The 121,896-nt window shown below is 44.3% G+C and overlaps 1 protein-coding gene and 1 long non-coding RNA gene across 3 annotated transcripts; both read right to left on the bottom strand.

Annotated features, from left to right (window-relative positions):
• Nucleotides 1-7,134: 7,134 nt before the first annotated feature.
• Nucleotides 7,135-92,486, bottom strand: PLB1 (phospholipase B1). Of its 2 annotated transcripts, none has more exons than XM_030214675.1 (16): nucleotides 92,300-92,486; nucleotides 80,229-80,293; nucleotides 75,341-75,431; nucleotides 73,952-74,010; nucleotides 72,433-72,500; nucleotides 69,411-69,454; nucleotides 62,870-62,990; nucleotides 59,919-59,970; nucleotides 46,572-46,652; nucleotides 44,323-44,388; nucleotides 35,973-36,064; nucleotides 28,148-28,229; nucleotides 27,852-27,956; nucleotides 17,482-17,577; nucleotides 9,759-9,830; nucleotides 7,135-7,357 (listed from the first exon to the last, which is right to left on the bottom strand). In XM_030214675.1, the coding sequence occupies exons 1-16, from the start codon at nucleotides 92,358-92,360 to the stop codon at nucleotides 7,241-7,243; spliced, it is 1,272 nt and encodes a 423-aa protein (XP_030070535.1). In that variant the 5' UTR covers nucleotides 92,361-92,486; the 3' UTR covers nucleotides 7,135-7,240. The 2 variants fall into 2 exon arrangements, with proteins under 2 accessions (XP_030070535.1, XP_030070536.1); XM_030214676.1 differs by lacking the exon at nucleotides 92,300-92,486 and adding an exon at nucleotides 91,594-91,726.
• Nucleotides 92,487-113,115: 20,629 nt separating this feature from the next.
• LOC115477485 lies at nucleotides 113,116-120,201 on the bottom strand. The gene is made up of 3 exons (XR_003943336.1): nucleotides 120,033-120,201; nucleotides 116,559-116,687; nucleotides 113,116-113,721 (listed from the first exon to the last, which is right to left on the bottom strand). It is a non-coding gene; the product is annotated as an uncharacterized LOC115477485 (long non-coding RNA).
• Between the last annotated feature and the right edge of the window lie 1,695 nt (nucleotides 120,202-121,896).

Genomic DNA, 121,896 nt, shown 5'->3' with positions numbered 1-121,896 from the left:
CCCGCCAGGACACCTTGGGAGCATTGGGGGATCCTGGAGTGAAGGAAGTAAATGTAGGCTGGCTACAGGAGTAAGTTGCTGCCCTTATAAGTGGCAAATGGAGAAGGAGCCTGAGCGATAGGTGGACAAGTGGAGTCTTCCAGCCTGGAAGCTGGATGGGGACAGGAGAAGCCTGTCCAAAGCCAGAGTGTAGCCGTGAGAGGTGCACTGTTAGAAGAAGGACAGCCTGAAGGGTCTATGCCTGCAGGAGTTCAGGTTGATACCGGGAGGAGTGGAAACAACCTTGAATTTATTTCTGTCATGGAAGGATGGGTAAAGGACAGGAGTCTATGTAAATGTACAAAGTGGAACCAGTTGGAGAGTGAAGCGGAGTGAATAAATTCATCCCGCCTGATGGTGAATGGCACTGTAAATATCTAAAGGGTTGACGTGTTCACATGCCAGTTACAGAAGTTCCAGTAAAGTTGGTTTGCATTTCATAGAATGACTAGAGTGCAGCATGATCTTTGGGAAAAGCGTGTCCTCGGACTGAGAGAAGGCGATACTCTGGCATTCCCTTTATACTTCCAACACCTTGGATCTCTATTCCAAACTGTTGACCCATTTCCAAACTCGTGGATGGTTGATTGTGAATGCATAAGTGGTGAGCTGAGTGGAGACTGAATAGAGCATCAAGAGAAAGAAACTCTGTGTGAGTTTTCCCTGTGACCTGGGTCAGAGGATGGAATTGAGCTGACTTAGTGGTGAGACCCGGGCTATATAAAACTGGGGCCGAATATGGGGCATTGGTAAATAAAGTTAAGTACTGGACAGAGAGTTTTGATTCTTAGATGTTTTTATGGGCCCAGGTGGGACCTGAGCTAGCAGGGATTGCAAGGCCCAGGCTACACGGTTCTGCCCCCATATTCATGGAGACATGGTGCATTGTTATGTAGATTTAATACAAACATTATTTGTATTAAGTTGCATTGTCTGTGTAATAGCACTGTGTATTAGGACTGTTTTTCTTATAGTTTGCAGTATCCTGTGATTGACTCCTTATGAACTTTCCCTATTGGCTTTTAGCTTTAAGCTAGGTCCAGCCCTCCCTCTCTGACCCTGTGGGCAGTGTGAGAGAATCCAGTCTTGCTAGCATGCTTTTGTAATCAGCTGTTCTAGGGGTTGATCCCTCCTTAATTTACTGGAATTCCATAAGATTTTTCACCATTTCTCCACGTCATTTATTTTCCCGAAGTTTCTCCTCCATTTTCCTTTGAGTGTTATAGCTTTTCCTCTTAGCTGGGCTGATGTTCTGTCCAACTCCTTGCTTCTGAGGTGGCTAGATACAGACTTTAATGTGCAGAAGGCAACAATTCTCATCTAAGCAACTGAACTGTATTGGTAAAACTTGTACTTGGGGATGGTTTAAGCTGGCTGTTGAAGCTACGGTATACTTTGCCTAGAACATACACACACATATATATATCTATCTGTATATCTATACTGTATATATCTATGTATATTTATATAGATAGATATGGCTTGCACAGCCACTCATGCAAACATTCACACAGGCCCAAACCAATAAGGAAGTGAAGTACAGCACTAGTTCAACGCATACAAAGAAAGATACCTCACATAAATGAATGTATTAAGTGCTATAATAGAGCACAAGAATTAAAATTGTCCATTTTTTAAATTATGCATTTAATATTTTTATATGTTTTAATATTATTTTTTATAGATGGAAAAAATACCTGCAAACTTTACCTCAGGGGAATCTTCTTGGTATTAGTTATTATCATAGGTCACAAAACAATCTGTTTTGTTTAAATATGACTGGCTCAAATAGAAATTATTACTTAGAATAAAACTGAAGCTCTTGTTTATAATTTGGAGTGAAACCACAGAGTCTCATGTGGTATGTTTCAGCACAGCTTCCTCAGGGAATCACACTCCTATGGTATTAGCAGAATATAAGAAAAATAATGTGATGTAATGCAGTTGACGGCCAGACACTTCAGTACAAAATCAGATTCATTGGATCAGTCAGTGTCTTTATTCTAACTGTCTTTGTCATATTCAAGTCCGTGTTGAGGAAACGTTTCTGGGCTTCACAGATGCCACCGATAAAGACTAAAGAAAATAAAATTGTAAGTATCTGGTAAGTTCAAAAATTGATTATTTACACAGTTCTCCCCACTCTGCATCCTTCGGTTTAACAGATTTAGAAGCAGACAAGTGTCGTTTGTATTCTATATTTAACTCCGTAAACTTGACAAGAATTATGTCATTTTTTTTGCTTAATTTGGAAGAGAAGACCCTGAAGAGTGTCAAGGAGAATTCTGTGGTTACCTAAAATTAGGGGAGGTAGGGGAATATTTGATTTAAGGTACTAGCAGGCTGTACAAGCTTCAGGCCATCACTGAGTGGCTGTGAAGGAAAAAGAAGACCTTATGAGACTGGGAGCCTGGGAATCCAAATGGCAGATGACATTTAGGATCCTGTTTACTAAGCCACGCTATAGGTGCGCTAGCATTTTTAGCACACGCTAAAAATTAGTGTGCGTTAATGCTAGAGATGCCCATAGGAATATATTGGTGTCTCTATCATGTAGGGGCCCTTTTATCGAGCTGCGGAAAAAGGGGGCCTGCGCTGGTGTTGGCAAGTGTTTTACACGCGTGCCGAAACCTCCTTTTACTGCAGCTGGTAAAAGGGAAGGTCTCGCTTTCCTGCACGAAATGGCCAGGCAGCAAGTAAAGCACTTGCGGAATGGCCATTTCAGAGGGGGAGGGGGGAGCCCTTACCACCACCCATATTCAGGTACTTGTTTTGTACCAGGGGCAATGGAGGGTTAAGTGACTTGCCCAGAGTCACAAGGAGCTGCAATGGGAATCAAACTCAGTTCCCCAGAATCAAAGTCCACTGCAGTAACCACTAGGCTACTCCTCCACTAGCAACATTCCATGTAGAAGCCTGTCCTTGCAGATCAGCAATGCGGCCGCGCAGGCTTCTGTTTCTGTGAGTCTGACGTCCTGCACGTACGCGGGGTTAAGTGATTTGCCCAAAGTCACAAGAAGCTGCAGTGGGAATTGAACTCAGCTCCCCAGGATCAAAGTCCACTGCACTAACCACTAGGCTACTCCTCCACTCAGCACAGAGAGGGTCCAAAGTACAGAACAAAGTCCAAGTGGCGAAAAAAAGCACCAGGAGCCTTCAAAATGGGAACACAATTTCTTTAATCATATAACTTGAACAACAATTCTCCTTTGATGACCCGGCATGGGCTGTGTTTCGGCCCACAGTGCCTGCGTCAGGGGTCGCTTAAGCTCTGACGTCTTAAAAAACAACAGATTTTCCTTAGGAGATAACAAGAATTGTCCCGATAGCATGTACTCTATTTCTCAGCAAAATTGGAGCAAAAATGGTCCCTTAGTCATTTCTATTGCATAGCCTCCCAAATTGTGAAGGGCTCGTGTAATTTCTGATGCTCCGGAAACTTATGTTCCCTGTAGGCAGCAATGCATTCCATTTGATAAATATCCCACGATTTCTGGATCACTTCTTCTCTGCCAGGCATGCCTGATCCCTCCCAATGTTTACCAATGCTGCCATTCAACACAAACTATCTGGTCTATTCTGGTTCTTTTTTTGTTCCCTAGTTGTTCATCTGCATTCAAGAGATGACAATCTGGAGAGATGTCAATGTCCTGCCCCACAATTTCTTTAATAAACTCACCACTCTGTTTCCAGAACTCTTGACACTTCGGGAATGTCCACCATAAATGGTAAAATCTGCCTTCCCCCAGGCATCCTGGGGGATAATAAGGGATAATGGTAGGGCAGACAGATAGGACACATAGGGAAAGGGACTATTGAAGAGAGGAAGACAAGATAAGGCTATGAGCAGGTGACAAGTTAGGAATTAAAAGCAGCATCAAACAGGTAGGCCTTTAGCCTGGTTTTGAAGGCGGCTAGGGATGGAGCTTGACGTAATGGCTCAGGAAGTCTATTCCAGGCATAAGGTGCAGCGAGATAAAGGAATGGAGTCTGGAGTTAGCGATGGAGGAGGTGGGTGCAATTAGGAAAGATTTGCCTAGTGAACGGAGTTCTTGGGAAGGAGTGTAGGGAGAGATAAGGGTGGAGAGGTAGTGAGGGGCAGCAGAGTGAATGCACTTATAGGTTAATAAGAGCATCTTGAACTGTATATGGAAGTGGATAGGGAGCCAGTGAAGTGACTTCAGAAGAGGGCTGATATGGGCATAGCGACTTTGGCGAAATATTAATTGTGCAGCAGAATTTTGAACAGATTGAAGAGGAGAGAGATGGCCGAGTGGAAGACCTGTGAGAAGCAAGTTGCAGTAGTCCAAGCAAGAGGTGATGAGAGTGTGGATGAGGGTTCTGGTAGCGTGTTCAGAAAGGAGAGGGCAAATTTTGGCAATATTATAGAGGAAGAAACGGCAGGTTTTAGCAATCTGTTGAATATGTGCAGAGAAGGAGAGGGAGGAATCGAAGATGACCCCAAGGTTACGAGCAGATGAGACAGGAAGAATGAGCGTGTTGTCGACAGAAATAGAAAGTGGGGGAAGGGGAGAGGTTGGTTTAGGTGGGAAGATAAGGAGCTCTATTTTGGACATATTGAGCTTCAGGTGGCGGTGAGAAATCCAGGCAGCAATGTCAGACAGGCAGGCAGATATCCTGGCCTGGATTTCTGCTGAGATTTCTGGTGTGGAGAGGTATATCTGGGAGTCATCAGCATAAAGATGATATTAAAAATCGTGGGCTGAGATCAGAACACCAAGGGAGGAAGTATAGATGGAGAAAAGGAGAGGTCCTAGGACAGATCCTTGAGGTACACCTACTGAGAGCGGGATAGAGGAAGAGGAGGATCCACCAGAGTATACACTAAAAGTACACTGAGAGAGATAAGAAGAAAACCAGGAAAGAGCAGAGTCCTGGAATCCAAGTGAGTACAGCGTGCCAAGGAGTAGGCTGTGATCAACAGTGTCAAAAGCAGCAGAAAGATCGAGAAGGATGAGGATAGAGTAGAGCCCTTTGGATTTAGCCAGGAATAGATCATTGGAGACTTTAGCAAGTGCTGTTTCAGTTGAATGAAGGGGGCAAAAGCCAGATTGGAGTGGATCAAGAATAGCTTGGGAAGAAAGAAAGTCAAGGCAGCGACGGTGGACAGCACATTCTAGTATCTTGGATAAGAAAGGGAGGAGGGAGATGGGGTGATAGTTGGAAGGAGAGGTAGGATCCAGAGAAGGTTTTTTGAGGAGTGGGGTGACTATGGCATGTTTGAAGGCATCAGGGACAGTTGCAGTGGAAAGTGACAGATTGAGGATATGACAGATGAAAGGGGTGACAGCAGGAGAGATAGTGTTGAGTAGATGAGTGGGGATAGGGTCAGTGTGGCAAGTAGTTAGTTTTGAGGATGAGAGAAGAAGTAAAGTTTCTTCCTCAGTGATTTTGGAAAAGGAAGAAAAGAAGGCAGGGGTAAGAGGGTTGAGAGAGTGGACTAAGGGAAGAGGGGGAGGAGGAGAGCTGGTTGCGAATTCAAGTTTAATCTTGTGAACCTTATCGTGAAAGTAATCAGCCAAAGTCTGGGAAGAAAGTGAAGGGGGAGTTGGAGGAGCATTTTTGGAGGACATTTTTGGCTGTTTAAATTGCCTTGAATGTCAACCCCATACTAAATCAATAACCCCCTAACTAAAATTAAATTTAGTTGGTTATTGATTACATTTCTTCTCTCATAGGGATGTGGGGGGTGGGGTGGGGGTGGTACTCTATGTGCATCTGGGTCATGCAGAGCCTGGTTTCTTTCATTAATATTTGTGACCATGGATTAATTTTAACAGGCAATGGAAAAGGTACCGGTACCTAGAACCACCAAGTACGCTTTGAAACTGCCATAAAGGAGATTTCAATTCACTGAGGCCAGGGAGTTACTTCAGAAACATGAAGGAGATCAATACCTGACACAAGAATTTATAAGTAGAGGTGAACTTAAACCTATAGATCAGAGTTTCTGAACCCAGTCCTCAGGGCACACCCAGTTAGTCAGGTTTTCAGGATATTAACAATGAATATGCATGGGGTAGATTTGCATACCAAGGAGACAGTGCATTTAGATCCCTCTCAGGGAATAAACAGAGTCAGGGGATCTGCAATGCAGATGCAACAGAACAAAACAGCAGGCTATCCATGTAAAGAGTAAATGCAAGGACTTTAATTTCACCAAATGAATACTTGTGCCTGACATGGCCACGTTTCTGCAATGGGAGCCACTATGGCCCCTTCCATTGCTAATCTCTATGTAGCTTAATTTGAAAAGAAATTTTTAGAAAAAGCATGCATTTCAAGATCAAATAACTATATGTTGTCATTCTGATCAGTTGGAAAGGCAGCGAGAGCCAGCTGAATTCTTTCCATCAGTGGCTAAATGAAAGCGATAATATGGAAAACAATGGTAACCCCATAAAAAAGCACAGAAAACATACTTTATGCATAAGGAACAGGCATAGGGTATCTGTATTTAAATTACCGTTTATTAACGGCAATGCAATGACATCATTGGGGGGGGGGGGGGTCCGTCAGACATGCTGGATGGTCGGATTAGCAAAGGTCAGATAATCGAGACTGTACTATACAATTCACCCGTTAGCGAGCTGCATCTTGGCGCCCTTTATACAATTGCTCTCATGGTGGTCCCATATCACTGCTATCTCTATAGCACTATATTTTGATCCTTGACCCAAACCACCATAGTCTTTACATCAGCTCAGTTATACTTTATATAGTCATTGCATCATTATAGCGTTCTGTAGCAATCAATATCTCTTGTCCTTTTTTTCGAGGATCTTCAGATACTAATGCTGCTCTCACCATGAGAACATGATTTTCAATGTTCTTTTATCCTTCCTGGACAATGGTTGAGGCGCAAATCTTCATAGATCAACCCTTATTCTCCTATCGTTATATTTATGGTAGTATTTATATTAGAATTCCTATTATTTCTTTTCATTTTTTTCCACGTTTTTCTTAAAAGTACAAATCTCCTGTGGATAAAGTGTTGCCATTGAGAAAGATAAGTGCAGATTTGTACTTTTAAGAAAAACGTGAAAAAAAAAAGAAATAATAGGAATAGGTAAACCCAGAACTGTCCTCAAAAAATGGAGCCTGGTGGCAGCTTTCTATCCAAGTCCTGCGGCTGAATATTTTACAGGGATGATATTCATTGGCGAGGATCCTTCAGGAATCACCAAAACCCTAATTCCAGGATGAGGATGAGCAAGATGATGGGGTAAGAGCCGTTCAGTATAGGAGGGGCCAGAGAGCCCTTACTGGATTTTCGGGTATAGATATATGGATGATCCTGTTTCAGAACAAATATTAAAATATTAATATACAGAATGAACATAAGCATGGCTTTAGAAAACGTGTTCACATTTCTTTTCTTAAAAGCCATAAAACACCAAATTTTGAATAAACTAAGAAAACCTTTGCTAAATCCTTATGATGCCAATCATCAAAACACACAAGCAAAGGAACTGAACTATTTTAGGCAAAACGTAAGTGCTGTGTATGGAGGAAAAGACCTCAGAAGATCACACCAAGTACTGTAGTCAATACAACTTTTCTGTGAGCACTGGCCCTTTGCCTAAAGTAGTTTAATTAAGAACACAAGAGTAGCCATACTGGGTCAGACCAAAGGTCCATGGAGCCCAGTATCCTGTTTTCCAAACAGTGGCCAAGCCAGGTCACAAGTACCAGGCAGAAACCCAAATCGTGGCAACACTCCATACTACAAATCCCAGGGAAAGCAGTTGCTTCCTATGTCTGTCTCAATAGCAGACTATGGACCTTTCCTCCAGGAATTTGTCCAAACCTTTTTTAAACCCAGATACACTAACCGCTGCTACCATCTCCTCTGGCAAAGAGTTCCAGAGCTTAACTGTTCGTTGAGTGAGAAAATATTTCCTCCTTTTTGTTTTAAAAGTATTTCCATTTAACTTTCTCGAGTGTCCCCTAGTCTTTGTAGTTTTGGAAAGAGTAAAAAATCAATTTACTTCTACTCGTTCTACACCACTCAGGATTTTGTAGACCTCAGTCATATCTCCCCTTATCCTTCTCTTTTCCAAGCTGAAGAGCCCTAACCTCTTTAGCCTTTCCTCCTACGATAGAAGTTCCATCTCCTTTATCATTTTGGTTGCTCTTCTTTGAACCTTTTGCTTGTATGTTTGACAAGAAAAAAAAAACCTACACATGTAGGTTTTTCCACAGATAGCATGAGGTCCAAAAGAGATAGTAAAATAGTAGATGATGGCAGAAAAAGACCTGCATGGTCCATCCAGTCTGCCCAACAAGATAAACTCATGTGCTACTTTTTGTGTATACCTTATCTTGATTTGTATCTGTCATTTTCAGGGCTTAGACCGTATAAGTCTGCCCAGCACTATCCCTGCCTCCCAACCACCAGCCCCACTTCCCACCATCGGCTCTGGCATAGACCGTATAAGTCTGCCCAGCACTATCCCCGCCTCCCAACCACCAGCCCCTCCTCCCACCACCGGCTATGGGAGAGAAAGATGGCATTGTGAGGTGGGGAAGGAGGTGAGACAGAAGAAAAGTACCAGGAGTGGGTAAGGATGACTATAGTTCACTTTGCCAAAACTAGAGCCAGCCCAGCGGCTCATAGAGGAAGAAAACCTGGGTCTGATTCTGTACCTAGGGCTGAGGATGCTGTTAAGCTGGCATTCACAAAGCCTACACCTAATAGTCAAACTTTTAAGGTTACATAAATATATAAGTACATAAGTATTGCCACACTGGGACAGACCAAAGGCTGTCTCCAACAGTGGCCAATCCAGGTCAGAAATACCTGCAATTTAATGCGATTTGTAGCCCTGGCCAAAAGCTGTTGCTGTAATGACTGTGCTAAGTTTTGAGAGCATGCAAAAACAGAGGGAAGAACCTTGAGTAGGGGGTGAATGAAGTCTCATGGCACTATTAGATGGGATTTGATATACTGCCTTTCCGTGGTTACAATCAAAGCGGTTTACATATTATATACAGGGGTGTATCTAGACTTCGCCGGTAGGGGGGTCCAGAGCCGAGGTTTCATTCTGTTTCTGTGAGTCTGACGTCCTGCACGTTGTGTACGTGCAGGACGTCAGAGTCAGACTCAGACTCAGAAAGAAGAAACCCAAACGAACAAAGGAATATGACTTCGGCTGGCAGGGGTTGGGGCCCCCCGCCAGCAAAGGACGGCGACGGCAGGTTGGCGGTGGGAGGGGGGGTTGCGAGGGTCGTCGGTAGGGGGGTCCAGGGCCAAATCTACGGCCAAATCGGAAGATGGGCGTCCTTCTCACAGGGTCCCCAAATCGGTATAATCGCAGGGACGGCCAAAGTTCCCGGGGGCATGTCGGAGGCGGTTCTTGGGCATGCCTAACACATGGACGTCCTCGACCCATAATGGGAAAAAAAAGGCGTCCCTGTCGAGCACTTGGATGACTTTACCTAGTCCTGTTTTTCTGACGACCAAGGCACAAGGGAGTTAGCCGGGTTAACTTCTGCGGTCAGAATATTGGCCCTCCGGTAACTGAAGAGGCAGACACATTAGCAACATGCATGGGTAGGATAATCCATTTGATTTACCACATTTCTGTGGTATAACCAAAGCGCTTTATATATTATATACAGGTACTTTCTCTGTCCCTAGCAGGTTCTCAATTTATGTTCTACGTCTCATCTCTACTTAGTGATTCTTACTGTACCTGTGAGGGACAAATCAGTTGTACCGGTTTGGAAAGTGTCTCAATTTCAAACTTTTCACCTTCTGGCTGAAGCTAGAAGCAAGCACAGAAAAGGTTCAGTTATAATATTTACCTCTGTGACATGTGTTATGTCCATGTGGGGCCGACGTAACACAATCATAGTAAACATCCATGCAAAAAACCACGAGTAATTCTGTACAGGTTGTCTATAGTTATGCACCTACTACTACTACTTATCATTTCTATAGCGCTACAAGGCATATGCAGCGCTGTACACCATACACAAAAAAGACAGTCCCTGCTCAAAGAGCTTACAATCTAGATAAGACAGGTAGACAGACAGAACAATTAAGGGTAAGGGAATAAAGAGGTGAGGATAAAAGGACAGGGCAAGTGAGCAGTGGTTAGGAGTCAAACGCAGTGGTAAAGAGGTGGGCTTTAAGTTTGGACTTGAAAACGGCCAAAGACGGGGCTAGATGTACAGGCTCGGGTAGTCTGTTCTACACACTAAAGTATGTGTGCTAAATGCACAGAATTGCCGTGATAGAATACTAGTGTATCTGCAATTATGCACTCAACTATACAGGGTGAGTTTTTTGCTGTTTTTTTCTCAGTAACCCCTTGGAATTTCAATGTAAAATTTTACAACTTTATGTGCTGATTGGAATGAGATTATCTTTAAACACGGCAAAGTTACAAACTTTGTACTGTGACCAATAAACGATTTTCGTGCGTTCAAAAATGTTTGCACTGTAAAACTACCATTATTTGAACCCCTCTCCCCCAGGGTACCAGGTTACTGTAGTGTTGCCAGATAGAAAAAAAAAAACTCCTAGCCCAATCCGCACCTGAAAGGAGCCCAAAATAGCCCAAGCTCTCTGAGGAGCAGCAGGGGGGAGTCTATCCCCCATGGTCACTGCTGCGACAAGCTATGCTTGCTCTCACTTGCCGCTGCTGCCGCCTTTCGCAGGGCTGATGATGAGTCATCAGCTGATGACCTCATCACCCACCTCAGCCTCCTATTGGTCAAATTTGGAGCCAGAATGAGGCTTGAGATGCACCAAGCCTCATTCTAACAGCAAATTTGACCAATAGGAGATGGAGACGGAAACAGCCCAAAAAGACGCAACCCACAAGCACCCGCAGACAACGTATTAAAGCAGCCCAATTGTGCGGGAAAACAGCGGAGTACAGTGACAGACTTTTGTCTGGGGAGCAATGTTTGAGGCCTATCACAAGCTCCACCCAAAGTCACGAACATTTGCCAAACTCAAGGCCTGGGCAGACTGCAGATCTGGGATAACCTGCCCAGGTTCCGATCAGCAAGGCTGTTCTGGCCTTCCCAAAGGGAATGAAGAAGGCCTTTGTTAAAACTGAGGGTGGACACGTTCAGCACTTACAGCAACTGCGAAATTCTGACATATTGTTAATTGTATTGTTCGAATGATGTTATTTTACTGTGTTTTAGCTTGAACATTTTTAATGCACAAAAATCACTAGGTAACATCAACATTGCTTAAGATAATTAAATGCTGTTTAATAGTAATACGTAAGTATGACGGCTAAATAAGTACATACAATTTCATGTTGAAATTCAAAGCGGTTGCTGAGGAAACTGCAAAAACTGTAGGGGGTTTCCTTTTTTTGTCTCACCCTGTAGGCGCAACTACTTGCACCATGTCAAAGGTTGGTGTAAATGTACACGCCTAAATGCTGAGACAAGTACATGCATAACTGACAGTATTCTAAAATCTTATCACTCCCCTGCCCCTCCCCCCCAAGTCCATACCCCTCTCGCAGTTACACTCTATAGAATGTAGACACTAACATTATTTATTTATTTATTTATTTATAACATTTGTATCCCACATTTTCCCACCTATTTGCAGGCTCAATGTGGCTTACATAATTCCGTAAGTGGTGATTACCAGTTCCAGATAGGAGAAATGCATAGTTGAGGTAGAGGGACAGATAGCTAAAGGTGATAGGTTAAACTGCATTCATGACAAAAATAGCGTGAACAATTGGGATCGGTAAACTTGAAATCAAGATAATTAGCAAAAACAGTTGAGATATAGAAAATACATATTGTATAGTTGCGTTTAGTTAATTTGCATTATAGAACAACGCCCAAGTGCAGTGAAGCGCTTAACCGCAAATTAGTGCCAATTAGCAACAATTAACAAGCGGTTGTTAGTGCGAATCTGCACCTTATCAGTTAACTTATACACGTAGCTGCTAAAGCCAAGCTACTCTGGTTAGCGCTACAATCCACTTCCTTCCCTAGTAATTTGGCCTTTAACAGCTTTTCTTGATAAGATACCTCCTGCAAAGTTTTAGGTATTGGTGGAGATTTGATGCTAACATTCCATCCCCAAGTGAATGAATTAACAAAGAAGTGTTTTTTTTAAACTACAGCAATGAAGTTCAGTCCTCTCTATGCGTTCTCACTTGTGTTGCTGTTCTGGTTCCATTTTTGATTTTTGTCACAATTAGATTACTGCGATTCCCTCTATGGACTCGCTAAAGTAGGTCTATTAAAGAGGTTACAATTGATCCAGAACACAGCAGCTCATTTTATTTTTCAACATGCAAAATCTGATCATGTAAATCCTCTCTTCTACGATCTTCACTGGCTTCCAGTGCGCGTGTCAGGTTCTCAGGTTCAGAGCCCGCGGGACCGGGCTCTGGAGCAAACGTGAGCCCTTGGGCTGCTGCCGAGGAGCGACAGCAGCAGGCAAAACCCACCAACCAACACTGGGTAAACACACCGGCAGGGACTGTAGGCACTGCCCAGCGAACCGGAACACATGGACTAGAATCCCCCGGACTGGAGGACACAGGACTGGAACACACACCGGACCGGAACACACTGGACTGGAGGACACCAGACTGGAACACACACCGGACCGGAACACACTGGACTGGAGCACACTGGACTGGTCCGCACAGCTTCACCTGTGCTTAGCTACTAAGCCCCCCAGGAGTTGAGCTTCTGGGTTCGAGTAGCCGACAGGACTTACTGGATACCGGGTGACATAGGGACCAGGACTGGAAACAGAAGTGCTCCTAACCCTAAACTGATCTACGTGCTCCCAAGCCCTAAACCAGCAGGAGTGTTCCTAACAGTAAACTGACAAAAGGACTTCCTAAGCCCTATACTAAAACAGGAGCTCCTAATCCCTGCTCAAGAAAGGGACTTCCTAAGCCCTAAACTAACAGAGCAGGGAACTAAACACAAAGCTAACACAGGTGCTACTAAGCACCAAGCTACAAGCAGAGCTCTACACTAATAAGCTAAACACAAAACTACCAAGCTACCTAAGCACTGCTCTAGCCAGCTAGATACAAAACTAACAAGGTGCTTCGTAAGCACTACTCTGGCAAGCAACCAGAAGAGCTCCTAGCACTAAAAGGGAAGACAAGGGAGCCACAAGGAAAACCAGGAAAGCTAACACATAAGCCAGAAGTGCTTCTAAAGCACCAAACACCAACAGCAAAGACTGCAATGCTCCCAATAGCACAAACACCAGAAGTACATCTAACAGCAAACTCTGCAGTGTTCCTAACAACACCAAACCCTGAAGTACTTCTATCAGCAACAGAGCTTCCAAAGCCCTACACACAGCAATGCTTCCAAAACCAAAAGGGAAAAGCAGGAAAGTTAAACACACAGACACCAGTGCACACTGCACTAACACTAACCTGGCCCTTAGCAAAAGCAAGCAGGGAAACTAGACACAAAGTCAGAAGTGCACACTGCACCACCCTACCTAAAGCAAACACCACCGCTGCAAAGGCCCTGAAGGAAACAACACCACTTCCTTATCAAGGCCCTCCCTGATGATGTCACACTCCCTAGACCTAGGCAAAAGCACACTGACCCAGAGAGGCCCAACCCACACCAATGCAACACTGTGAAGCACTTGAAGCCAGTACACCCAAAGAGAGGTAGAGCAACTCAGGCAACACACACACAGGTGCAGTATAGTGAAACAATTAGAGCCATGCTGCTGGAAGCTGCCAGCACAGAGAGACAGAGCCAGCTCAGAAAGGACAGAGAAAAGAAACAGAAGCCAGCTAAGAAGCTGACCTCCAGGAAAGAGGTAAGTTTGAGAGGGGTTCAGACCCCAATCATAACAGCGCGAGAGAATTATTTTTAAGATATTACGTTTTGCTTTTAAACTTTTTAAAGGGTTGACCTCAGAAGAGTTCCTATCATTAGACTGCTTTACCTCTGACTTTGTGGCTCGACAAAGTTCCACCTTCGGCATACTGCTCTTCCCCTCCTTCAAAACAATTCACTTCAGAAATCTATTGGAACAATCCTTTTCTTTCCAGGTCGTTTCCTGTTTCTATTCATCAGTCTCATTCTTATACAATATTTTGCCAAAATTTTGGGGTATGTTTACTAAGGTACATTAGCGTTTCTAACGCGCCTTTAAATTTAAGGCACGTTGGACGCTAATAAGCCTACACATTTCTATGGGCGCGTTAGCGTTTAACGCGTGTAAACCAATTACGTGCGTTAAAAACGCTAACAGGTCCATAGTGCACCTTAGTAAACATAGGCGTTTATTTCTTAAAAGGCTTGTCTATACCTTGAATTTTATTTTTTCTTTCCTGATTGTTTTCTTCTGTAATCCACTTCAGGCTCAAATTTTTTGGGAAGAGGTGGTATGTAAGTTCAGTAACTAACTATAACCAATCTTTAATCTATGTGTACATATGCAGACCCAAGGCATGTAAATTTGCAAGCGAGATTATAGAGTGAGGGGATATGTGTAAAGAGGATGCATCGTTCTTAAGAGTGAATACTGTGTGCAAAGAGAGTGTACTCTTTTGAAACTGTTTTGCTCTTTCCTGAAAGTGCACGCACGCGTGTGCATGTGTGATGGTTTGCACATGTGCATTATCAGGAAAAGAGTACGAACTCTAAAAAAAAAAAAAAGGGTGCCCTCTTTCACACAGTGCACACTTTTTAAGAAAAATGTGCCCATTGTACACAGTGCACACTCCTTTGCAAACACGCTTGAAAATATTCGATCTGGAACCAAAACAAAAATGGAAAAATATGACATGAAATTTTTTTGGCCACTATCCCTAAAAATCAGCACCGACTTAAAAATTCACACTACATAAGTATTGCCATACTGGGAAAGACCAAAGGTCCATCAAGCCCAGCATCCTGTTTCCAACAGTGGCCAATCCAGGTCACAAGTACCTGGCAAGATACCAAAAAAGTTCAATACATTTTATGCTGCACTAATCCCAAAACCATTGGTGATAGTGAAGGATTTTGCAGGTGTGTGGGCTGCAGGTGCTTGTCTGAGAGCTGGTATCATACCAGTCTGGTACAGCCCATTCCAGCATGAGGTGGAACAATAGAAGCAGGGAGTCTCTGAAAAAAATGACCAGACAAATCCAGTTCTTATAGTGCAAACATGAAAAAAAATGCAATCCCTTTGAACAGAGCTGGGGTGCTGCCAGCCCCATTGGCAATGTGGATGCAGTCTTCCCTCCCTTTTTACCGGCCCCAGCAGGATGGGCAGGTGGTCACTGAGCAGCTTCAGCCAGGGCCGCCGAGAGGGGGGGAGGCAGGGGGGACAAAATTCCCCGGGCCCGGGCCTCCAAGGAGGGCCCGGTGCCGCAGTCCCATCCGCCCTCTGTCGTCGACCGTCTGCCTCCAGGCCGGGCCCCCAGCATTGAAATCACAGCACCTCTCACCTCCGTGTGAAAGCGCTGCAGGCAGTAGCAGATTGCCTCCCTTCGGGTCTCCTTCCCTCCCTGTGTCCCGCCGTCACGGAAGTTACGTCAGATGAGGGCGGGACACAGGGAGGGAAGGAGGCCCGAAGGGAGGCAATCTGCTGCTGCCTGCAGTGCTTTCACACGGAGGTGAGAGGCGCTGTGATTTCAATGCAGGGGCCCGGCCTGGTGACGAACGGAGGGGGCAGAAAATGGAGGAGGGAGCGGCGGCAGCGACCTCGGAGGGGGGGGCAGGGGTGGGGCGGTGGGGGTGGCCTTGCCACGGGTCCAGCCCAGTCTCTCGGCGGCCTTGGCTTCAGCAGCACCAGACTCGTGCTCCGGGTTAAGAGGCTGCCCACTATCTCAGCAACACTGTATCTGCATATCCACCTGTCCCATCCCACCCTGGGGAAAACCTGCATTTGCCGAAGAGGCATGTGCTTCCCCTGTTTCTGTCACTGCAAACACTTCCTCCTCCCTACAGCCACCATCCACCTGCCTCTTGCAACTGATGTGCAGGCCACGACCACAAAATCTCTACTTCACCAATCAATTCAGATAACTCATCGACTATAGCTACCTTAAGCACCCCTCGCCTTCTTCTTTCTATCCTCATCTAACCTCTGCACAATAATCAGGGTTGCCAGGTGGAAAATATTTTTCCAGCCTAAAGGAGCCCAAAATCCAGCCCAAAACCCGCCCAAACTCAAACCCCGCCCCTGACACCCCCGCCCCCGCGTCATCACCCCCGCCCCCGCCGTCATCAACCCCGCCCCCGCCGTCATCAACCCCGCCCCCGCTGTCATTGGCCCCGCCTTCCCCGTCACTAACCCCGCCTCCCACGTCACTAACCCCGCCCAAAAACGTCACTAACCCCACCCACCGCGGCCGAAAAAGCCACCTAAAAAAACCGCCCGAAGCACAAAAACCAGCCCAAAAAACCGCAACCCGCCGCGGGCAAAAATTTCCCGCGGCGGGTCGCGGAAAACCGCCCAATTGGGCGGTAAAACCGCCCACCTGGCAACACTGACAATAATAAATGTATATGTCACCTTGCAATGACAATGTTATCAAAACTATGTAAGCCACATTGAGCCTGCAAATAGGTGGGATAATGTGGGCTACACATGCAATAAAGAATAATAAAGAGGAGCACAGTTTCTGCATTAACAAGAAAGTTACAAAAAACGCAAAAGTTTTGTGCGGCTTAGAAAATCAAGAGTAACGCCTTATTCTTGAGAAATTGCACGTGTTTTGTTTAGATGCTGGCTTTGGTATCCCTTAGCTCAGTGGTTTTACTGAGGTGTTTAGTTCTTAAATGAACACTGGTTCCTTATTCCATATTCTGACAATCTGCATGTGTTTACATGCTTACTGCACTGTTGTTTACGTGGATTTTTCTGTGCTTAATATCTAGTATATACAACTCAATGGTAGATCGATCAGCCTGGAGTCTGTGGCAGTTATGTTTTTCTCATTAATTATTTTGACCTATTGTTTTATAAGGGGAAGTCGCATAGATGGTCACAGGATAATCTCTTGCTCACTCACTGGTGAGGCTCACTCTGTGCTGGTTTGTAATCATCGACCAAACCCTTAATATCAGCATGGGACAATCCAAATCCAAAAGTAGAGTATAGTAACACACTAAAGCCCAGCGAGGCTTATTACATCAACATAGGCGGAGGCACTTGCCATACATGTGGTCCTCAGTGGGACCATCCATTGTTAGTGAAAGTGAACTAATCCCACCTCCTGTAATAATCCCTGGAAGCACATCCCCAGGGGCTCACAGGGAAAGTTCCATTTGTGTTGGCTGGGGCAACAACCTTTTTTGCCACCTCAAATCCTTTTCCTTGCTCCATTCTGTTCTAGCTTTAACTTGTGATACGACTGTAGCTGCCCCCCCCCCCCCCACCCTCCGCTCTTTCCCATTACATGTTGTTCTGCATGTTACATGAACTGACAACCTACTTACCATGTTATTCCACAATCCCTTTGCTAACTCTTCGTGGCCTTTTATGGTAAAGTGGAAGCAGTCCAAGGCAAAATATGAATAATCAATGCTACCGTTCTGCAAAGGAAGAAATGTGATGGAAGTTTATTGTTAGGTGCTTGAGGATGGTCTAGAGAGTCAGATATTGGTACTGGAAGGAAGGAATAACCCTGGATTCAGAAGACTCATATTATATTATATTACACATATCCATAACTATTTATGTGCATTGTTAAGATAGGGCAGTTAGGTGGAAACAGATGCCCCAGTTTATCACAGATAACTGGTCAAAACTGTTCGTGTTAAAGCATTTTAACACTGGAAAAAAAATACATTTAACAAAGACATATTAAGACATTTTGGAAGACTCTGGGAAACCTGCCTTTTTTGGGTTTACGGAGAACTGCTGACGTCAGTACTGAAGGATACAGATAACATTGCCAGCTGGTATAATGTCTTCACATCGAATTGCCTGAGAGCTGCTGTGCGCAGACCTGCCACGATTGGCTTGTAATTAAGAAGACCAGTTCTTACTGATGTGGGGACTTTACTCACAAATTATCCTCTTCTGTCCCAATCATCACAATATCTAGCAAATACACAGTCCAACATCCAACATCCAGCAATCTATACTTCATTTACATTTCATTTTTTTCTTAACGGGGATCTTCAGAATATTATCAGCCTCACCATGCGGGGGCAGCGTCCCCTATATTAATGGCGCTGAATAGATCTTCATTGATTCACCCGTGACATACAGTGCTTTTATTTAACTAATTTTCTTCTTTCTTTTCCTTCTTTTATCTAAAAATTACTTATTGCTTTTAAGATACATAATAACGCTACTTAGCTTTGGCAGCGATCTAGGGTGCTCTTTTTTGACAGATGCAGGAGCATGTTTGGAGATGCAAACCTCTTCCCTGAAGAAGTCTTACGAAACCTGGCCAAGTCGGCGGAGGTTTGATCTGGTTGAAAGATCGCTGCCAAAGCTAAGTAGTGTTATCAACCTGCTTATAATCGAACGAGAAAAACGCCCAAGTTCCGACCTAAATCGGGAGATGGACGTTTATCTCACAAAAACGAATAAAGCGGTATAATCGAAAGCCGATTTTTGGACGTTTTCAACTGCACTCCGTCGCGGATGCGGACAAAGTTTATGGGGGCGTGTCAGAGGTGTGGCGAAGGCGGAACTGGGGCGTGGTTATCTGCCGAACAAAGATGGGCGCATTTCACTGATAATGGGAAAAAAGTATGCGTTTTTAGCTAGAATTTAGGACACTTTTCCTGGACCCTGTTTTTTCACGAATAAGGCCCCAAAAAGTGCCCTAACTGACCAGTTGACCACTGGAGGGAATCGGGGATGACCTCCCCTGACTCCCCCAGTGGTCACTAACCCCCTCCCACCACAAAAAATGATGTTTCACAAATATTTATTTTCACCCTCAAATGTCATACCCAGCTCCCTGGCAGCAGTATGCAGGTCACTGGAGGAGTTGTTAGGGGGTGCAGTGGACTTCAGGCAGGTGGACCCAGGCCCATCCCCCCTACCTGTTACAATTGTGCTGCTTAATGCTTATTAGTCGTCCAACCCCCCCAAACCCACTGTACCCACATGTAGGTGCCCCCCTTCACCCCTTAGGGCTATAGTAATGGTGTAGACTTGTGGGCAGTGGGTTTTGAGGGGGATTTGGGGGGCTCAACACACAAGGGAAGGGTGCTATGCACCTGGGAGCTCTTTTACCTGTTTTTTTGGTTTTGTAAAAGTGCCCCCTAGGGTGCCCGGTTGATGTCCTGGCATGTGAGGGGGACCAGTACACTACGAATCCTGGCCCCTCCCACGAATAAATGTCTTGGATTTATTCGTTTTTGAGCTGGGCGCTTTCATTTTCCATTATCGCTGAAAAACAAAAACGCCCAGCTCACACATTGTTGAATAAAACATGGGCGTCTATTTTTTTCGAAAATATGGTTCGGTCCGCCCCTTCACGGACCCGTTCTCGGAGATAAACGCCCATGGAGATAGGCGTTTTCGTTCAATTATGCCCCTCCAAGTATCTTAAAAGCAATAAGTAATTTTTAGATAAGAGAAGAAAAAGAAAGAAGAAAATTAGTTAAATAAAAGCACTGTATGTCACGGGTGAATCAATGAAGATCTATTCAGCGCCATTAATATAGGGGACGCTGCCCCCGCATGGTGAGGCTGATAATATTCTGAAGATCCCCGTTAAGAAAAAAATGAAATGTAAATGAAGTATAGATTGCTGGATGTTGGACTGTGTATTTGCTAGATATTGTGATGATTGGGACAGAACAGGATAATGATTGGCTTGTAAACATGTTTAAGGAAGGACAGGAAGCCAGGTGTTGTTTCCTACAGAATTATCAACAGTTTAACTAAATCCTGTGCATTAAGTTATTTGAAAAGAAGTACATTTATTCACTTGTTTTACACATTGACAGCTGAAGAGAAGAGAGGGAAGAGAAGAAAGAAAACACTCTTGGTGCATTTAAACACCTAAACTGAAGAGGTCACGTGATGCCATGATTGGGAGAGGACACAGGGATGAGCTCTCCCATTCTTCCTACTCTACCCCGTCACTTAACCCTTTTCTACACAGCCAACAGGGATAAATTTGGATGGGGGAACATCTTTGCACCTTGGTGGTACTACATCTTTGGAAGTGCCGACCTTAATGGCATCAAAACCGGTGTGGAAGGGCAGTGAGAGATTTCGTGCAGGGGAAGACAAGATGGCTGCACCTGCCAGCTCAGCTACTTTGGGCCTTAGCCTGGGTTGCAGAGGAGGAAGTTGAGGTTACTGCTGCAATAGAATCACTCTTAGATAAGTACTTGTTCCCCAAAGACACTAAACTAGAGTAGGTTCAGGAACACCTGGGGATTATTAACAGAGACCTGGTGCTGTATCAGCAGAGGACTAGTGACCTGGCTGCAAAAAGTGGAAGACTATCAAACCCACCTTCGGAAGACCATCTCACTATATAAAGACAAACTGGAAGACCTCAAAAATAGATCCGGATGCAATCATCTGCATCTGGTGGGCTTACCAGAATCGATAGAGAAGGAACTGATCGGGTTCCTTGAGGCCTGGTTCCCCACAGATCTTCAGTTGCCAGAACATCACGGTCCCTTCAGGACACAGCGTGCCCATCGTCTTAGTCAACGTCAGGCTACTACAACCAAACTTCGAGTGGTTATCTTTCGAGTATTTAACTACACGCACAAAGTCACCATTTTGCAGGCCCTGTGCAGTGGGAGGTTGCTTACTTAGAACAATCATCGAATCTTATGCTTCCAGGATTATTCGGCTAAAGTGGCCTCCTAAAGACCACCCAGTTGGTGGCCCACAGGATTTGTTTTGCCCGTTTACGAGTGACTTATAAGGGCAAAACACAGCTATTTGACACTCTTACCACTGCTCATGATTTCCTGCCACAACTGCTGGGACCCTTTTTGCCTGATGGTGCTATGGAGTAGGGGTCCTGCTATTTGACTGCCCATCGCGTCCGGGATACAACTACTGGAAGTTTTGCCTTGATGGTCACCCCTCCCCCATGCTGCTCTTTTGTGGCAGCAGCGGGCTGATCGACGCTGAGGGGATTTTGGACATACGATTCCCTTTAACATCTGGTTAGTGAGGGGCTATCTGTTCACCTATGCTATCTTATGAGGCGTTCCTATCCCATCTGCTGTTGGGGCCTACTGTCTTGTTATACTTTCAGCCAGCTCTACTGCATATGTGACGTTAGTGTACTCTTACAATCTTGTTTTGGACACAGGAAGTGACAGCGGGTTGAGCGAGACCTGCTGCTCTGTGAGCATCATTTCGCTGGATTCGGTGCTTCATGAAATCATAGAGCTGTTAAGCTCCCCCTCTTTCCTTTCCCCCCCTTTTTTATTTCTCCTCATTGTTATTGTCCATTCTATCATTTATTGAACCTGCAAGACAATGGACATTTCTGTGACAGGTGTTAGAGGTAGCCTGCATGTCCTTCTGTTTTCATGTTCATGTTTATTTATTTTTGGATATTACAGGACAATGGACATATTTCTGATGGGATAGCATAGTTCTGTTTATTTCATTTCTATTTTCAGCTCTGATATTTTTTGAAGCTGCAGGACGCTGAGCAGCTCTATGCCATAATAGGGCTGGTTTTGTTGTTGTTGTTGTTTTGTTATTTCTGGAATCTGTCACTATGATGTAATAGAGATATACTGGGCCTTCAAGAGTGGAATAATCAGGAGTTCTTTATTCACAAGACCCATTGAGCTTTTTTGGGATCTTGCCAGGTATTTGTGACCTGGATTGGCCACTGTTGGAAACAGGATCCTGGGCTTGATGGACCTTCCGTCTGTCCCAGTATGGCAACACTTATGTACTTATGTATTTGGGATTCTGAATGGAATGTTGCTACTCTTTGGGAGTTCTACATGGAATGTTGCTACACTTTGAAATTCTGCATGGAATCTTGTTATTCTTTAGAATTCTAGAATCTTGGTACTGTTTGGGGTTCTACATGGAATGTTGCTACTATTTGGGTTTCTGCCAGGTACTTGTGACTTGGATTGGCCACTGTTGGAAACAGGGTGCTGGGCTTGATGGACCTTTGGTCTGTCCCAGTGTGGCAACACTTATGTACTTATATATGCACCAGCGTCAGGGGTCAAAGTTTTTGGCGGTTTTGCTAAACGTGTCTCTTTAAGATGCAGTTTTTATGTCCTTTTGATAGCATCCAAAGCTATGTCGTTTACAGTTTTGTTTGACATTTGATCTCCATTTGACCCCTGACGCAGGCGCATGAGCTCCGAAACACGGCCCATGTTGGGTCTTGTGAATAAAGGACTCCTGATTATTCCACTCCTGAAGGCCCTTTTTTGTTTCTTTGCTGTGTTTATCTGCAATCTTGACCCCTCTCTTTTTGCTACTATAGAGCTATACTGCACATTGTTCTGCTCACCATTATGTTACTTCTTGACATTACAGGACAAGGGACACATTTATGATGCGATAGCTCTGTCAAGCATACTTGTTTTATTTATTTGTTGCATTTGTATTCCACATTTTCCCACCTATTTGCAGGCTCAATGTGGCTTACATAGTACCGTGATGGTGATTGCCAATTTCGGTAAGAGAAATACAGAGTGGTCAAGCGTTAATGTTCATACATGACAGAGTATATTAAGTATTCAAGGACAGAGAGTTAAGTTTTGTCCAGTTCTGGTAAGAGTTTCGACTGTGTTGCAGGGTTCAGGTGTTTAGGTTGGATCTTTCTGGTATGCCTTTGTGAACAGGTTGGTTTTTAACGATTTCCGGAAGTTTGTTAGGTCGTGCATTGTTTTCATGACGTTTGGAAGTGCATTCCATATTTGCGTGCTTATATAAGAGAAGCTGGATGCATATGTTGTTTTATATTTTAGTCCTTTACAGCTAGTGTAGTGGAGATTTAGGTATGTGTGTGCTGACCTTTTTGTGTTCCTGGTTGGTAGGTCTATAAGTTCTGCCATGTAGACTGGGGCCTCGCCGTGAATAATTTTATGAACCAGGGTGCAGAGTTTGAACACAATTCGCTCTTTGATTGGGAGCCAATGTAGTTTTTCTCGTAAGGGCTTGGCACTTTTGTATTTCGTTTTTCCAAATATGAGTCTGGATGCAGTGCTTTGGGCAGTTTGGAGTTTCTTCATGATTTGCTCTTTGCATCCAGCATAGATTGCATTGCAGTAGTCTAGGTGACTTAGAACCATTGATTGTACCAGGCTGCGGAATATTTCCCTTGGGAAGAAAGGTTTTACTCGTTTAAGTTTCCACATTGAGTGAAACATTTTCCTTGTTGTATTTTTCGCTTGGCTCTTTAGCGTGAGATTTCAGTCGATTGTAACTCCGAGAATTTTCAGGCTGTCTGAAACAGGAAGGGTTTACATGTGTAGGTTTGTTCGTGTTGTGTGGTGATGAGAGGATGAGACAGTGTGTTTTTTCTACGTTGAGTTTTAATTGAAATGTATCCGCTCATGAGTTCATGATTTGGAGGCTAAGTTTGATTTCATTTGTGATTTCTGTTAGATCATGTTTGCGCGGGATGTATATCGTGACATCGTCTGCGTAGATGTAGGGGTTAAGGCCTTGGTTGGATAGGGATTATATATCTTCAGTTATGGTATGTATTGCAATTGTATACAATAGACATCTCTATGCTGTAATAGGGCTGTTATGCAATTTTTTTTATCTATCCGTTATAGATGCCGCAGGATAATCGAGGTATCTATGACATAATACAGCTATTCTGCTCATTATTCTGCTTTCAGTTCTGTTATCTATAGATGTTACAGGACACGGAACATATATATATATGCAGTGATAATCCGTCACAATCCCAACTGCAAGGGTATAAAATACAAATCATCTTACACCGCCAGCTTCTCATTTATAGGCACCCAACTCTGGAACTCACTACTGAAAGACATAAAACTCACCGAAAACTACTTACAATTCAGGAAAAAGCTAAAAACTTATCTTTTCAAGAAGTCCTTCCCCCAGAATCTAACAAACCATACACCTCTAAACCTCATGAAACGCCAAAAAATGGAAAACAATGACACTAACCCTCTCTCGCAAAATGCCAATCTTACTATACTAATCTAACCCAAGCGATCATTGTACACCTGTATTATATGCCAAATGTCATCAAATCTAATTTTTTTGTAAGTGCTTTTTAGCAATTTGTAAGCCACATTGAACCTACCATATGGTGGGGAAATGTGGGATACAAATACAATAAATAAATAAATAGTGTTAGGCATATTTCTTTTATATTTTTAATTATGGTATTTATTGAACTTGCAGACTATAGACATCTCTATGATACAACAGGGCTGTTAGATAAAAATTGTTGGTTGTTTGTTTGTTTGTCTCGTCACATATGATGACTAGTTACTTGGTCTTTCTTGGTTCTCTCATGCTATGCCATCACTCATACAGATCAACCTGTAGGCCTTAGTGTTGCACAAGCTATGTGGTTTGACAACAATTTGCATTATTGATTTTCCATACCTTGCCTTTGGCCTGACGTTCTTTGTCCTAGGCCTAGGGATTTCTACCGCTCCCTTCCTTTTGGGACACTGATGGGAAAAGGATGGGGCTGGCCTGGTCTAGATGTATTGCTTTATACTGCAGGTTCAATGTGTTGGTTCAGCTGTTGGGTGGCAGGTTTAGGTGGGTAGTGGATAGACACAATTTTGGAATGTTTTTCTTTTTTGTTTGATGGGTGGAGTGGGGAGGGTGTTGTTAAGTGACGTCCCGTTTATGGGGCTCATTGGGGTTTCTCATGGGGATTTTGTGATAGGGTGTTTAAGTGTATGTGTGGGGGGGGGGGGAGTTTAGTTGGGAACCATGGGAATGGTGTTGAGGGATTATTTAATTAAAAGAAGTGGATAGTGCCATGGCTGCTGAGACCTTTTGGTTGAGACTTCGGGGAATGTGGTTTGATGTATTGAAGGATGCTTCCTGAGGTTGGGCTTGTACTGATTTCAAGGCAATATTTCTGCTCTCAGAAGGGGATTGGTGACTGGGATGGTCTTGGGCTTTTCTTCTGTTAGCTTTGCTTCATCTTTTCACCCATAGGGTTTTTTTTTTTAAATTAAAATTGTATCTTGGAATGTGGGCGGTAATCATTTTCCAATTAAGCGGTCGAAAATGTTGATCAGTTGCAGTGGCAAAATGCAGATATTGACTTTTTACAGGAAACCCATCTAACAGATGCTAAACATCTTAAATTAAAATGCTGATGGGTGGGGGATTGTGTAGCAGCCGTGGCACAACAACAAAAAAAGAATGGGGTGGCTCTTCTATTTCGTAAAGGGCTTGTAGCGAAACTCTCCACTTTGGTCTCTGATGTTCTTTGCCAAGTGACTATAGGTCATACAGAGGTATTGTTATGTAGTGTGTATGCTCCTAATCATTTTGACACAAATTTCTATCATACTTTTCAATCCATTTTTTCTTAATAGAGATGCATTACCTATTCTAGTTGGAGAGAATTTCAATATGGTCTGGGATCCTACAATGGATAGGTCTTGTTCTCCGTAGTCAGAGGGTCAAGTTAATGTTAAAGGTTTACCCACTTTATGTCCACTGTTAGATTTGATAGATGTTTGGCATGTGCTGCACCCTAAAGAGAAAGGCATCACTCATCTTTCGAGGGCACACTCTACTCAATCTCATATTGATTATTTATTAGCGTCTACTAGCTTCTTGGCTCCTATTAACAAAGCTGAGATTGGCCTGCATGCGGTTTCAGACCATGCTTTGATCTGGATGGATTGGTGGCTTCACTTTTTGGAGGGGGGGGGGGGGGTGGATAATGTAATTGGTATTTTCCAGTAGGCCTCTATAAGGATCCCAAATTTAGGGACCATCTCCTTGCATTTTGCCATTCTTACAAATCTATGAATCAGACACATGAACACACTCCTGTCCTTTACTGGGAAGCAGTGAAAGCTGTATTATGGGGTGAGATAATCAGCTATCAGGGCTCACTTAGATTGGGAATTACTTAGACTGGAACACCAATTGATCATGTTGCAGAAGTGTTATAGGGTCTCCCATAATGATTTTGACAATCAACAGCTTCTGGAAACACAAACAGACGAGAATGAACTGATCCATTAAAGATCTTGTAAGTCCCAAGAATTGTTGCCTACCCATCTCAATAAGGCTCAGATCATTGTCCTTCTGAAACCGGGTAGGGACCCCGAAGTCCTGGAATCTTATCACCCTATCTCACATTTAAATTATGAGGTCAAACTATTGGCTAAGGTTATGGCTATTAGGCAGGCAAAAGTGTTAACCTTGGTGATTCATGGTTCCTAAGTTGGGTTTGTTAAAGGTAGAACGACCTCTAAAAACCTGCGGCATATTCTGATTTTGTTGGAATATCAGCAACATATCAATAGACCATCTCTGTTAATTAGTTGTGATGCAGAGAAAGCATTCGATAGACGCCACTGGAACTTTATTCATGCCACCCTACTCACATATGGTGTTTCTGGAAGGTTTCTGTCTCTGATTAAAATACTTTATACTGCGCCTCAAGCTACAATCTTGGTCAATGGCCTTAGATCCAATAATGTTGCGGTGGGCAGAGGGACATGGCATGGTTGTCCACTCTTGCCCTTACTGTTTATTCTAACGTTGGACCCTCTGATTAGGGAGATTCATTCTCACCCCAAAATAGAAGGTACTGCTGTAGGTTCGTAACAGTTTACAGTATTGGCTTTTACCGATGACATTCTTGTCCATTTAGTTAACCCACAGTGGTCGCTAGCTACACTTTTGGAACTTAAGTTCCAGGGAATATGGGGACTATGTGGGGTTCTCAAAAGGTCAGAGGCCCTACAGTCTTACAATTTGATGAAACAGCAATGGGATGGTGTGTTTCCTTTACAGTGGGCTAAGGAGACCCCCTTGAAACAGGAAAGGAGATTGGGCTGGCTCAGGGACTAATTTACATCCCAAGGGATCGGGCAGACACAGATCTCGCTTTTCTCAAGTTTCTGCTTATTCAATTGGCTGTAACTAAGACTAAGGGATCCTTTTACTAAGGTGCGCTGTAAAATGGCCTGCGGTAGTGTAGACGCGTATTTTGGGTGCACGCAGAATTATTTTTCAGTGCACCTACAAAAAATGCCGAAAACGGACGTGCGGCAAAATCAAAATTGTCGCGCATCCATTTTGGGTCTGAGACCTTACCGCCAGCCATTGACCTTGCAGTAAAGAAGGTAGGCGGTAATGACCTACACATGCCAAATGCCACTTGGCGCGTGTCCATTATGAGCGGCAGAAAATAAAAAATATTTTTCAGACCTGCATATCAGATGCGCGCCAAAAATGAAATTACCGCAAAGCCACGCAGTAGTCGGGCAGTAAGTCCATTTTGGCGCACATTGGGCGTGCGTAGACTTACATGGCTTAGTAACAGGGCCCCTCAACCACCTGCTGCCTTTGTGTTCATCACTATCAATATTTCAGTACAGTCCTACTAGAACATCCTTGTGAATTTATTTAAATGACATGTGGTCAGATTCATACATCCTAGCACCTGAGCACAGAAGTAAATCTTTCCCTCAAAGAGCAAATCCACAGCAGAGATGGAGAGTAGTGGGAGTAAAGGTGAGAAGAAGTTAGTGTGAACCTCACTCAATACTGACTGTGGCCAAGGAGGGGATGCATTTGTTTTTAATGCATAGTGATGCTTTCAGCAAGTCTAATTTTGTCTCTGGCGGGAAGAAAGCATCCCAGTAGATACATGTGGTTATTTTGGTTGTGGATCTTTAATACTCACACTGAGTTTTGGGGCTTGAGCTTTCTTCAGGAATGGTTGTAACACAACTGCAAAGTCCTCCTTATCATCATATCGGCCAGAGTCTATCAGTGCTTCCAGTTTTTTCTGCAAAGGGGGTCCGAAAAGAAAAAGAAACATTTTCAACTGATGTTTCTGAAGATCAGATCAAGGTTGGTTTTGATAAACAGAGGCTGGTAGCAGTATCAGTATGTGGTGGAAAGAGTGAAGGCAAGGCCTATTTGTTCTATTTTCATGCAGATCTTATCAGTTTCCTTACCATTTGTAGGCAGTCATACCTGGAATTGGACATTTTGGTCCAGCAGCTCCTGTATCTCTGTAGAATTCTTTTGGGGTAGGACTAAACAGGAGCAGAATGACCTGTAATGAGATTAAGAGTTGTGTCTTTTGACCAGGGTTAGACCAAGAGTATCAGACACCAAATTCACAGATGAATTTTCATCTGTGTCTTGCCACCCCGCCCTACCTCAAGGGTGGCTCAAGGCCTTACTCCTCCTCTTCCTCCTCATAGTCCATCATCTTTTCTTCCCTTCCCTACTCTCCAATAGTCCAACATTTCCTCTTGCACTCAAATCTCCACCATGGTCCAGCATCTCCATTTCCTCTCACTACCTCTTCACATGTGGCTAGCATCGCTACTTCCCTACCCAAATGTCCACTGCCAGCTTCTTCCCTCTCCCCTTTCTCCTAACGGATGCACTACTGCTGTCACCTTCCCTCTTTGGGGGCCAGAAGCACAAATGGATTCAGAGCTGGTGTAAGGTTGAAGCATTCTGCTTGCCACTCCTCATCCCGCATAGGACTTCCTGTCAGAGGAGAGGATGGGACACTGCAGTGCTGGAGTGTGGGCCTGTGGTCAAAGACCCTGCGCTGGCGCTGACCTCATTTGTCCTTTCAGCCCTGGAAACAGGTGAGTGGCAACATTGGTGGCAATAGGGGGATAGAAAAGGAGGTAGAACATGCTCCAGTCCTGTTGTTCCATTGTCCCCCCCCCCCCCCATGCTGTTGCCCTAGGTGGATGCCTGGTCTGCCTAGTGGCAAGACAAGCCCTGGTCCCTTCCCAAGCTGAGGTTCTTATGGGCATGTTGAAGAGAGAAAAGGTTATATAGGCTTTAGGACAGCAACCTGATTTGATTGGCAGGTCACAGACTCAAGTTCAACATTTATTTATTTATTTATGTCAAAAAATGTGTATACCACACAATCTACCATTCTCAGCCATTTATAATAAAATCATACAAAATAATAAAGTACATAAAACAATCTTGTATTATAGCATCCTCATTAAAATCATATGTCAGCAATCTGTGCAAAATAACAGACTCAAGCCACAAACTTTGTCTGAAAAAAACACACTGAAAAGATGTTTTTAGGGCTTTTCAGTTCTCTCAATGTTGAGGGCAACTTGTTCCCCAATTGAGGTCCCCACCACATAAACAAATGTGGATCTCTAGTCCTCCAAATAAATTGTTCTAAAGGACAGAACATCAAGCAAGTTCCAAGACGAGGACCTTAAGGCTCGACTCAGTTGGTGCAGTCGTAAGCTAGCAGTTATCACCAATGGTACAGACTTGACCAACACTTTGAAGACAAGCAGTAAAATGTTATACTTGATTCTGAACTTGACTGGCAACCAATGTAACTGCTTCAATCTACTAGAGATATGACCATATGTCTTCATGCCTTATTATCGCCCTCTAAACTCCCATTGTTTCCTTCCAAAGTTTCAATGTTTGTGTTCCATTGTTACATTCCTTAACGACACTTCGATTGTTTCGCATAACTCTGCACAATGTAATCCATAACCAATCTGTAACAAATTGTATATCCAACATTTAACTCATATTTTAAGCCACACTGAACCCGCAAAAAGGTGGGAAAATGTGGGATATAAATGCAATAAATAAATAAATAAATAAAATCACACCTGGATTGTCCATATAACACTCTTGCAGTTGCATTTTGTACAATCTGTAGAGCTCATACCAATCTCTTAGGCAGTCCATTCAGTAGGCTATTACAATAGTCATAGTGAGGAATTACAATGCTTTGGATTACCAATCTAAAATTCTCATGAATTAAATAATCCTTAAAATGCCTGATAATCTTTAGCTTAAAAAATATCAGCCTGATCATCTTCTATACATCCCCAGTCATAGTTAGAGGGGCATTTTCGAAAGAAATGTCTAAGTTGGAATTTGGACGTCTTTGTAAAATGTCCAAATTCAGAGGCAGAGAAAAGGTCATTTTGATAAAAGATGGATGCCCATCTTTGTTTTTGAAAATGCCATGGACGTCCTTGGTTAGTGCAATGGGCTTTGACACTGGCAACATGGTTCAATTCCCACTGCTGCTCCTTGTGACTTTGGGCAAGTCAAATGCACAAGGGGCATTTTTGGATATGACATCAAAGTCTGAATTTGGATGTTTTTTGTAAAATGTCCAAAATCAGAACAGGAAAGGTCATTTTCTACAAAAAAGTCTATCTTTTCCTTTTGAAAGTGCTGTTTGAAAAAATGTTTTGTGATTTGGGGGGGAGTAAGGGGAGGTGATCCCCGAGTCCCTCTAGTGGTTATCTGGTCATTTGGGCACCTCTTGTGTGGAGTAGAGGAGAAGCCTAGTGGTTAGTGCTAGTAGACTTTGATCCTGGGGAAGTGGGTTCAATTCCCACTGCAGCTATTCCCTATAAAAACAGGTCTAGCTCAAAACACCATTATTGCTGAAAGACGTCCATGTCTTAGGAATGCCCAAGTCTCACCCTGAACACACCCCTGACATGCCCTGTTGAGATTTGGATGTCCTTCTGACAGACTGCAGTTGGAGACGTCCAAAATCGGGTTTCGATTATACCAATTTGGACATCCATGTTCCGATTTATGTCGAAAGATGAACGTCCATCTCTTTCGAAAATGAGCCTGTTAGTGAAGCATCTAGAATCACACACAAGGTTTCATCAACAAATTTAATTTCTAATCCATTGATAAGAAAAGACGGGTACATTCTGTATAGTATGACTTCCCAAACACATCACTTGAGTCTTTGCCATTGTTAATTTCAAATGGTTCACTTTCATCCATGTTTCAGTTGTCAAATACAACCATAGTAAGCTAAGACTGTCGGAGATAGATTGGTCAACTGCAGAAAAGAATTGTATGTCATCTAAGTAAATTTGATATTGCACTCCAAGGCTGCCTAATAATGTACACAAAGGATGTAAAAATATATTAAACAATGTAGCAGATAGAGCAGACACTTGTGGGACACCAATTGAAGAATTGAAAATCCTAGACCTATTCTTGTCCACCACAACACAAAATTGTCTATTTTCTAGAAAAGACACAAACCGTTTCAAAACTAAACCACTAATATGAACGGCTTTCAACTGTTGCAGAAGAATTTGATGATGAACGATGTCAAATGCAGCCAAGATATCCAGGGACACCAATATGTATAACATCAAACCCAATATGTATAACATCTATCATAGAAATTAACAAGGTATCTCTATCATGCTGACACCAAAAGCCAAACTGGTAGTTTATTTATTTCAGCACATTTGATATACCAACCAAAGACCTGCCCATAGGCATCATAGTGGTTTACAAACAAGAAAGGAAGAGAAGAAGATAGAGGGAAGAGAGAACTAGTTAGTCTTAGGGAAAGAGATGGAGAATAGGTGGGTTTTTAGAGGGGGGCATAAAGGATGAAAAGATTATTCAAATAAGAGGCTGAGGAAAGTTGGGATTTGTAAGCCAGAAGAAGGATTTTGAATTTAATATGAGCAGTGATATTTATCAAGGACTTGATTCTTCTCTAGAAACTCAATCAGTTGCTCATGTACACATTTCTCAATGATTTTACTCAAAAAATGTGCCGAATCAGTGGGTCATATAGGCCTAGCTCACTCCTTGACAGCAATCATAAGATTTTTGCAAAAATGTTGGCTAGGCAACTCCAGAGGGTCCTCCTCTGGCTTATTCATGAGGATCGGGCCGGTTTTATTCATGGGCGGCAGACTTTTGATGATGTTTGCTGCTTACTTCATCTACTCCGTCAGGCTCTAGCGGACTGGAGGCCAATGGTACTCCTGTTGATTGATACTGTAAAAGCCTTTGACAGGGTGACTTAGCCCTTCATGTTTACAGTGTTGGCTGAAATGGCTATAACAGGCTGCTACTTAACCTGGCTACAGTTGATTTATGCGCGTCCCTTGGCGAGTCTCCACATTAATGGTTCTTATACTAAGCCTTTTGAACTTTATCTGCACTCACCAGAGATCTGCAGTTTCTCCGCTACTTTTTACCCTATTGATAGAGCCCTTAGTTCAAAGGTGCAAACTGACCGTACCATTAGGGGCCTCTCCACTGGACCCTCACAGCATAAATTAATGTTGTTTGCTTATGAAATTCTTTTTGCTCGGACAAACCACGTCAAATCTCTCACTGGAGTCTCAGAAACTCTGCTACAGTCTGGTATGGTTTCTGGGTTAAAGTGAGTATGAATAAATCTGAAATACTTAATGTTAATTTGCCAGCAGCTGAGATGCAGAATTTACTACAACTTTTTCCTTTTGCATGGGCACAAAAATCCATTAAGTATCTGGGAGTTACTGCTACTTTAGGGGGTCTTTATCAGGCCAATTTTCCCTCTAAACGGCAGGAGCTACTTGAGGAGTTAGATCATTGGGAGGGTCTCAGTATTTCATGGCTTTTGTCATATTCAGGCAATCAAAATGATGTTGCTGCCAAAACTTCTTTATTTGTTTTTGGCCTTACCCTTGCCTATACCCCAGCAGTATTTTCGCCAACTTAAGCACATAAGCACCGCCATACTGGGAAAAGATCAAGGGTCCATCAAGCCCAACATCCTGTCTCTGACAGTGGCGAATCCAGGCTTCAAGAACCCGGCAACCCCCCCACCCAAAAAAAAGTATCACTTACATTTGGCATTAACAACCCCCGAGGGTGGACAGAGGCATTTTGCACTAACCAAAGCTTAAGGGGTGCATGGGTGTCCCAAATGTTTTCTATATTACCAGGCATCCCAATTGCACGCTTTGGCTGATTGGATACAGGGTATGTTGAAAAAACGAGCTTGTTGGGAACAGGCATGGGTGGGTGTTACTCCATTGTGGGCAGTCCCCTAGTTGCCTTGGAAAGATCTTCTGTCCTTAATTAAGCGGGTGCCATAGGGGATTGGCCACCCTTTAACCACCTGGTATATGATTCGCATTAATTTTTTTCTGACCAGCCTCTACCATCTTCAGACTTCACTTCAATACATTCCCCAATTATTGCCGGGAGCCAGGGATTTAACCTTTCAACATTGGGCCAATAAGGGCTTGCGGTCCTTGGGACAGTTCTGGGATGAGGGGAAGTTCCAATCCTTCTTAGATCTTCAGGAGGAATTTGGCCAAGAGCCATGGGACCTTTTCCACTATCAGCAGGTTAGAGATTTTATCTACCGCTGGGGTCGGGGTGATCTCTCAGCCTAGCAGAAACTCCTCTTGAATGGGCTATTAGAGGTGGGAGAGGGAAGGGTAGCATATCCCACCTCCATATGGCTCTGTTTCGCTCCCCCCTCCAGAAATGTACTGTTCGATGGGAACTGGCTCCTCCATTGTTTAACCTCTCTCACATGTTGGCTCTTCACCCCTGTCATTTACCCATGTCATTCCGTGTTCCTTCCCCTCCTGTCACATTCTGTTTCTGTGCCATCTCTGTGTTGCATTGTATCCTTTTGACTTAATGTAAGCCACATTGTGCCTGCTTATGTGGGAAAATGTAGGGTAAAAATGCACAACAACAACAAAAAAACACAAGATCTTAATGCTGCTTATGCTTCAGAGTGCTGGGAAAGGGGTGTATTTGTATCCATTTAAATATTCAGTTGCTAGTAATATAATTAAGAATGGTTTTGAAATTTTTTATCGCTGGTCTTATACCCCCGAGCATCTATTTAGGATGAACCCTCAACTCTCTGACCAATGCTGCAGATACTGTGGTGAATGGCGTACTTTTTACCAGGTATGGCGGGACCTGCCCTATTGGACTGCTCTTTTGGACTTGCTTCTGCCCTGTAGGGCAGTACGTTGCTTACTCTACTTTAATTAAGAAACAATGGGCGTAATATTTGCCAGTTTGATAAATATCAAGGTATAAAGCAGCAATTAAATAATTAAACTCCATTGAGTGTTTCTTAAAGCGTAATATTATTAAGGCTTTAATATCCAAGAAGTGCAAGCATGGCACATCAGCACACCCAGAAATCTCTTTTCTTTTTCTGAAATGTACTTTATTGAATAAATGTAGATAGTTTACTCACAGTCAGTAGATGTTCAGAAGTTCATGCCCCAAGGCAAGAGGCTTCGTAGTTCTGAGAGCTGCAAGGGTGGATGGAGGTAGAAATCTGAAGAAAGGAAGCTTGTTGCAGAGACGGGAGGGTGATTAAAAAGATGGAAGCTGGTCAGAGGTGAGGTGCTGGATTTGTGCAATATCTTATGAGAAACAATGAGCGAAGTGAAAAGATGAGTTTTCTTCAGGGAAACAGAAAGACAAGTGCTGTGGAGGCAAGATGGAGAATGTGCCTCATGGAGACAGAGAGGTCAGGAAAAGCCCCATACCAGGGCTACTGGGGGGGGGGGGGGGGGGGGAGGGAAATTCCCCGGGCTCCAAGGGAGACCTGGCACCGAGGTCTCTCTCTCTCCTGTTCCTGATGATACCCGGGTGATCGCGTCCCGACAGGAGCAGGAGAGAGAAAACTCCAGCGCCGGACCCCCTTGGAGGCTGGGGAGGAGCAGACATGGCAGGACTTTGGGTCAGGGCCTCTGGTTTGGCTGGTGGGGGTCCCCCCAGTCCCTGACAGCAGAAGAGGTCTTCTTCCAGCGCTGCTGTTCACTTTGCCGCATTGCCTACCAAGTGGCTGCTTTTCCCCTCAGGCCGCGCATGCTCGGTTTTGAAACTGAGCATGCATGACATCAGAAAAAGCAGCGGCCGGGGCAGGCCATAGGGCAGAGTGAAGAGCAGCACTGGAGGAAGACCTCTTCTGCTGGTGGAACCTCGGGATCCCCGCCAGCGGCCAGCCAAGGTATTTGCAGTTGATGGCCGGGGAGTGGCGATCCTGGGAGGGTGGAAAAGTCCATAGGCTGTTATTAAATGGACTTGGGGGAAATCCACTATTTCTGGGATAAGCAGCATAAAATGTTTTGTACATTTTTGGGATCTTGCCGGGTATTTGTGACCTGGATTGGCCACTGTTGGAAACAGGATGCTGGGCTCAATGGACCTTTGGTCTTTCCCAGTATGGCAATACTTAAGTACTACTACTTATCATTTCTATCCGCCCAGCTACCCAAACTCAACTGCAGGTGAACTGGATTGGAGAGTGGCCCTGAATGTGAAGGTGAACTGAACTGATGTGCTTTGTGGCCCAAGGCAGGCCTGGAGAGAAGGTGGCTGAGAGGTGATATGATAGAGGTTTACAAAATAATGAGCGGAATAGAGCGGACAGATGTGAAGCGCTTGTTTACGCTTTCTAACAATAATAGAACCAGGGGACGCAAGATGAAATTAGAATGTGGTAGGTTTAAAACAAATCGGAGAAAGTTTTTCTTTACTCAGCGCGTAGTTAGACTCTGGAACTCTGGTAGTGACGGCAGCTGACCTTGCTGAGTTTAAAGAAGGGCTGGACAGATTCCTGAAGGAAAAGTCCATTGATCGTTATTAAATTTTGGGGTTTTTGCCAGGTTCTTGGGGCCTGGATTGGCCGCTGTCGGAGACGGAGTGCTGGGCTTGATGGACCTTTGGTCTTTTCCCAGCGTGGCAGTGCTTATGTGCTAGCACCCGGGTGAGACCCTGGATACATGTAGATATGTTCCTCCTTAATACTAGAGGTGGACAATAACATAAAACAATAGTTCTAGACATTAAACCTAAGAATTCCGTCTCAGGTAAACAATAAAATCAAACTTATTAAACACATAACAACCCTTAACATCAATCAGCACTCCTCTTCTTGTCAGGGAGGAGAACAATCCTTTGTGCAGTGCCACTGCCCTATGGTTAAGACGTAGGGTTGTGATATTAGGAAAATGCAGAGGATTACTTTTGTAATAAACAGCCCAGCGATCCATCATTGACTTCCCGAAGACTTTCCATCCAGAATACTTGTACCACATTGACGATAGTTCTTGGCAGCTAAAACAGAAAAATAACATGTTCACGACATTAGTCTAACGCCTTTACACCACCTTAAAAGTGTGTCATTCAAATTCAAGGATATTGTTCTTTAGTCATATTGCTTTAGTCCTGTCTCAAAAGAATTTTGAATTTTGAATAATACTCTGTGCCTGGATAACTTCAGCAGTTAAACGGGCAGATTTTACAAACTCCCCCATCACCACTCCCAAGGTCTATCCTCCCCCCTAACCTCAGAAGCCCTTTATATATAGCGGTATCTGTTGCTCATTGTAGGCTGTAAGACCAGAGTGGCCCCACTCTGTTCAACTCTGACCCCTAAAATGGTGTCTTTCAGTGCTTCTCCCCCCCCTCCAACTCCTGGGCTGTGTAAGGCAGTACAGTTTAGAGCAAGGTGGGCATAGGAAGTCAGCAGGCCCAATGCTGAGAGGCACAACTAAACTTTACATATTTTGTTCCCCTCCCCTCAGCACGTACTGTGCATTTAAGTAGCTCCTTTTTGCTTAACAGCATTAAGGGGAACGCACAGGATAGGCAGGTCATGCTGTTCCCCCATGCTCCCTGGGGTTCTTGATAAAAAAGGGGGTGTGGATACCATCTTTTGGGCTTCCAAGGTTGTCAGCAAAAGTTGTAGTCCAGTAGAAGAAACACCCAATATGCCTTTTTGGGGTTCTTTACTAAAAACCTGATACTAGTAGAAAAATCAGTACAGTGTAGTTGGTCATCATTCATATCCAATCCAAAGTACAACAGTATTTTACAGATCCGAAAATATGAATACCTTGGATCCACAAGTCACAGTCCAGCACTCACAGCCCAGGAGATTCAGAGTGGACAATATGCACACATCACAGATTAGGGCTTTCTCATGAGACCCTTTCCCTTGACTGCTTGTTGGTACCAGTAAATCCTGGCTATTGACCAGTGGATAAGAGACACTCTCTTCCTTTACAGTGCAGTGGACCTCCAGTGAAAGTTTTCAAACACTTTACCCAGAGGGAGTCTCCAATCCTCCCTCAGACACGCTACCGAAACTCCTCTGTAAAGAGCACTAAGGGAACTTTTCAGTAACATCCAAGAGTGTGATACTCCCATCCCGTAATCCTTCATCTAACTTCTCACCAGGACCCACATGTTCTCCAACATCTTAAAGGCTTGGGCCTCCCAGGACAGGAAATGAGCTTCCTTAATGTTCATTAGATTTGTCAACACCTTATTTCTAAAGACCCCACACAATTGAGGGAGTGTCTCTGAACTACGCTTTTTTATTCTTCTTAAGGGACTCTGAGGCTTCTAGTAGGTGACATATTTGAGGGATCCCTACTTTTAGAAAGACAGTGCATAGGGTTGGGGAAGAAGAAGCCGCATGCTCTAGTCTTGACCCCATATCACCATCCTCTTCATACATTACAGCACTAACTTCTATGGCCCAGGCAGAGTTTGAACTACTGAACCAGGACCAGACCATTGGGAAACTTCCCGGTATCCAAATGAAGACAGGACATGCTGTCTGTATTGTCAGTTATCCACATGATTGCTGGCCAGCCTCTTACACCTGAGACTCCAGTTCTAACCCCACTTGTCTCGGAATGTATAACGTGTGCTTCTGCAAGTCATCTGTAGTCAGGTTTTAGAAAGAATGCAGAAAATCAGAATTGAGATGTCATGGTCAGAACATGGCAAATTCCAATAGTTTTTAGCAATGTATCTGCTGACACAGACCTTTTTTCTACAGTACATGCTGTACAGTGTCAGCACCTATTTTATTTTTATTTATTTATTTGTTGCATTTGTATCCCACATTTCCCACCTATTTGCAGGCTCAATGTGGCTTACATAGTACCATGTAGGCGTTAGCCAACTCCGGTGATGAAACAAATACATAGTGATTTTGTGGTCGAATAAGATTCATGCCCCCTAGTTCTACGTCTAAAACTACTACTACTACTACTACTATTTAGCATTTCTATAGCGCTACAAGGCATACGCAGCGCTGCACAAACATAGAAGAAAGACAGTCCCTGCTCAAAGAGCTATGTAATAAAAGTGAGCCAAGTATAGGACAATCAAGCCATTGTGACATCACTGATGAGGTTGGCTCTTATTGGTGGCCTGAGGCATTATGACATCACAATATTAGCTCTGGTTACAAGAGACTACTACTACTACTATTTAGCATTTCTATAGCGCTACAAGGCGTACGCAGCGCTGCACAAACATAGAAGAAAGACAGTCCCTGCTCAAAGAGCTATGTAATAAAAGGGAGCCAAGTATAGGACAATCAAGCCATTGTGACATCACTGATGAGGTTGGCTCTTATTGGTGGCCTGAGGCATTATGACATCACAATATTAGCTCTGGTTACAAGAGACTACTACTACTACTATTTATCACTTCTATAGCGCTACAAGGCATACGCAGCGCTGTACACCATACATGAAAAGACAGTCCCTGCTCAAAGAGCTTACAATCTAATAGACAAAAAATAAATAAAGTAAGCAAATCAAATCAATTAATGTGAACGGGAAGGAAGAGAGGAGGGTAGGTGGAACCGAGAGGTGCTGGGCAACATACATGTCTTACGTGTCAGCACTGACACATGTATATGGGCCTTTCAAAACACACACATGTATGAGCCAACACTTAGATATGTCTGCCTGTCATTGTTGAAACCTATGTTCTCCCAATTAGGTACAGAGCCCACAATCATCTGGCACTATCAATTTCATGGTGGTGAAGGAGGAGGGGAACAGGAGTTTAAGGGGTCCACATCCCTTAATCCCTCCTGAATAGTGCTGTCCAAAATGAGTACTTTTATGAGACCTAGACGTGCCCAGGAGCAGGTGTAACTGTCAACATGGATCTTAGTGGTTATAGATGTGCATTCCCCTTCTGAATTGGGGCACACATGTGTATATTTTGGTCCTGCTGTAATCACACCCCTTGCCATTTGCCCCCGTCCTGCCCTACAGGACCTAGAAGAAGTGTGGTCTCCCATATAAGTACATAAGTACACAAGTATTGCCACACTGGGAGAGACCAAAGGTCCATGAAACCCAGCATCCTGTTTCCAACAATGGCCAATCCAGGTCACAAATACCTGGCAAGATCCCAGAAAAGCTCAATACATTTTATGCTGCTTATCCCAGAAATAAGCAGTGGATTTTCCCCAATTTAATAATGGTGTATGGACTTTTCATTTAGGAAACCATCCAGACCTTTTTTAAACCCTGCTAAGCTAACCGCCTTTACCACATTCTCTGGCAACGAATTCCAGAGTTTAATTACACAATGAGTGAAGAACAATTTTCTCTGATTCATTTTACATTTACTACTTTGTAGCTTCATTGCATGCCCCCTCGTTCTAGTATTTTTGGAAAGAGTAAACAAACGATTCAAGTCTACCCGTTCCACTCTACTCATTATTTCATAGACCTCTATCATATTTCCCCTCAGCTGCCTCTTCTCCAAGCTGAAGAGCCCTAGATGCTTCAGCCTTTCCTCATAGGGATGTCATCACATCCCCCAAACCCCAAAGCAGCCCATGTCACTGCAAGTGCCTGAGGGACTGGCTACTTTACATTAACCCCTTTGCCTACTAGATGTAGCCCACAGGAACCCACAAGCAAGAGGATTTTTACCAATATGAAAGGTTTGTTATTTTTATTTTAAAATATTTTGGCAAGCTCTTTCTTTCTAGCAAATCCTAAATCCACTCCAAAAGGATTTCTTTTCTTTTCTTTTCTCTGTTTTGTTTTATTTCTATTTATTACCCTTAAAAGCGGACTAGCACGGGCTACCACATCGCTTTACTCTAGGGAAGTGGAAATCTTCCAGTCAGGATGACATAACCTGAAATGATGTCCTGGTGAGACATTTAGTAATTTCGATAGGGATTAATAAACCATATTAACAGCTAACTGACAGATGTAATACCACAAACCCTCTGGTCATGTCTCCTTTTTAGAAGATAGCTGACTCTGTGAGGATGGGGTGGGAGGATGAAGGAAAGAATTGTGCAGGGATGAGACAGTACAGAAGAGTAAGAAAACTCCTAGATTAGGGTCGTCAAGAGGCCGAAGGTCATATGATCATTTTGTCCTGCTTTTCTTACAAACACTGAAAGCACTCAAGCCATTTGACATGTGTCAAAACCAGTCTGACTCAGCTGGTCATATAACGACCTCTTTTTCTGAGCTGAACGCTATCCCATCGGATAAATACTGGTCTCAGTTTAGCAAAATTAATGTTAAAATGACATGAAGAGCTTATTATTAAAGTATGCCAAATCTTCCTGTAGTCTAGATACTTGCCCTCCATATTTGATTAAACTGGCATCTCCGCTTTTTAAAAAAAATATTTATTAAGTGTTTAAATTCATATTTTGAATCTGGTACTTTTCCAACATTAGGCAGGGACATTATACTTACTCATATTCCTAAAAATCCTAAAAGTACTTTGGCAGAAGTTAGTAACTGTCGTCCTGTGGCTTCTATCCTACTGTTTACAGAAATGGAAGGGTATATATATTACAGAAATGAGCTTAACTAACCCAGTCATTAAAGAGTGTATGGTGATTGGGTTAGTTAAGCTCATTTCAGCTCACTACTAGTACTATAGTTAATTCCTCTTTCACTGAATTTTTGTCCAGTATTATCTGTATCAGGGTATATTACAGATCAGATAGAAAATGATATGGTGCAACGGAAAGAGTAATTGCTACTTTAGTGACTTATAGAAAAAAAACCCGGGGTCCTTTTACTAAGGTGCGCTGAAAAACGGCCTGCGGTAGCGTAGGCACGGGTTTTGGGCGTGCGCAGAATTATTTTTCAGCCCACCTGTAAAAAAGGCCTTTTTTAAAATAATTTTTGCCGAAAATTGCCGCGCATCCATTTTGGGTCTGAGACCTTACCACCAGCCATTGACCAAGCGGTAAAGTCTCACATGGTAACCGGGTGGTAATGACCTACACGCGCCAAATGGTACTCGTCCAATAAACACGGCAGAAAATAAAAATGATTTTTCAGCCAGCGCCAAAAATGAAATTACCGCAAGAGCCACGGGGTAGCCATGCGCTAACTCCATTTTGGCGCGCATTGGGTGCGCGTAGGCTTAGTAAAAGGGTCCCTAATTGAGTAGAGGTCAATGTGCAATCATTATCCAGTTTGATCTGTCTTGTGCTTTCGACCTTGTCGACCATGCTTTAATGCTACAAATATTAGATCAAGTGGGTATACAGGGTAAGGCGCCAAGTTGGTTTCATGGTTTTTCTAGTGGCTATTATTCAGTAAAGAAGGAGGGAGCTCACTCAACCAAATGGAAAACTGTTAGTGGTATGCCTCAGGGCTCCCCACTTTCACTTATACTTTTTAATATTCTTATACAGTCATTGGGTGTGATCTTGGACCAGCTTCAGGTGAATCTTTTTATCTATGCCGATGACATTACTCTTTTCTTGCCAGTACTCATGTCTTGGCCAGATACTTTCCTGCTTATAATCGAAATAGAAAAACGCCTATATTGTGACCCAAATTGGGAGATAGACGTTTATCTCACAAAAACGAATAAAGCGGTATAATCAAAAGCCGAATTTGGACGTTTTCAACTGCACTCCGTTGCGGATGTGGACAAAGTTGATGGGGGCGTGTTGAAGGCGTGGTGAAGGCGGAACTGGGGCGTGGTTATCGGCCGATCAGAGATGGGCGCTTTTCGCCGATAATGGGAAAAAAATATGCGTTTTTAGCGAGAATTTAGGGCACTTTTCCTGGACCCTGTTTTTCAACGAATAAGGCCCCAAAAAGTGCCCTAAATGACCAGATGACCACTGGAGGGAATCGGGGATGACCTCCCCTGACTCCCCCAGTGGTCACAAACCCCCTCCCACCACAAAATATGCCATTTCACAACTTTTTATTTCACCCTCAAATGTCATACCCACCTCCCTGGCAGCAGTATGCAGGTCACTGGAGCAGTTATTAGGGGGTGCAGTGGACTTCAGGCAGGTGGACCCAGGCCCATCCCCCCCCCTCACCTGTTACACTTGTGCTGGTAAATGGGAGCCCTCCAAACCGCCCCCCAAACCCACTGTACCCACATGTAGGTGCCCCCCTTCACCCCTTAGGGCTATAGTAATGGTGTAGACTTGTGTGAAGTGGGTTTTGAGGGCGATTTGGGGGGCTCAACACCCAAGGGAAGGGTGCTATGCACCTGGGAGCTCTTTTACCTTTTTTTTTTTTTTTTGTAAAAGTGCCCCCTAGGGTGCCCGGTTGGTGTCCTGGCATGTGAGGGGGACCAGTGCACTACGAATCCTGGCCCCTCCCACGAATAAATGTCTTGGAGTTATTCGTTTTTGAGCTGGGCGCTTTCGGTTTCCATTATCGCTGAAAAACAAAAACGCCCAGCTCAAAAAAAGATAAACGTCCATGTTTTTCGAAAATACGCTTCGGTCCGCCCCTTCACGGACCCGTTCTCGGAGATAAACGCTCATGGAGATAGACATTTCCGTTCGATTATGCCCCTTCACGTCTCTTATTCAAACTTGTATTAGATCAATAGGAAGACTGGGTCGCGGTTCATCGTTTAAAACTAAATAGAGAACAAAGTTTTTATAGATAGGATCTTCTAATGACCCTAGATTTCATCATACTTTGAAGGTAGGCCCTTACACTCTAAAATACTTGGTGTAGAACTTGACAACCAGCTATCTATGTATAGTTATACTCGGGCTATTGTAAAGAAATCGTTTTACTCTCTTAGGAAACTAAGAGCTATAAGGGAATATTTTGAGCCATTAGCTTTTTGGCTTTTTGTCCAATCCTTGATCTTATTGAGATTAGACTACTGTAATGTTGTTTTTATTGGTTACACTAAACTCCTTCTCTATCAACTACAATTAATTCAGAATACAGCCATTTGGCTAATTTATGGATTGAAAAGATATGATTCTGTGAAAGCTTTCTATTCTATGTTACACTGGCTTCAGGTAGAGGCATGAATACAATTTAAAGTAGGAATATCAGTTTAAGATATTGATGGGCAGAGCTCCAACTTATTAAACCAATCACTTTTCTCCATGGTTCAAAAGTAATACTTTCATGCTGTGGTTCCCTCTGGCTCATAAGTTGACGTGTGTAAAGGAGTTTCCTGCCTCTCTGTCATACCAACTGCTTTAAGATTCTATAGAAACTCTCTGGGATTCTGGAAAAAGCTAAAAGCCTATCTGTACTGGTTTATCAAGTGATGTTTAATACCTTTTGATTATTGATTTCATAGAACTGGTATTCCTACACAAATTGGTTCTAGCCTCTTAAAATTGCAATCCGTCTTGAATTGATAATATATTGGTGAAATCATAGGAGCCAACTTTTCAAAATGATTGGGGGTGCTGAATTTGTTTTTTCACAGGTGGTGCATTCCCCCTCCCTCCCCCTCCTCCCTTCCCCCCTCCCACCTCCTTCCCCCCTCCGAGTTCCAGGCCCCTCCCTCTCTCTCCTCCGAGTTCCAGCCCGACCTCTTCTCCTACAACAGTCCTTCGCCTGCCCCTTCCCTTCTCTCTCAGCTCTGCCTCTGGTCCCACCCTTGAGGAAACAGGAAATGAGGGTGGGACCAGAGGCAGAGCTGAGAGAGAAGGGAAGGCAGGCTGAAGCGCCGACTCGCCAAGCCTGCTCACCTTTCACTGCTGCCGCCGGAACCCAGAGGTAAGATGACTTTCAAATTCTGGGTGGCACGCAAGAAGGCAAGGGGCAGGCGGAGGACTGTTTTGAGGGAGAAGAGGGCGGGCAGCGCAGGTCGGGCTGGCTCCTGGCTGTGAACTTCCGGTTCTGGCGGGTCAAATATTGGTGGTGCTCAGAGTTGGCGCCTATGGGTGAAATAGACTGTAATGTAATGTAATGTAGTTGGCCAGTCACTTAGGACCTCTTTTACAAAGCAGCAGTACGCCCAACGTGGGCTTAAAACTCGCTAAACAGGAAGCACCGCTGGGCTACCGCAGAAGCCTGGCAGTACTTACCCCCAGTGTGCCGTCATATCTGACGCTACAAAAATATATTAATTTTTGTAGTGCTGGAGTGTACCCGGATGTAATTGGGCAGTGCCGTGTGCTGCCCGGTTACCACCAGGTTAGCGTGGAGCCCTTTTTGCCACTTCAATGGGTGGCGGTATGGGCACACATGAAAAACACGCGACGATGCCAGCGCAGGCCCCCTTTTACCGCAGCTTGGTAAAAGAGGCCCTTATTCTCCTGTGGGTTCTGTACCTACCTCCTGATGCAGCATGTCCAGAGATATTGTTAGATTATGAATAAAGCTGTCTGCAGAGAACAGTGTCTGTCAAAACAAATAAATGCATTTTATTAGTTCATATGTGCCTGTTTGTTTCCAGAAGAGACATGGGGGGGGGGGGGGGGCAAGGGCTGTTCATTCAGTAGGAGACCACTGATAAGTGAAAATAATGGAAAACCAGCATTATTCCATGACTAGAAGTATTGACAATCTGTGTAATTTACTCCTTTACGTATTTAAACCACCCTGAGGTGAAGTTGCATGCATTTTCCTGAAAGAAGTAAATGATTGAGTTATCCATCTCTCAGACGTACATGTTACCACTAAAACAGGGCACCTTACAGGTCTTTATCTGCCGTCATTTACTATATTACTGTGTAATAAAAAGGATTTTAGAGATTGCTTTTCAACTCTATCTGCCTTGACTAACAAGTGCACTTGGGGTCTGTATTGTTGATTAGAAGTAATTCTGTTTAAAAATGATTGTTTAACTTTGATTGTGTGAAAATAAGTTGGAATTCAGAAGATAAGACACAGCTCTAATTAATTTGGTATGTGAAGAGGAGGATGGTGCTTGTTTTTGAAGTTCAGACTGGCCACCTGGACTTGGAAACATGTGACCACATTCCCACAGTATGGCTTGTTTACTTATTCTCAAGCATTCTGTAATTTTCCTTGGCTCTGAAAATAAGCTTTAGCTTAATAAAAAGGGGGGCTTGTTGCAGCAGAGCCTTGAGGCTTATCTGTGGGTGGACGCATCGCGCAGAAAAGACTTGTTCCTGGTCATAAGGAGACTTCAGGCTTCCGCTGCAACGGGCCTCCCAGCTGATGAGATAAGGGCCTGAAATTCCTGACCAGTGATGTTGTATGTATAATATGTATATATCTGTCTTATAGCTTTTGATGCTCATAGACCATTACCACCCAGTTAACACGTGAGACCTTACTGTTAAGTCAATGGGTGGCGGTAACGTCTCAGACCCAAAATGGACTCGCATCTATTTTCATTTTGCTGCACGCCCATTTTCAGGCACAATTTTAAAAAGGCATTTTTACAGGTAAGCTGAAAAATGGATTTGCACGTGTCCAAAACACGTGCTTACGCTACCGCAGGCCATTTTTCAGTGCACCTTAGTAAAAGGACCCCTCTGTTTGTGGAGGTTAGTTCTGAGGAATATAAAGATTTGTAGAAATCCTGAAATAAAACCAAAATGTTATCATTGCTTGTGGTAATGGAATCATTACTAGTATCCTTAAGAGAAACCACTTTAGATTTTAGTCTTTTTCCTTTTATTTATTTATTTATTTATTTATTTATTTGTTGCATTTGTACTTCACATTTTCCCAACTATTTGCAGGCTCAATGTGGCTTACATAGTACCATCAAAGACACTTGCCCAGTTGGTTGATAACAAATACAAGGTTGTATTGTGATCGAATGAGGTATATGTGGAGGATCGGAAGGGATGAAGATTGCGTGATGTCCAGTACGATCATTAGTAATGTTATGTTCTTGGGTGAAGAGGTTTATGTTGGGTCGTTGGGGTAGGCCTTTTTGAAGAGGTTGGTTTTTAGTGATTTCCTTTTAGATGATTTGCCAGTAATCTGACGCAGGTGCTAGTCACCGAAACACGGCCCGTGTCGGGTCAAGGCTCATTCATTAAAGAACTTTGTTCCATTTTAAAGGCCCGTGGTGCTGTTTTTTTGTTTGGACTTTAGTTTGTACTTTGTTCCCTCTCTTTTGTTATTGCCAGTAATCTGCCCATTTTATTACTCTCCGAGTAGTATCTTACTCCCAAAGTGATTAATTGATGAGATGTTAGTTTGCAAAGATTATTACTATAATCCGATCTTAATTTGCATAATCCTGGAAAATAGAATATCTACTTTTTGCAGAGTATTGAATTATCAGTTTTCTAATTTTGTCTTCAAGATCAGATAATTCAAATCTCTTCTTTGTGCCACCCGGATGTAAAACTTAAAATTATTCCTCTTATATAAGCTTTCATAGCATATACAAACCAGTTAAAAACAATAACATAAAGACAAGAGAGTACCATTCCAAACATTATACTCACATCAACATAGCAACAGTCAATAAGACCTACTACTCACATCTGCCGAAACTCCTGACAACAGCAGGGCTCAAAGTGCATCAAAGGACATCACAAATGTATGGCTTTTGAGAACTCAGTAAGATGGATTTTTCAAATTCTTGCTCCCCTTACCTTATTTTTGCAATAATCACATAGGTCGTTGCCTCCAATGAAAATGGTCACCACCTTCCAGTCATTTTCAAAGCTAATACCCTGGGAACAGAGCAGAGATTAAAGGTGGTTAATCTTCAAGGCTTTTCCTGGCTCTAACCACCAAGGCTTTTCAAAGGTAATTTTATAATGAGGGTGCGATCAAATTTTTGCGTAATTTGTTTTTATGGATTCAATATCAATTTTCAATAGGGCATTTTGCATCATCGATGGGTGAAATTATTATTACTCCCATAATTAAGGATGTCGAGGGATTCTGTCAGTCGGTCACCAACGATAGGCCAGTGGGCCTCAATTCCATTCCAACAAAAATTGATGAGGGTTAAGTCTACCTTCAACTAAATGAATATTTAACATAACTATATAACTCATATTCCGCTTATGCCTCGCGGTTCAAGGCAGATCACAATAAAAGTACGTTTTTACAGTTTTTTGGAATTGTAAATAATTTGTTGCGAAGAGCAGTAAGGTTAAAACTTCTTTTTCAAGATGAGCTGCTCGAAATGAGAATAAGGTGTCGACCAATCTAACGCTCTGGTGTACTAAGCAGCGCTGCGGCAAAAGGGGGTCGGCATTGGCGTCGGCGCATGTTTTACATGCGCGCCACTAAGGCCCCCTTTTACCGCAGCTGGTAAAAGGGAAGTCTTGTTTCCTACAGGAAATGGCCAGGCGACAAGTAAAGCACTTGCCGTGCAGCCATTTCAGGGGGGAACCCTTACTGCCACCCATTGAGGTGGCGGTAAGGGCTCCCGTGTTAACCTGGCACTGCCTGATTACCGCCAGGTACACTCCGGCGTTACAAAAATAAATACATTTTTGTAGTGCTAGAAATGACAGCTCGCCATGGGTGAGAAGTACTGCTGGGCTGCTGCGGTAGCCCGGTGGTACTTGCTGTATACTGAGTGGCAGTGACGATCCTAGGTTGGCTGCCACCCAGGGTGGATCGCCATTGCGCACCCCCTCCCCGGGTGCAGCATGACACCCCCCCCCCCCGGTGCAATGACATCCCCCCTCCAGCACATCAACCCACCCCCCCGGGTGCATACTTAGCTGCTGGGAGCAAGCACGGGGCTCTCGGCTCCACTGGCTCCCTGCTCCCTCTGCCCCGGAACAGGAAGTAACCCATAGGCACCCGGTATAAGAGGCTTGGGGAGGCTAAGCCTCCCCTGCTGCAGCAGGATGGATCAGCTGTGGAGTCCCGCTGCTCTGAGGGTTTTAAATTGTTGATTTACCTCCATTCTCACAGCAGGAGCTGCAGTGAAAACCTTGTGTAACCAGTTGTAGAAATTGGTTTATGGTTTAATTTGTTTACCTTACTGCTGGGAGAGCAGGTGGGGGGGGGGGGGGGGGGGGGTTGGCTGGAGGTGTCCTGGGTTGTGTTTAAATCCCCCAAACGCTGACCGTACTCACTGACCTTCTTGATCTTCTTTTGAACGCAAGAGGGGATACTTATTTTGTGCGTTCAAATGTTCTATGTTATTTTTCTATCACTTTTTTCTCTTTTTCTCTCATCTTTCCTTCCCCAATCTCCCTGCTGTTATTCCTTCATTTTTTCCCTATCACGGACACTGCCCACTTCAGGGGTATTGGGCACCAATGTTCTGTCCGTTTTCCCCCCCTACTTTAAATACTCTTCTATTCTTCTGTCTTTTTACTTCCTTCCCTGAATGTCTTACTGCCCCGCGCTGAACTAACACACCTGCTACCCTAACGCAGTGGGGTTAAATATTTGCGTTTCTGTCTTTCAATATTCTGTTCTGTTTTTTCTCACCCTCTTTTCTCTCTCCTATCTTGTCCATCTCTTTGATTTGCGTGATGTGCGCAAGTGTGTGCTTGTTGTGTGATTGATGCATAACTACGAATCCAGGCGACTGCGATTTGGGGTTTGCTGTAAGTTTATTTCAATGTTCAAAATCTTTGGATTGGTCTTTATGCTAGCATTCTCGCTTAACAATCCTTAGAGGTTGCGCATTTTCTGTTTCCCATCCCACCCTGTGTTCTGTCTTAATCCCTCCTTTTCAAATCCCTGTCCCCTTGTTCTCACTTTTTCTTCTTCTGTCGACCTTACTTTCCTCCCCAATCCTGCTCTTCTCTTTCCTTACAATTTCTTTGATGTTCCCGTATTGGGGGAATTTCCTTTACTCTAGGAGAACAGCACGCTTTTAGATTGCTCTCCCTTAAAATCCTTCTGGTTTCTCTGTTCTTATAATCACTCTTCCAAACTGACAGACAGCCCCCACCTTTCCACATCTACTATTGCCTTCACTCTGTGTGTGCGACACTTACTTTCGATCTTGTGCTGAGACCGTTATCTACGAGATTTTGTTTTTTAATGTCTCGAGACTGTCCCTTTTACTATTCCTCCTCATTCTTTCTATTGGACTTCTTATAACTTTCTTTTTTGCTGAAAACAGTAATTACGGTGTTCAGCTTTGTAGCTGCTTACCGTCGTCCTACTGCTGTTTCCCCTTATCTCTTTAAGTATATAAATGTTTCCTATCTGTGGTTGTTTTAAACTTCCTTGCTTTATATGACGTTTATATTTTCCCTTTTGAGTTCATGGTGTATGCAAGAATAGTCTGTTCCTTCAGTTTTTTGCCATCCGTATCTAAAGCTTTGTGCACTACACTTCCCAGAAGACCCTAATCAGTTCCTTTCTCTCCGATTGGGTTAACTTTACACCTTATAACCTTTTTGGCTTCTTGTGCAAACTAGAAATCATTTTTTTGATTTCCTAGAAAACTTTTCTTTTTCCTTCTCAGTCCCATGTGGTGTGAGTTTTGATTCTCTTTCCGGAACAAAGCTTATTACATTACTAGTAACTGTCATATTTGATATATATACTCCCTCTTGGGCTTCGAATCTGCCTTTGTAAATCTATTTAAACTCGCTCGAAGAGGTGTAAGTTCTAAACCCCTTTTTCTCACATTTTTTTAATATCCTTATCCAGGCTTCCGTAACTGCCATTTCTTTCTGTAGCTTTTAAAGGTTTTCCCTAACAAGTGCTGTAGTTCACTATCTCAAGGACATGAGAGTCTGGGAAGCTTGCCCACTTTAGCTGCCTTATCAGTCCAGCACTGCTTTGGCAGAGGAGGCTCTACAGTTTACTTTTAAAAGCTCAGAAAGTGATTTTTTTTCCCCTTTTCCGTTCGTTTTTTTGTCCCTGTTTTATGCTGAAGTGGTACAACAGTCCTCTGTCAACTGTATTGCTCCTAAATCCATCTAACCAACTCCCTCTCATATCTTTTTCATATCATTCAACTCCGGTTTCCCCTCGAAATTGGTACAACTTTTTCTTCAACATATTCTCGACTTATGTAAGGGTCCTTCCCTTAACGCCGATGAGATTATCTGATTCTCTGGTATGTTTCCTTAGCAGGTATCATAATTGTAAAATTACTTATCTTTTCATGCCTCATGCTGCCAAGTCCGTTATACGTGCACCTCTGAGCATGTAAGATTGTACGGATGTATTTCTGCTTTCACTTTTAAAATTATGGCACTGCATCTTAGTCTTACTCTGCATTCTCCTTTTATCAGGGCATACTTTTTTCTCCTCTTTTGTGTCATTTTATTAGGACGTTGTCCCCCACTTTCCAAAATTTTCTGCTCATATTGCTTTGACTTTTGGGCGTTTCTTTCTTTTTCATTTCATTTCCCTTAAACAATAGACCGTCTGATACTCTAATGCTTTCTCATTCTGTCTCTGAGCCGTGATTTTAACCCCGAGACAGGTTTTTCTTTCTTTTTGTGCTGCAAGTGACAGTTTGATAGACCTTATCATGCCACACCATGTGGTTACAAAGTTTTAAAAGGGTATCTTTCCTTCAAACATACATTACTTGACTTTCCCCTTTAAAAACCAGCTTTCTCCTTCTTTGTCCTAGTGTGGTTTCCTGTGATCACATTACAATGCTTCTTAGCACATAAATCCTGTGGTAATCGTCTAGGAAGCCTTAGTCCGGAAGCTAAAAATTAACCCTTACTTAACAGAATCAAGCAATATGCTGGTAGTAATGAAATTGCCGTTTGAGAAGATGATGGCTGCGTGCCATGATAATACAGCGTTGCTTCACATCTCCAGTTATTTCCTGTTGGTTCTTTATAACCCAACCTTCTCTTTCCTTCTAATGCTGCAGCTGTCCTGTTTGTCATCATTTAGACACATAGTCACTGACTAGCATGTATGTTTCATGTCGTATCATTTTTGGTGTAAGCATCACATGTTTTAATTTGTTTTTTCCCTTTCACCTGTTTAGCCACAAGAGCTTTCAAAACTGTCTTTTTCACTTCTGACCTAATTGAATGAATGCCATTGTGCTTTATGTTACTACTTTCCCCCGTGGGCTTACATGTGTTCTATGTTGCTCTAAAATATTTCATTTTTTTTCCTCCCCTCTTGTATTTCATCACCTTTGAGATATGCTTTTGGGGTATGGACATGCTATACTTTTGTCATCTTCTTTTCTCCTCGTGTCACGCTATAAGCATTGGCTTGGATACCAATGCCTGGGGCATACATCCATCGAAGGTGACCCTTCAATGGATGACGGTATCGCAATTATTAGATTTTAAGCAGAACCCCATTCTATTTTCGGAATGGCCTGCATTCACTGAATTGGACTATTGCCCATATAGAAGTTACCGGTACAGATGCGCGCTGGGGATATACAGAGACGTCTAAAATCCTTTAGTTGCAAATTTTAGACAGGTTGACTGGGGCCCTATATTTTTGTTCTCTTCTAGACGAATATTTAAGCATCTATTGGGGGTTAGTGACAAAATGGCGAGTGTATTCCCATGTATGGCGAGTGTATTCCCATATTTCTAACCGGCGAAAACCAATTAGATCGCTGCCCTTTAATTTTAGAGAACTTATTTTCGCTGTTCGCTAAAATCTTTTTTTGGAGTTTTTGCTTCCCCCACTTTTGGGGTTTTCAATATGGCGAGTGTTATCCCATATCAAATTCATGGCGAGTGTTATCCCATATCAAATTCATGGCGAGTGTTATCCCATGTGCGATCCAAGGTGAGTGTTATCCCATACCAAAATTCATGGCGAGTGTTATCCCATGGTCAATTTCTATAGAAGCATACTCTGGAGGGCAGTATTTTTAGAGTAGGATATATATAGTAAGTGACACAACTGACTCTTGCACTATTCTTATGTTCATGGCTATCATTTCTTTGTTAATATAACCTGCGGCAAAAGCATTGAGCTTTCCGCCAATTAGTAATTTCTGTTCTAGGTTCCGCCACTGGAACGCTCTTGAAGACGCGTGAGTATAAAGGTGTTTTCTATACGCATGATGCATGTTTTCCTTTGAATGATCTTCCTTTGCACGTTTTTATATATATATATTTATAGAGGTACCTATTATAATTCTTTGAACTAGGATCCAACTTGAGATTTAATTTGCCATTTTACACTGCACACCTCCACCTATGTGGATTGCTTTCCCCTTATTCCTAATTCCATTATGTCCACTCAGTCCTCCACTAGCCCCCTGGAAAGAGTTCTCAACTTTTTCCCCGCTGATAAAAAAGAACTTTCCCGTTTATGTCAGACCTGGCATACCGTTTGGTCCGCCAAAGACCCGGGACTGGAATGGCCAACAAAGGGCTCATTTGATCCGGGTAAGCTCCAAGCCTTGGTCTGCTACAATGAATCCAACAAAACAGGAAAATCTAGGGATAAGCATTTAGCGGCTATTAATAAATTTATACTTATTGCACAAAACCAGCATGACAGAGCCCTAGCGAAGTCTGATTGCGATCAAGCCCCTTACCAAGAGGCAATAACACCTACTGCCCCACCACCCTATAATGCTGTTACCACTGCAGGTACTACCAAGCTCCTACCATGTGCAGTGGGATATACACCAATACCCCCGGGATATTGTGATAAACCTCAGCTACAGATTTCTCAGGGATCTCAGACACAGATCCCCTTATCTCAAGGATCTCAGACAGTGACACCCCCGCTACCTGCAGTATCTCCCGCTCCTATGATATTTGACCCACCCACTACCGTGCACATTGCCGGTGTTGTTGATCTATCTCTTCCCTCATCACAACAAAACTCAATCCCAATATCTCAGGGGTCAGCACAAACTCAGACGCCCTTAACCCCTTCAACAATACCAGTGGCTCAGACTGTTGCTCAGTCGCCCACCGCCACCACTGCTCCAACGATGCAAGCAACTACCCAGACCCACACTCTTACTCCACAACCACCTCATGTACATCGTACTATGGGAGGCTATGAGATTGAGATACCCCCACTCATTATTGAGCAATATCCTTGTGTCCAGCACCCTACCATCAATCAAATTGATGTGGCTGCCCAGACCTCCACTTGTCCTGGTCTAGGATCAGGATTGACCTCACACATGACTACCTACCCACATATGGGGCACACAACTCAAACATCACCTCCACCACTACGTTTGGACTCTTCTGTCCAAACTGGTCCCTTGCCCGCTGAATCCCTACAGTCTATCCTATCCCAATTGCGACAAATGGGTTTCATTCCATGTAGTCCTGCTACACAGACACGGGCTATTTGTCAGGAACTCTATGATCGGGGTTTCATTAAAACTCCCTCAGCTCCGAAAGACTCTTTCATACCCACTCTAGAACCTGAATGCTCTACTCCTCCTAGATGGGACCAATTGGGTGCACGCCCCAAGGGTAAAATTCCCCAATTAGCGGAGGAACTGGCTCTTCTCCGCCGTCCTCTCATACTTCCAGCCAAACCAGGTACCGGGGGTCTACCAAAAGTAATATCTTCCCCATTAGAAGAAGCATGGGAAATTTTAAAACAACAACTTCCAACTAAAACAGATTTGATGGATATTGGAAACGAACCTCCCCCAGTGCTAAGTTTCTCCTCCTCGATGGAAGGAGATTCTTCCCACCTTGACCTACCCAAGCCCCTTCCCCATGACACGTCGGTCCCTTCAGGTGCAGGCCGTCTGCCGTCACCCGGCCTCACCTTAGCCACTATAGGAGATGATCTCGTATACGTTTCAGAAGGACTTCGTTCCCTACGTAAATCCATGTCGGCACCCCCTGACACTATCGCATCTGCTACATTAAAATCCGAAATACCCCAGATACCCCAACAACATGATGTTATTTCTCATCATACTAGACAGCGTCATCCTCGCAGTTATCTTACTGATGAGGGATCTAGTCGCTGCCTTGCAGTCATTAACAGTCCCCGTCACCCTACAGGTCTGAATATCAGTGCAGAACCTATCTTATCTAGTCCGCCTAGCACACCTGCCCAATATGTTGCCTTACATGAGAACTCATGGCATTATGTCCAACCATGGATTGATAATCTTGCAGGATGGTCTGAGGCGCTCCAGCCCCAGTCTGCCCTCTTCCCACGTGAAGGATCCTTGCGGTCTGACAAGCTCTCACTAGTGAGGGATCTTATTTATGATCACCCTGACCCTCATTGGGATCAGAAAACAACACTCTACCTAATCCAAGGCCTTCAGGTTTGGAAAAGGTATGAGAATCAGTTTCCCCCAACCGCCTCGATTGATCTCCTTAAATCTTCATTGGTTAAACCTCTTGAGAAAGTAAAACTTTTTCCCCTGCTGAATAAAATGTCAGGTGGTGTCCCTCATACGGAATACACCCCACTTTCAGCTGTTGAATTAAATAGCCTCATACTACAGCTCCCGGATATTGCACTGGGAGGCAACCGATGGTTAAAGAAATTACAGGACATAACCCTAGGAACTACTTTGTCAGTCGGCGATATGAAAGCGCTCCTTGGCAGAACCCCACACGCTAGTGTCACTGACATATTCACTCAATCGGGATATGCAAAGTTTGTAACAGATACCCAGTATGACGGCAACCCTTTGACAGAAATTCAGACCAAAGTATTTCAGGAAATCCGGACCATGTATCCGACCCTTAAAGATTTTTCAGTTATCACTTCCCAAAGATGGGAAATGGATTCAGAACCTATTGAGGCTTATTTACTGAGACTCCAAGACCTATATAAAGAAGAGACAGAGGAAAAATTCGACTCTGATAATGCCCTCCCAGTATTTTACCATTTACTTAAGGGTACCTTACCTACAGAGATTAGAAATAAGCTGGAAAACACAGTGGGTCTCCAATTAGAAAAATGGCCTAAAATTCGTGAACATATCCTACATCATTGTAGGAGGCTTATTAAAAGCAAACAAGATGAAGAGCAAAATCGCAAAACAATACGTACTAATCTAGACGTATTGCAGACTGAAAACCTTAAAGATAAAAAAACCTCTAAGAACTCTGACCCTAATAGCAATACTCCTGAGACCTCTCCCCCTGTTATTGTTATGTATGCTGATCAACGCTATGACAATAACGGCCGAAATCAAGGCCCACGGCCCTACCACCCAGACCGTAGAACTGATTACCCAGAAGAACGGGGTCGACGCTCTCTACCCCAGCGAGGTCCCCCAAGGGGCCCTCTTGGGGATACTAGGCGACAACGAGACTATCGTTCCCGGCCTAGCCCTGATCGCTATCCTGATGTGCTCTGTTATCGCTGCCAACAATACGGTCATTATGCTGCTGAATGTCTTCAGACACAGCCATATAGATTTAGAAAACCGCAGGTCCGTCAAAATCCCCCAGAATGCCAGTCATTCCCTTTGTGGAACCCGGATCAACGCCGTCCGCAGTGACCTCTGATCTAGGGATCAATATTACCCACCCCATAATGACTAGGCGTTACCCCGAACCCGATTTGATTTTATTGCTCACAGTTACTCATAGTACTCAGCTCCTCATTTAGTATCCAGAAACCATTTCTCTGTATATGTGTTGGTGTGATGTTTCTGTTTCTATTGCAGGTAACATGTTTTTATTTTATATTTCTCTTGGTTTAATTGCAAGTGTATATTTATGGTACCATACAAATGACCTAACTAAGTCAGCAAGTTATTTATTTGTTTCTATGCATACCTTCCTTGGGGAGTTCTTATCAACTGCAGGGGTGAGCGATCCCCAGAGGATATTCATTTTATGTTTTTTTTATATATATACCTGAACTGACTTATTTATGCCATTTTACTTTATACGAGATCCCTTTTATATATAAGCTGTGTATTGCTCATTGTTAAAATGTTTTCTGCTTTAACTGTTGCGCTGCATAAATTGATGTGACATTCACTTTTTTAATTTATTCCATGAATATAAAGCCTTTATTTTTGATATCTCTTTATGGCGTGTGTGATATCTGAAAGCTTTTCATTATTTCCTTGTCTAAGAAAGAAGCAATATTTAATAACCATTATCCGTTATATGGAATAAATGCGGAAAATATTCCCTTGAACTGGCCATTCGAGGGAACATTTTGCATTGCTCATAGATTTTGTAGTATTCTTGGTGAAGCTTTCAGACGTAAATAAGGAAAATTATGCATTCCACTTTCTAATTCCTTTCTATTTAAAACAGGTTATCACAATAACCCCTGGAATGGCAACTATTGCTCTTTTTGTCTCTCTGTCTTTCACTGTGAGTGATTGTGAGAAAAACTGATGTAGATTATTTGTGTGTAACGGTCCTGGAATTTATGCTTTGTGTATTTAACTAACACCTTGCTTCAACTAACTCTTACCACGTGGTGGCTTTGTCTTAAAGCGATATGCTTCTCCCTACTTCTTTGACTGATTGAAAAGGTCAATCAAGTGGCTGCACTTTTTAATGTTTTTTCTTCCATTTGTCTTTTTCGAGGAACCTTTTTCTTGCATTGCCATCTGAATATGCCTTGCTGCAATTCAGATGTATAATATTTTGTTTTATTTTTATTTTCAATTTCTTTTATTTCTGTATGTAAGCCTATTTTTTTTTATATATTTTATCTTTTTTTTGGATTTTTATAATTTTTCATTTTCGATGCTTTGTTTCTTACCAAGCCTCTTTCCTGGCCCCCATTTATACCCACGACCCGCCTCCTAGCATTCTGACTTCTTTCAATAACTTAACCACATAAATTGCACTACTGGTCTGTTTAGGTTTTGCCTTTCCCCAGATGGATACAGGAATTCCGTTGACGTCCCTCACCGAAGAGACGACTGCTAGCACAGAAGAGCTACCCGATAATGTATCTGATCTGAAGGCTATGTTGCAGCAAAGAATCGTTAAATTAAAAGACAGATGCACAGACCTCAACATTACCTGGTGTGAGAAACGAGACATTATTCAGCGTGAGTTTCGACAGATGCATCGCTTGGTCCATGAGCAAGAGAAATGGGCTCTCCACTTACTGGAGTTACAAAAAGCTTTGGGCTCTACCCTTCCTTCTGAATCATCTAGCTCGTAAGTCCTGCTGGCCTCCTGCAGCTGAGGGCTCAACCCTTGGTGAATGGTAGTCATCGTAGGTGAAGATTCCATATCTATTGGCGATAAATTGCGACGCATTGCCCTCCATACATAAATAATTGAACATTTACCATCATCTCTAAATTTTAATTGTTTTTTTTGTAATCTTCTCTTTTGTTTCATATACTTTACCATTGTTATTTAATCATGTCTTTGTAATAATTACCAATCTGTCTTGCACGTTATGCAAGCCAGAAGTGGGGATATATTATGCAAATCCCAATTCCTAGTATTAAGAGGGTTGCAGTTGAAGCTCTGATCCCTACCAATCAGGAGATATAATTTCATATATACTATTGCTATTTATGTAAATTGGCTTTTCATTATTGAACCCTTCTGGTGTTTACTCAGCCGCAGAACCAGATGTTACGAGCCTAACCATCTCAAGACCGGCAACTTCCTTCAGCAAGCCAGCCTGAAAACCCAGCCCTGTTAGATCTTCCAGACCTCCGTCCAGATTCTTCAGCGCTTCCACCGCCTCAACCATGATCGATGAAAGAGAATTTAGAACTGATACTTAATTTGAGAATTACTGTTGCTGTTTATGGACATTATAGATTCATATTATGTTGTATTTTCAATTTAGCAGTAATCCTGTCTAGATAGTGAAAAGGTTTTATTTCCTTTATTGTTCTAAATGTTTTTCCAAGAGTTTCCCCGTTATTTCTGTTTATGTAATTTAAATTGAAGTCGATATTGCTCAGATACAAGGGTAACATCAAACCCTAATACTGGCTCTGATATCATAATGTAGGTGTAAACTCTGTTAGTATCAACCTGTTATGCAATTGTTTAACTTTGGTGTAGGCTTACTTGAGCTGCATGTCTTTCTGTAGGTTTGACTAAGCTCCAAGAGGGGTAACGGATATATACAATGCTTCCCATACTTCCAGGTCATTATGCATATGTCAAGATCCATGCATGACCTTGGTTAATATAAATTTTCCTAGGATTGACCATTTTTGCTGTATGAGGCAACCTCATACTTGCTATCCACTTATTAGTGCTCATGATTGGATGCCAATGATGAGTACTAGTAAGGTCCAGGAATCCCGACCTGTTTAAGGATTCAACCTTAAACAGCCTATTAGTATGATCCACCTGAAATTGCTATTACCCGCATACCTATATTTCATGGGATTTTGTAAATGAGCTCATGGATTAGTCCCATTCATAAAAACATTTCTCGCTACAGGTTTGAGTAAGTCTCAACCGAAAACTAAACAAATTGTACCAGTTGATCTTAAGACTCAGATAATTTGATGGCCTCATAGAATACCTTCTGGAACGGATGGTACCAAGGTACGTTAACCCTGGTGTCACCCTATGGGATAGGGTGAAGAGGGGAATGTTAATATATGGCCTGGCTTTAAGGCTACCACTGGAATAGTGATGGCCAAAGCTATGCAGCCTAAAACAACTGAAAAAGTACTGACTAGGCCAAACAACAAGTAAATGATTTAATATTTGAGAATCTGAAAAAAGCAGGTCTGAACAATGAGTCCTGCCACAAATTGGTACAATTTTTAATTCAAATACAGCACCTGTAATGAAAGAGTGATGGATCAGATGAATAAAATGGAGCTTATAATTTTTGTATAAAATGATACAGAGGTCATACAGAGTTCTTAAGATGGTGTGAAAAGTATTGCAACAGGGAGATGTGAAACTGTTATCTCAACGCTTCCCAAAACATGCTGATAAGACCGCGTGGGAAAGTATGATCTCAGAAAGTGAGAAAGATTAGGAGCAAGGTTTCTCACCATTCACTTCTATGGAGAGGTTTGTGTATAAAAGAGGGGAGATTTTGCCTTAGTTTTGGTCTCCTCCCCAACGCTTCTCTCAGACGGCAGGGCGCTGTGCAGATAAACCCAGAATCTGATGTCTGTATTTGTATCAACTTAAAGACTTGTCTTTGGGTAAGGAATAAAATGTACCTATCTATTTAAACCTATCTCTGTCTCTATTTTTATTGATTCTATCTTCTCTTTACCTAACATTTAGCCTACAAGGTAGATCACATACAAGTGATACTCAGTTTTGGACAGAAAGCAGTAGTTATGGGAATTAGTTTTCAATTACGGCTCCTAATGCCACTCCCTTATGATTGGGTGACAATGGAGGTTAGAGAAACTATACAGAACCTAATATATGAAATAAGTACCTTTAGTCCCCTGTGGGAAGGAGTCAGAAAGAGGTCTATAAGATGGGGGATTTAAACAGTTGCCAGGGAGATATTTAACGAGGATGACTTCCTGACCTGCACTGAGGACAGATAGCAGCAGAATCGGATACTGGGCCAGCATGATCAGAAAAAGTCACCAGACTACAAAGGTAGAAAATATCATTTTATTTTCATTATAGTGTTTGGAATATGTCCACTTTGAGAATCAGGTGCTCAATATTAAAAGTTTATATTTATTTACTTATTTATGGCATTTTATCCCACATTAAACATGAATTAGGGTGTTTTGTGGCTCTACATGAGAATTGTGATATTATGATCCCTTGTGTCATATTGTTGACGGTCTGCATTTTCCGTATGGGTGGTATATTGGTGTATTAGGTTCTGCCCAGTGTAATATTTATGGTACAGTAAGGTTCTTAGTGTGTTTTTGCACAAAGTTGTGCATAGTGTTTTGCAGTTGAGCGATTGTGGTTAGAATATGCTTTGAGCAACCACTTTATTCTTTGACATATGATGCATATCTAATATCTAAATTTAATAAAAGGTATTAATTGTGACTTTTATTTTTATTTATTTATTTTTTCTGTGTATCAGACAATTATGGATTTAAGCTCCACCCCTGGCCCCACCCCTTTAGCCTCCCCAAACAGTTGGGCCACTGACCGTCTATGAAGTAACCTGTTATTTCCATGAGAGATAAAAATCTAAAACCCTCTTACTGGATAGGTTTTCAGGCTGTCCACCAGATTTCTTGTCTGTTCAGGAAACTCACTGAAAAAAAGGAAGGCCAAGATTACTGACAGAATGCGAATGGTTGGAACTTCCGGAATTAGATAAACAACAGTGCAAGCTTGGTCACACACACACACACACACACACACACACACACACACACACACACACACACACACACACACACACACACACACACACACACACACACACACACACACACACACACACACACACACACACACACACACACACACACACACACACACACACACACACACACACACACACACACACACACACACACACACACACCACTTCCAGGCACAGTATGGCACCAATAATATTGCATGCCTCCATATCACCTTGCCAATGTGCCCCAATATGGCTCTGAATGCACCCCATCTATATGTGAGAGGATAATTTAATCTTCCTGCTTGTACCTTACTGCTGAGTCTGCCAACGACAAAGATAATTATAGGTAAACTATGACAGCAGTTTCCTATCTACTGATATAGAAACCAATGAGCTAAGACCAGGGCTTTTTATTGTGCTGGTACTGCATATCAGCACCTTTTTTTTTTTCTTGCTCGCTCATCCACCATCTCCCGCCTCTCTCCTGCGGCCGCTGCTGCTTCTTCCAACAAGTAGCAGCAGCAACAGGCAAAGCAAGCAGTAGCAGGTGTAGGTCTGCAGTGCTCGGTCGTGCACTGTCGGCTCTGCCGGTCCCCTGCCCCAGAAAAGGAAGTTGACATCAGAGGGGCAGGGGACCGGCAAAGCCGACAGTGCACACCCGAGCTATGGTTATTCCCCAAAAAAGGCAGCTTTTTTTCCCTTCCTTCCTTCCGTCCTCCATATTAGCATATTCATTTGCATATTGCTACTGCTTGCTTTGCCTGTTGCTCATCAGGAGATGCAGCAGTGGACCTGGAGAGAAATGATGAATGGAGGAAGGGATAAAAGGATGCTGGACGGAAGGATGGGACGGAGAAAGGGGGCAAATGCTAGAGGGAAGGATGGGGAATAGAGAGGGGGACCTGCTGGATGGAAGTGGGGAGGAGAAAGGGGCAAGCTGTATAGGCAGCAGGGCTTTTTTTGAGGGGGTACTCGGGGGTACTGAGTACCGGCTCCTGTTCCAGTGTCTGCTAAAATTGACCCATGGACCACAAGTTTTAATGAAAGAGCTCAGGCTCTATACACCAATTCTGCCTTGTCATAGATTCTGTGACTGGTTGCAGGGGGCCTGGCTATTGTGTGTGTGTGTGGGGGGGGGGGGCTGGCTATTGTGGAATGGGTCCCTCAGTGATCACCTCACCCCTGAAGGGTGGCCTAGCATTTGAGTACCGGCACCTCTTTTGCTAGAACAAACGCACTGGATAAAAGGGACCCATGTGTGGGTGATCAGGCCATTGTGACATCACTGATGAGGTTGGCTGTTAGCCATTGGTGGAATGAGGCATTATGACATCACATTATCAAAAGTGAGCCAAGTATAGAACAATCAAGCTAATTACAAGTTAACAGTAAAATAACGTCTTAACAATAGCTCATGTTGATAAGCCTCCTAAATGAAAGAAAAAAGAAATGCCTGTAGAAATCAAAATCACTGCTACATGTGAAAAAAGCAGGGCTTTTTTTGAGGGGGTACTTGGGGGTACTGGGTACCGGCACCTTTTCCATTGTCTGTTAAAATTGACCCATGGACCCCCAAGTTTTAATGAAAGAGCTCAGGCTCTACACACCAATTCTGCCTTGTCATAGATTATGTGACTGGTTGCAGGGGGCCTGGCTATTGTGGGGTGGGTCCCTCAGTGATCACCCCACCCCTGAAGGGTGGCCTGGCATTTGAGTATCGGCACCTTTTTTGCTAGAAAAATTGCACTGATGGGCAGACACAGTCAAAAGAGGGAAATTGAAGATTGGATAGTAAGAAAGAATTAAATGTGGACAGAGGCAGAAAATAAACTGAAGAAAACAAAGGAAAAGAAGGAGAGAAAATGACAAATGAACAGGAAATCCTGGCAATAGAGTTAAAAGACAAGGAAAGTAGAAACCAGAGACTGGGACCAACACAACTGAAACGAAGTATGTGGCCAAACAACAAAGGTAGAAAAAAGAATTTTATTTTTATTTAAGATAAAATAGTGTGGTAGCTGTGTTAATTTTTTTGTTTCATTTGTAGTTGTTAATTTGTAATGTAGTGAATGGAATATGTCAGTTTTTGAAATTTACTGGTGTTATCCTGTATGTCAGAATCTGTTTTTTGGGGGGGTTTCTGATGAATTTTTGTCTACATATTTTATTAGTTTATGGTCACTCTTAGGGGTTCTTTTGTTGGGCCTAGTGACTGATGTACTATTTTCAATGATGCCGTTTTATATGCGACATGGCTGGTAAAATGGGTGTGGCTATTGTGGGGGTGTGGCTACTGTAGAGGCAGAGCCATAGTGACTCTGCCCTTAAGGTTAGCCCTGTTTGAATACTGGTACCTTTTTTTCCTACATAACAAAGCATTGGCTAAGACCACCAGTTAATTTGACAGAGGCCAGTTATAGGCTTTTATGTTTTCTAAATTTTGAAATAAAATATCAGAAAAGTGGTTTATGAGATTCCTTGTTATCCTCCTGGGGATTCATCTAGGAACCCATGCATGGATCTAAGCTATGGGTTGTAAATTTCTTAAGTATATTTTCAGTTGTGAGAAAGTTAATTACTACAGAGATGATGTGGTGAATGATTGATATCAAAGACACCCTCGTGGGCTGAAGTTCAGTTAGTGGTATGGTTTGTTAAGGGCTCAGGGACAGTGACCAAAATCATTACTGAATACCAAGTGCCAAGCTGGGGCTAAATATATCAAACGATGGCTAAGCTCTCATTTTGGAAAGGAAGAGTAGGATAAGAGTTAGGAAATACAAAGATGATCTTCTTGACTTACTAAGTGTTGGCTCCAGTTACTGCTAGATTAAGGGCAGTGTCTTCCAGGGGTGATGGTTTAGTACTCAGAGTCCGTTTTGGTGCAGCGCCAACGAGGTTTGGATTGAAAAGTCTAAAGATATCTATGAACAGAAAACCAATCACAGACATATTAAAGATTGTATGGATTCCACGCCAACTAGGCCTGCAGTCATAGAGAACCTAATCCTCAAAAATCATTGTGTGACCTTCCTCTGGAGCAGAGACACTGCAAGGAATTTCTTTTTCTTATATTCTCCTGGTCTTATATAATAGTAACATAGTAAATGACGGCAGATAAAGACCTGTACGGTCCATCCAGTCTGCCCAACAATATAAACTCATTTTACATGGCATGCGATACTTTATATGTATACCCGAGTTTGATTTGCCCTTGCCATTCTCAGGGCACAGGCCATAGAAGTCTGCCCAGTACTGTTCTTGTACTAAAAGTTCTGAAGCTAATGTCGAAACCTTAAAATTTACACTCCAGCCCATCTCTATCTATTCAGTCACGATCAGGGCATAGACCGTAGAAGTCTGCCCAGCACTATTCTCGTACTAAAAGTTCTGAAGATTCTGGAATCCTAAAGAGTTACAAGATTCCGGAATCTCAATTAGTAGCAACTTTCCATGTAGAACCCCAGAGAGTAACATAGTAAATGACGGCAGATAAAGACCTTACGGTCCATCCAGTCTGCCCAACAAGATAAACTCATTTTACATGGTATGTGATACTTTATATGTATACCTGAGTTTGATTTGTCCTTGCCATTCTCAGGGCACAGACAAGAGAAGTCTGCCCAGCACTGTTCTTGTACTAAAAGTTCTGAAGATTCTGGAATCCTAAAGAGTTACAAGTTTCCGGAATCCCAATTAGTAGCAACTTTCCATGTAGAACCCCAGAGAGTAACATAGTAAATGACGGCAGATAAAGACCTTACGGTCCATCCAGTCTGCCCAACAAGATAAACTCATTTTACATGGTATGTGATACTTTATATGTATACCCGAGTTTGATTTGCCCTTGCCATTCTCAGGGCACAGGCCATAGAAGTCTGCCCAGTACTGTTCTTGTACTAAAAGTTCTGAAGCTAATGTCGAAACCTTAAAATTTACACTCCAGCCCATCCCTATCTATTCAGTCACGATCAGGGCACAGACCGTAAAAGTCTGACCAGCACAGGTTTTGCTTCCCAATTACCGGTGTCGCCACACAATCTCCGCTAATATTCCGCGGAACCATTCCTTCTAAACAGGATTCCTTCGTGTTTATCCCAAGCACGTTTGAATTCCATTACCGTTTTCATCTCCACCACCTCCCGCGGGAGGGCATTAGATATTAAGTACTACGTAGCAGTGCTATTTCTTTATGACTTTTTATGTTTACCACATGGAAGTTCACCTTAGGTGCTGTTTGCATGTATAAGTAGCTGACTTATTATAAAGGCAAAATGTATGTAAAGATTAGAACCCTCAACTCAGGTCCTCCGCTCCATGAATGATCATTATTTGATACTACCTAGTTCACGTACTGCGTAATTTGAAACTACCCGATGAAGTGCTTATTTTTTTACATCACCCTTCCTATGGCATAGCCTTCCTCTAATAATACTCAATGAACTTTCCTTTAAATGTTTTAAAACAGCCGCCCAGGCCTGGTTATTTCAACAGACTTATGAGACATGAGCAAGTTTAACTGGTTTATGAGGTTCCTCCTACCACCCGTCCTCTGAGAATACTTCACTTTCTTGACACCCCATTCCATTCTTCCCCCTAGAAGTGTACATCACTTTATAGTGAGCTCTTTTCTCTTTTGAAGAATTTTTCTTTTCCTCCTTTCCCCCCTAGTCTGCAAGCCGCCTTGTTCTGTACGTCAGCTAAGGCGCAGTGGCGTTCCTAGGGGGGCTGACAGCTGGGGCGGATCGCCGATGCGCCCCGCCCCCCGCCCCCCCGGGTGCAGCACAACCCCCCCTGGTGAAAGGACACTCCCCCCCGGTGAAGTAACCTGTTCCGGGGCAGAGGGAGCACAGAACGAACGTAGCAGACAGGCGCGCGGCACCCCCCCCCCCCCCACAGCGGCGTGCACCCGGGGCGGACCGCACCCACCGCCCCCCCCCTTGGTACGCCACTGCTAAGGCGGTATAGTAAATCTGTAATAACCAATTTTAGAAAAGGTTTAGAATGTGTATAAGCTGGCATGCTCTGGGTCAGCACCCGAAACCAGGCTCACAGCAAAAGTTTTAGTTTCTCACTGAGCTGGGCGCAGACCTGGGTCAGACTTGCTCCAGTAGGCCATAGGGTTTTAAATTACACTTTATCTTTATATTTCTTTGTTAGTCTGGGACATAGGAGCCAACTTTTCAAAATGATTGGGGGTGCTGAAATTTTTTTTTTTTTTACAGGCAGTGTGTCCCCCTCCCCCATACCTTAAAATTATATCTACTGCAGTCTTCACCTGGGCAGTGGCAGCGCCACTCATAGGCTGCCTGCAACCTGCACCAGGACGTCTTCCCTGAACAGTCCCACCCCTCAATCCCCCTGTACTGTGCAAATATAAAGAGATGCAAATTTCAAAAACTGACATATTTCAATCACTATTCTATAGGTTAACAAATAAAACAAAAAATGGAAAATATGATATCATTTTAGTGGACTAAATACATTTTTCAATTAGCTTTCAAAGGCCAAAACCTCTTTCCTCAGGTCAGGACAGTATACTGCTGTTATGGTATTCTGTTCTGACACAAGAAAGGAGGGTTTGGTCTCCAAACATTAGTCAAAAATGTATTAAAATTAGTCTAGTAAACATTACTTCCATTTTCTGTATTTATTAACACAGCTACCACACTACTTTATCCTAAACTAAAAATAAAATTCATTTTTTCCTACCTTTGTGGTCTGGCCGTTTACTGTTTCTAATTGTGTTGGTCCCAGTCTCTTGTTTCTTCTTTCCTCAATCTTTAAGTTTCCCCCCTTTCCATCCATCGTCTACCCCCTCTCTCCCCCTTTTCCTTCCAGCATCCGCCCCCTCTCTTCCCCCTTTCCATCCAGTATCTGCCCCCTCTCTCTCTCCTTTTCATCCTTCATCTGCCCCCTCTCTTCCCTCTTTCCATCCGGCGTCTATTTTCTCCATTCATGTGTAGTTTTTCTCCTCTTTTCCCTTTCCCTCATCTCTGTCAGTATGCCTCTCCTTCCTCTTTCTTCACTCTCCTCCATCCATATGCAACTCCTTCCTCTCTCTTCCCTCTCCTCCATCCATGTCCATCATTTTTCTTCTCTCCACCCCTCCATCCATGTTCATCTCACTTCCTTTCTTCCCTCCCCACCATCCATGTCCAGCATTTTCCCTCTCTCCCCTCCATCCATGTGCATCTCCTCCTGTCTTCCCTCCCCTCCATCCATGTCCATCATTTCTCCTGCCCTCCCCTGCATCCATGTACACCAACTTTCATCTCTCCCCTGCCCTCCCATCCATCCATGTTCAGCAACTCTCCTCTCTCCCCTGCCCTCCCCTGCATCCATGTTCAGCAACTCTCCTCTCTCCCCTGCATCCATGTTCAGCAACTCTCCTCTCTCCCCTGCCCTCCCCTGCATCCATTTCCAGCAACTCTCCTCTCTCCCCTGCCCTCTCCTGCATCTATGTCCAGCAACTCCCCTGCCCTCCCCTGTATCCATGTTCAGCAAATATCCTCTTTCACCTGACCCCTGCCCTCTCCTGTATCCATGTTCAGCAAGTCTCCTCTCTCCCCTGCCCTCCCCTGTATCCATGTTCAGCAACTCTCCTCTCTCCTCTGCCCCATGACCTCCCCTGTATCCATGTTCAGCAAGTCTCCTCTCTCCCCTGCCCCATGCCCTCCCCTGTATCCATGTTCAGCAAGTCTCCTCTCTCCCCTGCCCTCCCCTGCATCCATGTTCAGCAACTCTCCTCTCTCTCCTGCCCTCCCCTGTATCCATGTTCAGCAAGTCTCCTCTCTCCCCTGCCCTCCCCTGTATCCATGTTCAGCAACTCTCCTCTCTCCCCTGCCCCCTGCCCTCCCCTGTATCCATGTTCAGCAACTCTCCCCTGTCCCCTGCCCTCCCCTGTATCCATGTTCAGCAACTCTCCTCTCTCCCCTGCCCTCCCCTGTACCCATGTTCAGCAACTCTCCCCTCTCCCCTGCCCTCCCCTGTATCCATGTTCAGCAACTCTCCTCTCTCCCCTACCCCCTGCCCTCCCCTGTACCCATGTTCAGCAACTCTCCCCTCTCCCCTGCCCTCCCCTGTATCCATGTTCAGCAACTTTCCTCTCTCCCCTGTCCCCTGCCCCCCCTGTATCCATGTTCAGCAACTCTTCTCTCTCCCCTGCCCTCCCCTGTATCCATGTTCAGCAACTCTCCACTCTCCCCTGTCCTCCCCTGTATCCATGTTCAGCAACTCTCCTCTCTCCCCTGCCCCCTGCCCTCCCCTGTACCCATGTTCAGCAACTCTCCCCTCTCCCCTGCCCTCCCCTGTATCCATGTTCAGCAACTCTCCTCTCTCCCCTACCCCCTGCCCTCCCCTGTACCCATGTTCAGCAACTCTCCTCTCTCCCCTGTCCCCTGCCCTCCCCTGTATCCATGTTCAGCAACTTTCCTCTCTCCCCTGTCCCCTGCCCCCCCCGTATCCATGTTCAGCAACTCTTCTCTCTCCCCTGCCCTCCCCTGTATCCATGTTCAGCAACTCTCCACTCTCCCCTGTCCTCCCCTGTATCCATGTTCAGCAACTCTCCTCTCTCCCCTGCCCCCTGCCCTCCCCTGTACTCATGTTCAGCAACTCTCCTCTCTCCCCTGTCCCCTGCCCTCCCCTGTATCCATGTTCAGCAACTCTCCTCTCTCCCCTGTCCCCCCTGTATCCATGTTCAGCAACTCTTCTCTCTCCCCTGCCCCCTGTATCCATGTTCAGCAACTCTCCACTCTCCTTTGTCCTCCCCTGTATCCATGTTCAGCAACTCTCCTCTCTCCCCTGCCCTCCCCTGTATCCATGTTCAGCAACTCTCCACTCTCCCCTGTCCTCCCCTGTATCCATGTTCAGCAACTCTCCTCTCTCCTCTGCCCCCTGCCCTCCCCTGTACTCATGTTCAGCAACTCTCCTCTCTCCCCTGTCCCCTGCCCTCCCCTGTATCCATGTTCAGCAACTCTCCTCTCTCCCCTGTCCCCCCTGTATCCATGTTCAGCAACTCTTCTCTCTCCCCTGCCCCTGTATCCATGTTCAGCAACTCTCCACTCTCCCCTGTCCTCCCCTGTATCCATGTTCAGCAACTCTCCTCTCTCCCCTGCCCTCCCCTGTATCCATGTTCAGCAACTCTTCTCTCTCCCCTGCCCCCCCTGTATCCATGTTCAGCAACTTTCCACTCTCCCCTGTCCTCCCCTGTATCCATGTTCAGCAACTCTCCTCTCTCCCCTCTCCCCTCTCCCCTGCCCCCTGCCCTCCTCTGTACTCATGCTCAGCAACTCTCCTCTCTCCCCTGTCCCCTGCCCTCCCCTGTATCCATGTTCAGCAACTCTCCTCTCTCCCCTGTCCCCTGCCCCCTGTCCAGCATCAATGTTCAGCGATTTCTTCCCTGCCCTACCTCTTAAAACTAATTTTACCTGACTGAACGAAAGAAGCAGAGTACAGCCGGCTCCGTCTTCACCTTTCTTCTTCCCTCTCAGCTGTGGTCCCGCCCTCATTTCCTGTTTACGCAAGGGCAGGACCACAGCTGAGAGGGAAGAAGAAAGGTGAAGACGGAGCATGTACTCTGCTTCTTTCACTGCCGTTCAGTAAAATTAGTTTTAAGCGCTGGCTGAGCGGCAGGAAAGCAAGGAGGGCAGGTTTGAAAATATTGGGGGTGCTTGAGCACCCACAGCACCCACGGAGTCGGCGCCTATGGTCTGGGAACAAATGAATTTCACTCTCACTCCAAGAAAGGCTCCGGTCCAGGTTTTTTTAATGAATCAAACAGGAACTTTACTTAAATGCTGCAACAGGCAGCTTATCCAGACTTCATATATTCTGAGGGCAAAAAGTTCTTTCAATACCCAACAAGTCAATTTGTATCCAATTAGGGGCCCCTTTTACCAATCATGAAATTGTCACTTCTCTGTATAAGTACCGTCACTTGAATGTGGAGGCAGCAAAGTAATGAAGCTCTGTTTTATTTGTAGCTTTCTAAAATTGATGTTCCTACTGTATGTTCCAGCAAATATGTATTTATAGATATTTTATAGAAGGCTCTACATTTGGCTATGCCTTTTTGTAAGATATTAGAGAATCGTGACCATCCTGACCTAGACATCCCAGTTCCTACAAAACGAGGCTTCTACTGTACAATGGATTCCTCTCTCAGGCTATGAACCAACAATCCATATATTTCTAAATAGTTTGATGTAGAAGAAGTTGACTATTCTAACATCATATAGGGATGAGTTTGGGGAAGGATGTGTGGCTTCAGTTTATCAAAGCCATGGTTTAGTAATAAAGACAGAAACTGTACTGGGAGGAGGTGTAGATCAAACAGTACTCACTTGGAAGGGTAATAATGTCCGAAAAATTTCCATAGCCTCCAATGCTAAGAAACAAAGAACGTAAGAAGTGGTGTTAGACATGGAAGGAGAGGTAATCCAAGTGCCAATCAGAATTTTTGCAGAAGTTCAGGACAGGGCTGCTGAGAGACACTGGCAGGACCGCCCCCCACCTGGGCTGCTGCTGCTCCCCACCAGGGCTGTTGAGAAGGGGGGGCAGGGGAGACAAAATTCCCCGGGCCTCCAAGGGGGGCCCGGCGCCGGGGTCAGGCCGCTGGCACTGCAGTTCCCGGTCTCACCTGCCTGCCTCCTCGGCTCCGGGCCCCCTGCATTCGAAGCGGCAGTCACAGATCGCCTCTCTTCCGGCCTTCCCTCCCTGTGTCCTGCCCTCGCGGAAACCGGAAGTTACATCAGACGAGGGCGGGACACAGGGAGGGATGGCCAGAAGAGACGCGATCTGTGACTGGCGCTTTGAATGAAGGGGGCCCAGAGCCGTGGAGGCAGGCAGGTGAGACCGCAGACTGCAGCGGTGGGGGGAGCGACGGGGGACGGCAGCAGCAGGGAGCAGCAGGGGGAGCAACGGGGGGCAGCAGCAATGGGGGGGGGGCAGAGGCAGGGCGGCCTTGCCCTGGGCCCGGCCGAGTCTCTCAGCGGCCCTGTTCCCCACCCTCTTACCTTCCTCTGTCTGCTCCTCCTTCGGTCTGTTGTTTCTTCTTCCTATGTGCCAGGACCCAGTTATCACGTTAACGCAATCATCCGGATCCTGGAACACAGGAGCAGGAGAGAGACAGACCCGGAGGCAGGCAGACACCGCAGGAAGTAGCTTCTGCTCCCTCAAAACCAAGGAGATTCAAAATCTTGCCAGTGCTAGGCCCCCCCTCGGAGGCTGGACCCAGGGAATCTTGCCCCCCTGCCCCCTCCCTTGGAGGCTGGTCCAGGGGAATCTTGTCCCCCTCTCGACAGCCTTGGTTCTGGAGATGGCAATGCACAAAAGTGGAGATAAACTTGCAAAGGCAAATTCATGTCGTTCTTAATGTGTATCCAATGGATTCATGTGTGCTATTTGGCTTTTTAATATGCAATAGGTTTTTTTTTAGTTCAATTTCTTTATTAAAAATTTTCACGGTATATAATAAACATTAGATAATAACAATTTAAATGAATAGAAGTGTGTACAATATGTCAAGGTCATCTCAACATTGGATTGGTGAATCATTAGAACAAGAAAATAGATTAGGTTAGAGATCAAAAGCTCATGTACTAGTAACAATGAATCATGTATAAAACTGTGATCAGAATATAATGGATAATATATTACAAAGCAATATAAACCACAGCACACAAATTCTATAGAGCTTATCAGGGTGGCTTGCAAAACTCTTTCATAGTTTTATATTTTCGTCTAAACAGTGATTTTACATGAAAACACAGAAAAATGAGGGCAGATAAGACCATATGACTCATTCATACCATCTACCACCCTTCTTCTCCTCTAGAGATCCTACGCACTTATCCCAAGCTTTTTAGTGGAGGAATAGCCTTTAATGGTTAGAGCAATGACTGAGAATCAGGGAAGACTGGGTTCAAATCCCACTGCAGCTCCTTGTGACTTTGGGCAAGCCACTTAATCCTCCATTGCCTGAGGTGCAGAGTTAGGTTTTGAGCCCTCCAGCATCAGGGAAATAGGCTTGAGCTGAAACCTAAGGAGCCGTTTTACTAAGCCACGTAAGCGTGTCCTATGCGCATTAATTTTGAACTACTGCTGGCTACCGCGTGGCCCGGGCGGTAATTTTTTTTTTTTTAATGTGTATCCGCTACATGCGCCAGAAACGTTTCCGGCGCGCGGTGCTAACTGGGTGGTAATTGCCAGTGTACGCGCGCTGACGGTTACCACCCGGTTAACACGTGAGACCTTACCGCTAAGTCAATGGGTGGCGGTATGGTCTCAGATCCAAAATGGACGCGCAACAATTTTCATTTTGCTGCACGTCCATTTTCAGCCAAAAAAAAAGAGGCCTTTTTTGCAGGTGCACTGAAAAATGGACCTGTGCACGTCCAATATACGCGTCTACACCAGCACAGGCCATTTTTTTGGCGCAGCTTAGTAAAAGGACTCCTAAATCTCATCCCTTCTTTGTGTTTGTGTGTGTATCACTAATTTTCGACTGTGTTGCCAAATTATGCAAAGCACACAGTAAACTATGTGTGGGAAATGTTTCACAAACTGTCATTGCAAGTACGTTACAACTCAGGGGCATGTAAGTTAAGCATTTTCAGTAAAATCCCTAGGTAAGCTGCATATAGGGTTGCCATATGTCCGGATTTACCCGGACATGTCCTCTTTTTGAGGACACGTCTGGGCAACCAGGCGGGTTTTGCCAATCTGCCCGTTTGTCCGGATTTCTGGACAAACGGTCAGGCTGGTGGGCGGCCTGCCCACCAGCCTGCCCGTTTGTCCAGAAATCCGGACAAACGGGCAGATTGCTAGCCTCCCCTCCCCTTACTTACTACTGCCCTGGTGGTCTAGTGACCTCTTCCGCCTTCAGGGCAGGAAAGAGCCCCCTCTTTCCTGCCCGGAACGCTGCCCTGCGTGCTCCTTCCTGTTGCTGATCTCGGCACCGATTCAAAATGGCTGCCGAGAGTTGAAGTGACCTCGGGAGACTTCAACTCTCGGCGGCCATTTTGAATCGGCGCCGAGATCAGCAACAGGAAGGGTGCATGCAGGGCAACGCTCTGGGCAGGAAAGAGGGGGCTCTTTCCTGCCCCGAAGAGGTCACTAGACCACCAGGGCAGTAGTAAGGTAAGGAGAAGGGGGTGACGGGGAGGGGGGTGATGGGGTGTGTGACAGGGGGGAGGGGAAATGTGACAGGGGGCGGAGCGAGGGAGTGAAAGGGGGCGGGGTTCATGTGTCCTCCTTTTGGGGGGACAAAATATGGGTAACCCTAGCTGCATATGTTATTGAACTGATGGGCTATAAAGATCTACAGTGGGATAGGATGCAAACTTTGTAGATTCCACTACTCACCTCCAGGACAGATGGCGATACTCAAAGAGGAGTTCAATGATGTTGGTAGCATTTTCCCCAATGGCTGTCTGCAAAGTAACATCAGTGTTCGATGAATAAATACTACAGAGCAAAACATGGATATGAAAGTTTATTGCACCATATTAAAATCAGTCACTCAAAGGCAGCTGCAAACGACGACGTTGAAATCCCAAGTATTGTAAACAGGAGATACCAATAGGAGTTGGGTGGTGACAACGTCCATGGCCTTGACTGTTGAGATCCCTAGGGGAGGAATTTTTCTGCGTCTCTGCAGTGAAAGATGCCAGATTGTAGTACAAGGGAAACGGAGCGTTTTCTGTTGCACTCCCTTCTGATGGAACCATTTTCCTCGGGAGAAGTTTGCAGAGAAAAATTATATGACATTGAAGGACCTTTTTACTAAGCCGCGTAAGCATCTAGGCACGCCCAACACGCGCCAAAATGGAGTTACCACCCGGCTACTGTGTGGCTCTTGCGGTAATCTCATTATTGGCACGCGTCCGATATTCACGGCTGAAAAATAATTTGTATTTTCTGCCGCGCGTATTGGACGCACGCTAAGTGGCATTTGGGGTGCGTAGGTCATTACTGACCGGTTACCGCGTGAGACCACTAGGTCAATGGCTGGCGGTAAGGTCTCACATCCAAAATGGACGCGTGGCAATTTTCATTTTGCCGCACATCCATTTTCGGGCAAAATTTAAAATAGGCATTTTTCGTACGTACGCTGAAAAATAATTCTGCGCGTGCCCAAAACATGCATCTACACTACCGTAGGCCATTTTTCAGTGCACCTTAGGAAGAGATTGAAAGTATTGTTCTATCAGGCTGGGATGACTTGGCTGGCTAGTGGGAAGGCATTTGGAAGTTATGCATTGACTAGTTAGTTGTTCCAGATTTCTTTGTTTGAATTTGATTTCTTTATTCGCCTGAAACCCTGCTTATGGTCAATCAAAACCCTTAAGTGGCTTACAAATCATCTTAAAAATACAAAACAGATAAAGACCACCTTCATGTGCCCTCCCCAAACCTTACTCTCTGCCCCCCAACAATATATTCACCCTACTCTTCAATTATAAATAAAACCCTTGCTCTCTCTCATCCATCAAGTCTTGCCTAATGCTCCTTTAATGTTCAGTTTCTCTTAAAGGAACGTGCAGGACCTCAGGAGGAAGAAAGAGCACAGGGCAGGGAACGTGGCGCGCCGGAGACTGGCGCTGAAGAAGGCTTCAGCTGGCGGGGGTTGGGGACCCCCGCCTGCAAAACCAGAGGAGCCAGATGAAATTTGAGGGGCCCACGCCTCCGTGGCCCCACCTAGCTATGCCACTGGTAAAAATGTTTAGAATGTGACTGAATAAAAGCTTAGCACTCATTCAGACAATGAGATGCACTATGTTCCCTGCATGTAACATCAGCCCATGTAAAACAGTAATGGCCTAATGAGAAGTCCGTGAGGCACTGTTCTTAACGAGGAGACTAGGAATAACATGAGACTTACTGTAAGGGAGTCTCCGAGGGCTGCAATTATCTTTACATCTGCTGGTTTTACTCTGTGAACTAAAAAAAGAGGACAAGAGGAAGAAAAGATGGACGTATTCCTTATGACAAGTCACGGAACTTCTGCTAAGGTCAGTGTTAACACGTAAGTCAATTATTTTATACTAACTGAGGGAGAACAACATTTTTTACAAGGAAAGAAATGCATGGAAATGATGGCGCACAGCACAACACCAGGGGCATTTAGAAAAGAACTGGAGAAGCACAGACAATACTTAGCAGTGGGGAATTGTGGGTAAAGCCACAGATTTCAATAGTCCGGGGCACTGCACTAGGACGGAAGTTGGAAAAATTAGTAAAATCTGGACAACACGTCTAAAAAATGCCTAGGAAATGGCTGTTTTCAAAACAGACTTTTTCTGCTTTGAAAATCCCTATGTTCGGCACTTGATTTTTGGACATTTTCAGCAAAATGAGTGGAGGAGTGGCCTAGTGGTTAGGGTGGTGGACTTTGGTCCTGAGGGACTGAGTTCAATTCCCACTTCAGGCACAGGCAGCTCCTTGTGACTCTGGGCAAGTCACTCAACCCTCCATTGCCCCATGTAAGCCGCATTGAGCCTGCCATGAGTGGGAAAGCGCAGGGTACAAATGTAACAAAAATAAAATAGATACTATTGGAGATTCTACATGGAATGTTGCTACTATTGGAGATTCTATATGGAATGTTGCTATTCCACTAGCAACATTCCATGTAGAAGGCTGCGCAGGCTTCTGTTTCTGTGAGTCTGACGTCCTGCACGTACGTGCAGGACGTCAGACTCACAGAAGCAGAAGCCTGCGCGGCCACATTGATGATCTGCAAGGGCCGACTTCTACATGGAATGTTGCTAGTGGAATAGCAACATTCCATGTAGAATCTCAAATAGTAGCAACAGTGGAGGAGTGACCTAGTGGTCAGGGTGGTGGACTTTGGTCCTGGGGAACTGAGTTTGATTCCCACTTCAGGCACAGGCAGCTCCTTGTGACTCTGGGCAAGTCACTTAACCCTCCATTGCCTCATGTAAGCCTTAGACACCATATGAACAATGTTCATATGTTCATTCAAGCATTTGGTTCATTACATTAACAAGATCGTTTTTATTTATTTATATATTTTTAGTATAGTATGCCTTTATATTAAAATTGTAGGAACGTAAAGGATTGTATTCTTTGCTGTACTAGGTTTTACTTTGTTTGCAACTTTTGTTCCCCACTTAGAATGTTTCAGATATCGCAGGTTAGAAATAAAGTTTTATTATTATTATTATTTATTATTTTTAAAGCCTCTGAACCAGAAGGCTACAAACTGTTCTCTCAGGTGAGTCAGCTTCCTGCGGGCAGAGCTGCCTACCTGTAGTAGGGACTGTGGAAGACGGAGTCATATCCGGGCACATGAGGGGTTGGTGCTGACTTGTTTGATTTCCAGCTTTCTCAGGAAACTCCTGCAAGGAAAGAAAATAAATGGGCAGAGTTTCACATTTAATTCTCTTACCGTGTTTCCCCGAAAATAAGACACTGTCTTATATTAATTTTTGACCCCCAAAATGCGCTAGGTCTTATTTTCAGGGGCTGTCTTATTTTTCAGGGAAACATCGGGGTTGGATCGGGGTTGGATCGGGGTTGGCCCGCCCTCCGTCGCTCCCGGAACTAACCTTAAACGCCTCCTTTCACCTTCGCAGCAAGCAGCAGCAGGGCAGGCCACTCCTTCCTTCCGTGTCCCACCCAATACCAAGTATCACAACAACCACTCAGAATTCACTTATCCAACATTAGAGCTTCAAACACATCAAAGTACATAAGCCCTATCTTAGATATGTCGCAACAAACTCAAAGGTGAATGAATTACCTGAGCCCATAAGCCAGGCCCCCTCCCTGCCCATCTTCAAAGCCTTGCTCAAAACCCACCTCTTCAATGTCGCCTTCGGCACCTAACCATCATACCTCTATTCAGGAAACCTGGACTGCCCCTACTTGACATTTCACCCTTTAGATTGTAAGCTCCTTGGAGCAGGGACTGTCCTTTATGTCAATTTATGTTAATCTGTACAGCGCTGCGTAACCCTAGTAGCGCTCTAGAAATGTTAAGTAGTAGTAGTAGTAGTTCCAGAGAAAGGTCATTGAAGGAAGAGACTACGGGATCATGAATTGATAAGCTGCTTATCTGTGGGTCATCTGGTGAGTCCTGAATCACCTAATTAAAGTCTCCCCAGTGCTGGCTTAACATAGCAGCTATGGTTAAATCAGTCCAAACTTATCCACAGGGAGGATGGGCAATTTTAAAATCTTTATCAGCCTGTGATGTTGGTAATGTGATTTCCAGTCCTTCCCTGAAGCAGCCATTTTGGATCACAAAGTAGGATTTCTGTCAGAACCTAGTTATTGAAGAAGCAGTGGTGGAAGCTGAAGATAAGTGTTTTTTTTCTTAGAGTTTATGGGAAATAATGCACATTCCTTAGAATATATAGAGACTGGAATTTTGTATTATAATAATATGAAATGATTGTAGTAACTGTTTAGGACATTTGGGTAGAGAGGTGTGGTAGCCGTGCAGCTGTATGCGGTATCTTCCATCTTAAGTAGAGAGGTGTGGTATAAAGGAGATATTTGAGTGGAATTTTTTGACCGATGAAAGACTATAGAATGGGCTATTTCATGCTTTGAAGGCCATGCTTTTTTTTTGACTGAGGTGTTTTTTCTCCAGCTTTTTTTCGAGAGTTTGGGCTGTTGTGTTGGCTCTTGTTGTTCCACAGTGACTATCAAACAATAATACTTGGATAGTATTTAAAAAGGACTGATTACATATCCGTAATTTCCTGACATGTGGTTGTGAATACAATTTTCAAATAGCCCATTTACCTTTGTAAATATCTGGGAAAATGGCTTTTGGAAATTGCAATACAGTAGAGTTTCAGTTTTCCGAAGTTCTGGAGTAACCGACAGTCAGTAATCTGGGCTCCACCCACTCCCTCCCAAATGTCAGAAACCCCTCCAAACTGCTTCCCCTACTCACCCAATGAAGCTTGGAGCCTCTTTGGGTCTATCGTTGAAGCTCTGGTGACCCAACAATGAGGTTGGGGCACAAGAATGCCCAGTCACTCCTGCTCATGCCAGCTCCGTTTTCAAAACAGTAGCTATCAGACTACTACTACTACTTAACATTTCTAGAGCGCTACTAGGGTTACGCAGCGCTGTACAAATTAAACAAAGAAGGTTGTGGCAGCCATTTTGAAAATGGAGCTGGCATGGGCAGGGGTGACTGGGGATTACTCCTGCCTCAACTTCACCATTGGACCACCAGGGTTTTAAAGGAAGACCTGGGGGGAGGCACTTGGGGAGGGGAGTCTGGGAGTGGGGAGGCTGCTGCTGTTTAAGGAAGGAAGGAAGGAAGGAAGGAAGGAAGGGATGAGCTGAATATGGCAAGGAGGGGGAGAGTGATGCAGTGCTGTGCAATCTGTAGAGTCTCGGATTATTTGACTTTTCAGTCATCTGACAACCTGTCAGTCCCATTTACAGCGGAAAATTGAGACTCTACTGTAATTGGGGGTAATTCTATAAGAAGTATGCACTTTACATGGTGAAGTATGTGTCCACTTTAGGGTATTTTAATAATTTATGTGGCAGTTGCATAGTCAGACCTGCCATTTCAGATGGGCCCCGAGTTAACTTGGGTGAGCCCTTCCCACCCCCACCCATGTACATAGATACAGTTTTTTTTAAACATTCCCTCTGCCCCTGCTATCGTCATCTTTCTCGCCCTCTGCCGAGCATCTGCTCCTCTCTCCCCCCTTATCGTCATCTTTCTCCCCCTTTGCCCCGCATCTGCGCCTCTCTCCCCCCTCCTGCTTGGTATCTGCTTCTCTATCCCTCCATGGTCTACCTCCAAGCCGTTGCCGGCAGCAGTTCCAGTAAGCAACCTGTGCCAGCCCTGTAGGCTTCCCTCTACTGTGTCCCTGCCACTGAAGAAACAGGAAGTGATGTCATCAAGGGCAGGAAACAGTAGAGAGAAGCCTGCAGGGGTGGCGCAGGTTGCTTATAGGAATCGCTGTTGGCAACAACTGAAAGGTAGATGGGGGTGGGGCAGAGACAAGGGGTTCAGAGAGAGATGGGCAGCTGCTGTGAGAGAGAGGGAGAGACAGCGAGAGAGAGAGAGAAGTGAGGCATCGACAGTTAGGTGCTTTGGGGGCCACTAGGTGGGCCAGGGGCAAGAATGGGTGGGCCTGTGCCCACCTGTAGCTTTACCACTGTTATGTGGGCTGTGGCAATAGATGCATGTAAATGATCCCTTACAGAATATTGACTAGTTGTGTGTGTCATGATGATGTGATGGTGGAGTTTGGGTAGAGTAGAGAAGTACACGTGTGATTATAAAATGTTATAATTTACACACATACATGACAAATATTGGAGCTCTTGTACTAGGGCCTGTGTAAGCATCGGTGCCTGCTATTTAATGCTAGTATTTTATGAAGACACCCAGTTATAGAATTAGCGCCTTAGTATTCGAGTGTGTAACTGCAAAGGGAGTGTTCATATGGGAGGGGCATGGATGGGTTGTGGGCGTTGACTAGTTCAGCACATACTGCATTGAATATTGCTAATTAGGTGCCTAAGTGCTGCATTTAGATCAGTGGCGTAGCCACGTGGAGCCACGGGGCCTGGGCCCCCGTAGATTTGGCCCTGGACTCCCCTGCCGACAACCCTCTCGACCCCCCCTCCCGCCGACAACCCTCCCCCGGCGCCGCTGTAGGCTACCTTTGCTGGCGGGGGACCCCAACCCCCGCCAGCCGAGGTCCTCTTCTTCCCGCAAAGGCTTCGTTCTGTTTCTGACATCCTGCACGTTGACATCCTCACGCCCGGATCCCAGTGCTAAGCGCTATTCAATGAACAGTATCCTACTTTGAGTTCCGTTTATAGAACAGTGCTTAACAGGTCATTTTTGGCGCCCAAATTGGAGCGCCATTTACAGAATTGAATCCATAATCTTCAATTACGTATTCTGGGATGGGTATCTGGATGATCACAGTTGCTGACAATCAGAATCTCAGGAAGGGGCTTAAGGGCCTGAAAATGAATTGAGGAGACACAGAGCTGAAGTTTTATTGAGGGCCTCTTCAGGGGCATAGCCAGACTTTGGCAATTTGGGGGGTCCAGAGCCCAAGGTGAGGAGGCACATTTTAGCCCCCCCTGGTGCCACTGACCACCAACCATTTTTGACCACCCGCCATTTTTGACCCCCCTGCCGCCAACACTTTCGACCCCCCCTTCCTGTTGTCATCGGGTACCGATGGCAGCAGCAGGGGAAGGTTGGCGGCAGGAGGGGGGGGGGTCAAAGGGGTTGGCGGTGGGGGGCAGGGCCAAATCTATGGGGGCCCATGCCCCCATGGCCTCACATAGCTATGCCCCTGGGCCTCTTGCACTTCCACCCAATTTACCTTGCTTGTGGCCTCTGTCTCTCTAGGATTTAATCTCATCAGTGCCCTCCAGGGGTCTCTGCTGCTCTGAACATGAATTAAGGATGAAATTCAAGGTCAATGGTAACTTTCCAGGAACTAAATCCATAGCTGAAAATAGGGCCCATTGTTGATGCTTTTCATAGTAGTATTTAGTAACTTATAATCAGATCAATGAGAGGATGTTTCTATTTTTTTTTCCCCATAAATGAAATCAGGGGCAAAACTCAGTTATATTTTGCAGTCAGTTTTTGACTGAAACCTCACATCTCCCCCACCCCCCCTTTTTCTGCACACAGGGAGCCCAGGAAAGATGTTGTGTTTTTCCTGTTCAGTGTTTATGGCAAAAATCTTAGTACAGTGCATCTCTGGGGACTTAATGCAATAATACATTTCTGTGTAAACTTTACAATGATCTAATCTTACAGTAATCTGTCATTAAAAAAAATATGAAAACAAGCAGCAGTCTGTAATGGGAGTAGCTTTCAGAATTCAAGTAACAGCCCTGCCTATAGCCCATGGAAATGTGAATTTTTAAATGCAAAGGAGTGCCAATGATTATGTAACCAAATGGGAAATGGGCATTAGAATTCCTGGCCATGCTGAGACCATGTCCACCCTGTCCAGCACCTGTCACATCGAAAAGAATCCATGCTCTATTATTTCCTAGTATATTGATATTTAAAATATGGATTAGCGAGATTAACTAGTTTGAAGAACCTTCATTATCTCCACTAAGGTCAAATGAGAAACTTGAAAGTTCTAACTGCTACGATGATGTAATTATACCTGAATTCCCCGTAGGGCCATTTGCTCCTGGATCCCCTTCTGATATGCCTCCAACCAGTCTGATCCTGGAGAAAGAAAGATGGTGAGAATGTATAATTTACTCACAAAGAGGGGCACAAGGTACCATAATGCCAGAACTAATTCTTGGTCAAGGCTTAGAAAACAGGAAGAAAGAACATTTGTGTCTTAAAAGGAAGTAGGTTTGTTGGGAGTATTAAAATGAGATGGTCATATTCAGACAACCATGGGTTTATGTGACTGCTAGTTGTAAAGGGGTTCTCAGAAGGGGATGGGGGGGAAGGAGTGGCTAGAAGGATTGCCTTCTAAACATGCTGATCCTTATATACTGTGTGGTCATTTAGTCAGTCTTCTGTATTTATTAATTTGTTACATTTGTATTCCACATTTCCCCACCTATTTGGAGGCTCAATGTGGCTTACATAGTGCCAGAGAGGCGTTTGCAGACTCCGGTGTAAACAAATACAAAGTGATGTTGTGGTAAGATAAAGTTCATGTGGTACAGCCACATAAGGGAATCGTACAAAGGAAGTTGTTGTGTTATGTCCATTACCTATTTTAGTTTTCCGATCAGGTACCGCATACAGTTCAAGCTTCTCCTATTAAACTACAAATGCACTCGATCTGCAGCCCCTCCTTACCTCTCTACCCTCATCTCCCCTTACGTTCCTTCCCGTAACCTCCGCTCTCAAGACAAATCCCTACTTTCAGTACCCTTCACCACCACCGCCAACTCCAGGCTCCGCCCTTTCTGCCTCGCCTCAGCCCATGCCTGGAATAAACTCCCTGAGCCCATACGCCAGGCCCCCTCCCTGCCCATCTTCAAATCCTTACTCAAAGCCCACCTCTTCAATGTCGCCTTCGGCACCTAACCACCATACTTCTATTCAGGAAATCTAGACTGCTCCAACTCGACATTTCGCCCATTAGATTGTAAGCTCTTTTGAGCAGGGACTGTCCTTTTTTGTTAAACTGTACAGCGCTGCGTAACTCTAGTAGCGCTCTAGAAATGTTAAGTAGTAGTAGTAGTTGTGGTGTTGCAGAGGTTAGGCATTTATGTTGGATTAGTAGGGTATGCCTTTTTAAACAGGTGAGTTTTTAGTGTTCTCCAGAAATGTAGGTAGTCATACGTAGTTTTCAAGGCTTTTGGTAATGTGTTCCACAGTTGTGTGCTTATGTAGGAAAAACTAGATGCGTACGTTGACTTGTATTTGAGTCCGTTGCAGCTTGGGTAGTGCAGATTTAGGTACGTTCGCGTTGATTCGGATGTGTTTCTAGTTGGTAGGTTGATCAAGTCTGTCATGTATCCCGGAACTTCACCATAAATAATTTTGTGAACCAGGGTGCAGTGTTTGAAAGCAATACGTTCTTTGATTGGGAGCCAGTGTAGTTTTTCGCGGAAGGGTTTTGCGCTTTTGAATCGCGTTTTTCCGAAGATAAGTCTAGCTGCCGTGTTTTGAGCGGTCTGAAGTTTCTTTAAGGTTTTTTCTATGCATCCCGCATAAATTCCATTGCAGTAGTCTACATGGCTTAGTACCATTGATTGTATCAGGTTGCGAAATGTTTCCTTCGGGAAGAATTGTTTCACACGTTTCAGTTTCCACATTGAGTGGAACATTTTCTTTGTTGTGGATGTCACTTGGCTCTCTAGTGTTAAGTAGCGGTCCGTTGTAATGCCGAGTATTTCCAGGCTGTCCGAAATAGGGAGGGTGTAATCTGAGGTGTTGATAATTGTGGGGTTGTCTACATTGTGTTGGGATGAGACGACGAGACAGTGTTTTTAGTTTGTTGAGTTTTAGTTGAAATGCATTTGCCCAAGAGTCCATGATGTTCAAGCTGATCTTGATTTTGTTGGTGATTTCTGCCATCTGTCTCAGTTAAGTTCTGTTCCAAGTAAAATAATCTGCACGTCTCTTCAAGTACCATAAGATGGGGATTTGTAGTTGATTTCTGGTTTCTGTTCAGAAAATGGGATGGTGTGTCCAGTGCTGTAGCGAGGGCGGCTGACACCCGAGGCGGTTCGCTGCTGCGCACCCCCCCCCCCCGGTTGCAGCACGGTGCACCCCCCTTGGCGCGCGCACACACCCCCCTGGAGCGCATTCTTACCAAAGAGGGGGGGCGGGAGGGAGGGCCGCTTTGCCCCGAGTGCACGTCACTGGGAGCTGTGTCGGCTCCGTCTGTTCCCTGCTCTCTCTGCCCCGGAACAGGAAGTAACCTGTTCCGGGGCAGAGAAAGCAGTGAACCAGCAGAGCCGACACCCCCCCCCCCAGCGGTGTGCACCCGGGGAGGACCGCTCCACTGTCCCCCCTTCCTACGCCACTGGGTGTGTCTGCATTAGCCTGTCATCTCCAGAGAATCTCCATTACAGGCAAGCAACTTCACTTTCACCAGTGACAGTATAATGCAGCCACACTTCTTAGCGACTGCTTAGCTGAGGGTTGCCAGGGTTCCATCTATCATTTGCTCGGCACCCTGAGCCTAGAATTCAGGAAGAGGAAGATCAGGAGAACAAGTTGTGAAGCCTGGCTCTCTGGAGGCAGAGTCTATGGATTAATGCCTAATGAAGGTATGAACTGAGGCCCAGGTAGTGGCTTAGCAGATATCTGTTGGGGGTGTTGCATGGAGATGCGCAATGGACATAGCAGAAAGTAAAACAGTCAGCTATCCAGAAGGAAAGTACATGCTTGGAGGCCTACAGGCTCATCTGGTATGACAGAAAAAGCTATGAGAATTTAGACAGACAGAGAAAAATAAAGGCAGATAAAGACCATACGGCCTATGTGCCAATCCATGCCATCTACTCTCCCTTTCACTCCAGTAGACATTCTATTGTACTTGTCCCAAGCTTTCTTGAATTCAGATACAATTTTTATCTCCATCACCTCCTCCGGGAGGCCTTTACACAAATTCACCACCATTTCAAGAAAAAGTATACTCAAATGTTTGTATTGAACATATAAAGAGAGATACAGGCCAGTAGTGGAGTGGAGGAGTAGCCTAGTGGTTAGTGCAGTGGTAGTAGTAGTGAACTGGGTTCAATTCCCACTGCAGCTCCTTGTGACTCTGGGCAAGTCACTTAACCCTCCATTGCCCCTGGTACAAAATAAGTACCTGAATATATGTAAACCGCTTTGAATGTAGTTGCAAAAACCTCAGAAAGGCAGTATATCAAGTCCCAGTTCCCTTAAAAAATAAATAAATAAATAAACATTTGAGTTGTTCATTGTTTTACATTAACAATCCATGTCCAGATTTCCCCCTCCCCCTTTTATCTTCACCCATTAAATCCCTTTATTAATACCCCTAAATAACTCCACCTTAAAGTCTACCAAATTGTGTATTACTTATTATACAGTGTGAATCTGGTAATCCAACATCAAACATTTATTCAGTATGTAATCCTACCCCTTTCGCCCTCTCCCCACCTAATAATCCCCCCACCCCCAGAAAACAAAGAGAAAAACACCAGCAAAATCAACCTCTTGTTATACTCAACCTAACTACCCAGTTCTATCCCTACACTCCTCCGTGAAGTAACATTTTCTCAGGTTGCTTCTGGCCCTTGATGTGATCGAGGTAGTATAATAATGCTCTTCTGCAATCTTGTGTGTCTGAGAGTGGATGGAGGCTTCTTTAGCCTGGGTGTGTGGCTTTGGGGGAAAAAAAAGGGAAGAATGATTCCTCATTGATGTGGAAAGGAGAGGCTATTTTCAGCAGAACTCCAGGGGGGGGGGGGGGGGGGGGTTGCAGGTGGGGGTGCTGGATTACCTATTAGAAAGGATTTTCATGTAGGGAGGGTAACATATGAGGGCCTAGATTTCACCAATCTTGCAGGCTGATGTGATAGTGACCAGGAATAGGATTTTCCACATCACACATTTCAGAAAACTAGGATTCATGGGTTCAAATGGTGGTGCCATAATTTGAGGCAGCCCCACTTTGGAGGTCCCAGGCAGGGACTAGGTGTTCAATAGTCAAGTTTCAAGTATATTCATACTTGATACCACTCTTCAGAAGCCAATCGGGGCAGTTTACATACATTAATCCCTTCGGGTGGGCTGAGATTGACTTTCCCTGGTTGTATTTCAGTGAGGCAGCAATAGCAGAATGATGTACTGGAGCTGAACTTGTTTGAAGGCCTGAGTCTGAGAAGTGTATGAGGTACTGGAGAGGAATGGGCACTGACCATGTTTTGAGGTTGTTGTGGTGGTGGTGGTGGGTCAAGCACCAGGCCCTGAATCGGTGCCACATGAGGCTGTAGGACTTCCTTGTGGCAATCACTGAGCAACAATCAGGATGTCCTGGATTTGTGGAGGAGAGTTGTGTTGTCTCTCCCCTGCCCTTCCGGATGCAAGCCATTAGGGAGAGGAATTTGAGGCTGGGATGAAGGAGGCGGCTGTCGTTCTCCGTGAAAAGTGTGTTGGGCAAATCTCCAACCTCATGGGTTCGCTCAGAGTGAGGGCTGAGAGCCATGAGCCATGGAAAGCAGGGTTGTCATGACCATTTTGGGATTATGCGTATGACATCCACCAAGCTAAGAAGGCTTTATTAATACTTCTTAGTGTGTGAAATAAGACTTAAGCTGTTAGTTACAATTCATTTTTGATATGTTTTTAAATTACTTATAGTGTTTTATAATTATGTTTTAATATTCATATACAGTTTATGTTTGATATATGTTTTTCTATTTATATCTGTTGAATATATCTTTTGACCTTTATTTATTCAATATTATGTTAGTTATAGCCCCTGACGCAGCCTCTAGGTGCTGAAACGTGGCCACATTGGGCACTATTCCTTGGGGTAGTAGAAGTCAGCTATTGTTGGGGTTGGAAGGGTAGAGGGTGGTGGTGGTGGGGGGCTTATTATACTTGTTCGTTGTTATTACTGTTTTCTATTTGTGATTTATAAACAGTTGCACAGCATATTATTCCTTTTTTAAACTTTAATAAAAAGATTTAAATATAAAATCATAACTGTTTGAGGCTTCTGCAGATGAGGACAGATCCCACAGGGGTGGGACGGGAACGGGGACAGGACCAGCGGGGACGGGGTGTGGACAGAGACAGAACCCAAAGGGATGGGGTGGAGATGGGGACAAACTGTGTCCCCGTGTCATTCTCTATTCTGCAGCTCATCAGTATCTCTCTTATCTCTTCCTACAGCCCTCCCTGGGACCTCTGTTCTTCAGGTAAGTAACTCTTATCTGTATTCTTTTTCTCCACTGCCAACTCCAGACTCTGTTCCTTCATTCTTCACAATACACCTGAAATAGACTTCTTGAATCATACATATATTTATTTGTGACTTTTATATCCCATATTATCCCAAAGTCTTGAGTTCAATGTGGCTTACAATATAGATTGAATGAATATAGAATGAAAAATTACATTGGTCTTGAACATGAAGAGACAGTCCCTGCTCGACAGAGCTTACAATCTAATTAGGACAGACAAACAGGACAAATAAGGGATAATACGTTGGGATGAGTAACAAGGAATAACAGATTATTAGAAGGGTTACAACAATGTACAATTTGATAAAGACATAATACAAGCAGAAGATAAGGTTGTCAACCAGTTAATTAGATCAAAAAACTTAAGACTAATGTGAAGAAATTTGAAATGAATTTGTTAAGAGATTAGTTTTTAACGTAATTCTCTGTCTCTGGCTCTATTCAAAGCCAGGCTAAAAGCCCACTGCTTTTAATCTTAACCCCTTATACACTGATCAGTACCTATGTTGCTGTAATCAGTCCATTAGAAATGGAATCCCCCAATTTCATGTTTGTCTGTCTTAGGTAAATTGTAAGCTCTGTCGAGCAGGGACAGTTTCTTATGGTTTTACGTGGAGCACTGCATATATCTAGTAATGCTACAGGATTAAATAGTAGTAGTAGGGTATGGGGGTGTTTGCTTCCTTCCAATCTAGGGAGACTAGCCAGTTATTCTGACAGATGAGTGGCTGTGAAATAAAAAAGCTTTACTAATAGAAATGATTTTATCATAAAGGAAATGAGCTCGTTGTCAATCTGAGTAGTAGAATGCTGCCTGCTGGGATGTAGCTCCTGAAGAAGCTTAACATTAGTGAAACAGAGAACCTCCGTTGAGCAAAAGCTGGATTGTATTACGTACATTGACCACTCTGGAATTCGTTGCCAGAGATTGTGGTAAAGGTGGTTAGCTTAGCGGGATTTTAAAAAAGGTTTGGACGGCTTCCTAAAGGAAAAGTGCATAGACCATTATTAAAATGGACTTGGGGGAAAAATCACTGCTTATTTCTGGGATAAGCAGCATAAAATGTTTTGTACTTTTTTGGCATCTTGCCAGGTACTTGTGACCTGGATTGGCCACTGTTGGAAACAGGATGCTGAGCTTGATCTACCTTTGGTCTGTCTCAGTATGGCAATACTTATGTTCATAATATCGCTGGTGTATGACTAAGAGTGACCTTTTCAAAGCGAACAGCATTACTAGATTCTAAAGATAAGTTATCCCTTTGATATCTACAATTGTGATACTTTTATGGACTCATTTCCTCACTGATGGGCCGATGCTCAGAACCAAACGCGGGTGTTAGAGGTGACTCTTGCAGGACTAGCGCCCGCTTTAGTGAGCACAAAATGCTCAGAGGCTATAGCGTGGGAGACAACATGCGTGCCAAAGATTAGTGCAAATAGAACGCTAATGTAATCGAACGGACGTTAATGAAGCCATTTCTTATTCTCTTCCAATGCTCAGAGAACAACGCACAAAACAAAGCTGCCCTTACCACTGAAAACAATAACACCAGCTCAGAGCAGGTGTTAGGGTGTTGGAAGAGAGGATTTCTCATGATTCTTTCTTTAAAATCTACTGGTTTCTATATAATTTGGAAGCAGAAGGAAACCTGTGCACGCCCCTATGTGTGCAAGTCAGAGCAAACTCAAAAGTGAAAGGACACATTGGTGCTTGTTTCCTGAGTTTAAATATAAGCCTTCCAAGTTAAGAAAAAAAAATTGAAATGCTTATATTTAAAGGTGCAGAAACAGATGCCAGTGTGTGTTTCACTTTTGGATTTGCCAGGCACATGCGCACAGGAACTGATCTTACCGCAAAACTCTTCTGTGCATGCGCCAACCACGTTCCCCCTTGCTTTCGCTTTTACAGTGTGCATAAGGTAATCATATATTATTATTATTTGTTGCATTTGTATCCCACATTTTCCCACCAATTTGCAGGCTCAATGTGGCTTACATTATACCGTAATAGCGATCGCCATCTCCGGATAGAGAAATACAAGTGGTATTACATTAAGGTGCATAAATGGTAAAATATAAAATGCAATGGTATTGCACTGAAGTTCCTAAAAGATAAAGTGAATTATAAACAAGTTAGACAGTCAACTATAGAGAGTTCATTTCCGGTATGTTGAATAAAGTGACAGTGCGTACCGCGTGACTTTCATTAATAGTCCGTAGGTTGTCAGTCTAAGATCACATAGAGAATCCGCTCAATAAGTGAGTCCCATTCCACGTGAGGAAACTCACAGGAAGGAGGAGAGTCTGAGACTCCACCACTGTGTCCACTGCCTGCTGAACCCAGCTAAGGCAAACCCTAGCAGCATAAGTACTGGGTTATGTGAAGCATTGCATTGGTGCATGATGCCACCCTTGGCCGTTTGCTGCTCGCTCGCACAAATTGAGCTCCACTCCTATCCATCCATGTTTCTCCCCTTCTAAAAGAAAGATATTATTGTACGGAAAGTGTAGAGACCTCATAAGAAAAATTCAAGGAAGACTTCAGCTCCCCGTTCTGCACATCTGGTAATGTGGTTTTCTTGGTGACCACCGCCACTAAAACAGTCCACCTTGGGTAACTTGAGTTTCTCCAACTCTTCCTGAGAAATAGGCAAGCCATCGCCATGAAAATCTGCACAACATTAAAATCTGCCTCATCATTATCTCACCTTTTCAAGAAATTCAGGAGTTTCAGAAGCCAGAGAGGCTGCTGGTAATCCTCCTTAAGAATGAGGAGTGGATGGTGGAGCCAAGGATTCCACCTCAGAAACCCGTTCCACACACCTCTTTTTCCTGAAGGATCTAATCTGCAGAGGCTGTGAAGCTTGCACAAATCTAGAGTGAGCGGAATGCTGCTTAGGCAACAATGCAGAAGTATCTGAAGTCTGATGAAATTGTTTAAGTAAGCATGATAGAGCAAAAGTACAAATTTTGGAGAAAAAGGCTCCAGAACTGTCCGCAGCTGAAATAGAAGGCAAGGAAAAGCTGGGAACCTGAACCGGCATTGATAATGCTGCAATCCTGGGAGTCAAATCATGCTCGCTCAAAATGGGAGCCACATCTGGGCAAAAAGGCTGAGGGAAACGAGGCTGCAGATCACCTTCGCGTAAAGCAACCATTGGTACACAGAGAAAACAAAACTGCGAGTTAAACCCGACAATTAAATAAAATTTAAAGCAACACTCACTCCTTGGCAGCAAAAGCCAGTTACTCAAAACACCTTCCAAATGAAGCCACCGAGCAGGAAACCTGCCCTTAGTGTCTTTTTTCCTCTGTACTTATTTATTTTTAAACCTGTGAGGAAGGAGAATAGACAAAATGGCTGGATAGGTGTAGGGGAGGGACTTGGCACTACCAAGTGTACCCCTAAGTTGGCAACTCAGCCAAGACCCCCCCCCCCCCCCAGCTCAACTGGACCAAGGAACCAGGAACAGGAGCTGTGGTAAAGTTGAGGCCAGGAGTTGTAAGAGACCGTTTACCTTCCTTCTCTATCTCCACCTGCTGGTCGATGGGCATAACCCACAAGTCTATGGATTCATCTGCTGTAGACACCAAGGAAAAGGGAATGGGATTTGATATACTGCCTTTCTGTGGTTTTTCCAACTATATTCAAAGTGGTTTATGTAGTATATACAGGTACTTATGTACCTAGGGCAATGGAGGGTTAAGTGACTTACCCAGAGTCATAAGGAGCTGTAGTGGGAATTGAACCCAGTTCCCCAGGATCAAAGTCCACTGCACTAACCACTAGGCTACTCCTCCACTGGCAACATTCCACGTAGAAGCCTGCCCTTGCAGATCAACAATGCGGCTGCGCAGGCTTCTGTTTCTGTGAGTCTGACGTCCTGACTCACAGAAACAGAAGCCTGCACGGCCGCGTTGCTGATCTGCAAGGGCAGGCTTCTACATGGAATATTGCTAGTGGAATAGCAACATTCCATGTAGAATCTCAAATAGTAGCAACAGAATCTCAATAGTAGCAACATTCCATCTAGAATCTCCAATAGTTTCAACATTCCATTTAGAACCTTAAATAGTAGCAACAGAATCTCAAATAGTAGCAACATTCCATGTAGAATCTCAAATAGGGAAAGGGAAATGTGACTTGATATACCACCTTTCTGAGGTTTTTGCAACTACATTCAAAGCAGTTTACATGAATTCCGAAGACCATAAAAACAACGCAAGATTTAACTATCTTCCGAAGACTATTGAAAACTGACTTATTCAAGAAGGCATACCACAAACAACTGTCCTAATTACTAAACAATTAAGACTGAAGAATAAGACTGGATTGACCTTAATCACACGATCGAATAACCTCATTGCTTTTAATAAACAAACAATCCCACTGTTAATCTAATATCGATTACTATGTAACCACACAATGCTGACTAACCTCATTGCCAAACACTATCATTTCTACCCTAATGTCGATACCTGAGCAACAACTTAATGTTGACACCTACGCAAGATCGCAATGTATTCTTATACCATGTATGTATGCACTGACTGTAAAACCATGTGCAACTCTGTAGACCGGAAATGGCAATCGCCACTACAGCAAATGTAAGCCACATTGAGCCTGCAAATAGGTGGGAAAATGTGGGATACAAATGCTACAAATAAAAAATAAAAATATTCAGGTACTTATTTTGTACCAGGGGCAATGGAGGGTTAAGTGACTTGCCCAGAGTCACAAGGAGCTGCAGTGGGAATTACACCCAGTTCCCCAGAATCAGAGTCCGCTGCACTAACAACTAGGCTACTCCTCCACTAGCAATATTCCATGTAGAATCTCAAATAGTAGGAACAGAATCTCAATAGTAGCAACATTCCATCTAGAATCTCCATTAGTAGCAACATTCCATGTAGAAGCTCAAATAGGGAAAGGGAAATGGGACTTGATATACTGCCTTTCTGACGTTTTTGCAACTACATTAAAAGTGGTTTACATATATTCAGGTACTTATTTTGTACCAGGGGCAATGGAGGGTTAAGTGACTTGCCCAGAGTCACAATTAGCTGTAGTGGGAATTAAACCCAGTTCCCCAGAATCAACGTCCACTGCATTAACCACTAGGCTACTCCTGCCATGAAAAACATTGAAGGATGTACCTCCAACATAGCTCCTTGTCATCTCCTGGACATTCCCTTAGCATACAGTGCATTAGTGCAGTGGTTCTCAACCCAGTCCTCAAGGCACACCAAGCCAGTAGGGTTTTCATGACATACACAATGAATATGCATGAAATATATTTGCATGCACTGCCTCCTTGGTGTGCAAATTTATCTCATGCATACTCGCTGTGGATATTCTGGCTGCTAGGGTGTGCCCTGAGGTCTGGGTTATGTGAAGCATTGCATTAGTGCATGATGCCGCCCTTGGCCCTTTGCTGCTTGCTCACACAAATTGAGCTCCACTCCTATCCATCCATGTTTCTCCCCTTCTAAATGAAAGATATTATTGAACGGAATACCCAATAAAAGATTAAAGTATCTTAAGTAAGAATTAAACATAGAATTTCTCTTTTCTTGTTTTATTTTGATTTAAGAAATGATTGGAGGAGTAGCCTAGTGGTTAGAGCACTGGGCTTGACATCCAGGGGTGCCTGGTTGAAATCCCACTGCTGCTCATTGTGATCTTGGGCAAGTCACTTAACCTTCCATTGCCTCAGGCATAAAATTAAATTGTGAGCCCAACAGGGACAGGGAAATATCCATTGTAACTGAATATAAGTCACCTTGAGCTACTACTGAAAAAGGCGTGAGCAAAAATCCAAATATATATATTTCAATAGAGTGTTAATTCATTTCATTTATTATTTCTATATTGCCCAGATACCTGGCTACCCAGTACTGCTTACAACAGTAATAAAAAACAATTCAAGCTATTTAAAAATCTAAAAAAAATATTAAGAACGGGAATACAACAAACCCTTCAACCTCCCCCCCCTCAATATAATCTATCCAAATACCTAGACAGCGTTAATATCCATCTAATCGTACCCAAAGGCTACTTTTCTTCCTATCATCAGTCTTCCCCTGATACCTCTTCAGCCCCCTTACCTTCACCATTCACCAGTGTACCACTCCCATATGTATCTCACTTCTGGAAAAAAAAAGTCAGGCTTTTACCCTCTTCCTAAATGCTACATAATTTAATTCCACTCTTAACATTTTGAGCTGAGCTGTTCCAAAGCTCTAGTCCTGCCACTGAAAAAGCAAGCTGTCTCAATAATCTCGAACTAGGTTCCTTGACGTGATCATAACAATAATTTACGTTGTCACCTCCTAAGTTTCCACAACAAATAGCCAGGAGCTCCTACACCCAGAAACTGAAACGTTGCATAGGTACCTTAAATTGAACTCTCGTTTTAACTGGTAGCCAGTGTAAATCCTTCAAGATAGGTGATGCTCTCTCATATTTGAGCCTCCAGAAGATAAACTTTGCTGTCACATTTTATAGGGTCATGAAATACTCTTATTCTAAGTGCATTCTTTTGACCTGAAAACGTTTGAATCAAACTTAGGTACTCTGTATGTCAAAGGTTTATAACTGTAGGAACACATTGTATACCATACATTATGTAGGGAAAATATAGAAATGTGTCCTGACAATGCAGCTTTTTGCAATTTCTACAGGCTCTGGTATTTCTTTTCTCATCCGTGATCTTCTTCCAAAAATAAAAGAACTTGCCTGCAAGATGGCAGCTTCCCGGTGGCTAAAGCCTCCAGCACGGTATATGAATTTATTAACGATCTTGGCACCTACCAAGTGCATATTTCAGCAGCAGGACACAGGTGAACACCTGTAACACAGCAGTGGATTTCATGATGCAAGAAGGTCCCGGATCCTAAAGCCTGTTTTCTGAAACTGACATGGTCTTAAAGAGCAATTGATATGTGAAGGTGTAATGAGAGCTTGTCCTGGTCATTGGTTGCAAGCCTTGGTAGAGTAATCTCAATGATGGGCTGTAAATATTTCAAAACAAACAATCATTGAGGGAGCTATCTCGGGCCCAAGACAAAGTTCAAGTTTAGTAAAGTAATTGACCCTCAATCTGCACGTGAAATTTAACGGTTAATATCTATTTATGGACAGTGCTCTAGCCCTTGTACTATGATCTTAATTCTGATACTCAGTAAGACATGTAAAACCGTCCTGGAATATCTCAAATTAGATTAATAGGACTGTTTTGTTACTCTGTGTGGTGGCCTTGAGCTGAGAATCCCTGGACTAAAAGATAGCTGTGCAGATAGAGACTCATTTAGAACGTAAGTGTTGTCATACTGGGACAGACCAAAGGTCCATCAAGTCCAGTATTCTGTTTCCAACAGTGGCCAATCCAGGTCACAAATACCGAGCAAGATCCCAGAACATTTGATGCTGCTTCAAAAAACACCTTCCACTCATTCTAGATCAGGGCCGCCGAGAGGGGGGGGGGGCAGGGGGGACAAAATTCCACAGGCCTGGGCCTCCAAGGGGGGCCCGGCGCTGCAGTCCCCTCCACCTGCCCCCCTCCATCCACCACCGGGCCGGGCCCCCCCTGAATTCAAATCATAGCGTCTCACCTCGACCTCGCTCCGTGTGAAAGAAGCGCAGCAGCGGCAGTCTGCAGATCGCCTCCCTCCCTTCAGGCCTTCCCTCTCTGTGTCCCACCCTCGTCTGATGTAACTTGCACGAGGGCGGGACACAGGGAGGGAAGGCCCGAAGGGAGGCGATCTGCAGACTGCCGCTGCTGCGCTTCTTTCACACAGAGCGAGGTCGAGGTGAGGCGCTATGATTTGAATTCAGGGGGGCCCGGCCCAGTGGTGGACGGAGGGGGGTGGCAACGATGATGACCTTCGGGGGCGGTGGCTGTGCCCGGCCCAGCCTCTCGGCGGCCCTGTTCTAGATAGGGCATGCGCAGTTAGGTGTGCAATTGGGCACTCAGTTGGCAAAAAGAACCAATGATTGACTTTAACAAGCATTAATTTGCAGTTACACATAACTGACTTAGGACACTTTTATAAACTAACTTCTACAGTGTGCAATTGCAAATGAGGCATTAACGTGGGAGGAGCATAGGCAGGTCACATACTTATACCGTTAAGTTGCACATGTAACTCACGGTTCCCTCTCAGCTGAGCGGCAGTCCTCCACCTCCAGGCCCGCCAGTGGGAGGTTCTGTTTCGCTATTACATTTCCAATAGTGAGGGACAGGCAGGCTCACGGGGGGCGGCAGCGGCGGGGGGCGGAGGCGGGATGGAGCTGTTCTGGACCTGGTGCTTACGAATGGAGAGTACGTTTCTGACGTCAAGGTGGCAGACCATTTGGCATCTAGTGATTATCGTATGGTATGGTTCAATATTAAAATGGAAGAGAGAGCTCATTCGAGATTGAAGGTCCTGGATTTCAAAAGAACTAACTTTGCCGAGATGGGGGAATTTCTCAAGGAACAGTTAGCGGGATGGGAACAGCCGAAGGATGTAGAACAGCAATGGAGAAGACTGAAAGGAGCTATATTAAAGGCAACTAACCTTTATGTTAGAAAATTACATAAAAGTAAGAGGAAAAGAAGGCCTCTCTGGTACTCAAATGTAGTAGCTGAAAAGATAAGGGTAAGGAGACTAGCCTTTGCATGTTATAAGACGACTCAGAAAGATGAAGACAGGAGAGAATACCTGAATAAGCGAAGAGAAACTGGAAAAGCTATCAGGAAAGTGAAGCGGCAAATGGAGGAAAAGATAGCTAATACGGTAAAATTGGGGAATAAGACCTTTTTCAGTTATGTGACAAGAGGAAGTGCCATAATAGCATTGTGAGGCTGAAAGCTGAGGGAGAAAAATATGTGGAAGATGATAAGGATAAAGCTGAACTGGGTAACAATTATTTTAGCTCTGTGTTCACGAATGAAAAACCGGGGGTAGGGCTGCAGAAAACAAAGGCTAAAGGGGATGGATGTATGGTAGACCAAGACCCGTTTACGGAGGACTGTGTTCGTGAGGAACTTGCCAAACTAAAACTAGACAGAGTGATGGGGTCTGATGGGATACACCCGAGGTTGCTTAAGGAACTTGGAGAAGTTCTGTCGGCTCCGCTGACGGACCTCTTCAAAGCTTCCTTAGAAACTGGAGTGGTCTTGGTGGACTGGAGAAGGGCGGATGTGGTTTCTTTGCACAAGAGTGGAAGTAAGGAGGAGGTTGGGAATTACAGACCTGTCAGTCTGACCTCGGTGGTGAGTAAGCTAATGGGAACACTTCTAAAGAAGAGGATTGTGAGATTTCTTGAACTACATGTAATCAATAGAAATAAAACAAAATAAAACATGAAAAAGAAAATAAGATGATACCTTTTTTATTGGACATAACTTAGTACATTTCTTGATTAGCTTTCAAAGGTTGCCCTTCTTCATCAGATCGGAAATAAGCAAATCTTGGTAGATGACAGTATATATAAGTGAGACATCAAAGCATTTCAGTGACAATCATGGAATGCGGGACCAGAAGCAGCATGGCTTCACTAGTGGCAGATCGTGTCAGACGAATCTGACTGTCTTCTTCGACTGGGTGACCAAGCAGTTGGATGTGGGAGGGGCGCTTGATGTGGTATACTTGGATTTCAGCAAAGCCTTTGACATGGTTCCGCACAGGCGACTGATAAATAAATTGAGTGCCCTCGGTATGGGACCTAGAGTAACTGATTGGGTTAAAAATTGGTTGAATGGTAGGAGACAGAGGGTAGTGGTAAATGGAGCTTGCTCTGAAGAAAAGGATGTCGTCAGTGGAGTACCACAGGGATTGGTCCTAGGGCCGGCTCTTTTTAACGTCTTCGTGAGCGATATTGCGGAAGGGCTGTCTGGTAAGGTTTGTCTCTGCGGATGATACTAAACTCTGCAACAGGGTGGACACCCTGGAGGGTGTGAATGACATGAGGAAGGACCTAGCGAAGCTGGAGGAATGGACCGATATTTGGTAACTAAGGTTTAATCCCCAAAATGCAAGGTCATGCACTTGGGTTGCAAAAATCTGAGGGAACGGTACAGTATAGGGGGTGAAGTGCTTCAGTGTACGAAGGAAGAGCAGGACTTGGGAGTGATTGTGTCTGATTACCTTAAAGCTTCCAAACAGGTAGAAAAAGCGACGGTCAAAGTCAGAAGGATGCTTGGGTGCATAAAGAGAGGCATGGCCAGCAGGAAAAAGGAGGTGATAGTGCCGTTGTATAAGTCTCCAGTGAGGCCCCATTTGGAGTACTGCATGCAGTTCTGGAGACCGCACCTACGGAAAGATATAAACAAGATGGAGTTGGTCCAGAGGGCGGCTACGAAACTAGTTAATGGTCTTGAATGCAAAAATTATAGGGACAGGCTTATGAACCTCAACATGTATACGCTGGAAGCGAGGAGGGAGAGAGGAGACACGATAGGAACGTTTTAATATCTCAAGGGCATTTTTGTACAGGAAGAGAGCCTTTTCCAAATGAAGGAGAGCTCTGGAATGAGGGGGCATATGACAAAGTTAAGAGGGAATAGGCTTAGCAGTAACCTAAGGAAGTATTATTTCACAGAAAGGGTGGTGGAGGCATGGAATGGCCTCCCGGTGGAGGTGGTAGAGTCTAGGACTGTTCCAGAATTTAAAAAGGCATGGGATAAGCATGTGGGATCGCTTAGGAACAGGTAGAATTAGGGGTTACAGAGGATGGACAGACTGGATGGGTCATATGGCCTTTATCTGCCGTTATGTTTCTAAGGGTGTAGAAACAGGACAATGTGATTTAGTAACAAGGGGGGAAACAGAAGGCTGGAAAAAGGAACAATGCAATTGCTGATGGATGGTGATAGAGTTTTCCGAGAAGTGCTAATGTGCTAAGAAAGCTAATCAAAAAATGTATTAAATAGTCCAATAAAAAAGGTATCATCTTATTTTCTTTTCTCTGTTTTATTTTATTCTATTTTTACTGATTACCTTTAAAAGTGGACCAACACTGCTACCACATCTCTCTGTTGTGTTAGGGAAATCATTGTAAATCCGGTTCCAGCTGTTGAGGAATTCCCTAGTGCACATTGGTTTATTTGAAGTGATGACTAAACCTTTAGATATTGTCTTACTCTCAGGACCAGGGTGTGGTAAACAGATGACTTAATATGGTCACAGATTATAAGATTCCAGTTTCTCCATTTTGGGTGGGCAGATGCATTAAAGTGTAAATTTCATTCATGATCTTTTTTTCTCTCTCTGCCTTTTGCACTGTATTTCCGTGTCTGTGATTTTTCTGCTTTTCTCCCAGTCCGTACTGATAAAGAAAGAGAGGGGTTTCGGACATAGGCAAATAATGATTCGATTAACTACCTTTTCCTCCAGACTGAAGCAATTCACTGAATGCAAGTGGGCTGAACGGACAGAAAGAAACTTTTGTATAGGTATCATTAGCGACAGGGGTTTGCTCTGCCGTCTTGAGGAATTCAACAGTTCGCCCTAGTATTTCCAGTTATAATCTAGTTATCAAAACCACCGTTTATTTGATAGAATTCCCTGTCACTGTGTCCTTTCTGTATGTGGTTTCTAGATAAAAGTTTAGTTTTCATGATAAGCTTGCTAAGAATCTGGTTTCATTTTTATCCGCTGACCTTGCATGAGCCTGGTGTTTAAATTATCAGGAAACGAATTGGTAGACATTCCAATATGATTACATTTGTTTTTATAAGACTGATAGAAAAACAAGTAGTTCCCTACCAACCCTTTTACAGGGAACATTAGTTTTATGATTAGACTAATTAGATAAAAGAATTAGCAGGTACTATGCATTTTCCCCAAATAAATTAAATTATGTAGATTTCTGTATATAGCAAACAAAAGGCCCTGACACTTATATTTTCAAACAAACCGTTAATACAAACCGAACTAGGAACCAGGAAAGTTCATGCTATATTTAGCTAATTTTGTCTGCATTTACTGTTGCCATGCAGGTTCGAACCTTTTACTGGTAACTATACCTCGTTAAAATGTATTATTTGTGTTTATCTATCATAAATCTTTCTGACTAGCCCTCTCTCTAGTTTGATGTGGTTTCACGGTCTCTGTCTTTGCTTTGTGTTTTGTGCTACTCTCTGTACTTCTGTTTGTCATCCGTACTCAGTGCATTTTTTCAAGCGAAAAAGTTGCCGGTACTCAAATGCCAGGTCACCCTTCAGGGTTGGGGTGATCACTGAGGGACCCACCCCACAATAGCCAGCCCCCCCCCCCCTACCACACACACACAATAGCCAGGCCCCCTGCAACCAGTCACAGAATCTATGACAAGGCAGAATTGGTGTGTAGAGCCTGAGCTCTTTCATTAAAACTTGGGGCCCATGGGTCAGTTTTAGCAGGCAATGGAAAAGGTGCCGGTATTCAGTACCCTCAAGTACCCCCTCAAAAGAAAGCCCATACTTCTCTTTGAAAGGGCAAGGATTTTGTCTTAGTACAGTTGCAAAGTGGGAACCGTTACCCAAGTGAATGTGCCTCAATTTTGTAAATAGGTGGATTTCTTGGCTTTCTTTGCTTGCCAAGGTATTTGTTTCCTCTGTCAGTACTATTTGCTTTTATTTTACAGGGCACCATCTCTAACCTTTGTGTCTGATATATAACAGACACAATTCCTCTAAGAAGATTCCAGTTTCATAATGTAGCCAAACATAGCGTCTAGTCAGGGGTGTGCTGGTAAATTTTTAACAATGGGCTCTTGCTCTGGCGTAGCCAGCAGTGGCGTTCCTAGGGGGGCTGACACCTGGGGCGGATCGCCGATGCGCCCCGCCCCCCGGATGCAGCGCCCCCCCCGGAACAGCGCGACCCCCCCCCCGGGTGCACGCCGCTGGGGGGGGGTGCCGCGCGCCTGCCGGCTCTTTGTTTTCATGCTCCCTCTGCCCCGGAACAGGAAGTAACCTGTTCCAGGGCAAAGGGAGCATGAAAACGAAGAGCTGACAGGCACGCGGCACCCCCCCAGCGGCGTGCACCCGGGGCGGACCGCCCCCACCGCCCCCCCTTGGTACGCCACTGGTAGCCAGCTCTGCATTTTTGGGGGGAGGGGGCAGGAGTAGACTGGGGGGGGGCAATGCCTACCTCTCTCAACCCCCGCCCCGTGTGGCATGCTAGGCATAGCTTTGCTGGCAGTGATGCCGAGCCCCACCAGCCAATAACTGGCCTGCCACCACTCTCTGCTGCTTGTTTCTGGCTCTGAGCAGCATGCTGGGACTTCTCGCACATGCATGAGAAGGTCTGAGCCTGCCGCTCAGCAATGTTGCCAGGGCTGTGGGTTTCCCATCCAGTTGGGCTCCTTCCCGCGACCCGCCGCGGCTTTTTCATGCCGCATGCGGGTTGCGGGAATTTGGGTGGCTTCTTGCCCTGCCGGCGGTTTTTTCGCCTGCCGCGGTTTTTTTTCCCACGGGCGCGATGATGTCATTTGTATGCAAATGACCTCATCAATATTTATGAATGATGCCATTCATATGCAAATGGAATCATTAATATTTATTAATGATGTCATTCACATGCAAATTAACTTTGTGCGGTTTTGGGCGTCAACATTTTTCCCATGTGGCAACACTGCTGCTCAGAGCTGGAAACAAGGAACGGGAAGCAGTCTAGTTTCTTGGCTGGTGGGGCTCAGCACCCCTGCCAGCAAAGTTAAGATAATTCAGGAGGGGGCCCGAGCCCACATTTTGGGAGCCAGTTGTTGAAGGAGCCATGGCGGGGGGGGGGGGGGGGGGGGGGACTACTTTAACAACCGGCTCCCCAAATTCTTAAAAACTAAACAAGCAGCTCTCGAGAGCCCATGAGAGCCTGCTCCAGCACACCACTGTGTCTAGTTTTAATTACCTCTCGGTATTTTCTGCATTACAGGATGGATGCAGTTTCTCTATTGCTGCCTTAACTCAGAGCCCTCAGCCGCAGACAAGTTTCCTGCTCGCCCCCATCACCAGCCTCTGAACCTTTTCACAGTAAAAGCTGGACAACGTTCCTGTTCGACATTACTTGTTAACCCTTTTACCTGGTTCCTCACTACAACCTTTCAACGGGTCCTGCTGTTTTGCCCACGGACGTCCTACGTGCATGAACTGATTTTATGAACATTTTCGCTCGTCTTTGAGAATTTGGAACATGGGTGTTTCTCTTATTGATTCTTCTTTGTTAACTTTCTTTTTTTTTCTTCCTTCCTCCTCGTAAGCACACGCAGCAAAGACACTGCTTTGGCCCCTCTTTCTTTTTTTTTTTTCTTATAATGGTGGGGGTCCCTATCTGGGTACCTTCTTTAGATTGTGAGTGGGTTCAGTCCCCACAAGGTTGGTTGCATACAAATGGTATTATTATTCAAGGTTTTGTTCTCTAGCTCTCCGACTTAAGACGTACTTTTATGGCTACCAACAGAATTTTTAGTGTTTTCTCCTCTCTGATACCCCTTTTCCTGGGCTTAGTCTGTTTTTAGTCAGTATGTTGGTGGGCAAGGTGCTTATCCAAATATCCAACTTTGTGCATAACACTCGTTTCAATTACCCCTATAAACCTACAGGTTTTGTGGTCCTAGAGGGTAGCTATTTTTTCTTAGTGGTCACTCTGTTTACAGGTCCTTGCCACCTTATTGACCTGGTGTATGCAACTTTGCCATTCTATTTCCAGCAATTTCCCTGCATCCTTCCTTCCCTCCTTTCTATGTGTACTCACTTTTCTCCAGATTACCCCAGACTATAACGTCAGTATACATTCAACCCTTTACACAATCCTGCTCCTCCCAGACACACGAAGACACCCCATCGTCTTAAGACCCTCTCTACTCCAGCAGTGTAAGTGAATCAAAAGGAATAAGAAAAGTGACGAAGTGTTCCAGACGGCCCCGAACTTACATAGTAACATACATACATAGTAGATGACGGCAGAAAAAGACCTGCACGGTCCATCCAGTCTGCCCAACAAGACAACTCATGTGTGCTACTTTTTGTGTATACCCTACTTTGATTTGTACCTGTGCTCTTCAGGGCACAGACCGTATAAGTCTGCCCAGCACTATCCCCGCCTCCCAACCTCCAGCCCCGCCTCCCACTACCTGCTCTGCTATCCAATCTCGGTTAAGCTCCTGAGGATCCTTTCCTTCTGAACAGGATTCCTTTATGTTTATCCCACGCATGTTTGAATTCCGTTACCATTTTCATCTCCACCACCTCCCGTGGGAGGGCATTCCAAGCATCCACCACTCTCTCCGTGAAGAAATACTTCCTGACATTTTTGTTGAGTCTGCCCCCCTTCAATTTCAATTGGTACTGCTACAAACTTCTGATGGGCCCTGCTATGTAGGGTGAGCTTCACAGAAGACAAGGAGGTGACCTTTGCCTATCTTACTGACATCAAGGAGCAGTGATTCTTTCCAGCTTTCTGCCTTCCACCCTAGACAATGCATAACCTTTTACCTTTTGCTTCCTTTATGTCGTGCTCCTCGTCTGCAATCTCGGCGAGCCTGGAAGATGTACTGAGCCAAATTCACAAATTAAAGAGTAGTAAATCACTTGGACCGGATGGCACACATCCAAGGATACTCAAAGAACCCCTGCCTGTCATCCGTGAACACAGAACAAAAACAATTGTTAAGCAGTTCAGCTTTATCTTTTATCAGCTTTTACATATTCCTCCCCTTTACCCTTCAGCCTCACAAAGTCATTTTGGCACTTCCTCCCATCACTTACATATCTAAACAGGGGGGAGGAACAACTGTGTAGTCCAGGCACATTTCAGTCATGTTCCCACTAGTGTTGGCATACCTCCATAAAAAGGAGTTAGGTTCAGATCAGTCTCACATTTTGCCAGGGATGTGTGAAGCCTTAGCTGTTGGGCCAATTGATTCCAGAGCTCCCAGAACCAACAACAAAAAAATTAAATAAATAAAAATTAAGCATCATGGTGTGGAATCGTACAATTTCTCTGAAAGAGGGGACAGTGAGGCGGGGCTGGTGGTTGGGAGGCGGGTATAGTGCTGGGCAGACTTGTACAGTCTGTGCCAGAGCCGGTGGTTGGGAGGCGGGTATAGTGCTGGGCAGACTTGTACAGTCTGTGCCAGAGCCGGTAGTTGGGAGGCGGGGATAGTGCTGGGCAGACTTATACGGTCTGTGTCAGAGCCAGTGGTTGGGAGGCGGGGCTGGTGGTTGGGAGGCGGGGATAGTGCTGGGCAGACTGTACAGTCTGTGCCAGAGCCGGTGGTTGGGAGGCGGGGATAGTGCTGGGCAGACTTATACGGTCTGTGCCAGAGCCAGTGGTTGGGAGGCGGGGCTGGGGGTTGGGAGGCGGGTCTGGTGGTTGGGAGGCGGGGATAGTGCTGGGCAGACTTGTACAGTCTGTGCCCTGAAGAGCACAGGTACAAATGAAAGTAGGGTATACACAAAAAGTAGCAAATATGAGTTATTTTGTTGGGCAGACTGGATGGACCGTGCAGGTCTTTTTCTGCCGTCATCTACTATGTTACTATGTTACAAAGTCGTCTGACTGGGCAGTATGGAACTATGTTGAGCAAGAAACAGAGGGTTACAAGAAGCCTTTACCTTATACAGTAGAAGTAGTGTTTTATATGCGATACACTGTGAAACCGGCAGCCAATGAGCCTCCTTTAATAGGGTGTCACATGATCATATTTCCTGTGCCAGTGATAAGTTTGATAGCAGTGTTCTGGAGCACTTGAAGGTGTTTCATTTCTTTGACCTTAATCCCTGAATAAAGAGCGTTACCGTAATCGAGTTGGATGATCACTAAAGAATGTACAAAAATGTTTTAAAGCTGAGGGTTGTAACAGTGATTTTACCGAGCGGATCAATCTGAGCTTATGAAATGAATGCTTAATGACCTCTGAAATTTGCAGAGTGAATGTCAAGAGAGTGGTCAAGGATTACACCTAGAATCCAGATCCTAGCAACTAATGTAACTGGGACTGAGCAGAAAAGAATCAGTGTAACAGAGGATTTGTTCCGACCAGCAGAGAAGAGAATTCCCTTTGATTTACTGGGATTGAGAACAAGCCTATTGTCTCCAAGCAGTGGTGTACCAAGGGGGGGCAGTCCGCCCCGGGTGGACGCCGCTGGGGGGTGCTGCGGTGCGCGCCTGTCGGCTGCGAGTTCGAATCGCTACGCTAAATTCTCTCGTTTGCTGCAGCTCCCTCCCTCTGCCCTGGAACAGGTTACTTCCTGTTCCGGGACAGAGGGAGGGAGCTGCAGCGAACGAGAGAATTTAGCGTAGCGATTCCAACTCGCAGCCGACAGGCGCGCGCCGCGGCGTGCACCCAGGGGGGTCATTTCGCCGGGGGGGGGCGCATCGGCGATCTGCCCTGGGTGTCGTCGAGTCTAGGAACGCCACTGTCTCCAAGTCAAGATGTAGCTAGAGACAGTTTACAATTTAAATCAGTTGTGGGTCTGAGGGGTCAGTCGTGCACAGAACCTACTTCCTAGATGTCACTTTGACAATACATTCATTTTACCTGACAAGACTGCAGGAAAAGTCTTTAAACAACATTTCCACTATGAGAATAAAAATAGATTGCACAGGATATAGCTTTTATATAGCTAAAAATAGCCAAACCTACCACAGAAGCTTTATAATTGTGACTTGGCTTGGACGATGAAGGTCACTTATAAGCACCACACCCCATAGAATTAAAATTATATACCAACAAAGTTTGTTATAAATGAAAGTTGTATTTTAAAAATAATTCCATTGTTTTATAGCAGTCTTTCTACTATGACAAACGTACTTTATAATAAATTCACAAGCGCTCAGCCCCTCAACTTACATATAAGAGGGCTGCTATACTAGCAGTGTGGTGAAATATAGTCCTAATTCAACATGCCAGCAATCTGGACTAAAGAGAAACAGTATAAGATGAGAAAAAGTTTAATCGCAGGGTTCCAGACTAAGGGCCAGATGTACAAAGCATACCTGCTGTTAACGTTTGCTTTAGACTGGTTTATGTAGCTAGGAATGCACAAATGGGTTTTCTGTGGCTCTGTGTGCCATTAGCAGCCGAGAACCCTATGCAAATGTATTACAATGAGCTCATTAGTAATCTAATGTGTATGCCAGGGAACGCACAGCTCCAGAGCATCCCTAATTTAACAAGCAAATTTTACAGCTGTTCTGCAGCTGTCGGAGAGGAGAAGCCATTTCGTTCTGTGTGGGCCCAAGGCAGGAGGGAGTAGCCATTGCTCCTGCCCTCCAGCCTCCACCTTGTTGTAAAGGTACAGGGAGGGGCAGGGTGGGGGTCAGGTATGGGAGGGGGTGTGTGTGTGCACACACAGGGGAAGGGGTTCTGTCCACTGGACCACCATGGAAATTAAAAAAAAAAAAAAAAAGGTTTGTGTTGTCACAGGTGGTTGTGGGAGGTGGTCATGGTCCACTGGAAAAAAGACTGGTTTGGTCAGGGTCCACTGGACCACCAGGGTAAATTTGTTAAAAAGTGTGGAGTCAGGGAGGTCCAGTGCATCGGAGCTGTCCAATGGATTTGGACAGCAAGGATGCACAAAGAGGGATCCATGCAGCTCACCTGCATACAATCCCCTTTGTACATTGCTGGCTGTTAGCGATTCGCTACCGGGGCCTAAGATTAGTCATTGAAGGGAAGATGCCTTAAACTTACCAGACCAACAATGTGCTTTTTTGACCGGTTTAGCAAGCACATTATTCAGCGGGAGATGCACAAAGGGATTCTGCGGGTTGTTTTCCGTACGTGGCAGCAGACAACGGAAATGGTATTCAAAGTTATTTAAATGAACTGATTACCATTCAAATGTGCATTCTGAGCGATGCACGGCCGTTTCCCAGAAATGCAGGCCGCAACCCCTGCCTTTTATGACAAAATTTTTACAGGAGGTCAGTAGCTACAGTAGCAGTACAGCAGTAATCTGACGAGGCAATTTCTATATTGGGAGGACGCTGGTACTGGACAGTGTTGCTTGAGAGGAGGCCAGGGGGTAGGTGAGGGCTCTCTCTGCTTGTTCTGTATTCTTTCCCACTGCGCGTCTTTCATCTGTCTTGCCTTCTCTTGTGGTAGAAGCAGCTGAGCTGACTTAAACAGACTGGTCCTAACTGCACATCCACCTCAGGTCCCAGTTACTTACTTATCCTGGCTATTGCCCCACCTACTGGTCTGTTTCTTACAGGGACCCTTTAAGACCATTTAAATTTGATAAACTGAATAGTTGAAATCTTGCAGAGCATGAGTTCAGCAGTTTCTTGTCAAGCCGCATCCCTCAATCCTCGTACTGTTGCCTTCATAAACACCTCCCAGATTCTTCATTGAAAACTCTCACTTCCAATCGGACCTGCCAAGGTGATGACTCAGCCACCTTCCATTGCTGGGTGCTGCTAACAGTCAAGAAAAGTTACACTGCCTATAGGCAGGACGCAGCAGAAAGGAAAATAGAAAGTATGCACTCTGTCACACTACTGAGGAACTCAGCCAGGGGCGTATCTGGCCTTCAGCGGTAGAGGGGGCCAAAGCCGAAGTCAGGGGGCACATTTTAGCCCCCCCCCCGCGGCGCCATCCCTGACACCCCCCTGCTGCCATCGCCGACAGCCCCTGCCGCCGCCAGCACCCCCTCCAACAAGTTTGACCCCCCTCTCGACCCGCCCGCCATCCGTCGCCCTCTGTACCTTTGCTGGTGGGGGACCCAACGCCCGCCAGCCGAAGTCTTCTTCCTGCGTTCGGTAAGGTTTCTTCTGAGTCTGACATCCTGCTGCACATACAGCGTGCAGGACGTCAGACTCACAGAAACAGAATGAAGCCTTGCAGATCAGCCAGTGAGGTCCTCGTCTTCCGGCGCAAGGCTTTGTTCTGTTTCTGTGAGTCTGACGTCCTGCACGTTGTATGTGCAGCAGGACGTCAGACTCAGAAGAAACCAAACGCAGGAAGAAGACTTTGGCTGGCGGGGGTTGGGTCCCCCGCCAGCAAAGGTACAGAGGGCGACAGCAGATTGGGGGGGGGGTTGAGAGGGGCGTCGGCAGGGGTGTCCAGGGCCAAATTTACAGGGGCCCAGGTCCCCATGGCCCCATAGCAGCTACGCCCCTGAACTCAGCTAGAAGATAATCTGGCTGATGAGGGTCTCTGGCTCTCCATGGGACAGCTGGCACTACAGGATGCCAGGACTACTGGGGCTGCAAAGGAAGTGAGATGGACAGGGCTAAACCTAGCCATTTTAATTTTTATTTACAGTGGCCCACAACCTTCATTATTCACAGTGAATGGATCTAGGATGTTGTTTTTCCCTTACACACATGCAATATTCCCTGCAAAAATAAATCACCAGGGCATGCACATAGCAGCCATGCTTATCAAGTGGCTGTGATATGCACCGCTGTTTTCACTGCCCAAGCTGCACGGTAAAAGTCCATGCAGCTCATTTGCATGTATCTTCTTTAGCGAGTCACCCGCTAGTTCCTCATCAGTCATTTTTACCGGTATGGAAAGAAACAGCAGTTCTTTCCAGGGACATAAGTGCATCAGCCCCTAAGTTAGGAAGGAGCAGCACCCCTTACCCTATCATAACCAGGTTATGAAATGATGAGACTGTTATTCCAACACACACACACAATGCAGCAAGACAAAAAACTAAATCAACACACTTTTCCCCTTTCTGGCTACTTCTGTTTACTATAAAGTAAATGCTTTTATGTTCCTGAACCAACCTCAGCTGACCCCCACTATTATTTCCTAGATGGAACCTGACCTCAGGCTGCTCAGTTCATTTACAAGCTAGAAGCTGCTTGAGGAAGCATTTGAGAGGCCCTGGCAGAGGGATGGGTCTTGGAAGAGGTTGAAGCTTTTGGCTACAGTGGCATTTGCTGGCTGGAGTCTTCCAAAAGGGACTATGTGGACAGTGATTACAATGTTCTCGTAACCAGAGACAAGAACATGACAAAGGCCTGCAGAGGTGGCTGCATTCTGTCTTTTGGAAAGTACAATTTGGCTTCCAGACCTGCACAATTCTCCTACAGAACTTTCACTGACAGTGCTTGCACCAGTTCTACTCACAGTGATGCTTCATGCATCACCCTTATCTAGTGTCAGCCTGAGGCTTGAAAGCAAACAGCCAGCAGGCACAATAGCTGCCATCCTCAAGCCTAATCCTACTTTTTGACATGGTGGCAGTAGGGGGCAAGTTTCTCCAGTTCAGTCCCCTCTGGCCAACAATCCCCCTTCAGAAGCGCGAGGCGGCAGTGATTTGTGAACAGCAAACAGACAAGTGGAACAGAGCAGCAGTGTTAAGAGTTTGAAGTTTAAATTCAAGCACCCAACGTGGCCATTTTTCACCTTAAAAAAAAAAACTGCAACAGGGCTAAGACTACAGGCAGTGGCGTTCCTACGGGGGCTGAGACCCGGGGCGGATCGCCGATGTGCAGCGCCCCCGTCTGGAACAGCAGAACACCCCCCCCCCCCAGCAGGCAAAAAACCCCGATCCAACGGCAAACCCCCCCGCCCCGGTGCACGCCGCTGGGGGGAGGGGGGTGCCACGTGCCTGCCGGCTCTTCGTTTTCATGCTCCCTTTGCCCCGGAACAGGAAGTAACCCGTTCCGGGGCAGAGGGAGCATGAAAACGAAGAGCCCACAGCCACGCAGCACCCCCCCCCCCCCAGCAGCGTGCACCCGGGGCGGACCGCCCCCACTTTGGTACGCCACTGACTACAGGGGATTCTAAACACACCTTCCAAGGTGTTGGGCTGATTGCAGAGCAGCACTTCTCCTCCACAAGTCAGTGGAATCAGAGCCCAACAACTAGGCAGATGTGTTTAGAATCCCCTGTAGTCTTACGCCTGAAGCAGCTTTTAAGGCACAACATGGTCATTTCGGGTGCTTGTGCTTAAACTTCATACTGCTACAACTGCTGGTCTGCAACAATCAGCACTTGACAGTCAGACCCTCAGTACCATCAGCCAGGGTCACAACTTCCTCCACAGGTCTCCCACTTCAGGACCCTATGGGGCTCATTTTCAAAAGCACTTAAGGACTTACAAAGGGCATTGAAAATATCCTTCCACATCACTACCTTCCCATTCTGAAAATGGAGCTAGAAACACAGCCTCAATGAGGTAGTCAAAGAGTTCCTCTTCCTCCCCACTGCCCTCCACAAGTGATAGGCTTCTACTTCAGGTTCTTCCTCATCCCAAAGAAATCTAGAGGTCTTCAACCCATCAGTCCTACGCAATCTTAACTTATTTCTGGGAAAGGAAGAAGTTCAAGATGAACTCCCTTGCTACAATCATTCCTCATGAGAAACATGAAAGAGATACTGTCAGTGGCAAGGATGCACGAGGCTATGGGTTTAGGCATCCTTGAGATCAAGAGAGGCTAAAGTAGCCAACACATCCAAGACACGCAGGGTGCCAAAGAGACCCCTGGATGCCTGGGAAGTGTTAGGGCTAAGTAGCAGTCTGGGACCTGTAAGCCTTGTGCTGCAGCAGGGAGTGACACCACCCCGTATGAAGCTGCAAGCAATTGGGAGGCAGGGCTGCTGGAGAGATCCCTTTTTTTATCTCCCCTGGGGGAGGGGTCTTCTGCTGTGGCCAAGAGTGTCCTTTGCTACCTGCTACAGTCTTCCTGCACTGAATGTGGGAGAAGAGGTAGATGAAGAAAAGGAGGAGATGCCGATCTGCTGTAATGCTCAGCATCACCACCTAGGGTCATATAAATTTAAGTGCTAAAATGGGGTCAAGCGTAGATTGGGAAGCACTGATGTGATAACACCACTGCCTGGTGAGGTGACTAGGATAGATGAGATTTCACAGCCTTTAAGAGGTAAACGAATACGATTCTAAATAGTAATAATCGAGGGGGGGGGGGGGTTTCAACTTCTTCAGGATCACAAAAGTGGTTATAGAGTCAGGATGTCCACAACAAATATACAAGAGCTAGTCTGGCATACCCTTGCTCCAAGGAATACATTCATATAATTTTGGTTACTCTTGAAACCACCATTGCTGTGAACCTCAAGCACCACAGTTGAGAAGACCTGGCATTAGACATGTCAAGTAGTAATTACACAATTACACATTTCTAAAGCGCTACTAGGATTACGCAGTAATTACAACTATATTACACAATTGCTGTTGGGATGTTTAGCTTTTGCACACTGGTGTCAGGTTACCATTTTGCCACTAATGTACAAGTCTGTTACCCCTGGGTGACGTGAATGAGGAAATTAGACTAGAGCATGTGATGACAGAGGCTATAGTTACACTCCAAACCCAGGCAAGATATTAAACTAATGCTCCCTTATCATCCAAAGTGCACTGCATGCAAAGCATAGGCTTGGAGGCAAACACACTGCACAACACACACACACCAGCATAAGTGCCAGGAACAGTAAGGAGAATATTTCCCATTTGTATACAATTATCTTAAGAGCAAAGTGATTTACAGATCATATAAGTGCCCATAAGTACTCATCTGATTAGGATCTGTAAAACTCACATTTCCTACTAACAGGTCTATCAGCAGAGAGAGAGGAGACTCATATCTGGACCTATCAATGAGTTATCTATTAAAAGAATTTTTTCCAATGAATATTTATAGGTTTTTCTGTGGTAGCCAGTACAAGGGTGGCTACCACAGGCAAACCTTCAAACTAATATCCCATGTCCCCTCCCCATTTTGTTACATTTGAATCCCACATTTTCCCACCTAGTTGCAAGCTCAATGTGGCTTACAATAGTACCGTAGGGGCGTTCGCCAATTCCAGTATAAATAGTTACACAATGTTATGGTAGAATAGGGTTCATGTGGAACAAATATTAGGGAATCATATACAGGAAGAATTACGTTATGTCCATTACATTCTTTGGTTTATTTATTTTTGTTACATTTGTACCCCGCACTTTCCCACTCATGGCAGGCTCAATGCGGCTTACATGGGGCAATGGAGGGTTAAGTGACTTGCCCAGAGTCACAAGGAGCTGCCTGTGCCTGAAGTGGGAATCCAACTCAGTTCCTCAGGACCAAAGTCCACCACCCTACCCACTAGGCCACTCCTCCACTCCATTCATCATGTTGCTGGGTTCAGGAATTTAAGTAGGGTATGCCTTTTTGAACAGAGTGACTTTCAGGCCCTTAAGGCTGCAGCACCCAGCTGTCAGGACCTATTGTTTTAAGTTTAGCTGGTCTTTACTGACCTCCATGGAAGCTACTATCTTAGGCAACTGCCTTGTCTTTAATGGTTAGGTTGACCCTGGATATGGAGGCAATTATATGCAAAGGAGATCTAAGCTTACAGCCCATATGGTGAACATATATTACAACACAGCAGTAAACTCCTCAAATTATCAATATGCCCCAAATCTTGGCTCTGTAGTTTCCTCCTTAGGTTTCCCTTTTTTTTTTTTTTTTTTTTTTTAGTACAACATACATTTTACAGAGCTTCTACAGATTTTGGTGGACGAGAGAGAGGCCCATAGTAAAAGTGGCTATATTAAGAGTTCCTGCTAGAGTCTAATCCTCACATCATGCTGTATTTATACTTTATATTACAAGTATGATTTTTGTACTGGAAAGTAGTTTGGTAAAACTTCCGAACGTTTCTCTTCCTAAGGAGGAAATTCTAGAATGGGGCACCTCGCTTTTGGTGCTCACAGGCTGTGTGATGAAAGCTTTTTCTATAATGAACCTGGGCACCTATGTTTCATTACAGAATACTAGCATAACCCTGTATTGGTAGGTGTAACAGTTAAGTACCTGCAGTTACATCTGGCTAGTGTAAAGTATAAAAGCCTAAATGTGGCAGATATGTACAAAAAAAATTTGAGATTATTCACTGAGTGAGCCAATAGGACTCTGCCCCTTTCCCTTAAAAATACTCCCTCAATCAGAACCACCTTAAACCCTACAGTTCCACCTAAAGAGGAAATGACATAAGGGTGGAAATACAGAAAATACTGGACAATTTTCAGCACAGTTAACAAAAAGTAATGGTAACTGAGCTGAAAAAAAGCTAAGCTAACCCAAGAGTTAGAGAATGTGTGGTAAAGGCGTAGCGTTACTTTTTTTTCTTTATAGTGGAGAAAGACCTCAATAGTCACCGTTAGGCAACAATGTGCAAAATGCACTCAATGCCAACGTTGTTTTGACTCCGTTTTAATCACTGGACAAAAAACTCCACTTGTATGTAAAGGCTACTAGTGGAGGTTGCTTTACCCTATATCAAAATCATGATGCTAAACTATCAACCAAAAAAATGCTGTTACTTAGCTTAATCATTAATGCCCAACGGGGCTCACCGTTTCACTATACATTGTTGCTATATTTCACTGGCGCTTTTCTGATAGCTTGCATAGTCTAAATTCAAGTCATTTAATGCTAACCATGAATCACAGTGTTGAGCACTTTAGAAAATTGATTACAAAAAAAAGAAGTTTATGTATCCCGATGATAGAGACTAATCAACGGCAAATATACCCATTAACCTAAAACCTTGAGTCAAGGTTTGAGGGATTTTATTATTAAAATTACAACACACAGTAGTGGATTTTTATATAGTGTCACCTTTTGTTTGTATAGATTTACCACACCATTTTGTAGTATCAGAGTCTCTGGATGCCTTGCACGACTATCACCCTGGTCAGGCCTGGGGCCTCCAGGGACATTTTCCTGAGGGGCTAGAGACATTCCCTTTTCCTGGTGTCCTGAGTGGTGCAGAACAGGAAAAGTGAATTTATCACTCTTTCAAAAAGTACAAAAGACCAGGGGACATGCAATTAAGTTAAATGGAAATACTTTAAAAACAAATAGGAGGAATTTCTTTTTTCCAAAGAATAGTCAAGCTCTGGAACTCATTGCCGGAGGATGTGATAACAGCATTTAGCATAAATGGGTTTAAAAGAAAAAAAAAAAAAAAAAAAAGTGGTTTGGACAAGTTCTTGGAGGAAAAGTCCATAGTCAGTTATTGAGATGGTCATGGGGGAAGCCACTGCTTTCCCTTGAATTGGTAGTATGGAATGTTGCTACTATTTGGATTTCTTCCAGGTACTTGTGACCTGGATTAGCCACTGTTGGAAGCAAGATTGGTCTGACCCAGTATAGCTGGTCTGACCAAAGTATGGCTGTTATCGCATCCTACTTATCCTTGGAGAAATTATATTCTGTAATTAGATGGGAGTACATAGACGCCCTATCCATGCTCTACCCATGTGTATGTTCACCCTGCAAATAAATGCTATGTAAGTGGGTATCTGTAGAATAGCATTTGAAAGAGCCAGTATTCTACACAGTTATGTGAGCAATTGTAGGCACCTAGATTATAAAACTTTTGCATGTCTTGAAAGGAAAGAAATACAAAAAGGAGACCCTGGTTATACAAGTGATTAGTTTTTTTTGTTTTATTTTTTTTAATAGGCTGCTATCACTACTTGAAAGACTACTGAGCCTCATAACTAGAGACCTGCTATGTGAAGCCATCACGAGGGAGAAAGTTTCTGTATACACCGGTAGCACAAACTATATTTTTTCTTCCCACAATTTTCATTATCGGAAAAGTTAGAAAATTACTTTCTTCTCTGCAGCCTCCCTTTCACAGGGGATAGCTCTGATCTCCAGTGACAGTCTCCTTTGTTACTATTCAGTTACGTCAAGGATTGTGATTTCAGTTGTTAGCAAACAAGTTATCTTTCACTTTCAGATGGACAAATTGACATGTGCAAGATATAGTATGTCTGAAGTACACACAGGCACTGCCTCAACCTCCCAGTTCAACATTCTCCACCCTTACCAGACTCTGGAAATTCCTGATACTGGTCCTTATGGCTCTCAATTTTTAGGATAACCAAATATGCCTCATAGATCACAAGTTTAATGACTACAGAGTGCAGATGTCTTGAAAAGCAGACCAACTGGCAGCTCACAAGGACCAGAGCTGGGACTTACCGTCTTACATCACTGACTTGCTGTACTACAGTGCACACGACCTATATTCCTATGAGGAAATACTACTTTGCCATTTTTTTTAAAAATGCATACGTAGAGTGGAAGATATTTTACTTTTTTTTCCCCCACCCTATCCTGCTATTATAGAAAGTGAATTTTTCTTTTTAAACACATTCTTGCTTTTTTGACAGACTTTCAACCCCAGGGTCTCAACTATGAGCTGGGGATGGTCTCTTCTGGCTGATATTGATAATCTAATACAATATTGATTTTGTTTGGGGGGGGGGGGTATTAATGTCCTACTATCCAACTCCATTGGCCTTAGCCAAGTCAATTCTGTTTTATCTCCAGCTATTTTAACCACTCTTTATAGTCTTCTGAACTTCAGAAAAAACTCAATCCTCTCCTGGACTCTGGCAAAAAAAAAATTCACCTGTCCACTACAGCTCCTCTGTACGCAAGCTGTTCTCATGGTACGCCCGCTACAGAAATGCCTTGCGAGACTGATGACATTTCACCTTGGCAGAAGCAACATTTCTTCATGGACTGGTTACTTTAGCAGAGCTACAGAAGGCAGCGACTGCAAACATGTAAAATGCTGAAACAACCAGCTACAACAAAATAAAAGAATGGAATAAGAGACCCTGCATCAGCTACGCACTGGCTGACTTAATTTTTCTTAGACCAAAACACAGCATCTGGTCTCAGGAAGTCTTTTATTTGATTTGACATGGTTGATCAGTTCCCATGGGCTGTAAACGAAGCCCGCACAAACAGAAAATCCAAAGACCCTTGCACTCTGGAAGAGAAGGGCTGTGCAAGGTAACCACACAGGCGTTGCTTGCAAAACTGCACACACGTTTCATTGAAGAATTAGAAAAGCCAGTGAACAGTCTCATTCCAACACATTGCTGAAAAATTCAGCATAGTCTCATTAAGAAGTACGTATTTTTGACCTGATAAAGGCATCTAACCAAGCAGCAGAATGAACTGAAGGAGTTTTTTTCTCCCTCATGAAGACCTGGGAATTGTTCATCCTAAATCAGCAGGACCATAATGATCTGGGAAGGGGAATTCAGTTTCTCACTGCTGCTGGGGCTCGTGCTGCTGTTGTTCTGGCTGAGGCTCTTGGTGTGCTTGAGCTGGATGCTGAACCTGGGCTGCTGGCCGGGGGACTACCTGGTGTTGTCTCTGCCTGTAGGCTATCACAGTACCTAGTAGCAATGCAATGATGGTCATGAGGTACAAGTCCCATTCAGGCCCCAGAAGTTGGTCCATATCAACCTGGGAGAAGATATCCTTCACCTGAAAAGAAGAATGTAATAAGGTTAGCAGCAATCTGCTCCGCTCAAAATGCCATAATTCTGGGTACTGGTTGTGAAGTTTTTTTTTTTTTTTGGCTTTCAGTTTTCTCCTGATCATTGGGTTACTGTAGTTCCAAAGGAAAAGTGAGTTATAAATGAGAAATAATTAAAGAGCAATCCCTGCCCTTGCAAGTCACCTGAGGGTTTTCCCCCAATTATGCAGGACCTCCTCATTTAGCCTAGACAACAGTTCTTGGGTTCTTCTGGAACCAGCTACTCATGAAGCCCAGAGTTGGCCATTACAATGCTGCCATTGTACAGTGGCTGAGGCATATTTTAAAAGATTTATCGCCTTCTGATTACATTGGAAACTGCTCAAAAGAGTCATGTGTGCCACCTCTAACCTCCACAATCTGACCAGAAGCTGATAAAACTAAACCTGCATCCTTTGAACATAAGCAGGGCTGGAGGAGGTGTGTGTGTGTATCAGGGGTGGGAGAAGGAGGGATGCTGCATGGGCAGGTTAGAAGAGGGATCATTGCTGACATGTAGTAGGATATTGTTGGATGTAGGGTGGGGAGGGAAGGAGAGATGCAGCACAGCAGGGGTGAAGGATAAAAAAAAAGAAGTGTTGGAGGAAGGAGAAGTGTTGGACATGGGGGTGGAGGGAGAAAGAAATGCTGCATTGGGGGGGGGGGGGGGTGGTGGGGTGGGGGTGGGGGGGGGGGGGAGATGTTAGACTTGGGATGCAAGGGTGAGAGATGGTGGACAATGGAACAGATAGGAAGAGGAAAAAGAGGGAATGATGTTGAACATGAGGGTGGAGGAGAAGGAAGGAGAGATGCTGCACAGGAGGGGAAAGGAGGGAGATGTTGGATCCAGGGGTAGAAGAGAGAGGGAGAAATACTGGAGTATGGGAGGAGGCGGAAAGAGGGCGAAATGCTTGCCCCCAGGGGAAGGGGCAAGATTGAAAGAGAAGGGACATGAAGATGCTGGAAGGTGTGGGGCAAGGAGAAAGAGGAAGCTAATGCTGGGCTAGAAGGGTTGGAAGGAGGAAGACACGGATGATGGAACCATGTGGGAGGGGTAAGGAAATGAACAAGAGGAGGAAAGTGATTACAGGGGGTAGAAATATGATAATGGGGAGCAGATTGAAGATGGAAGGGAATGGAAGACTGGGGAAGGATCGAGATGGGGGAATAGGAGAGCTAGTGGGTGGAAGGAGATGGAAACCTGATAGGCATCTGAAAAGTAAAAAGGAAAGGGGTTAGAGGGTGAAATCTTGGTGGACAGAGAAGGAAAGAAAAAAAAAAAAAAAAAAAAAAGGAAAGGGCTAAAATGGAAAGATCAATGTCCGAGGAAAGTGTCGTGAGGGAATGCAATGAGAGTGGAGAAAAGAAATGAAGCAGCTTATGAAAAGAATTAACAGAAGACAGGAAGGGTGAAGAGAGGAACCAGAACCAAAATGGAAAAAAAGTGACCAAAGGAAAAAAGGCATTTTATTTTGAATTTAACTGAAATATGTTAGCTTGTTGAAACGTGCATAGCAGATGTCATTTAATTGTGTTCAGTAGAAAACGAGACATTTCTCCACTGTTGCAGTATGTGGCAAGGTTCCAAGTTCAGTTTTTGCATACAAATTTTTATTTCTAATTTGTGATCCCTTGGTAAGGGTCTGTCAGTGTGATTGTTAATGGTAGGTGAGAAGACTGGAGGGAAGGCAGTGAAGAGAGGGAACTGGGGGGGGGGGGGGGGGGGGTGCTTTATTTTCTATCCAGGGCCCTAGCATGTCTAACCACTAGTTCCCGACCCTTGCTGTAGCTGGTGGGGGATCTCCCAAGCTCCATGAGCTGAGACCTCATCTGAAGTCAGCCAAAACTCCCTTCTACTAAGGTTTGCAGATGGTGGCGCATCCTTGAACCACTGAATTAAGCCAGGCTGCCGACTGCACAAAGCCAAATCAGGAGGCGCGATGGGGGAGGGACATCCCTGAGGCTTGCTCAAGTACCTCCATGGGCCTCAGCAACTAAAAGTAACACTGCAGTGACAACCCCCCCCCCCCCCCCCCCAACACTGATTTCACAAATTTTTTTTTTTAAATCTCCGGAAGAGAGAGGAAAAAAAAAAAAAAAGGAAAATAGTAAGGACTGAAGGGATTCACCACTTGTCTGGAGTCTACTGAAACCATCTTTAGCTAGCCAGGCTCTTATGAGAGTTGGGCGTTCTCAGGCTCCCACCTGCTGGAAGGCATGAACAATGCAAATATACATTCTGATATTCATAACATGGAGTTCCCTTACAGTAGCATGTTGATCTCTATATAAAAATATTTTTCTCAGTAGCCCAAGAAGTCCACAGGAGAGGCAACAAAAGATACAGGACACAAAGACCAGCTATTTATAACGGTGTCTAGGCAGGGAAGACGATTTCATATATGAACCTACGTGCTTTTATACAATACACCACCAGAAAGTAGATTTAAAACTGCCTAACTATGCAAAATTACATGCAGATTTTACAGCACAGGCTTGTACTTTGCAATCAGGACCACCATGCAACATACACACTATGCATTGCTACCATATACTTACCAAATTGCATAAGAGTGGGTTCACAAAGTGCCTACTTCTGTTCATAAAATACTGTTTTATAATAAAGGCTTAAGTTACCCCCACAGTGGAGAGAACAAAGTTTACAGTAATTGAGGATCAACAGCCCATCATTGAAAAGTAAGCCTGGGCTCATTAAGGGCAGAACGTTTGGCAGGGAAGCATTTATGCTCAGTGTCTCTGGAAAGCAGGAGAGATGCAGGGATTCATTACTTTCACCATTACTCACATTGGTATTATGTACGTATTGCAGGGAGTAAACCATTCCAAGTTTACAAAGCGCCAGAAAGACAGGAACCTGGGCATCTGGGCTGGCTTCAGCTGCCTATGTCATAGTAGCGTTGGCAAGGTGGATATCCTGCAGTGATAGAATTACAAGAGAGTCAGTCAATACCCAGATATAACAAGATTTGAGTGCTGACTTCTCAAAATCAAACTACACAATTACAAAATAAGATCACTGATATTCCAATAAAAGACATTATCCAACCCATTCACAAACAGTAGCATGTCAATCGTTCGCTTCCAGCTTTACAGTCCTCTGTCTTATTTGTGAAATCAGTAGAGAAATGTGGTAAAGCATAATCATGCTCAATGTTCTTCATACTGCCTGCATACCTACAAAGTCCAGTGGAGGAGTAGCCCTAGGGGTTAGTGCAGCAGACTGATCCTGGGAGACCGGGTTCGATTCCCACTGCAGCTCCTTGTGACTCTGGGCAAGTCACTTCACCCTCCATTGCCCCTGGTACAAATAAAGTACCTGAATATATTTGTAAAACCGCTTTGAATGTTTCGTTTGCAACAACCTCAGAACAGGCGATATATCAAGTCCCATTTCCCTTTCCCTATTTAAGATTCCAGATGAAATGTTGCTACTATTGGAGATTCTACAGGAATGTTGGCTATTCCACTAGTCCACATTCCATGTACAAGGCATCGCTGCAGGCTTCTGTTTCTGTGAGTCTGACGTCAGACTCACATAAGCAGAAGCCTGCGCGGCCACATTGGTGATCTGCAAGGGCCGACTTCTACATGGAATGTTGCTAGTGGAGGAGTAGCCTAGTGGTTAGTGCAGTGGATTTAGATCCTGGGGAACTGAGTTCGATTCCCACTGCAGCTCCTTGTGACTCTAGGCAAGTCACTTAACCCTCCATTGCCCCTGGTACAAAATAAGTACCTGAATATATGTAAACTGATTTGGATGTAGTTGTAAAAACCTCAGAAAGGTGGTATATCAAGTCCCATTTCCCTTTCCCTATTTGAGATTCTACATGGGAATGTTGCTACTATTGGAGATTCTAGATGGAATGTTGCTATTCCACTAGCAACATTCCATGTAGAAGCCTGTGCTTGCAGATCACCAACGCAGCCGTGCAGGCTTCTGTTTCTGTGAGTCTGACGTCAGACTCACAGAAACAGAAGCCTGTGCGGCCGCGTTGCTGATCTGCAAGGGCAGGCTACTAGTGCAGTGGACTTTCTGGGGAACTGAGTTCAATTCCCACTGCAGCTCCTTGTGATTCTGGGCAAGTCACTTAACCCTCCATTGCCCCTGGTACAAAATAAGTACCTGAATATGTAAACCGCTTTGAACGTAGTTGCAAAAACCTCAGAAAGGCGGTATATCAAGTCCCATTTCCCCTTCCCCTATGTAGTTTTACTTTGAAAATTGCCCAACACACACTCGCACTTTTTTTTGGACTAAAGCTTGGGTGCTTGGATTATAAAATATAAGAAGTCCATGTGTTGTAGCAAAGCCGACACCCTAACTCTACTGCTAGGAATATTTCCCTGCCTACAGGGTGGCTAATTTTCAGACAGCTGATTAAGTGGGTAAAATTTTTACACTGGAAATTACTAAATGTGGAGCCAGCCTGGTGGCATGACCTGGATTCAATTCCTACCTTAGGCCATCTGCTGCCCAAACTGTCATTGATGCTGTTCTAGCCGAGGCTTGTGTGCTTGAGCTGGTCAGACCCTGGGTCGTCACCTGGAGGAACTACCTAGAGTTGTCTGTTGCCCATGGGCCAAGACTATCACTACAATTATTGGTTGTTTGAAGGAGATGCAACATAGTGGAAAAATTCCTAGGTAGATGCAATGAAGGTTAGAAGAAAAGGAGTCCAGAGCCAGCTCTGATTAAGCTAGAAGCTCAAGGGAGCATAAGAACATTAATAGCCACACTGGGTCAGACCAATGGTTCATCTAGCCCAGTATTTTGCTTCTAGCAGTGGCCAATCCAGGTCACAAGTACCTGGCAAAAACAATTAATAGCACCATTCCCAGGGCAAGTTACCTCAACAGACTATGGACTTTTCCTCCAGGAACTTGTCAAACTTTTTAAACCCAGATATACTAACTGCTAACTATTCTTAGAGTGAAAAAAATATTTTCTCCTGTTTTACAAGTATTGCCATACAATTAAATGACCCCGGTCTTTGTACTTTTTGAATGAGTGAAAAAAACAGATTCACTTCCATCCGCTCTACACCCCCCGTGATTTTATAAACCTCTATCATATTTCCCCCCCCCCCCCCCCCCCCCCCCCCCCCTCAGCCGTCTCTTTCCCAAGCTGAAGAGCCCTAACCTCTTTAGCCTTTTCTCACATGGGAGCAGTTCCATCCCCTCTAATCATTCTGGTTGCTTTTCTTTGAACTTTTTTTTTGAGATATGGAGAACTGAACGCAATACTCAAGGTGATGTCACACCATGGAGTGTAGAGGCAATATTTTTGATCATATTTTGCATCCCTCTCCTAATAATTCCTAGCATCCAGTTTGCTTTATTGGCTGCTGTCGCACACTGGGCAGATGTCAGCATATTGACTAAAATGACACGCCTTTCTTGAATGCTGATTCCTAAGGTGGACCCTAGCATCAGAAAACTATAACTTGGATTATTCTACCTAATGTGCATCAGTTTGCAATTGTCCACATTAAATTTCATCTGCCATTTGGATACCCAGTCTGTCTTCCTGGAATTCTTCGTAATACGCATGTGTTTTTACAAGTTTGAACAAGTTTCATGCCATCTGCAAGTTTAACCACCTCACTTGCCATTCCAATTTCCAGATCGTTTATAAAATGTTAAATACTAGCAGTCCCAGTACAAAGCCCTGTGGCAGTCCACTATTCACCTCCTTCATTGAGAGAAATGGCTATTTAACCATAACCCTCTGTTTTCTGTCCCAACAACAATTCCTAACCCACATTAAGACATTAACACGTGAGAGACTTGAGAAAATTAAGGAGTCATAGGATAGGAGGCAATTTGTCAAAAGGTATCTGAAAATCTAGATACACTACATCAACCGGCTCACCTTTATCCACGCCTTCAAAGAAATGAATTGGTGAGGCAAGACCTCCCTTGGCTGAATCCATGCCGACAGTCCCAATTAAACCATATTTGTCTACGTGTTTTGTAATTTTATTCTTTGTAACAGTTCAATATTCTGCCCGGCACTGAAGTCAGGCTTACTGGTTTGTGATTTCCTGATCACCCTGGGAACCCTTAAAAAAAAAAAAAAAAAAAAAAAAAAATCCGTACCACATTGGCCACCCTCCAGTCTTCAGGTATTATTTTAACAACCGGTTACAGATCACTAGCAGCAGATCAGCAATTCATCCCCGTCCCTTGATGAAATCTCTCCTAAATCAAAATTTCAGTCAGTGTTCTGAGTTCCCCCTCCCCCCGCAGTTCTACTCACCTGCTTGATGCCCAGTCCCTTCTCGTGCATGTATCCCAGGTTAAACATTGCCTGAGCACTGTGCTGCTGCTCTGACGCCATTCGATAATGAATAAATGCAGTCTCGTAGTCCACATCAGTACCAAAGCCATAGAAGTGGTAATCCCCAAGCTTGATTCTGGCTACCATGTAACCTATTTAAAGAACAAGGCAGTCTTGAAATATACGTTTCAAAATGTGTACAAAAAAGTCTAAAGCTACAATTTAGGATGCAGTAACTTCACTAGCCTCTTGCCTTCAACTATAGTTCAACAGACTACATACAATGTGTTTCTGTATTACACCATGCTTAACTCTTCCTTCACCCCTTAGCGGTCTCTTTCTAGTTGATCCTAAATATAGGATACCTTTATAACGTGTTAAAGACTATAGTCCCCCATTATAGTGGGAATTACTAAACTGTTAAAAAGCAGCAGCTCCCTAGAGTTACAGGGGGAAGGGAAGTTGGTTGGAATGGGAGAGTAAGAAGCCCAGACGAAGGGAAATGTCTGACAAGTCAAAACAATCTTCTAAATGATGGGGGCAGGTACAGAATCCAAACTGCTTAGCCCAACACCTCTACAATTACCACCACATGGGGATAACTCCCCTGTTAAATGTCTCAGCCACATCCCATTTGGACAGATGACAATTCCAGATAATTCTTACAAAACATTTCTAAAAACTTACAACCAACTTGTATAATTTTCACATGGTTCACTCTCATTCAGGATCACCAATATAGTCCATGTTTTGGAAACCTGCATGAAGCCACAGGTCCAATATTGACCTTTTCAGTCTCACCTCGGCCTTACTCCAAGCAAATCATTTTCAAAATGCCGTCTGAGGAGCAAGGACATCGACTAAAAAATCTGCATCACCGACAATCATCTTTCAGCTCAAACCAATAACCAATCAATTTCGAAATTCAAACCTGTGGGATGCTTGGTATCTTAAATAGATCCATCATTCTTTCAAATTAAGTTTTTCTATATCCCCACCCTCCCATCCCTATAATCCGCCATCTGATATAGGGAAAACAAATGGCCATTGGAATACAATGGTCAAGCAATGTCACATTTGCAACTTTGCAATTCAGATGAGCTATGCTTATTTAATCGTAATTTTATTGGTCTACTAGATCTGCCTACATAGGTAAGTCACAAAGGCAAATAATGGCATATATTACACCACTAGAGTCACAAGCAGTGGTGTACTGGAGCTGGCTTGCACGAGCCGGTTAATTCTGACATCTTGCGAACCGGTTGTTGAGGCAGGGTGAGCTGGTTCACAGCACCTCTCCTCCCCACCAAGCTGTGGGTCTCAGCACATACCTAAAGCCGTTAAGGCAGCCACCATGGTGGTCTAACGGATTCTTCAGGGCCTGGGCAGGAAATATCCCCAGTCTTTCTGCCAGCACCAACCCTCTACTGCTGCATCTCTTTAAAAATGGCTGCCGAGACTTTCAAGTCTTGCGAGGCTGCCTTGTAAGTCTCGGCAGCCATTTTATAGATGATGCGGCATGAGTGGAGGGTTAGCGCCGGCAGTGGGCAGGAAAGACTGGGGATCTTTCCTGCTTGGGCCCCGAAGAAAAGATTAGACAACCAGGGTGGCTGCCTGCGTTTAGGTACGTGCTGGGACAGTGTGGCTCGGGATATGGGGGAGCGGGGAGGAGGTGGGATGGGGACTGTAGGGAGGGTTCTCAAAAAAATAATTTTCAAACATGCCGGCTTGTGAATACGGATGTGACAGAGGAAGTATAATAATGGAATAAATTTTCACCGGGGAAGCGGGAGAAGGTCTCGAAGAGGCGAGGTGGGGTGAGGACTGGACACTATATTTACTA

Source organism: Microcaecilia unicolor, chromosome 9 (assembly GCF_901765095.1).
Source record: "Microcaecilia unicolor chromosome 9, aMicUni1.1, whole genome shotgun sequence".
NCBI lineage: Eukaryota > Metazoa > Chordata > Amphibia > Gymnophiona > Siphonopidae > Microcaecilia > Microcaecilia unicolor.
Note: the sequence above shows the minus strand (reverse complement) of the source record. Positions and strands in the feature narration are given on the sequence as shown.

Excerpts from the sequence above, each read along its gene's own strand:
- PLB1 (XM_030214675.1), bottom strand. The coding sequence starts at position 92,360 with ATGAAATCCACTGCTGTGTTACAGGTGTTCACCTGTGTCCTGCTGCTG. Across the intron at positions 59,971-62,869 it reads GTAACTGGAGCCAACACTTA|TGAGTTTCCTGAACAGACAA; the intron begins GTAAGTCAAGAA and ends CCTTTTTTTCAG. Across the intron at positions 44,389-46,571 it reads GTGATTATTGCAAAAATAAG|ACACTGTTCTCTGCAGACAG; the intron begins GTAAGGGGAGCA and ends TTGTTTTGACAG.